This window comes from Thunnus thynnus, chromosome 4 (genome assembly GCF_963924715.1).
Source record: "Thunnus thynnus chromosome 4, fThuThy2.1, whole genome shotgun sequence".
In the NCBI taxonomy this organism is placed as follows: Eukaryota; Metazoa; Chordata; class Actinopteri; order Scombriformes; family Scombridae; genus Thunnus; species Thunnus thynnus.
This window is the reverse complement of record NC_089520.1, coordinates 28,968,005-29,111,461: the sequence shown is the minus strand read 5'-3', so window position 1 is coordinate 29,111,461 and position 143,457 is coordinate 28,968,005. Positions and strand designations below refer to the sequence as shown.

The window sequence follows — 143,457 nt, the reverse complement described above, 5'->3', positions numbered from 1 at the left end:
CACCAGGCTGCTCTGGGAGTATCCCCGGCACATGTCCCCACGCCGCCTGTAAATCAGCCCAGCCAGGCCTCAGGCAGCACCGCAGCCACAAAACCCCTCCGCCCGGACCCCCTAAATGGGCCAGCCAGCGACAGACGGACGCCGATGAGCCCGCTGTGCCGCGTTCCGCCTGTAATAGTCTCCCTCACTGCCTATGTGAGATAGAATGGTCTCCAAGTTTTAAGTGTTACCACGCTTTTCCGTATACACCTTTTCTGCCTCTTGTTTTTTTTTTTCTCTATGTGCATGTTTGCACGCATGTGTAGGTGTTCTTCCAAGTGCAGATGGTGCCCATCAGGGTGCAGCTGCCTATAGATCAGAGAGGAATGCTGCTTGGTGTCATAAACGCTGCCGTCTCTCCTCATTTAGCTCCACCACAGCTCGTCTGTCGCTCTTCTCCCTAGTCTCACTGGCACCAGGGCATTCCTTCAATAGCACACTGCTTCCCATACTTCACATCCACTCCAACATCCACAGAGCACATTCACACAATTACAGATTCCTGCTGGATGTGAGCGTGTGTGTGTGTGTGTGTGTGTGTAATCCTTTCCCATCAGCGCTCAACACATAATTAGATGTTGGACTAGGAGGCCCGGCCCATATATAGTAAGCAATGCAGACCACAAACATGCACTTAAAACCAGATTTCTTATTGTACTCCATCAGACCAGAGTAAGCTATTTTAAAAGTGGAGAAAAAAAAAACGTCTTTCAGTGGGTCACCGGGCAGCGTTTAACACATCCAAGTCCACACGAGCTGGAGGAGCAGAGGAGGAGGAGGAGGAGGAGGAGGAGGACTGTGTGTCTCCAAACCAATCCCGTGCTATTGTGCAAAGTGCTAAAGTCAACGCTTCACTCAGCTGTTCAAACAGGTAGCGTGGAAACATTGGAGCTGTGTTTAAGTTGATCAGGCTGCAGACATCCTCTGAACAAACAGGTGAGCGCAGGGAAAAAATGTGGAGGTCAGGGTGTTGTGCTGTGTGTGTGTGTGTGTGTGTGTGTACACTCAGCCGTGACTGTGGCCCTGTGAAAAGAGGCTGCTTTCCCTTCTGTCCACTGTGTGTGTGTGAACAGGTGAGCAAGCCACCATTTTTAGTCTAACCAGTAGACACAAACACAGCAAATGAAACACACAAAGACGCCTATTCACACTCACACATACTCTCACAAATCCCAGCTGATCCTCCTAAACATACTGTACCTGTTAGATTCCAGTTGCAGCAGCGATCACACAGCCTCCTCCTGTATCTATCTGTGAGTGTGTGTGTGTATGTGTGCACTTTGTGGTTGTTCAAACACGTTGATTGTGTTGTTCCTTGTCACAGAGAGACAGAGGGAGATATCCCAGCATGAAGGCCCAGACCTTCGATGGGACGCTGCAGGATAAAACAGCTGACAGCCTCTGGAATTCTCCTGGACATATGAGGTTAACTGGGCTTTAACCTCTGCACTGTGGGAGGGGAGCACTGCTAAAACACAGTGCAGACCTCCGACTGGACTGTCATCAGAAGCTTACATTAGACAATGAAGTGTACAAGACTCAACAATAGGATTAGTGTGAGATTTATAAATCCCTTGACATGATGAAACAGATAGCTAGAAATAAAGAGAAATAAATGTTTATGAGTTAGGAGTGCTGGAACGATTAGTAGATTAATTGATAGAAAATTAATCCTCAATTCAAAGAATGAAATAATTGTTCCAGTCATTTATCAAGCAACAATGCTAAGAGTCCACTGTCATGCTAACGGCTGTGAGGCTGCACTTTAGGCACAGCGGTGCTTTGAGCTAAATGCTAACATGCTCATGTTTAGCAGGTGTAATGTTTTTACAATGTTCACCATGTTAGTTCAGTGTGTTGCTATGCTAACGTTTGCTATTTAGCACTGAACACAGTACGGAGGATGATGAAAAGTCCTTTGTTTTGCAGGTATTTGGTCATAAATTGAGGTATTGGAGAAATGATCAAATGATCACCAAAGTCTTCATGATTTATCAGTGTCATTTATTGTCAAACAATGAATGTTTGTACACAACTGTATGCTAATCCATCTAATAGTTTAGATATTTCACTCTGGACCAAAGTGGTGGACAAATAGACAGACCAATGCTGCCATCTCTAGAGCCATGCCACTCGTAGAGCTTAAAAAAAAAGAAAAGAAAAAGAAAAAAGCCAAACATGCTGTCTCTAGTTTCTTAAAAGTGAGAATTGGCAGCTTTTATCTGGTTATGTAACTGTTACTGGGTTTCAGACTGTTAGTCAGACAAAAGAAGCTATTTGAAGTTGTCATCAAAACTTTGGTGAAAACAAGTCAAAATAATTATTTGATTAATCAAGAGAATTAATATTGAAAACAATTAATAGTGAAAATAATTATCAGTTGCAGCCCTTGTAAGCAGTGTCTACATGTAGCACTATCTATGTTTGAGTCTGAATGTGACCTTTTACTATTTACTTTTTAGGGTTTACAGAGAAAAGGAAAGATTCAAAAACCAAGAGGAACACATGAGATGGGAATCTCTAATAATACTCAACAGCCTCTGTTTTGTACCACAAGAGGGCCACCTACACCATCCAAGATCCTCCTGGGGTCCACAACAGACAGGAGTTTGTGTGTCTATGTGTGTGCTTGCGTGAGTGTCTGTTAGCATGCATGCATGAGCAATCCTGAGTGGGGGGGATTGCAAGAGACAAGGCAGTCAGTCAGAGGGCCCTGGGCTCTCCCAGTTAATTAGTAGCAGGGCTAGGCCACAACCAGGCCAGCAGCAGCCGCCTGGCCAGCAGTCATCATGTGAAACGGCTGGAGGGGAGAACGTCTCCCTGACGCTGCAGATAGAGCCGTTCAAAGAGCTTATCTGAGGCTGTCTGGCCTCGCCTTATCTGATCTGACCCCAGCTCATACGCCTCCTGTTACACTAAGTTTCATCTGGTGCAGCGTGTGGAAGTTGTTCCAGTGTGTGTGTGTGTGTGTGTGTGTGTGTGTGTGTGTGTGTGTGTGTGTGCATGCATTCAAGGGCCTGAATGTGTTTAAAAGTGTGTTAGAATCTGGTTATAATGTTAAATGCTTGAATTGGATGACAACCAGGCCAGTGTGAGGTCACCATCAGATGTTACACAGTAAAAAACAGGGGAGTGAGGGAAAGGGGAGGAGGGGGGGTTAAATATCAAATCAACCACAGGTAATGTCACTGTTACGAAGCAATCTGAAATCGTTTAGCTGTACATTTGTGCAATGATTTATGAAGTGATTTATGGGAGAGTTACTCAGGCGAGCTCTGTGGCCTGAGCTGGATACGTTCAGGAGTGTGTTTTTGTTTAAGTGTGTTAAGACCACAGCTCAACGTGTACAGCAGAAATCTTGAGTTAACAGAAAGTAGTCAGATATAATCTACATGTGGGAGGTAATCACTAATCTGTACTGAATTGCATTCTTCAAACAGCCCCTCTAAACTCTGCATGAGTGTGTACTCATCCTGCAGGTGATCATTTATTTTCTATTATATGCTAACAACCGGTGTTGCATCTTTCAAATGAGCCACTGCACAGTAATTACGTAGCCACTCTAAGCTTTTTCTCTCCTGGCAGCGGCTGGTTGTGGGCAGGGACGAACAATTCAGACACAATTTAGCTACAATGCTGCAGTAATTGTTGTTGCCCACTGTCTCCCCGGGGGTGACCCTCACTTCCCGAAAACACAAACACATGCAGATACAGATGCACATACTCACACACATTAACACACAATGTTGACACAGCTTCAGCAGGGACACCCCCCTCTACACCATGACACCCCCCCACACTCCACCCCCCTCCTCCTCCCCCTTTTTGCCTTCTTGATCCCTCATCCCATCGTCCCTCCCTACACACACACACACACACACACACACTCACACATACACACACACACACACACACAGTGCTGTTTGGTGGAGATCAGAAGCCCAGCTCGGAGGCCCCACACCTGGGCATGTTTGCGGAGGAAGCGGGCCCTGGGCGGGCTGCGCTCCATGCGCCTGTCGACTGGCTCCACCAAGTCTGGCCAGCTGTGCTCCTGGCCTGGCCTCGCGCTGTGGGGGCTGTGCAGCTGGGAAAGGCATGTTTCCCAAAAGAGGAGAAAAAAAGGACAGGGAGGGGAGGAGGGAGGGAGGACACAGAAAAGAGAAAAAGAGAGAAAAAAAAGGGCTTTAGGTTATTTCGAGCTCATTACACATTCATCCCTGAGCTCTCCTAAAGCATCTCCTTTTATATGAAAAAAACATACTCCAATAGATTCTGGGTTAAGCTGGTTAATACCTTGGAAGTGTCTGAATTCATGATTAGATTATTTTATGGAATTATCAAGCAAGTTTCTATTTTCTTTGGAAGGAAAAAAAATTAAAGCCTTGCATAGCAGATAATCAAATTGTATCTCTTTGTTGTGATAAATGTATCATATATTAGAGCACATTTGTTGACACATTCGTTTTCCCAGCTGAAAAGTTAGTGAAAAGTGAGTTATATGATGCATTCTTTGCTGTTTTTGTTTTTGAGATAATTAGGCCAGCTGGTAATAATTTATATTATTTCAAGAAACGCCACATTTTCTCGAGAAAGCAATTTATTTCCTCATGCTGTGTCAAAGAATTTCTCAACAAACAGAAATTCACAAGTGTTGTTGCGTAGTTTATTGAAATCAAATTTAAAAAGTTTATTTGTGTTGCATGTGGCTGCTGGATATTCTTATACGGGGCAGATGCTCCAGTGTGATGAGATGGGCCGTGGATACAATGCACACGCTCTTTCACCATGCAGTTTGAAGAGACGACAAACAAACTGTTGCAGCATTTGCTGTTTCAGATGTCAGCTCTTCCAGTGTGTGTGTACTTAGCCTGCTGCCATGCGGAGCTCCCGAGGGCTGCCGAGCCCAGCAGTAGCTCAGGAAGTGGAGGACGTGTGGAGAGGCCGCCGTGTTCTCCTGTCACTCAGCAGAACAGCTAGCCAGGCCGAGCCAGGCAGACCGGGGCCAGCGCACAGGCGGAGCAGGGGGATCCCGTCAGAACATGCCCGGAGCACAGGCCTTGTCCTGGGCAGTCAGCTCTCCCTCCCTCCTTCCCCCCATCCCTGAGGATGAGTCCCAAAAACTACATAGCCTTAATTATGATGGATTGAGAATGAGATTGTATCACCCCTGCTGTTGTTTTTGTTGAGCAAGAAAAGTGTAACTGCCAAAAGTTGCTACAAAACACTGCCATCTCTGCAAGGCACCTTCACTTGTTCAGTATCACTTGTCTGTTTTTAGCTCTGTTTGCATAGTTCAGATTCTAGACACCTTGATACTATCTGTGTAGAGGCAATATAAACCCTTGGCGGCACAGGACTTCAATAGGTATCCCTTGGGCTTGTTTGACTACAGATTGAGTGTTCAGGTGAAACAACACTAGTTATCCAGTCCAACTATTTATTGCCCCCGCCAGGTCGTTCCCCTCAGAGCACCTCAAACATATGAGAGCAGCCGTGCAAACAGAGGAGCAACACACTAAACCCATTTGTCAGTCACACAAAGCGTAGAGCCCGCTGACACACAACGTGTTCTGTCTGTGAGGAGCCCATGTGTGAGCCACATCCCACCGGTTCAAAGGAGACTCTCGCAGTTTTGTGCGGGGGGACGTTGAGGTGGCATTCTGGCTCTCATCGGCCCGTAGCCTCTCTTCAGGCTAGGTTGGCCAGCACACCGGGATCCTACCCTCCATCCCCAGGCTAGTCCGGCTCCCCGCTGCCCTCTCTCCTGTGGCCTGACCCTGGATCTGCCACCCTGCTGTCACCAGTGGACCAGGTGGCCAGATGGACATGCAGAGAGGAAGCAGCATAAGGTGACCATATGCTGGTGAAAAAGAAGTGGATGCCAGGAAGTTTATTTGTTCTACTTTAGCAAACAATGAGATAAAAATGTTTCAGTGATAAAATAACATTCATTGATGGTGAGTGATGTGTTGCAGGATGGGGTACACCAAGAGCTCAGACACAGAGGCGTCTAAAATCAAACTATATTTTCTCCTACATTTGACTCCTTGTGCTTCTTTTCTCTATTGCTCCCTGTTTCTCTGTGCAGGCCTGTGTTTGCTCACCCACTGAGGCCTCCTCCTTGCAGGCTGTCTGTGCTCTGTCCTGCCTGCCCCATCACAGGAGCCTGCTCTTGGGCTTGGCGTACCGACTAGAGCCAGTCTCTGCTCGCTACCAGGGTCCACACACCCACACCCACTACATTCCTCCACTTGCAGCCAGAGGGGAGGGTGAGGTGCTGGATGAGGTGAACATCAGTCCTAATGGATGGGACAGCCTGGTGCGATATTGCACAATATTCTCTCCAGATCAGCAGGTATGAACTGCGCTTTGTGTCTCAGTCTGATATCGTTAGGCTGTACGATATCTGTTAGGCTCATTTTCCTGTGATGCCGGCCTTCATAGGTCTGCTCTCTTAGAAGATGATCTATCTCTGGGGGATCAGATTCGCTTTGCATTGTATCAAAATAAACCTGCAGCTTAGCAGAGTAAATGGAAAAACATTACAGGGGGAAAAGAGAGACCTCTGGAGACACAGAAAGAGAGAAAGAAAAAAAAATCCTGACAAAAGCAGAAAGAGAGAATTATCTCCCCAGCTGTCTGTGCATCAGGAAGTCTCTCCCAGAGAGTCAGCTCTGACCGGCCTGATCACAGAGGCAGGACAGGAAGTCCCACAAAAAGAAAAGGAAGTAAGCACCAGCTCCAGGAAGTGACTTTTTGCAGCTTCGGCTCCACGAAGTCTGGACCCTGAAGGGAGGGAGGAGGAAGGGAGGCAGCCCAGCTGAACACCAGAGTGTGAGAGAGAAGGAAAAGAGACGGAAAGACATAGAGGGAGAGACAGATTAGGGCGTAGTGACGGCACTGACAACTGTCTCCATGCCGCCAGCTGTGTGTCATTTAGTGAGTGCTTATAAAAATGAGCCTGGCACCAGGGAGTGATGTGCCCGATGCCGCGGCGCCAGGCGCTCCGCTTCAAATGACATTGGGTGCCACCACCAACTTCCTCTCAACCTACACACACATATACAAATGAAAGAGCACAAAAAGCTCAATTCAGCACAAGTAAATGCAGGCTTGTGTTTGTAAGAGGCATATTTTCAGCCCTTAGCTGGTTCTATCCTTCTGCTACAACACAAAACTGAAATGTGTTTCCACAAAGCATCAACTTACACAATACAGCGATTCAACAGTATCAGAACAAACACAGAGTATGTCAGGACAAACAGATTAGTGGCTCAACATCACCCCACCACGTCCCATTCACACACACACACCTGTGTTCACACATTTACTGACTAAGCCCAGCGTTTTGCATGTAAATAGAGTGTGTTGCTGTGTTGAGGAGGTGCTAACTTCCTCTGTGTTGCACCTGGACTGAGTGCTCATCTGCATAAAGAGAGAGGGGGGAGTGAAGGAGAGCTCCAAGGACAGAGAGAAAGAGGGAAAACATCAGAGGTGTTAATGGGTTGAAACCTGGTAATTGGGGGGTACTTAGTCAACTATTGTCATCGTGAGGCCTGAGGGACAACAGATGAAGCCTCATTTGGATTTTTTAGAGTTCGCACGTCACTTTAAGTGCTGATGCCTTTTAACTTACAGTGTATCAGTTACTGTGCCGTCATTTGTCCTCTAAACATTTCTTTTATTTCCATTTCATCCCGACTCTTATGTTGAATTGCTATAAACTTTTCTAGTTACTATTAATGTTTTAGCTTGCGTATGTATTACTGTTACCGTTTCTCCTTCTACTGTATATGGTATTCTAGTTTGTCAGGTTTATTTCTATTATCTTTTATGTACTTCCATTTGCTACTGTGTCACTTTCCCTGCATGTAATCAATAGAATTGATCTTATCTTTTATCATATTTCCATAAGAGTATTCATTGTTTATAACTGCAAACTTCTCCTTTAAAACTGTAAATTCCCTGTGAAGTAACATATATTTTCAGCATACAATATTTTTATGATCGTCTATGTCATAAACATGTAGTCGTAAAATGCCAGCCAGCCTTGAAACCACATCTCAAAATGTGCCGTTTGAGAACTCTCCAAATTTCTAAGAACCACTTTCGCAAAAAGGCAGAAAATTGAATGATATGTAATATGTAATAAGAAGGAACAATTTGACTTCACACAAACATGGATAAGTTGAAGTCATCATGTCTGGGCGCAGCCAGTGTGACCTGTACAGTATCTCCATGTCCTTCTGCATGTCCTTTACCAATGATCCTGTTCATTCTTCCCTGATAAATGATAAAGCAGAAAACCATATGTTCTCTGTTTGCTATCAGAGGCTATCAGGGCCTTACTACAGTATCTGCTAGGGCCCCGTCAAGGTCAGACCGCAGTTCATCCAAAAACCCTTCAGGCTTGCAACTGCTTTTCAGATGGGACTCTGGCGTCTTGGAGTCAGCACGGGACACACAGTCATAACATTTGGGTTGGATTCATCCAACAGACATAATTCAGCACAGCTTTAAAAGCAAAAGCTGATAATATTCAAAATGACTGCTGTCATCATACTCAAGAGAGTGAGTACTCTGGCTTGGGGCCAGCTAACTCAGTACTCTATATTTGGTCATTTCTCCTGGCTTTCAATGACTTCACCATTGCAATTTTAGCCCGGGTCCATGTGTTGTTTCAGTCTCATTTTCAAGTAAACTCTGTGATCACCTTGCCTTTGCGTTCCACAGGCCTTTCAGTGGGAGCACAAAGAGAGAGAGGGGCATTAGTCCACAAGAAAAGCCCAGCTTTGGCTTCTTAAAGAAAGCAGAGGTTTAGCTCTTTCACTTCCACTGCATTGTTATGCTAAGGCCCAGCTTGGGAATAAGAGTGAACCATTAGCATCTGAAGAAGAGCCAACATCTGAGGGAAACATGTCTTTAAGGCCCCAAAGAAAAGAATCCATGCTGTCTCTCCCTCTCATTTTCTCATTCTCTAACTCACTCACTTGTTCCTCAACTCAACTCTCATTCCTTGCCATTCGAAGGCCCATTCTCTTTTCTTTCAGTTTCTCCTGCTGGCTCTTTTGGCGCGAAGAGGGATAAGAGATGTGTATGTGTGTGTGTGTGTGGGTGGGTGGAGAGGGGGATTAGGAATTGAAATGCCTGATGAAACAATGAATATAGCTCTTAACACAAGCTACACATCTATATCAAACAGGTTATATTCATTGAAGGCCAGTATTCATTGTTAAAGATAGCTGATGGAACCAAGAGGTGGCACTAGCATGAGGCTACAGCACTGCAGTAAAGATATTTGACATGTAAAACCTTGTCTGACCTGATCTGGTCCAATAGTTGCCCAGAAGAAGCTTCATCCACAGCTGGTATGAACATGTCATGTCTAAAGACGCAACTTTCTTTTGGCAGTTCCTACGGGTTGTCTCTGTGTTCCTTGTTTGTCAACGTGAGCAATAGTTTCTGTTATTTTTTCAGTTTTTCCAAAGCTGCCTGTCGTCTTCTGTCTTCACTTGTTCCTATTCAACAGTCCTGTCAGTGTGCTGAACAATATTTTTTTAGGAGAGAAAAAAAAATGCAGTTGTTATTGTTAGTGTGTGATACTGTTGAGTCACCAGAAGTGTTTGTAACAGGCGTATAATATATGAAACAGGTTTTCAAATACTCATCCACATCCATGTGCCATGTATTTACTACAAGCTCCATGATTATATGAGTATGAAAAGTTCCAGTAAGAATACCAGACAAATACAAATACAGTCAAAATAAGTACAGTAAAGTGTCTAAAATGTTATTTTAAATCAAGAACTATCTGATTAATGAAAATACAAACAAGATTACAATGACCAGATATTCAATGTTAGCTTCCAGCACTCAGACAGACAATTCAGTCTAAAGTACTGACATTGGATACCCAGTCCTAGTCATGACTTAACATGACTTAACATGTGTATTATGTTGGTTTGTAACCCCTAATGTAATACATGATACTCATTGCTGAGAGCGTTTGTAAATATTCCAGTATCTTAATGTCCAAAGTTTTGTCTCTTGTTTTTATCTGTTGTCTTTTTGTCTCTTCTATTTTTTGTAATAAAAATGGTCATAAATTATGTAAAAGGGCAACAAGGCAAGAATAACAATTCTAATCACAGGCTCCATTATCACCACTATTTTTTCATGCACTGTACTTTGTAGCCACTCACAGCTCAGTACTAATCACACATTTATCCTCCTTTTTTTCAGATGTGGAAAAGCCAGGGTCTTTAACCCACATTCATTTCTATTTGGTGGTCTATGACAATCAGCTATATGACAGGTCATGGTTTAGTGTTTAGCCCCATTCATACATACACACCACGACCTGTTGTTGTAGCAGTTTTCAGTGTTGGTGTCAGGTGGTCAAAGGAACCAGAGTTGATTTTCTGGTAAAAACACTAGTTAAATTTCTCAAATCAAAAGCAGCAATGTTCGTTTTTATGTGCTTTAATATGATGTTTGATGTTACCATGCAATGACAACAAACATCAAGCCTTGCAGATGCCAAGTCTCATGCAATCGCAGCCTAATCTATCTGGAACAGTCACGTTACCTGGATAATTAAATATGACACTACTGCGGCTTCCAAGTGTGAAAGCAGTTTTATTTTCTATTGCTGCTATGAGCTTGGGTTTGTTGTAAACAGAGTGGTCTGAACATTCAGCTGGCTATGTTGCTGCAGAGCTGCAGCCGGTCAGGGGGGCAGCTGTGGGATGAATCACAGCCCCAACACACATACATCATCCTGGGTGGGATCCCAGACGCTCCCCTGGGTCACAACTGGACATAGAGTGGATCGAATCCTAGAAAGAGAGTGATACTGTAAAGAAAAACAAACACAAACTACAGGGCAAAAAGCAGGGACCGAAACCTAGAAATGCTGAGTCACTCGAGTTTTTCAGGCTGAGAGATCTCTGTTCTCCTCCCAGCTGGCTGTTTGACATCAGTGATGAGCTGAGCGATAACAACAACACTTTCACCAGCAGTACTGTGAAGCCTACTGTATGATAAACATATGACTCTGACAGGGATTTCTGGTCAAGCCCTTTTAGTGAACTAAAACCTCAGTGAAGCACAGAGCCATTCGGGGAAGAGAGGAATGACTAAGTCTGAGTGCACCTGCCTCTCTGTCAGGATAACACCGCCAGCACACTGACAGGAGTTAAGGGGGTGAGAGGGCTGCATGAAAAAAAGGAATTTCCAAGGACAGGGAAGATGTTGTGAAATCATATTGCGCATGTGGCCCGCACAGCTGCAGAGGGAGTGAATCGCTCCATGTGTAACAGCATGAATCACCAGTAGAGTTCCTCAGAAGTCAGATCACACTTTCAGTTCTCTCAGTTTCTACCTCTCTCTCTCTCCCTCTCTCTCTCTCTCTCACACACACACACATACACACACTCCTCCCTCCCTCCCTCCCTCCCACCCTGTTTTGCTCTCTTCTGTTTTCCATACCTCGCCTTCTCTATCACAGGTGCAAGCGGTGAAGTAAGCTGACTAGATCATCCACATATGCTACATAAGTAACTCACACACGTGCACACACACACCCTTCCATATAAATACACGCACACGCACACACACACACACGCACGCACCTCAGTAATCACAATGAACAATGCTGGAGCCATCCAACTTCTCTTCATCAGCATGAGATCATGTGGCATATATAACACACATCGCTCACACACTTCCTCCTCCTCCTCCTCCTACCCCCGCCGCACTATAATGCAGGTGGCCGTCTAACTGCAGCAGCCGGAGCAGCATTCCTTCTCTGTTGTTAAGTGACATCTCCTCTGTAGAAGTGTCCTCATCCTCATCCAGGAAAATCAGATGACTCACAAGGTTATTTATCTCAGATGGCTCTCATTTGGATTTCTATCTCACTGCTAATATAACTGGAATGCTTACGGGGGGCTGCTTCGGGACCGTACATGTACAGCATCTGCTTGTGGATGCATCATAGATAGTAATGAAAAGACATTTTATTGTAAGCAGTTTGGCTGCTATGGTTCACTGATGGCCTGGTCACACACAGCATTTAAAATGCTGAAATTTAGCAGGGGAAATCAGTTAATATGATCAGTGGATTCACTCACACGGGCAAAGTAAATCCACACAAATCTTTCAGGCTGAGTTCAACTTTGGTTTATTTTGACAAACAAATTTGTGCTGTCACAAGTCATTTTGACAGTGCTGACCTTTGAGGGAACACAGCTGGAGAGTTAGAAATGGAGGAAGCTATCGTAGGTTATCAGCTGTGTTGCACATTTGCTTTTATTTAACTCTCATCTGTTGGATTATAAACCGCTCCACAAAAGAGAAATGGTTTGCTGACAATTATGAGACAGGAGTTGAACTATATTGTCCTGTGAGCAACCAGGCTAACAACTTGCTAACTCTCAAGCTTGCTAGTTAGAAGAGCTTTTATTACCCTTCAGTAACTCTTTATGGATTGAAGTGTCGGGGAAAATAACCAGCACAAACAAAATAGAAATAAGCAATTTTCTCTGAGAGAGCTATTGTGACTGACTAGCCCTAGCATGTTTAGCTCACAGTTAGCTCACCAGGTTTAGGTTGCATCTTAGGTTTATTGGCAACATTGCATTATATTTTAAAACACATATCAGACATTGTCAGCGATAGAATGATAAAGTCCAAGACTTATTTGTATGGCATTTCCATGCGCTAGGCAGCTACAATAGCTTACCAACTAGCCCTGCGAGTAGCCACTACATCACTTCTTCACAGCTTCTAAAACCGCATATTGTGCAAATACATGTGAATGAATTTTGCTGTGCCAGTCTCTGGTATGACCGGACCTTAATAGTGATCATCCAGAAAGAATTCATCCATGAAAATACTCAGCAAGAAATGAGACGAGGGGAGGAGGGCAGCTGATTAGGAGCACCCTCATGAAGTGGAGAGGCTGCCAACATCTTTATCTGTTGCAGCTTTAGCCTCTGATACTAAATTGACAGCTTTAGAATGTGTCTTTAATGCTAATTCAATGGATAAATCCACCCGGGGCCGAGCTAGCTGTAGTGCCCTGTAGGGCAGCGGTGTTATCCAGGGTCCCTAAGGACTGTCCAGTACTGCTCTGTGTGGTCCAGCCCCCCCAGGAGAGGGCCGAGGCTGGGGGAGGAGGGGGGGGGCTCTGGGCCTCTGCCTCCCTCTCCTCCTTGTCCTCCTTTGATATCAGGAGTGTTGGAATGGAGGAGTAGCACAGGAAGGGAGCGGGGGGGTTGCTGGGTCTCCCTAGTTGCCAAGCGAACGCCATATGGGCAGCTCACTGGTGTTACTGGGGGCCCGGGGCAGTTCCCAGAATTCACATGATAATGAAGCCCGGGGCCATTCAGAGTGCTGGCCTAAAGCTGGGCCTAAGAGCTTTTGATAGCCCCCAGCAGCCTGTAGGACTGCCCACCCCGGGCCCAGCCAGCTTTCCTGCCAGGCCCAAACCACCTGTTTGATTTTCCCAGGGCCCTGCCACAGCGGAGGGAGAGGAGAGAAAGAGGGAGCAGGGAGGAGGAGGGGAGGGGCAGCAAAGGAATGTCTCCCTCTTATTTTGTCACTGAGTGTGTACTTCCCATTCACTTCCTCTTTATAATCCTCCAGCCCTCCCCTCACGTGCACACACACATACACACTGTCGCATAAACACAGGCGCGCACGCAAACACGTGCACACGAGTATAACCTAGATGCACATACGCACACACCCCTTCTGACCCGCACACAGGCTCTTTCCCCTTTTGTTAAACCCCCTGAAACAATCCCAGGGAGAAGAATGAAGTTTAAAAGTAGGGCACCTTCTGCTGCATCGAAGTTTCACACAAGCAGATTCCTGGAAGTGGGCCCTGGGTGAAAAGCAGGGCGCTTGTCTTCGCTGTGTGTCTCTCAATTCTACGTGGGAACCAGGGGAGGAACTTTCCTGGGCAGCTGAAGGGACTGGGAGACTGGCAGTAGAAGCACCCAGGGGGTTTGGATGAGAGGTTGATGGGGACTGGGTGGATGAAGGGACACTCGGGCGTGAGACAAGGGATGGGAGTGACCGGGGAAATGGAGTGAAGCTTCTGGCACTTGTGGGGGGACGATAGATGTTTACAAGAAGGGCACATTCCTTTATCGTGAGAATGGCTGGTCGATGCACAGCAATAACACAGGGACAGACCGAGCAGATGGCCCCAGACCTCCCTTACTGTAGCCACAGCACATAAAAACAAATATTTAATTCTCACTTGTTGCTTTATCAGTCAAAGACCGGGTGGTGAGGAAAAAATAAATTTTAGGTCAGTTTTATTTAGCCTCAGATTTTGAACGGATATTTGCATACTGCTTTGCTGACTCAAGGTGTGTTTTCTTCTCTGACAAGATTCTGTGGTAGAATATTTCCTGTTGAGAAATCATGTGATGTGATCACAGTAGCAAAACACACACACACACACAGTGGGAGCACAGGTGTGCAGGTGTGACGCTGTGTACTCTGCGGCCACTTCCAGTTCCCGGTGTTAAGGCGGGGCAGCGTTCCTACAGTTTAACCTGAAATGCTGCCTTGCTGGGGGCTAAACACCTGCGCTGCACTCACCGGGTTACAGAGAAAAAGGGTAGGGACGGTGTGTGTGTGTGGCGGTGGGGGGTGGGGTACACCCGAGCTACTGCCTCTTTTAACACATTATTCAGGTCAGGTGTACAGGGGACATCTGCATAGAAAACATTACAATAACGCTGCTCTGTAGCCCTATTGACTGTGACAAGAATACACACACCTACACCTGTTGCACCTGCACTACCTTCTGTGGGGCACATGAATAGATAGGCAGATTCCCACACCCAAGTAAATTAACTTCCTCTTGCAGTTGCGCCCTCCATACAGCTTTGATAAATAGAAACAACAAACAAGAGAGGAAACTTGAGCAGGCTAAGATCACAGCTGAGCCAGCAGAGACTGTTAAGGTGGGACTTTAGTGTCAAGAGCATCAGGAGAGAGAAACAAAAACTCCCCAAGGCCCAAATAACTTGATTATACCCGCTCCACAATCAAAACAAAAGTGGCAGGCCCAATCTGTTCACTGTCAATGGCGGCTCTCATTTGTCAAGCCCATCCAAGAGGTTGGTTCTCAGGCGACTCGCACAATGCCCAGTGACAAACAGGAGGGCTCTCCTTTTAGCCCTGCCTGCCACCGGGAAGCCCATCTGAAGTATTAATCTTTGGGTGGAAGAGTGGAGGAGAGGGCTCAGCCTGGCCCAGCCATTGTCCCCAGGCCTGGGCCCTCTGAATGGGGCTTTGTCAGCTCCCCAGCTGCCACTGTCCATGCTCCATCTTTGGGCTTTGGCTCCCATGTCCCCTGGCCGTGCTGACTGGACGCCTCTGTGCAGCTGTGGGGATGTGCGAGTTTGTGTGTATGTGTGTGTGTGTGTGTGTGTGTGTGTGTGTGTGTGTGTGTGTGTGTGTGTGTGCGTGTGTGTGTGGGATGGAGGGAGAGGTCAGGTGACAGACCATTCGTCTCACACACACACAGACACAAATACGTGGCTTTACATAGAGTCTTGTCATTTCAAAGTGGTGCATTCAGTTGCCATGGAATCTCAACAACACCAGAATAAGTTCCTATCTAGAATACGTTTGTTCAGTTTCCTATTAGCACTCGATCAAGGGAATATATTCCTGTGTGGTAAACATATGTATTTTTAAATATAGAATACATTTTTAAACCCCATTTTTTACAGCTCTTAATTGTATTAATCTTCTTAGTGGTTTAACAAAATCACAGAAATATTATCAGGGTAATCTGTTGCTGACCTTTGACCTTTTAATAATTTTACTTGTTACTGTAGATAAGTCACCTAAATGCCTTAATTAAGTATACAGTATGCATATATATCCATAAATGTCAATAAAAAGGGACAGCCTTATCTGACTAGCTCCATTGTCGTTCTCAGTCTGCCTATCTACGATACTGGAGCTGATCTGATGGTTTCCCAGGAGCAGAAGCAGCAGTTATTTGTTTGTTCTCCATCTCCCTCCTACAGCAGGGGGCAGCTGGCCAGCAGCAATCAGGCCTGTCCCCCATAGGCATCTTCTGGCTACCAGCTGAGAACAGCTGGTCCCCCCTTCTGCTACCAGTGGACCTGGTCCCTGCTGGAAGTCCTGCAAAGGAGAGGGCCTTATAGGATCTGACAAACAGGCAGCATTCACACATAGACAGGTTCTGCTAATGAAGAGGCCTCATTAGGCTACATTTACAGTTTCTATAGAGGTGCGTCTATTGTTCAGGGGAGCTATAGCCATTGGGCTCTTCAGAACAATGGAGAACCTCATCAGGTTGTGTTGCCAGTTTCACCGTGGCCTCAGTGCGAAGTCAGTGTTAACTCACTCCACCGTCCACCGTGTGATGTCAGCGGCAAACTGTTGCTAAAGTGAAAGAGGTAGTGGGAGGGGGTGAGGTGGCGTTGTGAAAAAGTTGCTGGCGGTGGTGGGGGGTGATGACCAGCAAACGGAAAAGGGACTCTGGCGTTATTAGATTTGCAACAAGCCGTAACACTGTCTCCCATTGTGTATCCCTCCACCCCTGCCCTCCCCCAAGCCCCTGACCGTAGAGAACACTACCCAGCATCCCCTCCTCCTCCTCCTCCTTCTCACCCGGCCCCACCCCAGCACCCCCCACAACCCCAACTAAAGCTCTCTCTCCAGGCAATTGCCACTGGAGTGGAAAGTATTCCAGAGCACAATGCCTATGCTCTCAATGGGTGCTTTAGCATGCCACCAGTGCGCTGTCACCAGCAGATGGGGAGCTAATTAGAAGCCATTAAAGGGCTTTGATAGTGTGTGTGGGAACCAGGCGGAGGGAGATGGCCACAGGGGTGTAAAGGAGGGGTAAGCTTTGGGTCCGGTGAATGCACCCACACATACACATGTACACAAGTGAGAGAAAGAGATAGAGACCAAGCTGTCCCTGCTAGGGTGAGGGAAAGCAAGCAGCCGTCCTCCTGGGCCAAGGACGCAGAGCAGAGGACACCTGTTGGGCTTCAAGGATCTCTGAGGCTTTGCCACACACCAGCTATCAGATGGAGATAGCACTCCTGTAACCTGCCCCTGGCTCTCAGGGAAGGGCATCCATCCACCCACTCAGTCTACTGCCTGCACACAGGAAAAAAAACACCCAACAGGCGGCGAGGCTCCAGCCGGTCTGCACTGCTGATGACACATCTCTGAACCAGGACTCCCACAGGAAGTGACTCCCAACCACGGGTCCTCAGTCATTACAGAGGCTTGGCTGCCCAGGGAGGTGCCAGGCCACGCCAGGGCACACCAACAACTGCAGGAATCAAGGCGTAAACATACATAATACACGCCCACAGAAGCACTGACACACAGTATTACAAAATCTCACATTCAGCACAAACTTCCTCCGGTTGTACCTGACTGATGAGCCACCAGTCAATCATCTCTCAGCCGCGTAAAGATGTGACATTGTGGTGTGGTAAAAGTTTTTGTATCTGACACCACACACACACACACACCCCTCCCACTCCCATATGAGCCTCTCCACACACCTGCACACAGGTGTGATCATTATCAAGCAAACAGGAAGAGCCTGACTGGAAACTGGAAACTAATCCCACAGCTGCAAGGAGATGGCCTATGTGTGTGTGTGTGTGTGTGTGTGTGTGTGTGTGAGAGAGAGAGAGAGTAAAAATTGTTGAAAACTTCCATGTGGTGCTCTCTTCTCATAATCAAATTCCTCCCCATTTCTTTTCAACAGTATATCTCAATAATCATACTGAAGTAAAATCCTCTGTCTAAGAAACCATTTACTCTCATCCGCCACTGTTGTGGTTTTGGTCACTTTCATGTTTCAGGAAGTAGTACGAGCACTACATATTGTCCCCGTAGCAATAATAACAGCAGCACAAGTGTGAAAGCATTACTGGAATGTCCTATTTCCTCTGAATGAATTCCTGCACCAACTTTTCCTCTGGTGGCTTCCTGTAGTGTGCTTTTGTAGATCTATTTGCTGTAGTGATAAAGAGGGCGTATTAGCTAATACGTTTCCCGTCCACCAAATGGAACAATTTATCCTGAAAAACGCTACTGAGAAACAGTTTGTGTGCTGGCACAAATATAGCCAAGATACACAACGTTCTGAAAAAAAAAAAAAAAAAAAAAAAGATAAGTGTTGCCTTTCTGCTGTTTGATGGATGCAGGATGTTGCAACAGCACTGACACAAACAGTAGCCTGTCATAGAAATAAAATACCAAGTGATAATAAGGCTCACATATAAAGAGTCCTCTGGGAAATGAATTCTGTGAAGGGGGGAAGGGGAGCTGGGTGAGGCCATTGCCATTCTGTCAGTTAAAATCAGGAGCTAATATGTTTCACTTTTCTTTCCCCTCCTCTGCCTCTTCCCTCTGTCTTCTCTCTCCCCTTGCCTTGATGTGCTGTAAACAGGCTAAAAAGGGCCCAGCTGTGTGGAGTTATTGTTGGTGTCAGTAGGAAGTGCTGATAGCTTTTGCAGCTGAACAAAAGCTGGATGAGGGGAGTGGAGGGGCGCTCCAGACACTGTGGCTCCAGCCTAGATTCTCTCCCACAATCCCTGCACCGCACTCCCATTGTTCTGCCCACCCGGCCCTCCCTTCGCCCTGTCAGCTGCGACCTAGGACAGAGGGCAAAAAAAGAAAAGGGGAAAAAAAGAAAGTTTTTGAAAAAAAGTTTTTACAGGCTACTGCAACAGCTAGAAGAAACAGTCCCGGTGGTAGTTAACTTTGTTACAAGAAAGTAATACTGACGTTATCTTTGGTCTGGTTTAACATCTGTGCAGATATAAGCAGTGGCTCTTTAAATAGCTTTTTTTTTTTTTTTTTTTTTTTTTTTTACAAAAACCAGAGAAGAACAAGCTGTTTGTAAAGTTCCCTCAAGACTTTACAAACTCATTTAAAACTTCATTAAAGTATTGCGTCAATCTGTGCAAATAGCGATAGTAATAATAGTCTGAACTAAACCTTTTATTTGCAACAGAAATGCATATACAAACAATTATATATTGCAGATCTTAGTCCAACAAAGGAGTTTAATTTATAAGCATAACATGTGGTTATTATGCAGTAAGAACATTTACTCAAATAGCTCTTATTCTGAGATACTTGTACTTTAATTGATTATTTCTATCTTAAGCTACTTTATACCTCCACTTCACTGCATTTGATAAATATAGTACTTTTTATAACTACTACATTTACTTCACAGCTATGCTTACTAGTTATTTTACAGATTCTGATTTTACAAAATATCAAAATATAAACTACTGTATGATCATCTTATAAAATATGATGCATCGTATTTAAAACAGGAAAAATAGCTTCACATTGACCAACTGTAACATGCGTACATGTTAATGCATTCAGAATGATAATCCAATAACACTGACAGGAGCAATTATGCTGCATAATGAATACTTTTATATTTGAAGCTAGAGCATTTTGCTGATCAAAAGTATTTTATTGCTTCAGTAAGCCTTTGAATGCAGGACTTGTACTACTAATGGAACTTTTTAAAAAATATTGTAAAATAATTGCTGCTCTTATTTTTTCTTAAGAAAATGATCTGAATAGTTCTCCCACCACTGGTATTGTATTACATTGTTTTTGGCAATATTATAGTTGAAAATAGTAAAAGAAAAAAAATAAGGAAGATAGACTGCAGAGTGTTGGCTATCTCAAAATAATTTGCTGCTGTAGTATTATGGAAAATAAAATTATGAGTAAAACCAGTCCTGAAGTTATCTTTATATAGGCTGACCTATGATGTGGTCTACACTATTTGACATCATTAATTGTTATCATTCAAGAGGGTAAACTGATTCCCTGCAAATATATATATAATTTTTTAATTTATTTATTTTTTTAAGTTTTATATTAAGCACAGGGAGGTACAGTGGTGAAAGCTGTGTGAAGGAATGCAACCGCTCATTCTGTGTTAATGCGGTAACAACATAATACTGTCGCTTCGCTGTTAACCGGCTGAGAGGCGGCTCTGCAGGTGCGCTGGGCGGTAATCTCATCCCGCTGCTTGAGGTGATAAATGAACGACAAAGCTCCGGAGCCGGTTTGTTCTCAGGGCTCCGCGCGCCACGCAGGTGAATGGAGGAGTGCGGAGTGCGAGCTCTCTTGTTTGACGTCTCCATGGAGACCGCCCGAGCGGCGCCAGGCTGACAGGCGTCAAGGCTCGGATGAATGGGTGACGTCACCGCGCTGGCGCCTGCCAGTCTGCTCGGGCTTGTTTGGACAATCTGGGGGGAAGATTCAGAACAGAGCGATGCGATCTGAGTGTGCACACAAGGCTGAGCACACACTGCAGAAACATGTGAAGGAATCCGTGAAGCTGCTGCTCACACTGGGCCTTCTTCGGCGCAGACAGGCAAGAAAAGGAGACTCTGTGCTTCCAGAAAAGTGCAGTTTGGAGAGCATAAAGAAAGCTTTGAGTTTTAAAAAAGAGGAGACATGTTGTCCAGGGAGCAGTGGTGTGGGAATGACTGCTCAGCATATTTTCTGCAACATTCAACAATCTGCCCTTTAATAGCAATGTTACTGAACTAATAATCGGATAAATCTCTTTAGTCACCACATTTTACACAGTCTACAACTCAGAGAAGTTTATTCTAAAAAAACTCCATAATCTTAAACTAATTAAAGTCAATAAAAGTAAATCTTTTTTCCAGAATTGTTTGGCCTCTCTGTGTCATGTATTCTCTCACTTTACTGTACTATTGTCATCCACATCTGCAGTCCCATCAACAATAGTGAGAGGCAAATCTAGGGCACTGTGGTAGCCTAATTATCATTAGCCATTCATCCCATTCATTCTGTCCCATCCCACACACATTCTCACCGTACATACCCAGGCATTCACCACCCCTTGACTGTCCCCAGGCAATCTACACCTGCAGAGTCCCCAAGCTATGGACAGCTGGATTCCCACATATTACCCATAAAAGACACACATTTGTTTCCATTTGTAACGCCATCCCTCAAACAGATTGTAAATCTCGATAACCAGGCGAGCGCAGCCATTGGCTGAGAGTGCGGTTGTGAACCGACCCATCAATACAAACGCTGCCGCCTGATTGGCTCACCGCCTTCAAACAGGACAACTCGGGTACGCCCCCAGCTCCTGCTCTGCTATAAAGCCGAGGAGGTTTGCCCATGTGGATGTTGCAAACTGTCAACATTGCCTTGCTATCATCTCTAAGAGGAGGAAAAGCCTCATTGCCGAACTACTTTACATTTTTTTCCCCTCGTCAACTCTGGAAACTACACTAATCAACATGAAGGTTGTCGGATCTACCTGTGCCCTGAAGAGCAAGGTCGGCGGCGAGGATGTGGTCCGCTGCCTGTCCGACCAGAGCCTGACCATCTCCAAATGCAAGATCCCGCTGCTGGACGAGCAGATGAGCGTCTTCCTCCAGGACATGAACAGCTGCTACAGCAAGCTGAAGGAGCTTGTGCCCACCCTGCCCACCAACAAGAAGGCCAGCAAAGTGGAGATCCTGCAGCACGTCATCGACTACATCTGGGACCTGCAGGTCGAGCTGGACGAGCCGGAGAAGAGCCGCCAGCACTCCGCCAGCAGCGTACCCCGCACACCGCTGACCACCCTGAATGCAGAGCTCGCCAGCATCACAGTTGAGGTAAATATCTTGTCACATATACTGCTCAATGTCTTATGGCACAATTCAGTGTCCAGTTAAGTCGCTTGCACCATTGCAACACACGTTTTTGAATGCCAGAGTGCGTGCGTAAAGTTTGACAAGCCCGTGCGTAAAAAGTTCCTATTGCGCAGCGGTTTGCTCGTGACTGTCTTATATCCGTACAATGCAGATGTTCTAATCAACCTCCCTTCTCTCTCTCTCTGTCCCCGCAGAATGGATGCTCAGATGACAGGATTATGTGCCGTTAAGAGCTCGTGGAGCATCGCCCCATCACCCCACAGCGAGCACCGCAAAGAACGAACAAGGCTACCTGATGTGTCTTTCTCGACTACATCAGCGAAAAAACCTTGAACTGTGTAGGGACGTTTCAAACTCCCAATGCTAGAAAAATAACGTTGCGTGGACATCCTCCGGCGGCGAGGATCTCTGTCACTCAAGGCTCTCGATTCATCAGAGGGCCCTGAGAGAAGAAGAAGACCGGCGGTGTCCAGATATAGACTGGGTTAGCCGGGGGACCAAGACGAGTTCAGTGCAACCAGCATCGCTTGTTGCTTGTAGAGTTTCTAAAGAAAGCTAATGTTTCTGTTACGCTCTTGTATCTTGTGTAAACCATATAGAGAATTCAACATTTTGTAAAAGAAAAAAGTAAATTTCTCAGATTCCTGAGCGACAAACTGTATTGTATATTACAATGCCACATTATGTGAAGATATTGTTTTCTTACAATGTACCTTATTGGTGTTTTTATTAAAACAAGACAATTATTTTTGAACAAGAACATTTCGTCTTTGTTGTTGTTGTTGTTGTGTGTGTGTGTGTACGTGTGTGTGTGTGTGAGGGAGAGAGGCTAATATAAAGTGCAGACATCATACACCAGTATTGAATTCTTTACAAAGTCTATAACAGATGTGAAAAATAACACTTGGGCGATTATTATGGGCTGTTAAAGCCTTATTATTATGGTGATTAATCCCAGGTCGACTCATATTCATATAGCTGATCTTGTTGCTGATATTTGGGAAGTGTAAAGTGGTTTGCCAGTAAAAAAAAAAAAAAAAAAAAAAGTGTTACACGTAGAAGAAGCTGTTAAGTCATTCAGTGTTGCCTCTGGTAACATAAAACCAAAGCTGGTGGTCAACATAATGGCTCATAGCCAGTTAAATTGGTAATTTGCCTCTGTATGGGTCATTAACGTATCACTTTACAAGAGGAAGTCTCACTTTAAATCGTCAAGTCTAAAGGTCTTGACAAATAAGAGGTAAAATCTGAGAGACACATTTAAAACAAAATGAAATAAATGTATTTTTTTTTCAACATAATTAAACTTTTTCTACATGTATGTAACAATTCACCACCAAAGATAAAGTGATGTAAGATGCATTACTGAAGAAGAAAAAAATATAAATACATTTTAAAAAGTTAGTTTCACTTCATAAAACATCCATTTAAATATGGTGTTCCAATATGTTCTTGTGTAAATCAGCATTTTTAGTCTCTCTCGGCACCGCAGGGGTTAAATGGCTTTGGCTAGGCGATTCGTTATAAGATTTATTCTGTCTCCCATGTGCAATGTTTTTCCCATTTCCCTGCGGTGCGATGCGCACAGCTGCAGCCCCGGCGTGGCCAGTGTGTGATTGTGTTTGTGTGATAGCTTTGTGCCAAGGGCAGGGGAGGGCGGCGGGGCCCAGACTGAGCGGCGCCTCGGCACACCTGGGGAAGTTCAGGTTAAATAGCTCCACATTCCTCAACACACAGCTGATTGAAACATTAACAAACAGTAATCCACGGGCCAGGCCGCAGATGGGCCGGGAACCACGCCAACAACTCAGAGAGAGAGAGAGAGAGGCTCGCTGTCGGGTAGAGATTCCCACAGTACACTCGTATGTTATAAGTTTGCTATTAATATATACACGTCATTTTTTTTTTTTTTTTTTTTAGAAACATACACTGCTTGAGCTGCAAGTGACCACAAGTAGCTCGATAGATTTATTTAACATGTACAATTTTTTAATGTTTTCTTTGATATGCTCCTGCTAAATTATTCATAGTATTTTCTGTCTGAATTTCTGATCACATATAATTATCTATACGACAGATTCAAATCCCTCTTACGTAATGTGGGGGAGCTGTGGAGGAGTGAAGACCAGGCTATTGTTGTGTCCATAATAAGTCTGTACTCAGTATTTTATTACCAGTAAATCCAATTAGGTTTGTATCGTGGATTTTAGATTTGCTTCATTCTTAATTATTATTATTATTTTAATCCCTCAGCCTGTAAACATGAATCAAACCTCATGTCCCTGCTTTCAACTCTCTCTTGTAATCAGCGCCCTCTAGCGACCGTGTCGTGATTTGCAGCCTGTTTTACTGTGTGTATAGTAGTAATGCATATGTTGAGGATATTAGTAGACAGCGGCGCCCCCCTCTGGTAACATTGTTCTTTAAAAATACTTACTGTTACAGTGCTATTTTATACTTCTATACTACATTTCAGAGGGAATTACTGTGTTTTTTACTAGAATTAGGTGACAGCAGTAGTTATTTAGCAGATTTTACATACAAAACATATGATTTTCTTAAAAAAAAAAATTTAAAAAATGATGCATTGGTGTAAATTAAACCATCCAACAGCATGTAAAGTACACAAATAATACATGATAATAACACAACACTGGAAGGGTCCAATATGCACAACATTTTTCTCTCTTTTGATACTTTTGTACAAATTTCCTGATAATACTCATGTACATTTACTGAAATTAAATTTTGAATGCAGGACTTATACTTGTAACAGAGTAATTTTATACCATAGTGTTACTACTTTTATTTAAAGCCCCCCTCCACCCCGAAATGTGTTGCTTATTATTGTTCCTTGTTGTTTGATGTATGTGCAGAGTTTGACACTAGAAGGCTGTTTTCACATTTGTCAGCTTAAGAAGGAAAGTTTCTCTGTGCTCACCTTAAATCTTTAGCTTTAAGGCGTGAATGTACAAGCATCATTTGTGACATCACTGGTCCAGTGTTCATCACACGAGTGTGATGTGGAAACTTGAAGCCTTCAGTGCACAAACACTGAGAATGGAGCTTAAATTGGAGACGTCTTGTGTTCAGCAGTTAAACTTTTGAAATGAACAATTGTATATTTATGTATTCTGTATTTTTCAATGAAGGAGAGGGAGTAGATGTTGTTTTAAGGATTTTCATGAGGTTGTTTCATTTTTTTGTGGAAAATAACGAGACACGGAGCACCCTGGTAGCCACATAACTGCAACGTCCAGACTCCAGCTGGGGACCTTTGTTGTCATTCCCCTCTCTCTCCCCTTGTCTCTTGTCTGTTTCTCCACTATCAGCTGTCCATTAAAGACAAAAAGGCCTAAAAAACATACCTTTTAAGAAGAGAAAAGAACATTCACAGCAGAGTATTTTTGTATGTCTTTAAACACATCTGGAGGTCTTTAAAGAATAGGTTCACATTTTTTTCTTTTTTTAAATCTTAAAACAATTCTTACATAACCAAAAAGAGTTATTGGTTTGCTTTGTGTGTGTTCCTTCTGTCTATTCTGGCCACAGAAATCCCTTCCTAAAGCAATTTCATTGTAAATGATGGGGGACAAAATCCACATTCCTTGAATTATGCAAAAATGCATTCAAGTTGAGCTGAGCTAATGTGAGGCTTCAGCAGTTGGTATTTTCCAAAGTTACAGTCTTTTCAGTACATAATTCCCACATTGTGTTACTACTCTGCTGCTGCGGCTCAGCAAGAAAATAGTCTGAGGAAGCACAAAGAAATACTTTCATACTAAAAAGACTAACTTTGCTTTAACTTTAAAATGCATTTTACGCACATTTTGTTCTCCATCATAGGAACTGCTTCAGGAGGAGATCTACCTGCGGACATTATGGACAGAAGCAACAATTACAACAACCAAAACCCCTTTTAATAAACGTTTCAGCACGTCAGTATTGTTTTAATATAGACTTGAAAAAATGTGAAGCTATCCTTTAAAGTAAAGGATGTGTCTGTGTGTGCATGTGTATAGAGGAACAGAATGATTAGAGATTCTTCCTTCATTAGTTTCTTCCAATAATGCAACACTAGCAGCCCACATCTGTTTTGTTTAATCAAACTCATTCTGTCAATGCAATAAACTGGCTGATATTTACTGTTACCACAGTCAGAGATGAGTAAATTTCACGGATGCTTCCTTGCTGGTAATCACAGAGCCAGAGTCAAAAGTGTTTAAATAGAAATTTGTATTTACATCGATATCAACATCAACAGAAAAAATCTGTAATATACATCCTGTAAAATGACAGCTTATTTTACCTCCAAACAAAGAAAAACAAAAACAACCAAACGATCTCTTGCCTCTTTTTGCACTTCATTCAAACTCTACAAAGTTCCTTTTTCCTGAAGTAACAAAATCTTGACATAAAATGAAGTTGTTTCCTGAAAAATAGAAGAGATATTGATATGTCTTGAAGTGGATATCATTCCATTGGTATTCCTCTCACAGCAAACATGCTTCACTATCTTTTTTCCTGGATGTAAAAACGTTCTGCTGCGGGGTTGAGAGTTTTTCCAGTCCTCGTCGCACTGCGCTGGTAGCTTTCTCACTGTGGAACAACTTAAGCCCCATGGCCTTTACGTGTACAGTACATAACCATCATATGCTTTTACAGATCCATGATATGTACCCATTTACCATCAGAATAATATAACGCATATCATAAAAAATGTACACCAGAACCTCAGAAACTATACAAAGATGTGGAAAAATATCTTTGGATTGCGCATGTTGAAAAGGTAGATTCAGCGAGTTGAGAATAACAGTCAAAAGAAGATGGTGTGAATAAAAATACACTGGACAGACAGAGCTGGTGGGAGGAGGGAGGAGGGGAGAACACTGCAAGGACCAGGCCTGTTGGTGAACTGAGGAGTGTGTGTCTTCATTGTACTGCAGCGAGACACAAACACACACACAAACACACACACGCACACAGCCCACCTCACACGCAAACCAATAAAATAATTTTACGTCATCGACTGTCCTGACAGAATTCACTTCCGCCACCTTGCAATAAAACTTTGTGTGAAAGCTCAAACCTTCAACTCATCAGATCCTTGTCACAAGTAAAAGTGCCTCGCTAAAACATGAAATACATGACTTTTCGGAAAAAAAAAAGGAAAAAAAGAAAGAAAAAAAAATACAGCATTCAGAAAATGACAAGGGAAGGAAAAACCCAACCATGCCTGCAATATTTGCAAAGGCATTCAAAAAAAAAAGCAAATCAACCACAAATCAGTATTGACCTACTGGACACAAAAATACAACCAGGTCTCATACTTTGTGCAATAATGGGCCTTTAAAAAGCATGTTTGATATAATTTGTAGAATATTTACAATTCATATTCACAGAGGACATTTGAGACATCTAATACTGCAGTACCATTCGTTTGCTTATAACAGGGGTTATGATGCTCAGTTACAGTCTAAAGCATAGAGGCAAAGAGTTATTGCTCCGATCTGCATAACATAGTAAACTGTGTGCTTATAGCTTCCAATGACTTTAAGAATGAGGCGCATCCAAAGGATAAGAAAAAGAAAAGAAAAACCCATTGTTGTGAAGGCATTGAATTTCTAGTAAGGCTGTAATGATGAGGAAATATTGCATCAATCCTTTTTTTTCCATACAGAAGCCTCCAGGTAAAGTGCAGCCACAGCCAGTTGTACCATAGTCCCGTTCTGCAGCCTGGCTGTGACGCTGAATACTGCCCGACAGCTCCAGGTTATTCACGTGAACACACACAAACGAGCACAAGCACACTGACATTTTGTGTTTTTGCGCATCACCTAAACAGGTTTACAGTACGTGAGACTTCAGTTGGGAGAAGAAACCCGGCGCAAGTTTGTCCTTGTAGCCCACTTCCTCCTGGATGAGCAGTGTGTTGTGCTGATGTCACGTTTGATGCTGGAGACCTGTGTGTGTGTGTTTGTGTGTGTGTGTGTGTTTGTGTGGGTACAGCTCTTCTCGGGGCCCAGACCGCTCTGGCAAAGATAGAAGGCTCCAGATTCTGCTGTCAGCCACAGGTTATCAGCAATACTTCTGCAGAGAAAGAAAAAAAAACCGTGAGCTGTGCAGTGCAGCTGTGTTTTAAAGCATAAGCTGAAACACATGTAAGACTTCATAACTTCTGTGATTCAAAGTATTATGTTACCTGATCAGGTCCCATTGGCATCCTTCCCATTCCCATGGGGTTCATGCCCATTTGGCCCTGCATCTGGCCCTGCATCTGTCCTGGCATTTGGCCCATCTGGCCTGCACTGGCCCCGCTGACCGGCCCAGGTCTGCCCATGGAGTTGTTCATCATCATGGGTCCAAACTGGCCCTGGTTGGCCTGCTGGGGGAACTGTTGCTGGGGGTATGAGCTGGAGGACCCACAAAAACAGAGAAAAGTTTCTTTTGAATGTATGTTGGTAAAATGGTGATAATTACGCCACAATCCTACAGGTTGACTTGAATGGGCCCTAAATAATAATAAAATGTATATCTACATGTATATCTTAATTAGCTCTAGTAAGCTTAATTACTTGTTGCGTGGCATGCCACCCTGTGGCCAGCCCTTCATGTCTCCTGATGCGTACATGGGCCCTCCCTGTGGATTTCCTTGCATCCCTGGCATCATGTTGCTCTGAGGAGGACCTCCCATTCGCCCTGTCATCATGTTTCCTGATGGGCTGCTACCTGGAGCCATGAATGATGGGTCCCCCTGTTGGTTCATCCCTGCAAGTACAACAACAAGACAACAGTCATGAGTGAATATTTAACATCCACGAGGAAATGATACAGACAACCAGCTCTGTCTCAGTCAACTCACCATAGTTACCTCCATAGTTGAAGCCCTGCTGTCCAGGCTGGTTCATGGGGGGGCCTCCCATGGGGCTGTCCATGCCTCCTGGTGCTGTGACATTTGGGGGAGGGCTGAAGCCTCCTGCTGCACCCTGCGCCTGCTGCATCAGCATCATCATCCGCTGCCTCTTCATCTGCATGGTCATCATCTCCCTGCTCCGCTGAGCCATCATCTGGGCGTTCAGGAAACCAGGCTGCAGACAAACAGCAAGACTTTGACCTCCATTCTTCTACAATTGGTGACTTGACAAGTGGACGCACAATACAGTAGATGTGAGGAAGTGCTGATTACATACCTGACCACCCATGCCTGCAGGCTGCATGCCAGGCTGCATACCAGGTTGCATGCCTGGACGCATGGCAGGGTTTCCACCAGGGGCGTTTTCCATCTTCATGCCTTGTCGGGTCTGGTTCATAAACTGCCAGATGAGACAAGATAAAGACAGCTTGTTCATTTTGATGTTCATTATTAACATAGCATCCAAGAAGCCACCCACTCCTTCTCAGAAACAAGGTGACCTGCTATATGTTCAATGTAATAATATGGAAGGTCACCTTTAGGATGAATATTCTGTGTGCGTGTGTGAGTGAGATCACCTGCTGTCCTTGTAGTCTCTGCTGTAGCTGCAGTCGGAGAGGCTTGGTGGCAGTCATCATACGAGGTCTTATGTTTGCGCGGGGGTTGCCCATAGCACCCATGCCCGCCATGCCGGGGAAGCCCCCAGTCTGGCCCATTTGATTCATCATGGGGTTGAAGCCTGCAGGAGACTGGCCCTGCATTGTGTTTCCACCATAACCGGGCTGCATGCCCATGGAGGGGGGGCCTGGGGGCCCGGGGTAGCCTTGGCTATACATGGGTTTTTGGTCCATGCCTATGGAGGAGTCCGGCCCTGGGAAAGGCTCTGACGGCGGGCACTGACCCTGGCCTTGATCCTGACCCTGCTGGTGGCCCTCAGGTCCATGGGTCTGGAGTACAGAGAAGTTGCATGTCATGCTAGTTTGTCACAAAGTAAACTTAGCTGCAGTATCAACACAAGGATGGTTAGAAGTTTTTCATGAAGTTGCACTCAATGCAGAGAAATAAAATATACAGACACAAAACAACAGCATGAGAACCACAAGTATCACAACAGGTTTACAGACCACCTGGAGAACATGAAATTACAAAACACTGGAAGTGTGTTCAACATTTTCCACAAGCAAGCATTCAAGTTGATGATCTACAAAGACCCCACATTCAAATGCCATCAAATGTAATTGTCTTATTACAATATCAGAACTTCATTCAAACATTACATTATAATTTAGAATTATTTTTGGGCAGGCACTGAAGTTCATTTGGGCTCCCTAATGCCCCCTTTACAAAATACACTTTGTATTTGTTACCATTTTCAAATTGAACTTGACTTTGTGCAAAATTATGTTAACATATGACTATTAACAAAATGAGTACAAGCAATACATAATGTATACTGTAACTAGGACTGTGTCCTGTACCTGGCCTACAATTTCAGGGATGCCTAGGGCTCGGTCTATCTCTTGCAGAGCAATGACATCAGCTGTGTTGAGCAGAGAGTCCAGCTGGTCCAGAAGTGCCCGTTCATCACTTGGGCCCTCACTGTTGGCGAGGGGCCCTAGGAGCTCATCCAGGGGGTGCCCAAACTGCTCCCTAACACAACAAATGACACAGGAGATGTTAAGTCATTTCTATTACTTCTGTACAGTATTAATGCAAAGGAGTGAAGAAAAGCTTACTGCAATCACAGACACTTCAATGTCAGCTTGTGAGTTGGGACCAGTGCAAAGGGTTTACCTGTTTGTGTTAGTCCTTGGTCTGTCCATTCCCATGGCAGAGTCTGGCCAAGAGGGGGACTGAGGTGGGGGCCCGTGTCCACCAAACGGGCTCATACCCATACTGCTTTCATTGGCACCTACAGATGAGATAGTAGGTGATGTAAGATCAATACAGAGCTGAAACAATTAATCAAATAACTGAAAATGGTAGTAACTCTGATATTCACTGCACTTAATCACATTACTCTTATTAAGTAAAAGCACCAAACATTCACTTAGTACAGCTTCACAAATGTGTAGGGTATGATTTTCTCTATGTAATGTATAGGTGAATACTTATATCCTGTACATTATGTGCAAATAATGCAACAATTTTAACTTGCAGAACATTGTGTATACACTATCGTATTTATCATTTTGGCACAAGCACATGCAACTATGCGTCTCACACACTACAATTGAGACATGTGACATACCCATATCCATGAGTTGCTGTTGCAGCATAGATCTGGTGTTAGCGGGCACACTGTTGGAGCGGTTGATCATGGGTCCTCCCATTGGACCAGAGCGACTCATGCCTGGGTGGCCTGGTCCGGCCACAGGGCCGCTGGACCTTGGCATCCCCCAGTCCCCTGGCCCTGCCATGGGAGGGCGCTGGGGCATTCCCATTCCTCTGCCCATACCTCCTGATCAACACAAAGACCATAAACAGTGTTTAATCAGTGAGCTTAGCAACATAGCAAATACTGGATCATAAGCCTCTGTACATTCAAACATGGTGGGTTTAAGTGAAAACTTTAAATGCACAATATGTAATTTCTGTCGCTAGGGCTCTCTCAATCAAAACAGTAACAAAAGACAGAGTTTGATGACGTTGTGAAGTAGCTTGGGATCATGGGAGTTATTATCTTCATTGTTAAACAACTGGCTTCTGCGGGTTAAGATTACTTCAGTGTTTATCGTTAAGGATGTTTTTATTGGGACCTGAATTATCCTCAGAGGTCTCCTCCTCTCTAGAACAAACAGACTTGGTGATTAAAATGGGTAAGAACACTGAATAAAGCAGTTTAACGAAAAAAATCAGTGCTTCTCTGACACTGTTCAGCAGGCACAGGACGTCCAGGAAGGGCTGCTCACTGTGCTGCTGCTAATATTTGCTCAGCTTGTTTCTCTGATAACTTAAACTTAAGATCCAGATATCCAATGACTAAAATCCTTCATTCGGTTAAAAGATATAGTTAAAAACGACCAAGATCAAAAAGGTCTATTGAAAAAATATGGCTTAAAACTGAATAAAAGTCAATTCATGACACTTTCCAGCAGACAACTACAAGACTGATGTATTATCTTGCGTGTGTGCACTCTTCGGTAGAGGGGTTATGACGCCATTGACAGGTGACCAAATGAAACTGACCGTTACTTTGATTAAAATTACGTATTTCTCAGGGTTTGAAAATTGTTGGAAAAATTTGGGATAATGTAAGTCCACAACTCAACAAAATATATAACATAGGTCTAGTAGTTTTTAGACATTTTAATGTGGAATAATTACATATTATAGCTTTAAAGAAAGAAATATTGTGGGACCAAACATCCCCATAGAAAGTCATAGAAATCCTCATGGAAAATCAGGCTTGGGCATGATAATAAATAAGTAGTTAAGTTACTTGTTGGATTGCCTCGTGGTGGACATACACCCATGCCTCCGGTAAAGCCATTGGGTGCCCCTCCAGGTCGGATCGGAGCATCCATGTTCTCCTGTTTGACCAATGTGGGACAGGGGACATTTCTTCTCCCAGCCAGCCCGCCTCCAACTGCTCCCTCTCCACCCATGGGCTTGGCATCCATGGACAAAGCTCTTTGATAGGCGCCTCGCTGACTTGGAGGCATAGGGCCTCTCTCCCCATCTGAAACACATGAAACAAACAAAGTTAGGTCACATACCCCGACTCATTTAGGTTCCAACATTAAGACTGCACACTGAAAAAGAACAAGAGATGGTATTGCACTAAATAGACTGACTGGCTTACCATGTAAACTGTCAGGCATATTTCCCTGTTTGTTTCCCACTTCCTTCCCTGCTCTGGAGTCTGGTTCAGGGTAGAAGCCAGAGCTGTTCCTGGGAACACCCAGAATGGTCTCCAGGGTCTCCGTCTGAAACATAGAGGAACAAGAACGATTAAAAAACAATGTTCTGCTGTGTATTTTAAACTACATCTAACAACTTGTGTGCAAAATGAGATGTTTCGTTATTTTGGGCAAAACCCTTACCTCATCAGATGGCTCCAACTTCACCTTGCCATCCATTGGGTGGGGCTCAGAGCTGGTGACCCCTGCCCCCTGAGCTCCCCTCCCCTCCATCTCCTCCAGCTTTGGCTTGATATCACCACCCTCTTTAGAGTCGTCGTTATTGAGGAGGTAGTGAAGGAGTGCGTGGGGCTTCTCCTTCTTAGGGCTGTGCTGCTCCTGCTTTGTATCTGATCCCCTAACCCCTCCAGGAGCTGCAGCCCCAGCTTCCGGTCCCCCTGACTCCAAGCTGCTCTTCCCAGTGGCCTCAGCTGTGATGCGAGCCACTTCGTCGGGAGTGTTCCCATTCTGCAGAAGCTTGTGGAGGATCTTGTGCTTCTCCTGTAGTGACTGACTTGTGAAATGTCCTGCGGCACCGGAAGAGGACACTGCACCGTGACTCCCGCCTGTAGAGGAAGACACTCCTGTTGACGAGGAGGGGCTGGTGACGCCAGCTGTTCCGTCTTTAGCCTCAGGTGTGGAGCTGGGCCCAGAGCTTGGTGTGTGATTAGGTGGCACCAGCTCATCTGTAGGGGAGGTGAGGAGCTGCAGAAGCTTCTTGTGGCACTTGTTGTCAGGTACTCGTCGGTTGGATTCTCCCCCGGCCGGTCCCGCTTCTCTGCTTGCCTGGCTGTCTGGCTTGTCAGGAGGGCCCTCGCTGGTGGGGGTGTGTGGGTGCTGCTGAGGTTGCTGCTCTCCTCCAGGCCCCAGTGAGCTGCCTGGGCTCTTGGAGTCACAGTGGGCTGGGAGGCCCGGTTTACAGGGTCCTCCTGCTGCCGGGTTGGTGGAGTTGATGCTTGGCGAGCTGTCAGGCTTGTGTGCGGGAGGAGAGGTAAGGGGGGAGGGCATTGGATTGCCCACTCCCTCGCTGATGGCTTGGAGGGCATTCAAGGAGCTGCTGGAGAAGGTGGTGGTCCCTCCTCCTCCGCCTCCAGAGTTACCAGGGTGACTGGAGCTCATTGGAGAGTTCATACCTGCAAAGGACACATCCATGTGAGCAATTCATGAAGTTAGTAAAACAAGTATCAGAATATGTGTGATTTAAGATGTTGTGATTTTCTACATGGAATTAATAAGAATATTAATAGTTGAGAGTTCTAGAGAGGTTTGGTTCATACCTCCTGGAGAGAAGGGGCTGGCACCCATCTTGGGGCTTCCTCGGACTCGGGGTGAGCCCATGACATTGTGTGGGGGGCCGTTAATTCCTGGACTGGCCTGGGGGGGACTGGTCATTCCCATCCCATACCCTCCGCCTCCAGGTCCACCTCCAGCTCCATGGAACTGACCCATCTGCTGATGTTGGTGCTGCTGCTGATGCATGCCATGGTGGCCCATCTGATTCATCTGATTCATGGGCCCCATTTGGTTCATCGAGTTCATAGGGGAGTTCATCGGATGCATGGAATTCATTTGATTCATTTGACCCATGTTGTTCATCTGATGCATGGAATTCATTTGATTCATCTGGTGCATGGGGTTCATTTGATTCATCTGGTTCATGGGATTCATGCGGTTACCCCCAGCGTATGGAGGCACGCCTCTTTGTGCCATGTTTCCCTGTTCAGCCATGCCGTAGCCCCTGTTCATGCCCATGCCCCCTCCTGGGCCCATGTTCATCTGTTGGTTGGGGTTGTTCACACCCATGTTTTGAGGCCTCATGCCTCCACCTTGGTTTCCACGATAACCATTCTGCTCTCTAGAAAGAGAACGTGTAAAGTAAGAATAATTAAAAACAGAACAAAGTTTAAGCACATACAACACAGTGAGTCAATCATCATATTTGGAGAAATCATATTCATCTAGCATTTGCACCTTTGAAGCAAGTGTGTGGAGAGAAAAGAGTGCGGTTCATTGGTGCTGGGATTCCTGCAGAGCTCACTCCTGGTCTGGGCTGTAACCGGAGTGCCATCTGAGAGTGAGAAGCGGTAGAGCGGGGTCTCTGCATGGCCATTATGGAAAGCTGGAGCAGAAAACAGGAGAAAAAAGTGTAGCTAATTAAGAGACATTAAGGGGCAAAGCATGCACATCATCAGCATAAAAAATGTCAGAGTAGTGCAGGCAAGTAGGCCATTTAAGGATAGGTTTACATTTTTTGATGTCCATCTTGAAACAATGCTGACATGCCAATATTTACATTGAGAGGGTTACTAGACTTATTCATTGTGTCTTACAAATGTGGTAATGTCTCCTGTTGTGTTGGAGATCACTCATTTAAGGTTTGAGCCACTTGCTCATCTAGCAATCACTGTGTCCCACTTAGCAAACATTTTGATGAAACGTGTGTGTGATTTGTGACTTTCGTGATTGATGCCTTCTTGGCAAAACTCAAACCTGCCTCCCTGATGCCCATAATAATGAATCATGTCTTTGACAATGTCTGTGACAATGCTTCATTTCTAGGTAAGCCATTTACATGCAAAATGAGTGTGGAAATAATGTTGCAATTGCATACACCTGCCAATTTAGTACCAGATGTGCAAATGTCAATTGTTTGTAGTCACTAAATGATGGTCACAATGGATGTCAAAATGTAGGAGGCACAGAACTACATACCTTCTTGATAGTGGCGTTTGTAGGACCAGGGTTGTCCCTCGCTTCGATTGAGGAACATCTGCATGCAGCGCCTCACCAGGTCCTCCCAGCCAGGGCGCATAGTGGTGTGAAGAGAGCTCTGCTGTTCAATTTCAATAAGTTTACCTGCAACAAAAGATGCAAAGTTAGGATTATATAGACAAATGGCTAGTGGTGATAAAGGAACGTATACATGTCAAGCAGAAAAGAATGACAAGTGTATTAAGAATAACTTGTGTACATCATACATGTCAGTACAAGTAATGAGGGAATGAAGAATTTTAGTTTGTTTTTTTTTGTTTGTCATATTTATAAAGAGACAAATACACTGTATCTACCAAAGCCACATAACATAGCATTTGTAACCTTAGCTTGTTTGACTGAGGTCTTTGTAAGGTATTGGGTTTAAAATTATTTCTAAAGGTCACTTCACATGTATGCAAAATTAATACACCCTGGAAAAGTACTGGAATCTATTATATGGAAGAGGAAGCTTACCAGACAGTTCATGGCGAGTGCTAAATCTCTCTGTCCTCTCCACTGCAGTGATGCGTCGTGCCACACAGATCATACATGACTGCAAATCTGAGTAAAGAGACAACACGATGTTAAGTCTTTATTTGAAGACAGTGTTAAAGACTTTATGAGTCTTTATATATAAAGTGTTGAAGACTTATAAGACTTTATAAGTCTTAAACACTAACTTTATAATCTTTAACACTGGACGTTTTCGCAATCTGTTTTTTTTTGACCTGAAAAAGAACCATTTATAAGCGCTAACTAGGACTTGTACCTTCTCCCTCCTCCATCATGGCCCGGGGCTGAGTGAGGGCAAAACACTGCATGGTCTCATATCGCTGGCCACCAGGCCTCTCTTCTGACATCCCATGGCTTTGACCATGGACAAAGTTCACCAGCATACGACAGTTGAACGTGTGGCTCTTCTGCCGGGGTGCCTCTCCACCCCATGATGGCCCATTTGGTGCTATGAGGAAAAACAAAAAAGGCTACTGGTAAACAGGTGATCGTGGCTGTGTGTGTTTGTGTGTTCAAGAATGTTCAGATGTGGAGATGTTCAATCATTCTTTACACAGGTGTGTGTGAGTATGTGACCGTGTTTAAAAGTAGATTTAGGTGCATTTATGAACCAATGTCTCACCATTAGACTTGGGCAGATTCTTGTGAAACTCCTCCCTGTCCTCATCGTGGATGATGTTGTACACGCTGGTGTTGATCAGCTCCTCCTGCTTGTACTGCAGGTACTGTGTCACATTATCTGACACAAATACAATGCTGCCCTCTCGGTTCACCACAAACAGAAACCCATCCAGGGCCTAAAAAACAGCAGACAAATGGTCACTTGAGTAAAGAAAGACATATCGATGCAAATAACTAAATTATATATACCTTATTTGGTTACAATTTCACCCCTCTAAAAACCACCTGAGACTTTTCTATCAACTACATGTAAGCAATGACTGGTCCAGCATATGGACAGGCAGCTAATTGGTGTTGGTCTTTTGCCCCTGAGTGATTGTCCCCAAGCTGACCTGTAGGAGCAGCGGTCCCAGATGGTCCTTGTCAATGACCCCTTGACCAGTAGAGGACACATCTGCCTTCTGGACATCGTCAGCACTGCAAGAGCTTTTTCCTGAGGACAGATGAAGTACATCACACTACTGATGAAGAGTTAAGACAGTGAAAAGTGTCATTTTACAACAGCTATCAATGCATCTAGATTTTTTATTCAGTTCTTTACATACTGTGAATTATTTCCATTATGTGACTCAACTAGCTGTTATTCTCCAAAGGAAAAATGTCAGAATTTGCAGAGAGTGCACATGACCAGTGTGTTTTTGACCAAGGCATCATTCTGTGATTTCCATCTGGCTGTGGGAGCTGCTTCTTTAATACAATGACATAAAATACTTCTTCTCGTCACCAGGTGGCAGCAGGAGTCATGGATGCATGGTTAGCATGCCTTTCTATTTTTAAAATCAGCATGTGTCTGAGGCTTTGTTAGATACCACTCTATATAGCAGGGTTATCTGTGGTGTGAGACACTAAGCAAGACGACAAATAGTGTGACACTAGAATTAATGCCATTTTAAACCGAGCTAACGGTGAGGGCTAACAGATCAGAGGAAGCAGCAAACAGACAAAAACGGACAGACAACTGATAAAACTGATTGCATAAAAGGAAAGATGTGTAAACTGGGGAGGGAAAAGGTGTGTTAAAAGGACAACAGACAGAAAAGAGAAGAATAAAAGAGAGGCCCTCCATCATTCCCATCCTGTAACTATGGCAACCTGGCTGCACAACGCCGGGGCCAGCAGTAGCCAGCTGTGACCCTCTGGGTAGATTCCAATATGATTGCTGTCTCTCTTCCTTACCCACTTAACCTTGCAGATCTAATCTCAACCGAGCTAAAACAGGTGGAAGGAAATATCCTACTTTGCCTATCCAATCATATCAAATCTGCAAAATGATTGGAAAATGGCCTACGGATAGGAGCGACTCTCTATAAGGTCTGATTTCTGAGTCACCGGCGTCATTAGTCTCCCAGAGCGAAGCAGGGTTTGGCACTAACAGATACACACTGTCACTGACAGCCTTGAGCCATGACCACCAAGGATTGGTCTCAATTACTGGTGTTCATTTACCCCTAGCGATACAAACAGCCAAACTGCCTGTCGGTCTGCGGCAGCCTGGCCATGAACCAAACACACCACTTCATCACTGGCATCATCTGTCCTGCAGCAGGGTACTTGACAAGACCTGGCCTAACTTTATTCACTGTTTACTCCCCAGATACAAATGAGGGAAAGATAAATCATATCTTCTTGTATGTGGAATGTATGTGTGTAATTTGCACAGAGGTGGTACCTTGCTCTTTGATTTGTCTGATCTGCCTGACGGTCTCCTTGAGGATGGCACATTTGTCAGGCTTGACGTTGAAGCTGTCGATGTTGGAGAGGTTGGCAGAGATGAGCTCAGCCAGCTCCTCGATGTACTTGCTCTCCTGTTCCCTCCGACGCTTGTCACACCTGCCGGGGCGCCAAGGGGATTAGACACGTTGCCATGACAACCTCACCTCCGCATGCCCCCTCCGTATGCAGGCCATACGGCCGGGGCTCAGATGCTTCAGATGGTTGCAGCAGACACGCGTTTGAACCGGAGGGGGGTTAAGGGTGTTGACGTGAAGTGAGGCCAAGAGGATGGAGGTGACCTCATGCACTTTTTTACATTTACACCAAAAACAGCAGTAGACAAGAGTGAACTGATATATGAATCACATTTAACAGAAGTTACAGCACTCACCCTAAGCCTGGTGTGTCACAGGTGGACAGTTTACGTTTGCGGTCGGAGCACAGCGGCTCCATCGAGTTGTCTCCTACGCCACTCATCTTCAGCGCATATCAGCACCTGTAACCACACATATATACATGTCATCATATATATATGTACACACACACACACACACACACACATATATACAAACAGTGCAACATGATCAGTGAGAATGAACTGAGAGTGTGGTTTTATACACTCATATGTGTGTGGTACAATCTAATCAAAGGATAAGTGTGGATTGGAAAGTGCCCTCAGCCGTTTGCCAAAAATTACACCAAATTGAGGCAAACCTCAAAAGCTTAGTGTCAAGTTATGGAAAAAAAATCAACTAAATCCCCAAGCAGTTGAGGTTATAAATGAAGTGACTTCCAGGGGAAGAGTAGATTGTAGATTCCTACAGATTTATGAGGGAAAACTATCCAGTTAGTAAAGCAGCCTTGGTTCCTGCTTAGTGTTTGATGGGAGTGAAATCTCATCTGTTCCACTGTGAGGAGCGACTGATGATGATGTAGTGATTTGGAGCCTCAAGGGAGATGGGTCATCCTGCGTTCAGCCAGCCTGCCCGCTAGAATGATACCACTCTGCTAGCAGCGACGACACACGTACACACTGCGTATACAAACCGTTTCCAGTACACTTACATGCTCAGGCATGTCGCGGCACAGTCTGTAAGAGAGATGAGTGCTAGCAGCTACTGTCCCAGCAAGGCACATATTCACTAGCCTGCGTCTTTGTCTAACTGCCCGGGACTGTATGAGCAAAAAACACATGGTGCTCAAGCTTGTGGAGCCTAGAAACAATCCAGGCGAGGCTCCACACTGTATTCCAGGGACTAGTAAGAATTATCCCTCTTCCGCATTCCCTTTACTCTGCATTCTCCATACTGGGTTATATCCGTTCTTTCTTCCAACAGGTTTTAAATGCTGTTTCCCCCCCATACCATCCTCAAACAACCCCTCCCATTCTCTCCCTCCCTCTCTGGGTGTAGCTGCACTGGGCTGGGGACCCTGCCCTTGTTTTCTTGCTCTGGCATTGCCCTGTGTCTGACCCCCTCAGAGTTCACGTTAGAGGAAACCTCTGTAGCCAGCCTCTAAGGTCATTGCTCTTTCCTATTCCCACCCAGAAACACACACAAAGCTGTAGCGAGCTGCTGTGCAACCAGATTGTTCGACTACAAGACTGTCCTCTGCTTTGTGTCTGCATGTGTGTATATGTGAGTGTGAACAAACGCAGACACACAAGCTCGGTCCTAAACACAGAAGAGTGAGCTCATTCCAGAGTGGAAAAGTGTAGAACGGATGGGAGCCATTATGCAACTCCAGCTCCGCAACTGCAGGCTAGGACATGCAGCTCAGTCAGCCACCACCACTACTACAACTACTAGAAGAGCACCCAGTCTTAGACACGCACTCCGCGCTATAAATCTGCATAGCATGCTTCTTGTCTGTCTACCTTTCACCACCCCTCTCTAAATCTGCCTGCCCTGCTCCTGCTGTGACTCTGTGCCTCTCGTTGCCCTCCCTTCTCTCTTTCTTCCTTCCTTCCTGGTTTCTGTCCTAAGGCTCACCTCTGCAGCAGTGGAGAAAGATGACATCAGCCCTCAGTCAGCCTCACATCCTGAAACGGACAAACAGCAGAGCTGGGGGCTGCTGGGAGCCTTTCTGAGAACAGGGAATGCATAGCAGGGTAGTACGGTTTCTATTCTGGTTATGGGGAGGCAAAGCTGAAAAACCTCAGTAAATGTAAACAGGTTTTGACACGGAAATGCAATTGTCTTCAAAAAATATATTTCTGGATCTCTCTCTTTTTTTTTTTTTTAGAGACAACTTTAGCAAAAGGGATTCAGACAACTGCAAAGCACGATTTCCTATGCTTTTTGGTTTCACACTAGTAGGTTCTATCAGTTCACTCTGAAAATCTGTCAATCTGAAAACAGACAACCGAAGTAGACAACACCTCTAGTGCAGAGCACGAGATTATGAGCGGCAGCCCACCAAACCACAGATGAGTTTTAACAGGCCTGGCAGTAAGCCACTGATCTGAATCAGCTTCATTTGACTATGTGAAACTTGCTCAGGGACAGGACATGATAAGTTGCACAGCAGCTGCCAGTGTGAGAAATACAACATCTCATAGTTAAACAGTTAAAAATAAAATGGTCTGAACCTTTTATGGGTTGTCCACCTGTGGTGTGTGCATGAGTGTGACCATGTGTGTTTTTCTACACATACCACATGCTCACCTTGGCCAGAACAAGCCCCAGTCAAGCTCCATTCAGGGTCTACTGTCGCTTCAATGTCTCAACATCCCCTGAAAACAGAACGAGAGAACAAAAAGGTCATGAACTGTGGTGCTCTCTGAACGTCTAGATGTCTCAGAATGACTCGATGTAATGCCACTCCGTTGTTTTACTACAAAAGTAGCATGGCTTCTTTGTATGTTTTACTTTCACAAAAATTCATGGGAAAAAACTGATTTCTAAAATTGCACAGGAAGCCACAGTAGATTGCATCCTGTTTGCGTCCTCCCTCAGCCTGTTCCACTGCGTCATCACTTCCCTTTCCTGGAAATGTGGCCACTCATCCACCCTATTTACATATTCTGTTTATCAGGCTGCTTCCCTGTCGTTCTGGTTCCTACTCACACCTTGTATGATTGCTGCTGGGCATCACAAGCTTAGCTAACTCAGCACAAAGCCAACAAGACAGTCAGAAAATTCCTGCATACGTTACTCAAACGGTGACTTACACTGAGCTCAAACTCTGATTGGTCAAAGAGGCTATTACGAATGTGATCTGTTTTTCCTACCATTTTTTTTTCTTTTTTTTAATACAGTGTTTTTACTACCTTCAGAAAAGTTTTGAGATACTTCACATGTGCTGGTAACTATTCTTTCAAAGCTTTCCTAACCTTCAGTACTTTAGAGTTGTATTCATAATGACAGTAAAGACGGGCCTCTGGGATTTTGTGTTCTCTCCTCATAGCAATTGGATAAGCTTTCATCAAAGCAACAGAAATGAATCTCTTGAACCGGTCACTGATGTCTGTGTACAGTTGTGGGATTTCAAAACAGCAGTTTACACTCATTTAATAACTTTTTACTTTGCTTTGGATTTTTTTTCTAGCCACATTTTCATATCAAGGGACCCGTCATAGGCTCCTGACCCAAATACTGGGAGGGCTTGGTCTTCAGTGTTTGGGTACAAACTGCTCCCAAAACCACTGACCTTTAGCACCATCATCCTACTGCCACAGATAAGCCTACCGGATGTTCTTTCCTTTATGAAATCTAATACTTATACTGCTCTAAACACAAATTCCTCACAATACAGCTACAAAAATGTGTGGCTTTAGTAGTAATTGAAAAAAAATAACATTTGCACTGCTGGTGGCCTCTGAGGACACGCTGAATAAAAATAACTGATTTCATGAAAAACTTGGATTTAATAAATGTTTCAACTACTGAAAAAGAAAAAATATATATTGTGATATATATGTGATATATATATATATATATATATATATGTGATATATATATATATATATATATATATATATATATATATGTAGGTTATGACTCACAATCATCATCACAATGAGCCACACACAGGCAGTCTGCCACCTACTCATACCTACAGCCCAGTGTTTGTGTGTGTGTGTGTGTGTGTGAGATCCTCTAGCACAGATCACTGATCACATCAGTCCTAAACGTGGGGCTTCTACTGAGCTAATGCTGCAGCTGAATAATTTAACACAGAGAAAGAGAGAAAAGCGTTCTCCTTCTGTCATCTGTCCAAACACTGTTTAATAATTCTGAGTCAACTTTGACCAACACCAAAACAACAACATCAACAATTTCACAGACAACACAGTGAGAAACAAACACATGAAGTTTTTTTTTTGAGCGTCTTTTTCTTACGTTCAAGTTGTTTGGACCCTTGACCCTCAATTTTTATTCAAGTTTATTTTGTTAAAGTGTGTTTATACCTTTGCTTTCTGCCCTTGTTTACTGTGACAGGTAGAAAAACACACACCAGGCACGCACAAGAAACATCAAGAAGTGAAATGTAATTTAGAGCAGGAAAAGTAAGCAACTGCATGAACGTGGACTGCAGGAGGAGGAGGAGGAGGAGGAGGAGGAGGAGTCAAGGCAGACTGAGTAGAATAAAGAGGGGGAGGAAGAGTGGGGATATGAAGGGGGAGGGGAAGAGAGAGGAAACTGAGCTAAGAAGTGCTGAGAGTTATTTAACAAAAAAAAAAAGGATAGACTTTGATGCCCTTTACTAAATTATACTTGTTTGATGCCTTTCTTATTTTTTAAACAGAAAATCTGCTGAGCTAAAAACACCATGTGGCATTTTTAAAAACACAAACATAAAAAAACACTTTTAACCAAAATTATAAGTTCTCAGTTTCAACACAGTGTCACTGATGAAAACAAATGGTTAGATTTCAAATTAAAACTGCAGTGAATTGTGCAAATAGTTTGAAACAGAAGTGTGTAATGCTAACTGCTGTACCTAGCTGGAGCACAGTGCCACCGGGAACAGTCTTTGGTAGTCAAATATTTTGTGGAGGGGCGCCCACACCTTTAGCTGCAAGGCTAGCCGCTATCTGTGTGTCGACTGTGGTGTAGTGTTCGGCATATTAGGCTTTCCAGCCAATCCTGCTGCAGACAGGTCTCCAGTAGATTAAGTCAGTGTTGCAACAGATCAGTTCTATTTTATATAAACACATAAATGACCTCAAAAAAAAAGAACTTTTTGCAACATTAATAATGCTTCTGATTTGCAGCTCAAGTCAGCTTCTATGCAGTTAAGTGGTTAATATTATCATGCTGCTCAAAGAAAGTTCTGAGGTTGGCACTGTGCACTGAAAACCTGATTTATGAAGTTAAGATATAGATGAATGGACTTGTGTTTTTTGTGTGATCAAATGTTGCTATGCTGCATTTTTGTTTCTCTGGTAAATATTAAAGCATAGAGGGACTTTCAAGTGTTCTTTTAACTGGGCGGTGAATGAGCCTCGGCAGTGAGTTTGCTTGTGTGGCTGCTCAGAAGTGGTCGAGGGCAGTGGAGGGACCATCTCTTGTACTACAAACTCGATGACTGTGAGGGGTTTCACTTCTTCATATCTTAATCAAAACTACCCGACAGCATTGCAACCACTCCCGTACCAATCCTGTGTTACAAAACAAGCATTTAAACATTAATGGTGGCGTGATTATCTCACAAGCGTTGGACACCTCAAAGCCACCAGCTGACTCCATTTGTACTTGGCTAATTAAGTGATTAAGGGAGTAATACAAACATGCAAGACACCTGTTGTTAGTTAATGGAACTAACTGACTAGCTAGCTATGATGATTCGGTGGTCTTTTTGTAATGAGAGTAAAACAACTCTCTGCTCTCAACACGATAGCAACTCATGCTGTTTTTTTCCTGTGTGCCTACCAGGTAAAAGCTAGAGATCCGATCACCCTTGTAGACTTGCAGCCAGTATTATAAAAACACATATTTCGATACACAGCCGCTTGGCTAAAGGCCAGAACAGCAGCAGTGTCAGTCAGTCAGTCGGGACCAGAATAGTGAGGAGGACATTCCTGCTCAGCCTGAAATAAAGCCTGCAATCTGAGCTTCCTGAGACAATAGCCGTTTTCTCATATGAACTCTGGACAATGTCTGGAGAATCAGGTCCAGACGCTGTCTTGAGTTGCCCTTTCACACATAAGGAGATTGTCCGTGTCAGACGAGTTCTCACCTACTGGAAATACTCAGTTTGGTTTAGACGAGGGATGGCGTCTGGGTAGAGTGTGCAGGAGGCAGGACATGATGTAAAAACTATTCTGCAGAAATCACAGTGGGTTTTTTTTTTTTTTTTTTTTTTACAGCAACAAACAACTGAGTCTCATCATCTCTCCAGTTAGACTTTTTTTTTTGGCGTCTTTGTGTAAAATACCCTTCTTCTTCATGCTTGGATGTTTGTATTCTTCTGGTTATGCACCAGTTGCATGATAGAAATGTCTTCAACACACCAAATCGCTTGCTGTGAATTCTCCGGACAATGACCTGCTGTATTCACACACGGGCTCAATCGGACACCATACAGACTTTGTACTAAGGAGCTGGCAGGGTAAAGTCCGTTTAATGTCCGGTCTGACTGATTCAGACATTTGCGTTCTCACATACAGCTCTTCCAGGTAATGTGTAGATAAGTTCAGAGTTGCAGCGCATGTGTGAAAGGGACTAATGACTGGTATGACTGGTCCACCCAAAACAAAGATCGGACAAACTGGGGCACACATACACACAATTACAATCCCCCCACACACAAAAAAAAACAACACACATGTGCCCAAAGAGAGAGTTAAACAGCTCCAAGTCTGAGAAAAAAAAAAAAAAAGACGACAATAAAGACTATTATTATTTTGTGTCCTTTTTAAATCATGGCAGATATAGGCTACTATAAGCATTTAGTGTCATTAAACACATACACACACAAACACACAGAGACACACCACAGAGGCGAGGTAATAAAGCAACAAAAGGTGTCCTCTAGAGTTTAGGACATCAAGTGCAAAAAAGGAAACAAAAGGACAGAATGACTTCCTGTTTTTCTTCAAAGGACTTTCCCACCTCCTGCCAAGCAGTCAACCAGCTATACACTGGGTTTGGTGCAACTGGAGCTCACACCAACTCCAGTCTCAACATAGTCTTTTTAAAAACCATGTTCTGCATCCCTGCTGCCTGCAGTCACAAATAACAATTAAATAACAAAAATGAAAAAAAAAGAATACAAATTGAAATATTTTATAATATCCAGATGTTTAAAGTATACTTTTTGGATCACATGTGTAATTTTTACTTCCTTCAACAACAAACAACTTGAGTTTTCAGGTGTATTTTAGTATTTCAGCCTTAATTTCAGCAGCTTTGCACAGGTTCTGTTGGGTAAAATTGGAGAACTGAAATGTTTTTGGCTAACTTGGCACTCATAAGAGCCCATAATGTAACATGAGCTACAGGTGAGCTCTCTGTAGGTTTGGCTGCATTTATAACTGGTTTGATGTGTAACAGACTGGAATGTCTCGTCTATTATGACCCAACTGTTATAATTTTGCGATAAATAAAATATTGTCCACAATGATAAGTTGCACCTTGTGGAACTCGTTAGCTACTCGTTAACTAATCCGACTCAATCAAACTTAATGTGACTTAATTGGCAGTAATGTACAGCTGAGACATACATCTAAAAATTCGGCTTTCAGCCTCGTCATACTGCTCTTCACCAAAGTCTGTAGAGGAAATTCTCTCCACTCACGTGCCACTTGATGCAATTTTCTAAATGCATGCTGGACCTTTTTGGATATTTGGCCTTGGAAGTGCAGTAGGTTAGTAGGGTAAACAGTAAGGTAGTTAGCCAGGCATGCTAACAATGACCTCATGAAACGGTGGCATTCGTTATGGTGAGAACGAGTGATTTACGACGAAGTCTGTGCAGTTGAGAGGGTTTGGTGAATATGACTTGAAAACTCATAAGAAAGCTTCACAGAAAAAAAAAAAGTTAAGCAAATTAAGTTTAGGGTAAGAATACAAAAATATTCTTGCATGAGGGCCGTTGTTGTCCCTCGATGTCCTCAGTTCAGTGAGCCATCTACTGATGAGATATGTGACAAACCAAAAGGACGACCTTCTGTTCCTCGGCGAGGGATCAAGGACAAGGAATCAAATTAAGTTGAAATGGAAAGGCCGTCATATGAAAAGCAAAGTTGCCATAACAAACTTGACTTTGTTTGAATGAATGAAAGCATGGAGCGCTGCTACAGTGACCCTCGCTACATGGCAGGAAAAACAAGGAAACAAGAGACGACATTACTGCCTCTTGCTTCATAAAATTTAGAACTGAATGTCACTTTGTTTAGCAACGATCTGTCATCCCGACATTTCGGGGATTCCCCACTGTAACTTTGAGAGAAGATAACTTCCAGAGGCGAACGTTCACAAAAGTCGAATGTACCCCTGACGTCGGTGGATATTGCTTATTAGCCGTTTTTTCGAGCCAACATTACACATGATTTTAATGAAACATAGTGGGACTAAACTAGAGCCAGAGGGTTTGATGGCAAGATGGAGAGTGCCGCCACACAATGAGATTCACGGACGGGGATGAGGAGGACATATGTCAAGCATGTGTGTACAAGTGCGGATTTTGAAAAAGTGAAGCTGTAAATTGTTCAGAGAAAGCCTCCATTTAAGTGCAGAGGCAGCTGTGAAATTCCAGCAAGGCTCAAAAAACCAGACTGGAAGCAAAGTCCTTTTCTTTGTCTGTAGTGTGGCTGGTGGTGGAGCAAGATGTCCCCGTCTCTCTTTATTCCTCTGCGTACTTTTGATGTGAAGGTCCATTCAAAGCGATGCTCATGATCTGGGTTTGTGAGCGGACACTGCCAAAAATAAAACAAATACAAAGCTAAATCTGTTTCCTTTCTGTTTATCAAAGTCACTCACTCAGATAAGCCACAACAAGCGTGACAAAATGCGCCAATTTAGAGTTAATATTAAAGTCGTACAAAGACCTGTTCACACTGGAATAAAGCACACCTTTCAAAAACCACGGCGGTGACGCAAATGTGAGAGAGAGGTGGAAAACTGACAGAAACGCACCCTTACAGGAGCTTATTGGAGTTTGAGATGCATTCCTGAAAAGCATCGGTAAGAAAATGAAGCCTCAGACTTTAAAGGAATCCAACTTGAAGGTTGAATTTGATTTTCCAAACCAAGCCTTAAAGGTGGGAAAAAAAAATACAAATGTCTAAAAAGGTCAGCTATGCTTTATATATTTGCACAGTTCCCAAATCGGATAATCTACGTCAAGCATAAATTTTGCACTTGAAAATAAATGTGGGCTGAATTATCAATAAATTAAACCCTTCTTAACCCATCTGCAACTCATTTACGGTGACTGCGAGAAAACACACTGTTGACGTACATTATATTAGAAATTTCCTCATAAAAAGAAATTCATAAGGGCACATGAATAACATTCAATGTCTAAAAAAAACACAAAACTGCTATTTGTCCTGGTAGCTTTCCCCTCACACTCGTAGTGTACATGATGTCCACAGATGAAGGTGGTGAGGGAGAGAAGGTATTTCAAAGCAGAGGAAAACTGCCTTCATAGGAGTGTTTTTCCCCTAGAAAAAACATCCCCCACCCTCGCCCGGCTCGCACAACACACACAGAGCTCAGGCGGGCTGTGTGTGCATCTCCCCATTTTTCTCACACAAACTGCAACGTGTAGAAAAACCAGGGAAAATAAATGAAGGTGGAAACAAAGAGATGGCAGTTTCCACTGTGTGTGTGTGTGTGTGTGTGTGTGTGTGTGTATCACACATGCATCTCCTACAACTATCCATCATTAATACGGACAAAGAGCAAAAAAGGAACAGGAAAGGACCCGCGTGAGCGCAGATTCAACCGGCTAGCTCATCGCATAGCACCACTGTAGCGCTCTAACAATCCCTTCATTTTCTACAAGCTTGACATGTTGGTGTATATAGCAAGGTGATAAGAACGAGGACACGGCATTGTTCAGTGGAAACCACAGTGACCAAACAAAATGCGGGCGGCTGTGATCACACAAGGCTAATATTATGGAAATTAGTTCATTAATCAATGGCTAAACAGCCTTTTATCTGGGGAGCCAGAGCGCCGGGGCCTGATCAGCCTCCATTCTGCCCGGTCCGATAACACACACACACACACACACACACATATATACATCTTCACTGGTAACTGATGTAGATGCAGCGAGAGGACAAATCTCATGTATCCATAGATAATTCAGTGTGAAGACATGTCAGCCATTATAATTACTTCTGGCAGTATTTTTAAATGACCTCATGTCGATACAAAAAGACTGTGCTTGGTTTCAACTTTGCTTTACAGAAGCTGTGTGTGTGTGTGTGTGTGTGTGTGTGTGTGTGTGTGTGTTTGTGTACACGTTTCAACTGTGCCACTCAGGAAAAAAGCAGATATTCATTTTCAGACCGCAGCGCAGCACTGACGATTCTCTCTTCGCTTCCTCCCTCCCTCTCGCTCGCTCGCTCTTGTGTCTTTCTCTCCTCCCTCTCCGCGCTCCCTCCCCCTCCCTCCCTCCCTGCCTCCCGCCCTCCTCCTCCTCCTCCTCCTCTCCCCACCGTCCCTGTTGGATTGGTGGAGTAAACACAGGAAGAGAGCGGGCTCTGTTCCACCACGCCAGAGCTGGGGCTGGGCGTTCCTGCAGAGCTCCTGCGCCGGGGTCAAAAGTTTACTGTGGTTTTCATTTCACCTTTCCTCAGCCAATCACAGCGCCACACTGCAGCGCCTGAACTCTGACCCCTGCAAAGAATTCCTCTCAAAAGATGGTCTGACGCCAGTTTCACAACTGCTCCCCCCTCCCATCTCCCTTTCCTTTCTTTCAACTGGCCAGTTTCATGTGTTGACAGAGCCTAGGTGAAAAAGATTCCAGAAATGAGGTACGAGGGGTAACGGAGAGCAGAGAAGAAGAACTGGGGGTTTTAAATCCTCACAGGGATGCGTTATTAAAAGACTATCAATATTTACTTTCTTTTATCTCCCTGGGTGATGAACTTCTAACATTGGCAGAGTTAAAAACAACAACAACAAAATAACACAAATTACCTAAAAACTGGAGAATCACATGAGGATCCTCTTACAATCTGACATATAAGCGCTGCGCAACATCCCACAGAATGATGGATTATACAAACCGTACACTTGACAAGGTCTACCGCTCTCGTCTTTGGTTTTCTGTCTTCATGTCCCTTGTGCTACTACTGCACACCACATGCTTCCTAGATCCAGGATAACTCTATTAAAAGCAGTGTTTCCTCTATATTCATTCAGGAGTGGTGGACCAGTAAGAACATTACTGTTGGGAAACGGAACATTATAATCTAGATAACAAAACAAAACAAACACAAAAAGCATAAGGCCTGGTGGTTAGAAGTAGCCCTTTAATCATGATCAAGTAACCAAATATTAAAAATATCAGTGCTGCAACTGCTCAAAGCGCTAGAACCGAAAACTAAGACCAACAGGGATGGACGTGGAGCAAAGAACAAAAATGACTCCCTGCCACCGCGGCTACAAAACAATCGCAGCTTCTTAAACACTGAAAAGTGTGTTTAAGAAGCTGGATACCGGGGTAAGAAGGACCAAGAGTTGAAATACAGCAAATGTGAAAAAAATGGGAAAAAAGAAATTTGTATCACAACACTCATGAATCTGTTTAAGATTTTAATTCAGTTCAAAGTTACTCAGTCTGACAGGACATGAACACACATGTACACACACACACACACACACACACACACACACACACACACACACACGCTGAGCCATAATCCAACTGTGGGTTTGTTTTTGTCTTGGTGACACTGCACTCTGTTCCCATCTGCTGAGTGATTAAGCCTGCACTGCTAATCAAGTCCCTGACACTGTAAGGGAGCAGGCGAAGGACGACACACACGCTGATCTAGCTGACACGTGATGGTCTCTGCTTCAAACTGCCTTCATATAGTTGTTTTTTTTTTTTTTTTTTTTTTTTAAACACACCAAAGAAATTTCAGGGTCAACGTTCCAGCATTCAGGCAGACACACACACAGCTATAAATGAAATCAAACTTGATGTGTTCAGAAAGGCTTTCAAACCGTCAGACACAACGGAGCTAGTGCTGAATGATTTTGAAAAAAGATCTAATTGGCCGTTATTTCCACTGATGTTACAAATGCGATATGATTTGTGATATTAGAGGGAAAGATTATTTTTATACAATTGTTCTAATTTTCATTGAAAAACGTATTAAAATGATTATGGTGTGTTTTTTTGCGAGGACCTGATGTTTTGTCTGTAAGAATATGGTGTGTAGGTCAGAACATCTCTGCAGCACAAAAATATTTAATTTAAAATAGTACTTTGACACACATTTTGCCTTTAATAAACATTGTGCCTCCTGCGATTTAAAAAATTGCAATAGGCCATATTGCGATTTTGATAAAATTTCAGTTAATAGTTCAGCCCTAAACACAACGAACAAAAGCCAGAATACTCTTGATACATTCATAAAGTTATGTCTCTGTGAAGGAGCTTGTGAGTTGCCATGGGTTGAAACTTGTCAAATCTGAAATTCTCCACAGACCAACGATTTGGTTGAGGTTAAGCTATGTCACAGTTAGTCGAACTTGGTGTTTGGACCTCACATAGTCACAAAACACATCTAAATGGCTGCCATCTGGAGGCCTGTCAATGTTTTGTATCTACTGTTGTTAGAATCCTAGTGACTATAGCTCCTCTATAGTCTTATTAAGATTTCATTTATTTGCAGTGAGGCAACAACAAACCCTTCCAGACATGTATTGTACTGTTTCTGCCAAAAGCAAAAACAACTGTTATCTGCTTTCAGAACATAATCTTTTATTAAATAAAAAACATGGAGAAGTAGCAGTAAGAACACCAATAAATATCAATATGGATAAGCAGCACTGGTAATGATGCCCATCCCGACCAGCAACCGAATGGAAAACTCCTGCTGAGCTGTTCTTGGGCTTTGAAGGACATCAGTTTCTTCTGGATTTTGTGCAGAACTGATATAATGATATATTACCATTATTGCTTAAATTTGGGGTGAAAATCTATTATATTGAACCTGAACATGAACTAACCACAAAGCATCATGCTGCATGTAGTCAAACTTAAGCTGTTTTCTCATATGAACTCCAGACACTGTCCGGAGAATCAGGTTCCGGATATTGTCCAGAGCTGCTCTTTCACACGTGTAGCACACAACGAGAGATTGTCCATGTCAGACGCGTCCTCACCTACTGGAAATACTCTGTTTAGTTTAGGCGAGGGGTGGCACCTGGGTAACGCGTGTAGGAGGTGGGACATAACACAACAAGTACGCTGTGGTTGTAATACGGTGTTTTTGAGCTTTTCAACAGAAATGAAACGGCTTTTGTTTTACGAGAAATCACAGGAAGTCCTTTCTCGCATTAGTGCTAGCTCCAAAGCGAAGTGTTCAGGCCCAGTCAAAACAATTCTGCTGAGAATTCACTGCTGTATTCACACATGGGCTAAACTGGACATTTACACAGACTTTGTACTAAGGAGCCGGAGGGGTAAAGTCTGTTTAATGTCCGGTCCGACTGATTCGGACATTTGCGTTCTCACATACAGCTCCTCCGGGTAATGTCAGGATAACTTCAGGGTTGCAGTGTATGTGTGAAAGGGGCTCTAGTTGTGGATCGTGTTAATCTAATTACTACACCATTAACTGTACAGCAGTTGTAGAACTTTTGACTGCAGCTCTCTTATCTCCCAGTCAGGAGAACTCAGAACTGGTCCCTGTTAGACGCGTCCATTGCCAAGTATAAAAGCTTAAGAGCAGCATGTTGGCACATGTTTCTAGCTCTGCTTTGGAACAATGAACACATTTTCCATCGAGTATCTGTAGTAAAATTACATCACATCATTTGATTCGTTTAAACTGAATCCATGAGATCAAGATCTTTTACACAACCACATCTGCAGGACAAGGAAAATACAGGAGATACAGCATGTCACAAGATTTCACAGCTCCATATTTACACAAAACCTGCATCTACCAAGGCAAAATGATTACAATGGTCTCCTCAGAGTCTATCTTATCTACATGCAAACTAATGTGTGAAATTTACCATGATGATAGACTTCTTGCTGATGATTGTGTAGATGAAAAACAACTTTTACATGGGAGCTATATCCTGCTTATCTTTGAAGCAAATACACATATCTTCACTGACCAGCTAGTACTCACGACTGGACATCCAAAACTTGTGACTATGAAACACGCACTAGAACAAGCACTGATCCTATTTTTACAAAAAAAAACAAACAAGACAAAAGAGTAAGTCTGTTTTTATTCAAACATTGTTAAAAAAAAAAACAGTCAAGCATCAAACTGAACCCTGTACACACTGTATCGTTACACTACTTGTGATTACTATCCTTGCTTGTCTGTCAAAGGAAATTTATTGTGGCTTACTGAACTTTACGACTTGACTTCATCCACGTTGTGCCAATACACACATACATACTGCCCTGCCCCCCCCACCCACACCTTCCTCCCACCCCTCCCCCTCCCCCTCCGACTGAGTCTCTGGCCCACAACAGTCAAAACTCTGCCACCTCTACTTTAAACCACACTCATAAATTACTTTCAATGATGTTTTGCATTCATACAACGTCAAGGGTTGCCACATGGAACAGGACGATATCAGACTGTTAGATTACTGCTAATTGAACGGGGATCTTTACTGCTATTATAGTGAAGCCGTGGTCATGTAGAATCATGTGTTCAAGTATAGCTGCAATCAGATAAGCATATATGAGCACCACGAGAAACCGTATGGAAACACGGTGATGAGTTGCCAAAAGTAGAGCCACCTCCGTACAACATACTACATCGGACAAATGGGCAACTCTCAATATTTCATGTGTGTTGTTTGATATATAAACTTGTGCAAAGTTCGGAGTGATGTGGCAATGTCAGGAGGCAAGTGTTGGCTCGGCTATTCTGGGGACAACGGTAAGCTCCGGAGCAGCAACCTTTTGATTGGAGTGTTGCCTTAACGACAAGCCACATAAACAGGGGTGACGTCACCAGGCAGAGTGAAGAGCAGTAATGGTGAAAGGAACATTTTCCACTTTATACAGAAAGGAGAGGGGGAAAGAAAAAAAAAAAAAAAATCAGCCCAATTAAGAAATACGAGGGTTGTAGAAAAAAGGATAATAATAAATCATCTGACACATGCCTTGCCAGTGTTGACATGCTGTAGTAAGTCTGGAGCCGTTAACGATGGCGTGGAATTCTGTCATTCATGGCTTGACTCCCCTTTGAACTGAAGGCAGCAATAAAGGAGAAATCGCACTTGTGGAAAATCAAAATGCTGTCTCGCACAGTGCTGTGAGCAAATGTCTCCACGCTGACTGCAACTTGTGGTAATTTGCTTAAATGAAAGGAGCTTTTTAATTGCAGGTGAACTAAGAGATGGGAGACACTCAGTGCCCTTACAGTCCCTGCTTGCGTGGTCACTTACGTGCGCGGATCTTCTTACAACTTGCGACTGGAGGATTGTGCCAGTCCCAGCTGCCTCGCAATCCAGACAGGCCCAGAAACCACACCACTATGCCACATAATTCCAGTATCAAACTGTTTCATCTTGGACATGTACAGAGAGAAAGAGGTACACAATGTTAACAAAAAGGAAATAAGTGCAACCAACCACCACTGTTGAATTTAAAAGGGGGATGGAGTACTGGGGGCTGCCTGTGCGAGGCAGAGTACACATGAGCACTAGTGTTGTCACGATTACCAAAATTATGACTTTGATTGATACCTGCCTAAATATCTTGATAGCGATGCTGAAATAATACCACAGCAAAAACCTAAAACATCAAGAAAAGTAATGGAATAAAACTGATTTGTAGCAGCTTGCGAGTTATGGTAAAGTAAACATTACCAGTGCAAGTGTTCACATATAAAAATAGGCCTATTTGCCACATTGGTAAGTCAGCTAAAAAGCTAACGCCGAATTAAACAGTCGAACTCCGACGGTGGAAAAAAGTTTGCTTGTCACAAAATAAATCACAATCGTTTGACTTACATTTGAGGGCATGTAATTATGTTATCTATCAGATTTGCTAACCTGTCGCTCTTTGAATTCCTTGAACAGGTTGGCATGTCTGTCGGCGAGATGTACGTGTTGGCTCCCTTTGTCTACGTGGGTTTCTGTCACTGTCAGTTATGTAAGCAAAACAATGCCTTATTTCGCTCTGTGCGTCTGCTTTGTCAACAAGCCGTGGACGGTAGGCAAGAGCACTTGTACTTGTAGCCATGCCTCTTGTTCTGTCACCATGAAAGCTGCAGCGTGCATATGAGAGAAAAAAAAAAAAAAAAAAACAGAAAAAAAAAACGGCTGGCACGCCCACTATGCCTGCAGGGAGTGGAAGCAGAGTACTGCACACACACACACACTGCCTCGCTGTCGCACATTGACACAACTCATAGGAAACACAGCTCTTATTAAAAGACTGTCATTTTGAAAGTAAAGTTACTAATAAAATGGGGGTAAAGTACCGTTTTTAAATGGCACGGTATTGCAGTGTCTTTCTAGTATCGGTATACCGTATGACACTAATGAGGACAGGAAAATTTCAGGCAGGGAGAAGATGGAGTGTGTCCATGTAGCAGTTGAGAAGTTCATCCAGAAATGACAGTGTCTCTTTTTCTCTTCTTCTCTTCACTAGCTTCTTTCTCCCTCTCTTTACGCTGCCTAACAGACAGAAAGAGAGCATCTGGTAGCAGTTATCTCACAAACCAAACTTTTTTTCACCCTTGCTGTCTCTCCCCCATAGCATTTTTTATAAAAGGGGGCCCTAAACAAAACACAAACAAGGTCTTGCTAACATTTTACAATGGTAACAAAACTAGGCCAGGGAGCTACCCTCCCACTGGCTTGTTCAGGTGAACCCGTTTTACGAGCATTCTTCAGCTGGGGGAGAGAAAGTTAAAGGGGGAGTTGAAGTTAAAGAGGAAGGGCAAGGAGAGGAGGGGGGACAAAGCTCTTGGCACCCCCTTCCCTAATAAACTCTTGCCTTCGTCCAATCAACGAGGACTACAGAGGGTGAACTGTTCCAAATCCTTGCTGGTTATAAACTGGAATTGGGTGCAATGATTGCTTCAGGCTGCCCGTTAGGCTTTTAGAAGTGTGCATGGCTCACATATGGCTCAGCTAGCGTAACACTTGGATATTACCTCAGAGTTGAAGAAGAGGGGACCGAGGGGATGAATGAGATGTGACTTCAAATAGAGTCAGAGTGCAAACTGCACCGCTTGACTTGGGACTTGCTGTCTGGCTTTTTCTGAATAGTGAATAACAATCCGGTTTCAGCAGCTCTCATCTCATACTCTCACTCTCACTTGTTTGGGTGAAGTAGCTGTAAATATTTCAGCAGTGGAAACACGCCTGTCTTGTTGAGCAGAGTTTTTTGCTATATTTAGCTCTACAGAGGTAGGCAGAAAAAGCAAACCTACCTGTTGAGTACTACTGAACACACACCAGTGTGTGTAATGCACACTTTAACAATCACAAAAACAGATCACCGTCATTGCATGAGACCTTGAGATGTGGGGACTATACAGGATGTTTTACACAGCTTGAAGTGACTACAGGAAATGTTTGTATTCTTAAACCTTTGTCGTAACAGCCTCCAATTACAAGTCAGAGTCTACCTGGTACGGAGTTAAGTTTCAGGGAATCCTAAACAACTTCTAAATAATCTAACCCGAGGTAAATCCCATTAATATCAATGACAAAACGACTACAGAAATTTTAAAGATGTACCTTTTCCCTGAATGACAGGTACTTGGTGCAAAGTATCAGTCAGAGACAGCAACTCTGTTGTTTTCCTTGACTAACTCAGCACTCCCTGTACTGCCGCCTAACAAAAAGCTACTAGGACCAAGGAGTCATATTTCAATTAGGGGAAACAATCAGGCTTTGCTTTCAGCTCTGTGTGTCATCAAGAGTCCTCTCAGAGCCTCTGCTCATCTATACAGCTATTAATCTTAAATTGAACACATACCACATGACCGATTGGCAGTTACTCGAAACGAAACTTATTATCTCTGCCTCTCTAAAGGCACACAGACTGACGAAAGTCCAAAAGAATGCCATCTATTCAGACATCAGTGATGCAAAAATGCAGCTTGACAAAGACAGATTAGAGACCGTTATCAAAAAGTGCCTCTGCCATACAAAAGTGGCAAGCTCTCCACTCATTTTTTCTGCCTCTCTCTGATACCAGACAGTATTTAGAAGCTAATGCAGCCATACAGTAGAAATATTTACCCAAAACCACCAAGAGGAGATCATTTAGCAAAATAAAAATCAATATAAAATGTTCATCCTAAAGTTTTTTTTTTAAGTGTTTAAAACATTGAATGTTGAACACATATATCATTTTATACCAACTTCATAAAGAAACATTCATTTTAATTCAGCATACTGACTCCAGAAAGTGCAATATGAATCTGCTGTGTTTCCATCTATACTGCACATATGTATGTTTTACAATACAGCAGACCAGAGTAAGCCATCAGTGGCAGAATAGGAATCAATTCCCAAAATCATAATCAACAAAGTCCCGACATTACCCAACTCTATAGCTACAGATGCCTCTGAATGAATTAGAACAAGCAAATCTAGTGTATTTTCACGCAGATTTATTATCTGCCCAATTATTTATTTGTTCACAAAGTCTGATTAGTAACTATCTCCCTAAAATTGTTCACATTTTTATTGTACTGTTGACAGGACTCTTAAATATCCAACATCAAAAAGGACCGTATATCCCTATTAGCTAAATATCAGTTACTAAATTTGAGCATCAATCTGGTGACCTCATGTAACCACAGAATCTGCCACCACAGAGGGACTTCTCCCAGTCCCATGAGAAAAAGTGATAAGTTAATGAATTATTGAGAGTGCAGGGGCCGACAGACAAAGAGCGAAAGCCACGCATCCCAGTCCCTTCTTCACCCCATCTGCAGTCAAAGAATCCCCCCAAAGATTGATTCATTGTTAACGCAGCCTGACACCCAGTGTGAGGGAGAAAGAAAGTGGTAGATAAAGGGACGGAGAATGGGGGACAGGGGGCTCCATTTGCCAAGAATATGAGCAGAAGCAGTTCATTGGACAGGTTCCCACAGTGGTCATTCTACCACTTACAAAAATACCACATACGTGGGCTTGAGTAATGGCATTCCATCAGACTCAAAATAAAGACATGTTGGCTCATCTGACGGTGGAGAACTGCCAGCGGCACCATTCTCACTTGTTCATTCCCAGCTACACACCATTCAAATGGCCGCATTATTGAGATATTGGAGCCTTTTTTAATGACCGGCCTGCATGAGTTTATATAGAGGAGAAGCATTCATCAGTAGGTGACAACCTAGCAATATCATGGAATTACAGGCGGGAGACAAATTAAATGAGTGGAGAAACACAATCAATGCAGATGCTTCCACACAGGTGCACTGCATGGTACAATTAAGCAATTAACATTCAATCCTGCTCTGTGGCATGTATAAAAATGCTGAGCAGGCCCAACTGATTCTGATTTTGTATCAAGATGTGCGAAAGGAAAAGATTTAAGTGACTTTGGAAGAGGGTTGATTGTTGGAGCACCAATGGCAGGAGCTTCAGTCATAAAGACTGTTTAACTGGTTGGTGTTTCAATACAAACAGTGACCGAACTCTAAATAGGGTCAGAAACTGTGATCATCAGCTCACATTTGATGACCATGATGCTTGTGCATTAGTGTGATATGTAAAGAAAAACAAGAGCAACTCTTCCTCAGGTGACTGGGAATGTCAATGCAGGACGTGACTGTCGGCAAGAACAGTCAATTACATAGAGAAGGATATTATAGTAGGGTGGCAGCGCATAAACCCCTCATTACAAAGATGAATGCACATTTGAAAGTTCAGTGGTGCAAAAACGAAAGGTCCTGGTCTACAGAGATGTGAAAAAAGTGATATGGTCAGATGAGTCATCTTTCACCATATTCTTGACAAATGGGTGAGTGCATGTGTGGCGTACACCAAGAGAACGGTACAAGTCTGAATACTTGACCCCTACAGTGAGGGAATCCCCTGGCTCTGTTATGATGTGGGGGGCATTTTGCTGGCATGGTTTGGGTCCACTTGTCCCCTTAGAGGGAAGGATCACTGCAAATCAACACAAAGTTGTTCTGAGTCATCACCTTTTTACTATGATGAAACATTTCTATCCTGATGGAACTGGTTTCTTCCAAGATGACAATGTCCCAATTCACAAGGCATGAGGAATCATTGAATGGTTTGATGAGTGTGAAAATAATGTGAATCATATGCTATGGCCTTCACAGTCACCAGATCTCAACCCAACTGAACACCTTTGGGAGATTTAGGACCGACGTGTTGGACAGCACTCTCCACCACCATCATCAAAACACCAAATGAGCGGGACCACAATAGCCAATGAGAGAGAGCTGACGGTGTTGCCAAGTAACGGTAAACATTCTAGTCCTTGTGGCTAACATTAGCTAGCATACTACTGTTGACAGATATTAAAACTGACAGTTAAAATCTCACCTCCAGTTCTCGCTGAAGAACAGACAACCCGTGTTAACCGCGTGTCCCCAACCATTTTTTTCATCCAGACTTGTTTAGTCTTCTGATTTTGCTTTTTCTCACTGCAAAGCATTTGTTTACATCAGCTTCCCCATGAGATCACGTGAGATCACATGAGGTGGCGCATTACTCCCTCTGGCGCAACAACCTTAATAATATCCTGTAGTGTGTGATGCGTCATTATTGTCAAATCTCGTAGTGTGTACAAGTTTGAGATTGAAGATAAGGAAATCTGTATAGTTTCTCTTTTTATGTGTGATGCAACCCAATTTCAAAATTGGTTAGAATTTTACAACTCCTGTAGTCTGAGCCCAGCTTAAGACACTTTATGTTGGTTTTTCCTTTAATTTGTCACCCATCTGTAGATAATACCTACCTGTTTCAGAGACTCTCACGTGCAAATAAGCACTGAAGTGTAAATGCCTGCAAGTATTGGCAGGGATGGCCCCGGGCGAAGACAGCGACAGCACACCTAGACCTCAACGGTTTCAGTGGAATGACTAACCTGCCTCCTCACAGTCTGCCTACACATGAGCACGCTCTCCAAGAATGTCCTCTTACCAGCTCAAAGACTTGAGTGCTCAGCATACACCTCTTCCTGCACAGAGAGAGCACACCTGGACTCTACCTGAACCCTGTGAGCATTAATCCTCCTCCTCCACCGAAACACATCCATCTCCCTCTGCCAGTCTGTCTGTCTCTTGCTCACATACACATGCAGCTAAATATGATTTATTAGCAGTGAAAACCAACATTTATCACAGTGTGATGGGCCATTATACCCACCATTACAATCAGGGATATGTAATCTCACTATAGCCATGCAAATAAATAACAGATGCTGTGGATTCTCAAGAACAGCCACACTGAGCTAGTCAGTTCAAGTTTGGTTGTCAGCAGTGAGGGTCAGTGATGTGCTAGTTAATACAAGGGTGGTTAATTGTGATCTGTAGCTGGGTGACATAACTCAAACAACCACAAACATTTTTTTTCTTCTTTTAAAAAAACTACCATTTGTGTTTTTGTGCGTTTTAAGAATTTTACAATTACACTTTTTTAGTAAGTACTGCTGTATTTAGTTTGCCATGTTAAACAATCAGAAAACTATTCCACAAACAAAACGAAAGTACACTGAGTTGAAGTGAGTTAACCCTCCTCTACCTTCATGGTGTAGGCTATGCAAGCGTAACAAACGAGCAATAAACCATTTTATTTTAATTTTGTGTATCAAATACTGTGATGTAACTGGCTGTGAACACAGATTGTTCCTGCAGTCCTGCTTGAACCGACACTAAGAGGCAAGTCTGACTGTCTGGTCAAAAATATAGTGCCTAAAGCTATTCAGCTGTGTTGTGGACAATGAACACAGCCTAGTGGCGCTACGAAGTTAACATTTATTTACTGAAACACAAAAGAGTTCACACATAAGCAGTGCTGAGGGTTAACAGCGAGGCTATCGCACAGCAGCGAATCAGAAAGCCTGTATCTCGTAAAGTTTGTAGCTAGCGGATAATGAAAACACCAACAAACACCGCGATCGATAGAAATGGCACAGTATCGAGCCGTGTGTATCAAAAATCACTCTCTTATTCACAGTTAAAGCGCTAAATAATATCATAACAAACATTCCATAACAAATAGACAGTGGTAAGGTGGCTCGTTGTATCACGGCAGCTTAAAAACCACAGCCTGCTCGGAAGCGGAGCAGCACCAACTGCCTCTGTGACAAATTTGCGCGTTCAAACACACGCTAGCATCGTTGTTCAAAACTTGCTTATTACAGAATCATAAACCCATTGCAGAAAACTCACCGGCTTCGACGCTTTCATTGAGTAGAGCAGTTTCTTTTACGCCTCTACAAACTCTCCGCCATCTTCGGCAGGACCGTGTTTGTTTAAATGGGAAACACTCCCAGAGCGGAGGGAGCCAGCTTGTAGCCGAGCGACAGGCCTTCTGGGTAATGTAGTTGCTTTCCCTCGCAAGCCGCATTCAAAGTGAGCGACACGTTCTGCCAATGAACTACACGTACACAATACCCATAGGTGATACGAAAAGGAGTCACTGATATTATTAGGGAAGAGATTTAAAAATTTATTTATAGGCCGGCAGAAAAGCAGCTTTATGCAAATGACTTATCATACCCGTAGAGTATCACATTATTATGTTATCCTGTATGTAAAATTACAATAAATATTTATCACAATAACTAAAGAATTGAGGGAGATAGTTTTTGTTTTGTTTTGTTTTGTTTTTTTAAATATTCAACAAAACACATGAGGGCATTGAAATATAAGGTGTTTTTGCTTCAACTTCTAATGCAGTAGAAGGTATAACATTGTTTCTCTGTGACATTACAAATGATCAGACAATCTGACTGGATCCAGTCTGATATGTAACCTGATTTGAATTAAGTAGATTTAAATATAGCTGCCAAATATTAATTCCAAATCATGTTTTACGTCCTCTATATTCTCTATTAGTACACCCCACCCACTGCACAACACTTTGCCTCTGTGAACCTTATCACTTTATAAGTGACATATAAAATACCAACATGTTCTGCCCCATGAGTATCAACACAGGATGAAAAGTAGTCTGTCAATGGTGATCTCTCAGGCACACTAGTCTTGAATTTTTTACTGCTGAGGAGTTAGAAGGCCAAAGATGGAAGGACAACAGCAGGATGGGGGTGAAGGGAGAGAAGAAGAGGCAGTGGTAAGTACTGGGTAATTAGCCCTGTACTTACTCTTTCCTGTCTTCACATTATTCTCTCTGAAATCAGCATAGAAACCTTCAGGTGGAAAAAGCTTGAATGCATGTGTTAAAAATCTTTTGAAAAGGTTGTTTCAAAGCAATGCTGCTGATTTTGATTTGGCAGTGAAGTTCATTACTACTATCCATTCGCAAAATGTACTGAGACTTAGTTGTTATATGTCTTGTTGGCTAGACATATATGATTGACTTGTTACTAGTAAATATGAATAAAATTGTTAACACAATTATTCACAATAACATCTTGTGGGTGACTTAAAGCACACATACATTGCATGCAGATTAATCCAGATGTATGCAGATTTGTTAGCCAGTTTATAAAGATTGATCACACAATCAAATCACCAAAAGTTGAAAATCATAATGAGTAAAAAGCCTTGTGCTTTTTTGTTGTGTGTGCTTTTTGGTCTGTTTGTATATCTGCCTGGGTGAGGGAGCCTCAATTACATTCCACGGAGACCCAAAGAGGGGCCCCGTGGCCCTCTGTTTGTGCCCCATCCCCCACAAAACATGGAAAACTGACCTCCCCCCTCAGTGAGTGTGAGATACTTTATTCCATCCCCCCTCCCCATTCGGCCTCTCTACTTTGAAAGGACAGGAGATAACAGTTTGAAAGGACAGGAGATAGCCCCATAATCATTAATGTATTCAGATTGGTTTACCTGCAAACAGCTAACAGCATGCCTTTCTTTGCTCCAGACCCAATCCCTTCCCCCAACTTCTCAACACTATGCAGATCCAATGAAACCTCAAAAGATCTCACACATCTACTACCAGCTACAACACTATTACAACTAAACCTGCTGAACAGTAAAGAGACAAAAAGGAACATTTTTTTTTAGATCTCATTTCCAGGCATAAAATCACACACACATTTCATAACATGCAGGTATACGAATTGAATGATTACATAATATTATGTGTCTAAAAATGTGAGTAGGTTTACTAAAGTGTAGAGTTCAGTAAGGTAAATCCATTGTCTCATCAGTTACAAGTGTAACTGTTATTTTCACAAAAGTGCAGGAAAGCAGTATAATAAATGGTAGAATAATTTGCGGTAATAAGCAAGTAATGAAACACAACACAAACACAGCCAGGTATACCTAGAGCTGTACATATAATGTTCTTTTTTTTAACATTTTGTCTTTTCAGTGAGCGGTCTTCTGATCAGTAGAGTTATCCATTGTTTGAGTGTAACCTAGAAAGTGACAAATAAACTGTTGTGAAAAGTTAGGTGACATTTTTCTTTAAAAATGCCCAAATTGCTACATGAAGATAATGTGTCTGATATAGTTTTTAACATTGTGGCCCCATAAACCACAAGTCAGTGATGTGTCTCAATAAACTAATTATTCACAAGAGTAAGTCTCTTGTGATTGATCAAGAAGAGTAAAGAAGAGGCTAAAGCAACACTTTGCGTTACATTACTTTACCTGGCTGGTAACAGGTTTGTGCAAGTTAAAATAAACACTTTATAAGACCCTTTCAGTGCCAGTTCAGATGCTTTTCATGGCAACTTTTTGTGAAAAAATGATAAAGTAGCCTAAATTTTAATTAGAATACAGCAAAGCAAGCACAACCAAGGATGCTTATTTACTCTGCAATGTATGGACTGAGGAAAAATATGAAAGAAGTCTTTTAAAACCACACTTAAGACATTCAAGGCCTTGAATTTATGGAGGACTTGAGTGCTTTTGAAGGAGTTGGCCTCTGCAATGAAAGGTTAGCTATACGGCGCCATCTTGGGGACTGCAGGGCTCGTTACCGGTCGGCCACCTGCAGTCCGGACACCACACGGTAAGCGATATTTTTTGTTCCTAGGATGGCGAAGTCATGACCCGCCCTACTCTACCTCTGATTGGCTAGAACTCCTTACATTCGTTGGTTGGGTTGGTTAGGTTTAGGCACGAGGACTGAGATTAGTTAGAATTAGGGTAAGAATATCAGGGTCAGCCAATCAGAGGTAGCGTAGGGCGGGTCATGAATTCGCCATCCTAGGAAGTAACATTGGCACACAGTAACGGTACAGTGACCAACAAATGTGACAGAAAATGTATACAGCTACATATTGCTAGTTACCGTTTTATGAAAGTGTCACCTGAATAATTTAATGTCGTTATCACACCTGGTAAGTGGACAGGCAAGGTGTTTTGTATGTCGTCTCTGTTGGGTGAGTGTGTCTTTGGCACAAGCTCATGGCTAATTAGTCAATTAACGCTAGCTGACTTAATGGTAACATGAATTTAACTAATTCGGTGGCTAGTTAACGTTAAATACAAGTCAATAATGAAAATATTAACCGGCGAGGGATGTGTCGGAAACAATTCCAATATCATAAAACCTTAGTTAAAATGAGTCCATGTAACAATTAACAGTTCACTTTATTTTGTCTCATGTTAACACGTCTTTAGCAGTTAATTGTGTGACTTTGCTACTTAGCTTGCGTGGAGAAAGAGTACATTAAAATGATACATTATTAGCTAATTGCTTAATTGTTGTTATAGTTGTACTAACGTCAAGTATAGTGGAAAAAAACAAGTTGTAAAATTCATTATCCTTACCTTGCTGACCCACAATCCTCTTTCGAAGGCGTTTTCCTACTAATTAGAAAAACGAGTTGCTAGATTTACAGTTCTGTAAATGCGAAAGCAACATCTGGAATTAGGTGTTATGTTGGTGCCAGCGTCTCCTCCTGGCATGCACTTAAACTCTGCAAGAATTTAGATTTGGCGGTAAACCAAGCTCAATGATGACCAGCATTAAGGCTGGATCACAGGGGAACTGTCCCTGTAGGTCCCAGGTTCACTGTGTGCCACATGTGTTTTTTGGCTATTTGATAAAGTCCTATTTGTTTGGCAATATGCACCACTAAAGCATGTCATGCATTATTACCTAATTTTAAAGCCCAGTTTTGACAGCTCCAGTGTCAAAATCTAGTTTTAAGACATTTATCGTGTCAGTTTAGATTCATCGAAATATGTTTGTGTTTGATCAAATTGCCACACAGCAAATGTGAGGGCAGGTAGTATTCCAGCATTTGGTTAAATATAATAAGCTACACTTTGTAGCCTGTTGTGTGTGCACTGCTAAGTGATACGCACTTCAAGGTGAAAGGGTACATATCTGCATGATAGGTTAATCTGAGTTAAGAGTTGTTTATTTTATACCTAGAAATCAGAATATTTGCTGACTATTGATGTAGGCCTCACCCCGTTATCATCCCACCTACATTATATACTCATGTGTGATTCTATATTTTATCATGGCAACAAAAATATTTCTCTGTTGGGCTATTTAGAAAAACATTTTCAAATAGGCTTCTTAGTTTACTACTCATTTATTTGCTGGTCTCAATACATCAATAAGTTTATGAATATCTGAGTCAGTTTGTGGTGTGTTGCAAAACAGTTTTCCCACAAGAGGTCACTGCTGTTCTTCCAGTTTCAAGATAGGCCACAATAAATTGAACAGTGTAGACAGGTGCTTCCCTGCAGCCGAACATTAATCATTACAAAAATAGTGCATGTGTGGTATTATGGCCAGCAACCACATACTGAAACAAAAAAAAAAAGAATTTCAGTATGTTGTGTTTTACCTACAGAGAGGCAATGATCTGTTTCCTTCTAAAACCCTTTGACCTCATATATTTTAGTTTAATCCTGCTTATTATAATGTGTGCTGTGAATTTACAACAAAATGATTTATATCAGCTTAAAGTGGTGGATAACCTAGACTGTAATTGAATGATGGATAGACAAGCTTTTCCATCCACTAAATCACCAGTTCCATCTTAGTATTGACAAGGGGCACTGAGCCTATCAGTGTTTACACCTTCACTTTGCTAAATCGAGATCAGGATTAATTCTATAGATTTTTAGAAACAAATCAGTGGCTGATTTGCTAACAGATTTACACTTTCATAAAGTGTCAACTTTGACGACTTTGTTAACCACTTTGGATTTACAGTTAAACTATTCTTGCTAGTTATAAACTTTATGTTAAAACATTTAAATTTGTCATTGTATGATATATAAAGTTATGATGATAAAGTTTTAATAATGCAGTTGAGATTGGTACACTCCCTCAGACATTGAGAATACATTTCTGTCTTTTTAGCAAGACACTAAATTCCCCCCTGCTGCAGTGCTGCTAGCTGTCACTTTGCTCGTAGCTCTCAGGTGCACACAGTGTGTGAGAGCCACATGAACATTACATATGTGCATTATGCAAAGTGTGTAAAGCCACGTATTCTTTATGAAGAATGAGAAATATGTAAGAAATAAAATAATAAATAAAAAGAATTTCTGTCTGTCAAAATGAGACAGGGCTTTTCTTTAGTAACTCATATTTTTACTAAAATGCTGCAAGTGAAAATGAAATCCTGATAAGCTGTGAAAAAAAGAAAATATTATAAAAGCTTAGTTTTTATTTCACAGTAAATGTACAACGTTACAGACATGGCACTTCCTCCTTGAGTGATGAGCAATAGATTTTCTAAAGAAAAGTTTGAAGTTGTCTTAACATGTTTTGAATAAGCTCAGACAAGCTCATACTGCATGTCTCAAGATATGCATTAGACAAAATAAAGAAAACAAGAAACTCATGAAATGGAAAACTTGTGATGAATGCAGGAGAACTATGCTTATATATTGTGAGTAGGGCTATTACTTTCATCATAGATTAATCTGACGATTATTTTCTTAATCATCAGTCTATAAAGTATCAGTGAAAATATCCCCTTTTAATTTCCCACAGCCCAAAGTGATGCTTGGACCAACAGTCCAATGAAAGATATTTCACACTCATATAAGACAAAAAAAAAGCATTTGAGAAGCTGGAATTAGCAAAGGAATGAATGAAATGAATGATTAAAGTAAAATGTCAAAATAGTTACCAATTATTTTCTTTTGATCAACTAATTTATTAATCGACTAGTTGTTGCAGCAGCAATTGTGAGGTACCACACATTTTCTTGTAAATCACTGTAAATCTTGTGAAAACATTGTGAACTCATGCTCCATTATGGAACCACATAACAGAAACTGAAAGTCATTGTTTCTTACTGTATAATCTTGGACTATCTGGACCCACATTGTTAACATGCAATCACACCCTGTACGAAGGCCAGCATCAGGCAGATCACATGACTGTAATTTAGTCTGCATTTTTAGCATTGTTGTTAAACCTTTATAGGAGTGGAATACATCTCAATCATTGCCTATTTACCCTTTGCTTTTATTTATATAGCAGTTTTTAATCCTTCCCACAGTGACTTGTTTAACTTAAGGGAGGGAACTAAGTGAGACAAATTCCTCTTGAAGAATACAGCCTCAGGCCTGTCCTTTATGCGCACATCTGCTGACTGCCCTCGACAACTGTACCAAAGACCCACTGTGTAGCAAGTTTATGAAACCACAACAGCTGTATGCAGCCTTCTTGGTGGCTGATATGTGTGCAGTGGCAGATCATTTTGATCTGGGCCTAGCTCCTCTTGCACTGAGTACTGCGTTTCAGCCTGCCTGTGCTAAACAAAAGACAAGCAGCCAGGAAATGCATTAGCCAATCAGCAGCTGCCTTACATTTTGTCAGCAAGCGTGGCCAGTCTCAGTGTGCCTTATATCAGAGCAGTGAGTCGGACAGCTTGGAGAGCCGTGGCTGTGCTCTGAGCAGGGTGAGGGCTGACAGGGCTGTCCTCCATGTTTTAATAAGCATTGACATATCACACAGAGTTTTTTAGCCATGCATCCACAGAGGTAAGCCTTATTTTCATTCTTTCACATATACTACTGTTGGTAAGGCATCAGCCACTGTGTATGATCCATGCCTGGGTAATAATACAGGTTTGTCTGACAGGCTGGGGGAGGGGGAAAGAGTATTTTGTCACCCCACAGCATAAGAGTGGAGCTTGGAAGAAGAGCATAGCATGGTACAGTACAGCAGACAGCCTATCCTAACAGGACACGAACGGTTGGGGGCCATAGGTCAAGTGTAAGGTCATTGTATATTCACAGTATACTGACTGAGTAAACCTGCTTTCTTTTGTCAAGATCAGAAGAGGACTGAGTTTTTGTGGCTGCTCCTGGCCTGCTGGCAAGATGGCAGGCCTGGCGAGGGAACCAGGCAGGATGGGAGAGACAGGGAGCAGTGCAAAGGGGAGTCCCCAGAGGAATTAACAGATGGTAAACTGACAGCACAGCAAGTTTAATTTAGGCCTCAAACTGGCATGAGAGCAAAGGAGAAGGGGACTGTTGTTAATTGTATGCCAGACAAAAAAAAAAAAAAAAAAGAACAGACTGTAAATTGTCTAGTTAACTAATTTATCTACACTTCACCCAAAACCCAGTTCACCTCACCATGATGCCCTTTTTTTTTCATTGGTGAATAAAACATGCTTTTAACACGCCTAATACTGTAAGCTGCTCACCACCTTTTCTGAAATACCAATTATCTACGGACTAAATATGCCGTAGCAGCTTATTTATCACAGGGTTGGAGGACTTGCCTGAGCCTAATGGTGTGCACTGCCTCCCAGTGTTGTTCTCTGCTTCCGAGTGTCAGCCATTTTAGAGAGCTTCCCCTTTCTGTCCCTCTGCTCCAAGCACACTGGGTATTTGTATGTAAGAGAGAAGGAAAGAAGAAGGGAAGGACTTCCTCTGAAAAGGCATTGCATAGAAATCTCATCTCATCCAAAGAGGCTTGAAAACCTGTTTGAAGTCGACCAGGTTTGATTGAATTCTGTTTATATGTAATGGTGTTGGTGTTGGTTTTCTGTATGCATGAGTCAGGTGAAAATGATTCAGTTTAGTTAATGATTGTATCTATTTCTACCAGTTTATCAATATTGTTATTTTATTCATGAATATCTGATATATTCCAGGTGGTATATGTGATGTTTTTTTTGTTTTTTTTTTCATTATTAGAGGATGACTGACAAAGAATCTGTTTTAGATATAGCCATGGCCTGGATATAATGGCACACATAGTGTTGCTTGACCAGGGTTCAGGGGCAGTCTGCATTGACTGAAACAGCAAATCCCCCCCTCAGTGTTTTGTGAATGTTGCTTGGTAATGCGTCTAATCCCTTCATTCCACTCTGGTGTGAGGATTGGTGTAGGCACACTTTAAATCTGCATTACACCATCACTGCCTATTTAGTTTGATCTCTGCCTCTAACAATCTACCAGTTGACCTTCTTGGATCCGTCTCGATGATGTAATTGGTCCTGACGTTGGTCCTGGACGTGTTTTTATTTAGTAGGATAATGATACTTGTGTCGTGCTGTATCTGTGCCAGTATGTTTTAATTATGTGTATTATTTGTATCCAGACTTTTATGTTCTATATTAATTTAATGAAATGCATATACAGAAATGGAACACAGCAAGATGGAAAAATGCATAGTTTTATTCATGTGTTTTTTCATCTTACTGTTGCTCGTGCTCAAAACTCCAGGCAGATATTGATTATGAGACAGTGTGAGCTGAAGAAGCATTGGGGAGAGAGGGGAGGGGGGATGATATGGGGGGGGGGTGTATGTCTTCCATGCTGTCTGGGAGGCCTGTGACATTTTCAGTTCTCTCTTTGTGCTCACTATTAGGGCCCACGCTGCATATCAACACGCTGGGGCACATAATAAGCTGCATGTGGTCCCTTACAGCAGAATCCGACTGGTGCTGCGTGTGCTTGCTGTATGTGCGGTACGCGCAGCGGTCAGAGAACGAGAGGGAGAGAGAGAGAGAGAGAAAGAGAGAGAGCTTCTTCAAAATGGATGCCATACACATACACTGGCTGAGAGCACAGCGAGGGAGGGAATCTGATCCGTTCACTGTCAAGCCTGTAGAGCTGCATCTTTCATGTCTGATAAAAGGCCCACGGCCAGTTTATGTCTGTATGGCGTTTTAGGGGAGTGAGGGACTTGGTTTTCAGAAGGTTTTAGCAACAGTGAGGAGCAGTCCTCTCTGCATTGCAGCACTGTGGCTGAAGAGAGCGGGGAGAAGAGAGCCTGTGTGGCACACGGAGCTTAGCACCCAATCAGGCACCTCCGTGTGGTGCTCGAGCCAATCAGCGGCTCGCAGCCGAGGTTAAAGATTGACAATTGCAGGAGAGAGCAGCAGGGAGAGAAGGCCTTCTGGGAAACCTGGACCCATCTTTTCCCTCTTCCCCCAACGCCCTCAATAATTGAAAAAGAATTAAAGAATAGGCTGAAGAATCTGTATGTGAGTAAGGAAAAAGGTATGCTGTTGATTTCCTACATTGAAGCATGGATGTTATGTCAGTGGTGGGTGTGGAAAGGCTTGTATCAGTAGGTTACAATAGGCTGTATTGTGTGCTCTATGAGCTTTCATTTAGGGATGTTTTTTTTGTCAGGATAGGTGGTTTTGATTTTCTTCCTTGTCCCTGTTACTATTGTTGTCTTTGTCTCTTGTTGCTGTGTTCCTGACCTGGACAGGACAGGATGTTGCTGGGGTAGACTGTCTGAGGTTGTCCAGACAGGTTAGATGAGGAGGCCAGTAAAGCCATTTCACTGCACTCCTGTCTGTCTCTGCAGATGTGCTGTGTTCCTGCCCGTCATTTCATCTATCTTTAGTGATGGAGGAGGAGGAGGAGGAGGGGTGTGGGGGTTGGTGAACAAGATTATTGAAACTGAAGCAGTATTTTATAACGACTGTCTGTATTTTACATATAAAAATCAAATAGGGCTTTCTTCAGGAATAAGTGACATAAGAATTGGCCAAATTGAAGCCATCTGGATGGTGAGGCCGGTGCATCAGTTGTAGCGTCAGAGAGAATGGAAACAATAATAGGATCGACAACAGGGCGCCTGCAAACCAAGGTGAATCATGTTAGACTAATACTGAGAAAAACCTGTTGGGCAGATTTTGATTTTGATGAGGTGAATCACAGCAGATTGTGCCTTGCATTTCAAAGAAATGTTTCTTAACAGAACCGAGGCTATGATTGTGCAATCATTATGATGTTGTGTCTGTTGATAGTTCACTTGATCATTGAATATAACTAATAACAGTCTGTGTACATGGTTTTTACTTGTTGGATGTCAGAAGTTTTTGACACTGCAGATGATGCTGTTCTGTGTTTTCATGTTTACTATTTAAAGATCTGTGGTCAGTGGAGAAAGTTGACTGCTATTTATATTTGGAGAATACACAATTAGCTGCCATTGCACCATTAATTATTAATCTTTGCTTTAACTGAGTTTTAGACATTTTTATCATTTAGAGGATGACTTACTGAGTCACCAAACGGTGATCTAATAGCACATAAGAGCTCAACATTCTTTTTTTGCATGTGTCTTTAAGCTGTTGATATATGTTTTGTGTGATATAATTGCTACAGTGCCAGTATTTTCACTCTTGATGGGTCTTGAAAGTTTCATAACAACCACACAATATGTATCTTGCAAACAATTTTAAGTCGTGCATTTGTTTATTTCATAATAATTGTTTTTATGGGTTGATTGAAATCAGGTAAGTGTTGGTGGAATCGGAATTTATCATTCATCATTTTTCAGTATTATACCACCCCAAACAAATGAAATCTGTGGTTAATGAAAAACCTAATCTTTTACAGACACAATTTATCAACCTGTGACTGGTGTTCACTTCATTTCTGACTTAATTATTCATATGATTCTAAACTTTTGAAACGTATGTTTCTAGCACAGCACTTTGCCACAAGTAATAGTTTGAATATTAATTTTAATCTGAAATTTTCAACAAATGAACAGGGTAAGATTTATAATGCTTCTGTTCTCAAATCAATGGCTCAATTCTAACCAGAATTATATTCTAAAGAGAGCCTGTTGGCAAAATTGACCTTTCTTATCTAGAATATCTCCATTGTGGTAGGATGAGGGGAATGTATTAACAGGTGGGTAAGGTTGTTTATAACAAACTTAAAGTTGTACAACTGAAAATGTGACCATTTACATATCAACTAATGTAGCTGACAAATGGAAGTCACTAATAATCTAGATTATTTTCTTGTTGACACTGTGCCTCTGAGCCAAGCAGTTGTGTTTGGTGATATAAAGTTCTGATTCAACTGGATAAAATCAAGGATCAAATCTTGCATCTTTCGATTGGCCTGCAAGGGCAGTTTAGATCTCTAGGCTACTAAACTTGAGTGTTGTTGTTTGTTGTCTTTTTTATTCTTCACACACCATAGTGTGTCTGTTTTTGGAAATTGTCTGCCTTTATTATATGAGGGGTCAGTGTCTGAAACCCTTCAGCCACCAGGTTGCCCCTATATAACGCACTGTACCTGTTAAAGAACACATTGTTCTGAGGAACAATTTTAACTTTATAATCATAGCATATGATAAATCCTCAGCTGTGTGCTATGTTTGACAATGTCTTTGACAATGCCTCTTTTCTGCATCAGTGTGGCAGAGGAAGAGGGGAAGACTGATACTGCAACAGAGGGAATGGAGATTTCAACACGATCCAAAGGTAAGAACGTACTTTATTATTTATATTGTTTGTAGAAAGGTCAGCAAAGCTGTATTTCTATACCTGTGTCTATACCTATGAAATAACCTAGTATTACACATTACTGTACATAATGTAATGTACCCAGTTGTTTTTGGTTGTTTTGTTTTAAATGGTATAATATCTCACCATCTTTACTGGCTTCACCCAACTGTAGGTACAGATGTCATATTCAATATTTTCTCCTGCTTTAAGGAAGCTATCAGTGCGCTCTCTCTGGTTTTTATGATCTCTGACCTTTGCCTGCAGTTTCAGACACAGAGCGGATGGCCCAAAAACGAAAGATGCCAAGCCCCTCTCACTCATCCAATGGTCACTCCTCTGCTGAAACCTCCCCCTGTCCAATGAAAAAGAAGAAGAAACCGGGTGCTGTTAGCAGCAGCAAAGACCAGGTAACAAGCAAGGCACAACCCATCATCCAAATATCAACGACCCCACCACCAAGAAACAGGATTTAAACCTCCAATCATTCCCAAACTGGTTGATTGTCTTTTGATTTTCAGACTTCAACTAGACAACAACTAAATCCAAGATATTATACACTGGAAGTGTTTTCTGAGCTGTGTTTTCCAGATAAGGCATTTTTGATGGGGAATATAGAATTCAGCTGAAAATTAGTTTAAACTACTGATACAATCTATAACGTTGTTTACTGAAAGTGCTCATTTATATTTCAGATACTGTGACCAACACTTTTAGTGGTAGACATGTTATAAACATCTTTTGTGTTAGGAAGGAAGGTCTTTTGTGGTGAACAATAATTCATATTCTGTCAATATTTTATAAGCCTTTATTTATTGAGGGTAGGTTCACTGAGCATGAATGCTCTTTTGCAGGAACGCCCTGCTTCACATGCACACACATTCACATCTGGAAGTTGCCCAGTTCAAACACTGTTTGATCTGTTGGTCACTGACCAGCTCCACTAGAGCAGGTGGGGTTGAGGTTATTTCAGGTAAAAATAAATGTATTTTTTTTTAAAAGTGAGATGTTGTTTATGTGTTTATATACACAAATACTTGTATACTCTTGAATTACACCCTTTCCCCCATAACTTTCACCAGTACTCTACAGTATGCTAGTATACTGCTAAGTATATCGTGATATTATGTGCTGCTTTACAATATTGCTACACTGGATCAGTATTGTGATATGTTTTCTTGTGATACTGAGGCAGATGTATTTGCTTTTTGCAGACATTTAACCTCTTCTGCTTTCTGCCTGCTAAGACTTTTGCCAAATTTTGGCTGTGTGACATTTGGATAATGGCTCATATTTTCATGTTCCAGAAACTTTCTGAATGTTGATACACACTATTTACTCTCAGCTGTCTGCAAAGTGTAAAACTGAAAGCTCTTCATAAGGGAGCCAGTGATGGTTGTATAGGTTTCACTTGTGATTCATTTAGAGGCAAAATATTATGATAGAACTAGAGTTTATAACTAGAGTTATATTAGTTACCATGTGATTTCCATTTCCATCACTAGTCTGGTCCATTGAGATCAAATTATTTAAGTACAGTATGTTGTGCACCATAACGTATCAGTGTGCTATGTTACTGTTATTTTACAGTGCTATGTTTAGGATTGTATGCTGTATTAATTAACATTGTTGATATACACGTCAATCTCATTGGACACGACGCTACATAACAGCAATTAAATAAGTATTCAGATCCTCAGTTAGCATTTGGCCTTTTATCACTTTATACTCTGCTTGAGACCAGAATACTGAGTTCTGAGAAATAGTATTTGTGTATCTTTTCAACAAATGCTTTTTTTAGTTGAACTATTTTAGTAAAAGTCGCAGCAGTCTGGGGAAATCATGTGATTATGAGCAAGCTTTGCTTGCTTTGTGCTTAAAGCAGGTCATAAATGCACAATAGGTAAATGATTGTTAGTATCTTACACTTGGTACATTATGTTGACCTTTGTAAATGATTAGTTGCTACTGTAACTATTTAATCTTTTGTCAGTTTAATCAAGGTTGTTCACACTGTTTACCCTTCTGCACACTGGTGATGGTGTTGTTCTGAAACACAGATGAAAATCAGAGACCTGAGAAAGTCACATGTTGACAGTTGGTTTTTGGGGTAATTTCCATCACAAGCAATTTGGAAAAATATGATGTTGAGTCTTAAATCTCAATGATTGTGGCATATCAGTGCTCATAACAGTCTGTGTTTTAGGCAGTGACTTCAGTGTGTCTTTATGTTGATGCTGTGCATGTCTGCTTGGCTTTTTAAATCTCTGATCGCCTGATTTTGACCTTCCCCAACTTTGTGTTTCTTTTGCCTGCATTCCAGTCAGAACTAAGACATGGTCCCTTTTACTATGTGAAGCAGCCAGCACTCACCACAGACCCTGTTGATGTTGTACCGCAGGACGGCAGGAATGACTTCTACTGCTGGCTGTGCCACCGCGAGGGCCAGGTGCTCTGCTGTGAGCTCTGCCCCAGGGTGTACCACGCCAAGTGCCTCAAACTACCAGCCGAGCCCGACGGCGACTGGTTCTGTCCGGAGTGTGAGGTACTCACCCAGGAATGTGTATAGTGCACGGGTGTTGGAAACCATAATTCAAAACCTATAGTAAAAACTTCTTGTTAATATTTGTTCACTTATGGATGACCTCTCAGTAAGTTTGGACATAAGTGACAAAAACATGAGCCTTCATAAATTATGTGCATAATGGGGTATTAAAAACTGTTCAACTCTTCTTTCTTGGTGTCTTTTAGAAAATAACAGTTGCCGAGTGTATAGAGACTCAGAGCAAAGCCATGATGATGCTAAATATAGAACAGCTGTCTTACCTACTAAAGTTTGCCCTTCAGAAGATGAAACAACCAGGTGTAAGTATTCTGGTCCCTATGTCCTTCTAGGTAATTCATGCTACCAAACTGATTATGTAGTATTGGGGCAGGCAGCTTAATTATAGATGTGTACTCTGTTTATTCTTATTTTAATTTCTGCCTTTTCTGGTTGTACATTCAGATTTCTCCCTTGGATATTGGCATGTGTTCTTTTCTGGCCAGTCTTGATTGTTAGAGTGCCTATGCAACCAAAAGACACGCTTTTTTTTCTGGTCATCGTATTCTCATCAGTCGTGACAGTCGTTAACTGCACCCAGAAGTGCTACCTGTCCACATATCAGTCCAGCATGATATAATACTGATTTGCATGTGCAAATGATCTCTTATAACAGAACTAACAATCACAGTCATTGTACTATAATGGGCCTATCATGGCTGGAAACCATGAAGGTAAACATGCTAGCTGGTGGTGAGGATACAGCTGCCCCTCTCACTCTCTTTCAGGATCATCCCCGCTTGTCATCTCGCTCCCCCCATGCAGCTTCCACGCAGAGAAAGACTTTTAATTGGGTAATCAATTACATCACTAACAAGACCCCGTCATGATTTCTTTTTCCACTGGTTTTTCCTCCTTTTGTTTGAAGCGGCTTTTAGAGTTTTTAGTAGTAGCATGGTGGTAGCATGTTCATGTGCGGTAGAGGGGAAGGTTGTACGGTACGTTTTGGTATCTTCACTCTCTTTTCTGTCTACTCAATTTTATAGACTGAGCCCTTCCAGAAACCTGTGTCTCTTGAACAACATCCAGATTATGCAGAGTACATTTTTCATCCAATGGATCTTTGCACACTTGAGAAGGTAAAACATAAACTGCCACCCATTTATTAGATGTTTTCAATTTAGAGGTGTTGAACAGTCAATCATACCCCATCTTTTCTTTTTGCAGAATATCAAAAAGAAAATGTATGGCTGCACAGAGGCCTTCTTGGCTGATGCAAAATGGATTTTGCACAACTGTATCATATACAATGGAGGTATGTTGCATCATGTGGTAATCATACTGAAGAATAATCTGGTGGTGATATGGATGTTCAGTGTTGTGAACTCAATCATAATTGTGAGTTTTTAATTACAGCTATGCATTTAATTACAATGCTCTGCATAATTATTAGGTAAAACACGATGTGATCATCCTAATACAATTCCACTGAAAGATGATTATATGAAATTATCACCTTGTGTAGTTTGTATATAAATGGTTTAACACAGATTTATGTCCTTTTTTCAGGCAATCACAAACTCACAGCTACAGCTAAAGTTATAGTAAAAATCTGTGAACATGAGGTCAGTATGTGGTCCGGGTCAGAAAGGATATTAATATTTGAGCTGAATTTTGATTTATTGATCTAAGAAATTTGATTTTTGAATCTCTTTTTGCAGATGAACGAGATTGAAGTTTGTCCTGAGTGTTATCTGTCTGCTTGCCAAAAGAGAGACAACTGGTTCTGTGAGCCATGTGTAAGCTGAGTAACTTCAGGTTTCTGTTGATGATTCTTCCAGATTGTGTACCCATTCAAACATACACCACTGGAATACAAGCACTTAGTTCCAGTGTTTTACTGTATGTCTGCAGAGTAACCCGCACCCTCTGGTGTGGGCCAAACTGAAAGGATTTCCCTTCTGGCCTGCTAAAGCTCTGCGGGACAAAGATGGACAGGTGGATGCTCGCTTCTTTGGTCAACATGACAGGTATCTGCCCTTTGTGCTTCAGTTACTTGAGCTTGGAGTCACATTTCAAGCTTTGTTGTAACACAGGGCACATTATGATGTGAATCTTTATCCTTCAGGGCTTGGGTCCCTTTAAACAATTGCTACCTCATGTCCAAAGAGATTCCATTCTCTGTGAAGAAGACCAAAAGCATCTTCAACAGTGCCATGCAAGAGATGGAGGTCTATGTGGAGAACATGAGGAAGAAGTTTGGAGTGTTTAACTATGCCCCCTTCAGGACACCCTACACTCCTGACAACAACTTCCAGATGCTGCAGGATCCCTCCAACCCCTTATCCACTCCTGTCAAATCCGAGAAACAGGAAAAGATCAAGCTGAGCTTTGATATGACGGCATCACCCAAGATCCCTCTGGCCAGGACCATGTTGTCTGGGGCTGGGGTGGGAGGGACCACAGCAGGGCGGCGGCTCCCCCTCAGTGATATGCCTCGCTCCCCCATGAGCACCAACTCCTCTGCCCATACAGGTTCAGATGGGGAACAGGAGACAGCAGAAAAGTCCCAGACAAAAGCTCCAAACAGCCAGTACAGTATGGGAGAAGAATCCATGGACTGTGCAGGTATTCCACCAGATGCATTTTAGAATATCGATTTTTAACAGGAGACGTTTCCTCTTCTCGGGTCTCATTTAACAGTAAAAATCTCTGTACAGCATCACCTGCCCATCCTCGACCTGGTCCCGCTGGCAGTTCCTTGGATAGCCCTAAACCATTCCACTCCCAAGCTGCTGGCGTCCCAAAGCAGGAGAAGACACCTCCGACAGGAAGCATTCTGAACCTCAATCTAGGTGAATCTCTCATGCTGATTATGTAAAATGCATGGAATTTAATGTAATGAGTAAATACAGGTCACTTATGGACTTCATTGTGTTGGAAATATTTTTCTATTTCTGATATTGCTGTTAGGAATTCCTATATGTTGTTTTCTTCCAGATCGGAGTAAAGCAGAAATGGACCTCAAGGAGCTTAGTGAAACAGTGCAGCAGAAGCAGGGAGCCGCACCAGTTCTTACCTCTCCAAAAAGACAGATCAAGAGCCGTTTCCAGCTAAACCTGGACAAAACCATTGAGAGTTGCAAGGCACAGCTGGGTCAGTGCGGTTTGTGTTGAAAAACAATTAGCAATTTCTGAAGTATTTCTGCTCTAAGTTATTGATAATCAGCAATATCATTGCTCTAATAAAAAGTTGCTTAATGAAACACATTTTTGGGATGTGCCCTTGAATATGATGTGGTGTTTTTTATTAAATCATTTCAATCCATTTACTTCCTTAGCTCCTCCCTATATCATGCCGGCACTGTGTGTGATATCCATCTTCTTCCTTTGCTTTTCAGGTATTGACGAGATCTCTGTTGATGTGTATAAAGGTGTAGAACACAGTGACTCAGAAGACTCTGATAAATCTGACTCCAGTGACAGTGAGTATGCCAGTGATGAGGAGCAAAAGACCAAGGATGGCCAGGACACAGCACCCAATGAGGAAGCCCACAAGGAGCCTTCCAAAAGTCGAGTCAAAGACCAAACATCTCCAAGCCAAGATAAGGAGGGCAAACCTGATGCACCTGTGGCATCAGAGACCGCAGCAGGCGATGCCAGTGCATCAGTATCAGATGCTCCAGCTAAAGAGAAAGTAAGCACAGATTTAGAAAAAGAAAGTCCAGAGAAGACCAAAGCAACTCCAGCATCACCTGTTCCTAGAGAGAGGGCTCAAGTGAAAGATGAGTCAAAGCAGCCTGTGCCAGTGGAGGACTCTGACTCAGAGAGGGAGCTGGTTATTGACCTTGGAGAGGATCAAGGAGGCAAGGACAGAAAGAGAAGCAGAAAAGATAATGCCACAGTCAAAGAGTCATCTGCTGGTAAACCTGAAAGTGAGAGTAATGTCCACTTTTAGCATTTGAATCTTATGAACTTTTTATATGTGGGAACATCAGCAACTTTGCTCAGGTGGGACTGGTAAATAACACATACTTTTTCTTGTAGGTAAAGCCCTGACACCTTCGACACTACCATCTCAAAACAGCACAGCCCCCTCCACACCCTCCAGTGTTTCCTCGCAGTCCCCTATGGCCATTCCTGTCACCATGGTCTCCTTCACTACACCCTCTCCTGCAACCATCAGCCTCGCAACTGTGTCCAGTGCCACCGCAACACCACCCTCTTCCTCCTCCTCTTCAGCCTCCACCACACCAGCTTTGAAGAAACAGCGCCCTCTGCTGCCCCGAGAGACGGTGCCAGTGGTGCAGAGAGCCGTGGTGTGGAATCCCACTGCCAAGTTTCAGACCTCCTCTCAGAAGTGGCACATGCAGAAAGTGCAGCGTCAGCAACAGAACCAGCAACCTGTGGCAACCACGCAAATGCAGGCTTCATCGCCTAGGCAAGGCCAGGCACAGGTGCCGACCCAGACACAGGCAACCGGAAATGGCTCAACATCAGTGTCCTCGTCTTCAGCACAGCAGTCTTCACAAAGCACACGCTATCAGACCAGACAGGCTGTTAAAGGTAGATAACGTGGTTTTGGTCACAAGTTTGACAGTATTCAAGTATAACTTTACATATCAAAATTTCTTCAAGTACTAATGATAAGAAAATGTGGGAGTGTGTATAGTTAACAAAATGAATCATCAAGGGGAATATTATCAATTGACACTCCACAACGGCGAATGTGCATGCTGAGTATTTCACCATCAATGTGTCCATGTTGATGTTGCTGACTAAAAGTGTTTTTTTTATCATAGCTGTTCAACAAAAAGACACTCCACTCAGCACATCCACATCAGCTGTCACCTTGGTGTCCAGTAGTCCAGCTTCTGTTGCCATGGTAGCAGCATCAAGTTTAGGCACAGCTGCTTCATCTTCACCGGTGGCAACAGACCTGTATATCCCCACTGCCTCAGCAGATGTTGCTGCAGACATTGCCAAGTACACCAACAAAGTTAGTATGATTTTTAATTTACTAGTGTTTTGTAAAATGCTATCTCCACCGGTCACTTAATGGGGGATATTGCCCTTTGGCACTGATCATTCTGTGGATAAATAACATGATGAAAGATGAAAACAAGCACTGAGAGTAATTCAGAAAGGTTTATAAGTTTGGGGTATTTGTATGAACATATGAAGGTGATACTGATTCTGAAAATACTGTACCATGGAAAAGATACAAAGCTATATTCATCCCTTTTTATTTATGTTAAGTTAGAAATCAGATGTTGATCTAATTTAAACCACACAGTATTTTTTGCCTGCCATGTTGCATGGGACCTGCAGGATATGAGAAAAAAATGTGTTGCTAGTTTAAATATTTATCTGGTCCACACATTAAATATTTTTTTCTTGAATGAGACATCAGAATATTATGGTCTTCTCTTCTTTAGATAATGGATGCAATCAAAGGAACAATGACCGAAATCTACAATGACCTTTCTAAGAGTACTTCAGGCAATACAATAGCAGAGGTAGGTGTTTGCTCTCAGCCCTTCAGAGACTATAACGAGTACTATTCAGATCATAACAGTTGTTTGCATTTGACCCTTTAGTCACCCTAAGGTGTATTTTTCATTCAGATAAGACGACTGAGAATCGAAATAGAAAAATTACAGTGGTTGCATCAACAAGAATTGTCAGAAATGAAGCACAATCTTGGTGAGAACTTAATGAATCAGCATATAGACATCTTCTCCCTAAACAGTTTAATGAGTTCTATTTGTGTTTGATCACTCTGTGTACTTCAATTTAGAGCTGACAATGGCAGAAATGAGGCAAAGTCTGGAGCAGGAGAGAGAGAGGTTGGTGACTGAGGTGAAGAAACAGATGGAGCTGGAGAAGCAGCAAGCAGTGGATGAAACTAAGAAGAAACAGTGGTGTGCCAACTGCAGAAAAGAGGCCATCTTCTACTGCTGCTGGAACACCAGCTACTGTGATTATCCCTGTCAGCAAGCCCACTGGCCAGAGCACATGAAGTCCTGCACTCAGTCAGGTAACAGCGAGTACCAGCATCGACACGTTATTGATGCCATTCACACAAACAAGCACTATTGTTATCTGTCACGGAAATTCTTAACCCTGTCTATAAGTCTTCAATCCTTTGCTTGCCTACAAAATCACCAGCCACGCTACCACTAACATTTTATCACTTTTGTTCTATTTGTAGCCACAGCCCCACAGCAGGAACCTGAGGCTGAGTCGGCAACAGACCCCCCAAACAAAAGTTTAGGGCAGTCTAGCAGTGGCCCAAACACTCTCAGAGACACACCAGTCTCTGCACCATTAGACAAAGACTGTGACATGGAGAAGAGCACTGACAACGTTGCTGTCACTCTGTCATAACTGTGCTTACCAGACTTGAAAATGTAAATGTATAGATTGTTTTTTCACTACATGGATATGTCTATATCAGTTGTTCTGTTCAAGTGGCTGTTCAGGGAGCAATCCAAAATATTTTTATTTATATATTTTTGTTTGCCTTTCAGAGCTCACTAATGCCCCCAGTGCACAGTGGGTTTTGAAACATTTTAAATGTGGAAGCAAGACTGACAGTAGATAGTTAGTAACCACTAGAGGGGGCAGTTTAACAATGTATACTGCATATTCATGCACTCCTTTGCAGTCTATAGAGAGCTGTCAGTATAAAGTTCATAAGAGCATGCCTGACTGTCAAAAACGTACACATAGTGTAAAGGACAACAGTTAAACAGTTAAAGACTGTAAAAATGTAACCTCTTTTAATGGACCACCCCACTTTTAGATTAGAGGACTGTTGACAGAAATGTCTGTAAATTACTTATTTTGTATTCTATGTTAATTTATTTGTTATTCTAATGTTGCCTGCTGTATACTGCAAAGAAAATAACAAATACAAACATTTTAAAGAAGCTGTTTCTATGGTTACAAGTGTGCTCTAATTAGTCACAAAGCAGTCTGCAATCAATTAGCATAGTTTCAACTATAGGTTGACTCTAAGTAGAGTTTAAAGAACTTTTCTGAAACTCAAGTTTACTCTTTAGTTTGAAGGTTTACTCACAAACACTGCCATCTTAAGTTGTATCTTATAGGTGAGAGGAACTTGTTCATGTGTTGGATTGGTTTTGGTATATGTAAATTTAAAACTATATTACTACTATACTATATTACTATATACTTTTTTAACTGTAACAGGTGCCACATTTAAGTAGAGGGTTATAAGAGCCATAAATACAGACTTATAAGTCTGCAATTTTGCATCAACTGTCAGAAAAACACAGATAAAAGTTAAGAAATCTTACTCATAAGAATGATAAGTTATCTGACATTCATTTTTAAGCATTATACCCTTGATATAATACTATGTTTGGAATACAAAGAGGTGAGCCAATTGCAATATTTAGTATTGTCTGCTAAAGGTGCCTAATTAAAATTTTAAATTTTAAAAATTTAGGAAAAGTTACATGTAGCTCGAGGTTTTCAGCCGTCAGTTTTTGTAGTGTAGTGTACACACAGATTTGGATTTAACCCAAAAATCTAGCATGCGGTTTATTAATGGTAAGGTCCCGTCTTCGTGCAATGACAAGTTCAGCAAGGCACACTCTGAAGTTTTGCGTTGAGGTTTGTAAACCATCTTCACAACTCATTGCTTGGTCCTCCGGAATTAAACAAGTTTCCTTTGCACCTCACCTGAAATGACAAAAAAAGGGAAACAGGGAAACAGCAGATGAAGACTTGGATGAACTGTGCTCAGTGTTATATTTTCATCACCATCCTTTTAGATGGTTAGGGTGAAGTGTTCAGTTCAGGAAAACAACTTGGGACATAGGTAACAATGTAACTAGTCCACATTGACATTGTCATAGTAATTGTTACTATATAAAAAAAATACCAACAAAATATGTATGTGTTTTCTACATTTGCTGTTAGTGGCAGGCTTCCTCTTCATAATTATTATTATTTCAAACTATAACAGATGGATAACACTATAATTTTATCCATCATGTTTCTATAAACAGAACTTCAAAATACATTTTGAGGTACTCCTCCCTTATCATCTTTCTTATGGATGGAGAGTGGTCTGTAGTAAACACCTCCACCTCAAGCCCCAAATCCAGGATCTCTCAAGTCCATGCTTAAAGCCTTCAAGTTAAACCCCCAATACCTTAAACTTTTAACCCCCCATACATACCTCCCATCCCCAGACAGATGAGCCAACTTTAGGACTAGTGGTTCCTCTTCCTTGTTTTCAATTGGTTCTGGATTTTGTTCGAGAAAGACCTTCGCCAGTATCTTATCTCTCTGCAATGTGTAAAAGTCCTCTATGGCAGGATAGAGGTATTGTCTTATGTACGTCGTAGAAAGTTGTTGGACTCATAATTTTTAGGTTCATGACCTTTGAAAACTCATCCAACTCTGTGATTGTGCTCCTTGTAAATAGAACAGAAGACGCAGCAAGCAGGTCAGCTGGCATTCCTCGAACATCAGGGGATGATTTCTAAGTGCCAGAATGTCCTTTGAGACAGTGCCATGTGACCTTCATCTGTGCGCCAAAAAATGAAACGGTGGTGTTGTTCATAGACGATCCACATTTCTGGCACATCTTGAAGGGTTCCATCATTGTCTTTGATTCTTGCCAGCCTGTCTTCCCAGCCTCGTCATCAGATAATGACGTGGTAGTAGAGTCTGATTCTGGACAGTTCTCATCATGAGGATCCAGGCATTCAATGCTGCTGAAACTGGTGTCTAGATCAACTGATGGTTGTTTTACTGTCCCAGAGCCCACCTGCAATGAAGTGACGATGTGAGAAAGGTTTTTATTCAAATAATTTTGTAATTTAGTCAGAGATATAATTTCAGATCAGCCTGGAAAAAGATACATTTGGCCATTAGATGCTAACCCACATTGCTTGACTTACAGTCAAACGTCTTCTGAGTCTCTGTGGAGCACCTTGTTCTGTTTGTTTAGCCGGTGTTGAGGTTCTCATACCCGCTGAAGACTGCCCTGCCTCTGGCTTCAATAACGATGGACTAACAATGACAACTTACAATAAAAAGCATGTCATACTTTAAGATAGTATATCAATCAATATATGGCAGGGGATACCCATCCCCAATCCCCCAAATTTTCACAAATGAGCGTACTGTAATAATGTCCACCCAACCAGCAGCAAATAATAGGCAGGTGAACAAATGCTGCATGGAAATTGCATGGACAACCCCACATCTATTCATTTGTAGATGAGGCAGGAACCTGCTTGCAAATAACCTGTTGTTCTCGAATCAACATTCCAACTATCAGTGGCACATTGAAATGCTGGTAACCACAGTGGTGGAGGGGCTTCCAAGCTTGCCAAACATAATGTAAAAATAGACATACATTTATGCCAGTACTGATTTTGGTGTGTTCTCGTCATATTTGGGGGTTTTTATTGCTCAGAGCCATTCTTTGCACCATTCAACATAATCAGTGGTAGCTTACGCTTACTCCCTCCTCTCTCTTTTTTTCTGCAGTTGTCGCATCTAGGCACCATACAACGAGAGGACATGTTTGTTGTCGACAAAACGAGTCCAATTCAATTTACATTGTTCTTTTTGGCTTTATGGTCAAAGAGTGAAGTATTTGAGAGACCTTTCTAACTTTGTGTACACAGAGCCACGTTTGAAACGCCCACCTCCACGTGCTGGGCAGGTTTTGAAAGGATTTGGGGACTGGGTGTCAGAAGCTCGCACGCAATGCATCCTGGTAAATGTAGGCACTGTCAGCTCGGCTCAGCGAGCAGGAAAACTCAGCTGTCTTGGTCAATATAGCACGCACTGAAGAATTCATTGCTTCAATTGACTACATTTAACATCAACACTGATTGTACATCAACATAAAAAGTGGCGAAATTTCCCTTTAAACTAGCATACATACTGTAAACCTCAAGCTAAACAAACATTGTTGCTTGTGCCTGCTGCGTTTCTCCTCCTGACCTGTGGCGGCGCTGCAGACACACAGAGCGCACTCCGTAAACCGTCAGCCATCTGCCGCAGTCAGTTAGCTCCAGCGGGAATGGAAAATGGAGGATTGACCGAAGAAAGAGCGAGAGCGTATCATCGGTATTTCTAGCGTGTAGGTGGGTGGAATACAACCATTTGAACATTTACTAGTGTATTGTTGAATTTTCGTGGGGTTCCTCCTCCTGCAGGAGCTGAACAGTTGACTCCAGGTATCCGAGGCAAGGTTGAACATGACGTTAGCTGTGACGTTAACTTACAGTTAGCTAACAGTTACAGTTAAACTAACGTTACGCTATTTAATGTCACTCCGGTCCCTCATACTTGTTACGTACGAGTCTTGCTGCAGAAGGAATGTCTCACTTGGTCATTGTGTGTGTTTTTTGAAGGGTTACTCAAATGGCTAATATCTAAGCTACAGTTCAGTTTTCAGTTAGCATGCCCATGCTCGTGGTAGCTAATGGCGTGTGTACGTGCACGTTTCGCAACGCACAGTTCCATGTTATAAGACGATGAAGTGAAGCGTAACATGGATGGACTTAACATTATACCGGGAGTTGCCAAGAATACCCCCTACCATTATCTTAACAATTTGGAGAGCTCTGCTCATGGTTCGTGTTAGCTTTAACATTAGCTAGTAGTTGGACGGAGTGCTTGCTCTGCGGCCGTCATTGACTGGGACGGGTGTGCAGGAGGTGCAGTCTCATGTCGTAGCTTAGTTTGTTGTCCAGTCCCTCCAACAAAGCCCAGCAAAACTTGCACATAATTCAGGTCACACTTGACAATCTGCATGCGATAATATTATGTATGGTTGTGACTGGGAATTCAGAGCTGCTCGATCGTGCGCGTCGAGGCCGTGTGCTCCTTCCCTCTCTGTGTCGAGCAGCAGTTACTACATCTCGGTATTGCTGTTACATGCACAACATCTAGCATCATTGATAACATGTGTCAGAATCTGTTAATCTTAAAAAAAGTCGATTGAATCGTTTTGTCTCGAAAGTGTTTAATCTGATCTTCATCCCGGACCCCTCCCACCTTTTCTTGGCAACAGCTTCCCCCTCATTCACGTGGCACGGTGTCGTGACCACCAGCACACTATTGGAGCATTCTTGTTTAATCACCATTAGTCTTTTGGTTGGATGTTTTTAAAAGCAGATTAAATGATTATGGATTCACAATATAATTGTATGCATTGTATCAAATTATTAAAATAATTCAAGTTTTTTTTTTTAATCTATTATTGTGAAAATTGCAAATAATTCCCCTCATGCACAGCAAACAATTGTCCGCCTCATGTTTGGGCAGTTACACCTTTTGTGCATTTTCAGTTACTGTGAAAAATATAAGTCCAGTTTAAATTTACTTGTGTTTGGTGTATTGTTTGTTTTGTCACAAAGTTAAATCTTTGAGTCATTTTTTTAATTGAGAAAGACTCCAATTACTAAACCTCATGTTTTGTGCATAATTTTTAAAATCTAAACTGAGTTATTGAGTCCACGCTGTTGTTGCAGCTTAGCTTTTCTGTGAAGGGCAGAGTGCCTTGATCTTAACTTATTTTTTTTCCCTCTGGCAGATTCTTTAACCCTGCACCAAGACTGATGGTTACTGCTGTGAATCCTTTGTTTTGTTTGAAGAAGCACTCTGTCACCCATCGCTGCTGAACTGCAGGTACAGATATTAACAATTTTCATAATGTGTCGTTCAATTGAGTAGGATTTTTTTTTTTTTACCTGGAGAATCTTAAGCTCTGTACATCTTCATGATTCATGATCAACATTACCTATTTCTGAATTGTATGAGGCCACAATTCAGTTTTAGACTTGATCCATGGAATTACTGAACATGGTATTCTGCTCCCAATCCTGATATTCTCCCTGAAAATGATTTGAACAGCAAACATTGTCTGTATTCTTAAGTTTAAAAATGCTGTATATAGTTAATTTTTTGTCAAGGTGGTTACTTCACCATTACATACAAACCTAATTTGCAGCATTGGACTATAGAGGGTATGCACGTGATGTGATTATACACAGAAGTTGCCACAGTCACTCCCCCTGAGTGGCAAACATGCTACAGTTAGCATCTGTCATAATGCTTTCACATGCAAAACACTGTCATAATTTTTAAGAGCTATTATACAATCAATTATGCAGATTAAAAAAAAATCTTGCACAAGTTTTTACAGACTGCAGAATGCTAAAGAGAAGGGAAGAGATGTGAAGTGATACTTTCTAAGGGGCTGTGTAACATCAGAAGAGAAAGTGCACAGTTTTTTGAATGAAGTGTAATAAAATCTAAATGTTTCCACAAACACGTTTGAATCAGAATATCACTTAAAGTCTTTGATTATGATTCAGCTGACTAATGTGAAGTTGGGCATTTATTTGTTGCAGACCTACAAAATACTCCTCTGCTTCTCGATCCACACATGTAGAGGTGTCAGGATACTCAGATCGGACCACATTTCAATGCCCACAGACCGTTGAGGAAATTGTACAGGTCATTGTTGATACCGATGACCTTCATGTTTGTTACGTTTTGATATTTGTTTGTTTTCCTTCTTTATCACCATACATAGCAGCCATACTGACACTGTTTTGCTATTCAGTGATGGGGTGGTATGGTGAGAAAGTGATGTCAGTGCATACCTTCTATAGAGCTGTTATTAAAAATTATAGATGACTTAACGCACATAATGAGTTAAACTAGCATTGTATTTTATTTGGAGTGAGAATGTAATAGAAACAAGCCTATCTAAAAAGTTAAGACAGAGCAGTCCAGTCACTGCCTACTGAAAGAACACCTGGCGGCCCTCAGTGTTTGTCACAATACTTTATAGAGTGAAAAGAGTGACTCATAGCTGGTCTTTTGTGCTCTTCTCTTAACTGTAGACATTCAGTTTGAAAGTAGTGATTGACTCCATCATCTATGGAGGAGAATGTGAGCCCTGAGCTCTCTCTAGCTCCTGAGCCAGAGCAGAGCCAGGACCGTATGGATAGCTGCTCTGAAGGTACCTTGGATGAGCTTCTTTTCCCTTATCAATGATGATGATGTTGTAGTTGCACTGGGCACAGCTTTAGTGTCAGGTTCTCTAATCTGTGAATGATTTAAATATGGGTGAGAAATCAGTGTAAGTAAGGGTCATATCCAAGTCAGCATTCCTTCTGAAATCATCAATCATTTTTATTTATATGCATAGTTGATCACAAACAATCAGTAGTTTCTTAGCAATGTTTGTATGTTGAACTTTGGTGATTGTGTGCCATGATTTTTTGCCCACAGCCTTCTGTGATTTTTCTGTCCACAGGTGAAGGGGATAACGTGCAGTGTCAAACTGAAAGCGAGAATGCGGTCAAAGAGACGCTAGAGGAGCCAGATAAATCTACCAAGGCCAGCAGTGAAGTAAAGAAAACTTGGGGTTTCCGTAGATCCACTGTTGCAAAAAGAGAGATGCCAGTGGAGGCAGCAACCGACAGCCCTGAAAACCGCTGTCCCGTCCGCCGTAGTGGCAGGCAGTCCAAGCGTACTGACAAACTAGAGGAATTCCTCTCCACTGCCAAAAGAGGGTCAAGAAAGAGCGCCCCTCCCAGTCTGGAAAGTGGAGATCCTCCTTCCCAAACTCCAACAGATGCAGAAACTGCTTCAGAGGCCAGCTTTGATGGTAACACTGATGCAAAGGCTGTAGAGGACAAGGCAGAGTCTCCAGACAGGAGGACGAGAAGTGGAGCAAGGAGGCAGACCCAAAGGAGAACTCGAGGTGGCAGACAGACCCGAGGTGGCGGCAGAGCGACGGTCAAAGATGATGGAAGCTCTGAGAACGAGGACAGCAGAGATGCTGCCAAGAAACCCCAGTTACTGGATGAAGACAAGGAGAAAAAAGATGAAAAAGGTGATCTAGGTCCCGAAGATGGAGGGAGCTATAATGCAGCACAGCCTCAGCCCGAGCTGGACTCTGAGGAGAAAGAGGTTGCTGATGAGAAGAAAGAGCACGGAGATAAAAACGACAAAGGGGAAATAGAGGAGACTGAAAAAGAGAGTGATGAGGAGAGCACTGAAAAGCCTGCAGTGTTGGTAAAGCGTGGACCAATAAGAACATATATTAATAAAAAGAAGGCGGCCAATAAGAACATTACCCCTAAAGCCTCTGCTCCTGCCAACAAGAACGCCACTCCTGTCATGAGGGAAAACAAGAATAAAGCTACCCAAGGTCCTGGCAAGACACGCAAGTCCCAGATGGACGAGGACGATGATGACAATGACTCCTCTTCCACATCTTCATCTTCATCATCCATTGAGTCTGATGATGGAGGATATGACCCCAATGCACTTTACTGCATCTGTCGCCAGAAACACAACAAAAGGTATGTTTTCATGTATTGCTTCATTAGGTGGGTATTCAGTGATCAGCATAACATTTTTTCTCCACTGGCCCACTTGGCCAGTATATCAGAGTTTTCACTGGCCCAGCAGCCAAAAAAAATGAACATAACCCATAACCCCCCCCCCCCTAATTTTGGTGATTTGTTCATTGTATACATAATACATTCAACAGTGAAATTCCCTTTTAGTTATGGTTATGTAATGTTGCTATATTACACAAATATGCAAAATATGAAAGTAAGCACATATTGGATCAGTAAATGAATGGTGTATAAATTTCTCCATATTATGTGTAAAGCCAGAGAGTATGGAGTACACACGGAGAAGAGAACTTATAACATTTCAGCGAGTGTGGATGACCTTGATAATAAACTGTATCAAGAACTGAGACAATGTTGAGAGATCTGCAGAAATGTACTCGTTAAGAAAGAAGATAATGGCGTTTGTTTGTGTGCACGTGTTCACTCCAAGCTCCTTCTGTCTGTCTCCGCGAGCCACCTGTCAACTACAGACATGAAGCTGAACTGTAATGAATGAAAGAAAAAGAGAAATGCAGAGGAAGAAAATGAAACGAAGAGCATCTGTCTACACAGCAAATCATCTGTAGAGTGTTTGACGGTTATTTACTTGTCTTAGAACGTAACCACTCTGAAACAATCAGAAAATCATGTTTTATTTCTCTCATTCATCAGCTTTGTTCTCGCTACCGCTGCTCGCTCTCCTCGATCAACCACAGCCGCTTTCTCTCGCTCGCTTTTGCTCTCTCTCTCACTTTTTCTCTTGGGAAGCCGACAGCAAAGCCCAACTTAACTTTTAACATCATTGAATGAAAAGAAATGTCCTCCCCTCGTCCTAAGCTGTATACCCATCAACTTGCCCTGCATAAACTTTTACCGGCCCTGCTCCATCGGGACAGCAATTATGTCAGACCCTGTTATTATACCCACATTGTCTTAATGTCTGTTTACATCAATAAACATTACATTTTAACAATGTGTTGCAAGCAAAACATTACAATTAGCTCTTCATTGTACCTTAAACATGGCATATTTAAGTTTCATGTCATCTCACCTCCTTTTTGTCAAGCTAGTAGCTACATCTACTGTCTTATTTTACAGTGTCGTGTCATATTGATATGCCACCTGAAAGATTAAGGAAAGCCAGAGTTTTTGTTGAGTATTACTTGTATGAAAAGTGCCACTACAAAATGTCCCTTGCTCACTAGGTTCATGATCTGCTGTGACCGCTGCGAGGAGTGGTTCCATGGAGACTGTGTGGGCATCACTGAGGCCCGCGGGCGTCTGATGGAGAGAAACGGGGAAGACTACATCTGCCCCAATTGCACCGCCAAGAAAAACCAGGTGGTCAGGCCTGCCACATCTGTCCTGTCTACAAGCACAGAAATTGGGGGACCCAAAGCTGATGTTGCTCCTCAGACTTCTGTTCCCACTGTTCCTGCTGCCGCCTCCTCTTTAACTGCTGAGAAAACCAACGCCAGAGGAGCAGAGTCCAGTCCCTTAGCTAGTCAAGCTGCAACAGCACCTCCTACCTCCTTATCTGCTGGTACTGAAGAGAAGGGAGCAGAAGACCTAGGCATCAAAGGCAGGATAGAGAAAGCTATTAATCCAACTGGGAAAAAGAAGATAAAGATCTTTCAGCCGGTAGGTCCTTGCAAATGATCTTAAATGCTTTGAATAATCGTGTTTTTAGGAGTCCAGCCAATAAATTCTTGTCTGAGGTACAGTGCCTATTGTTCTGGAGTACAATACTACAATACTTAGATGCCACAGTAAACTGTTAAATTCTGTATTTAATTATATTAACAGGCGTTGCTTTAAGCTAGTTAAATTTCATTTGACTGCAGTCACTGTCAAAGGGTTTAAATGTGTGGGTGAAATGTTACATTTTAATTATTAATCTTAATATTAATCTGTGATTAGTGTGCAGGACCCCGTTACTCCCAACTGTTGTTGTGTTTTCAGGTTGCATGCTTTTAGAAAAGGCAGACTCAAAAAGAAGCAGTTTGGTTTATTTGGTTCAATTGATAGTATGAAAAATAAATTATGGGGACAAACATGCTTAAAGATGTGGCGATGGCATCAAGCAGCCCACCACACCTTGAAATTGAATGCATTGTTTTTTTTAAAGCTGTTTTTAAAAAACATCTCTGCAGACAATACTGTATAAGTTCACTGGTAAAACTCTTTAGATAGTAACTTATTTACTATGCAAAATGACCTTGTGGATTATTAGCTGTTGATTGTATTGTGTACTGACTTGGAGCAGTCCATACAGCAGCCAGCCCAACCAAAAGCAGACCAGAAGGTGGCACCAACCGTGGAAAAGAAGGTGGAACCCACAGCAGAGCAGAAAACACTACCAGACCCAGATCAGAAAGTGGCATCAAACATAGAAGTGAACACGACACCAACAGTGGAGGAGAAGAAGGCTGATGAGGAGTCTTCACTTCCCAAATGTATCGGGCCTGGCTGTGAGAACAACGCCCAGCCGGACTCGGTGTACTGTGGAAACGACTGTATCCTGAGACACGCTGCTGCAGCCATGAAGTCCATCACCGATGTCAAAGAGCCCAAGCAGAAGGACAAGCCCAAGGCTCAGAAAACCAAGCCTACACCAAAGGTAATTTGGGGCACCTGAGTTGATGCCCTTTGCCAGACATAAGATTTTTGGAAGTTATAACATAATAGCAGTGGAAAGCAACTTCTTAGAAGTTGTGTATGACTGCCATACGATCTGTCATAGTAATGTAGATATCAGGCTTTTATCCCCTGTCTTGATCACATTTGAGAAATTATTTCCCAAAGTGTGTGTGTTTTTTTTTTGTTTGTTTGTTTTTTAAATTTGCTGAATGTTTTGCTTCATTGTTAGCATTGTTGGGAACCTGTCCTTGAGTCTGGTGTGACTATTGAAGAAGTACTTGGCTGTCTTGTCTCCAAATGAGTTTAATCATAACATGTTCATTTACATGCTCTTATTTATACATACATAAATAGCTGCATTGGTGTGACTTGGAAGAATATTTAGTTTGACTGTTGATTAGCATTAGAGAAAACACATTCATGTATATGCAACAATCATGACCTAATATTAACTCACCCAGGTGTTATTACAGTCATGTTTGGGATTTAAAAAATATATAAAAATCTCATTTTGAGATTTTTGGCTGTCTCAAGTTTCCTTGCTGTGACTACACCCTCTGCATTTTAATGATGTCAAAAGAAGTTAAATCTTGGCCTGATTAAAATAGTTCAGGCAGAATTTTAATCTTAAAGTACTTGGAAGTGCAATTACTTAACAAATGGTTACTGGCAGCTACTACTGTTTAATGTCTACGGTCTAGATCTTTTAAGTGTCTGTCTCAAAAAGCAAATGTGGAGGCTTGGCAACCATAATTTGGTCTTAGCATAGGTTGTTCAGTAATATAAAACTGGCTCACATTGACGAGGGTCAGATCACGATGGCATCCTGTATTGTCCCAGAGCAGGTTAAGTTCAGTGGATCAGATCAAAATGAGTGAGTGTCCTGACAAATCAGCTCACATGAACAATGGAGTCATCATTCCCACAGGATCATGACATGGACACTGCATGCAGATTAAAGTGAAGTTATTTAAAGAATTTCAAAGTGTGGAGCCATGTGTTTGGACATCCAGAATAACGTTGCCTTGTGTTTGAATTTATTATGTCAGTGATTGAATATGTTGTGGCTTAGTAATATTTCACAGCCCTGGTGAGCATGCAGTGACTTTTATGAATATAAAGTAATTTTTAATAGATCCGAATAACATGGGCTGTATAAGTGAATTAATGTGTTCACTGATTATACTCAACAGTATTGTTAGGGTCTATATAGTAGGTACACAATGTTCTCACCTATACTGTCTATAATCTTGAGCTATTTGGTATATTTTAGATTGAGTTTACTTTGTGTTTCTTTTATTAACTTAAACTCTGCCTCAGTAGCAATGAAAATTCCCTAACAGCAGCCAGCAGTCTTATGTCAGATTAGATACTCCTCTTGATCTGTGCAAGTTACTGGCTATTTGTTACACACTCTGCCTCTATGTGCATTCATAGCTGGATTTAAAAAATCCTGTGGTTTTCATTGCTCTGAAAACTCAAGTAGATTGATGTCAGATTGACCCTTCAAGGGCTGTGGAAGGGAGTCAACAGTGATGTACAGTGGTCCAGAGAGACAATGTGGTCCATCATTTCAAATAGGGAAACAACCTTTTGAGGGGTTTAAACTTGAAGAACTACTGCCTGACTCTACCCCTGAGGGCAGTGTCTCAAATGAACCTTTTGGTTCATTTACCTCACCACACCAGTAAAATGTACCTGCCAAGAATAATTTAGCACACTGTACATTTGTCAGAGAAATATACCCCACATTTGCCAAAGTTTAGATGCTATGTTAGAATAATATTAAAGACTGAGTCTGGAGCCTGGAGGATATAAAAAAACCAATGTATTTACTTGGATTGTGCAATATGTCTGTATGGAGGTCAGAAAGGAAAAAGACAGAGCAAGCAGACTTTAATGGTCTGATTTTTAAAAAAAATTTTTATTAAGGGCAGATTTTCCTGGCATTTGGCAGGATGTTATGAAGTGAATCTGTATTATAAGGCAACATGGCTCAAGTCAAACATATCTTTATGTTTATTATGTAATGTTTCAGCCCACTTGCTCTGTTCTGTTACTAAACTGCCTGAATGTGTGCGTCTCTTCCCGTTCATCCAGAGGAGCGCTGCTGGTGCGAAGAAGACACAGAAGAAGAGCAAGGAGGATTCGGAGAGCGATGAAGATTACAGTCCTGATCCAGATGAGGATGACGAAGATGAGCATGCTGAGGAGCACCCACCCCCGCCAGCCACTGCATCCTGGTCCAGCGACCATAATTACATTGCAGTAACACCAGAAAAGACTACACCCATATCACCAACAGTGTTAAACAAAAAGTGTATGTATCTCTTTGAAGGTTTTGGGCTGTTGTTGAAACCACGTTGTGGTTTTTCGTTTATAAATGAGGTTCTTGTCATGCTAGCATAATTTAGAAATGATCCATATATTGGGAGGAACATGAGTGCTCTGAAGATGAACTCATCTGTACACTAGACTTTAAAATGATTTGCAAAGTGTTGTGATTTTGATAATGTAAAGGTTTTGTTACTCAATGAAATATTGGCAGCTGTTGGAAAGGTAAGTGATAAATGTGGCTTTTGGGTAAGTATTAAATAATCTTGAACATATTGATTTTGAAAAGGGCACTCCAGAGATTTTACACATCGAAATCAGTTTACCCAGGAGTACTGTTCAGCCTGTTAAAAACCGTAAATTATCTTCTGTGGCTTTGAAGGAACATTTCAGAGTCTCCATTTAGGACTAAATTCTTAACAGGAGGCTTGTTTTAGAAACCAGAGGCAGGAGAATGAAAGATGTCAGCATTTACCAGGCAGGGAATAGAATAATGCTACCAGGTTGCATTATGGGAATAGTGCAATACTGAATCACTGGAGTACCCTTTTTTGAATACCTCATATTTAAAATGCAGGACTGTAGATGAAAACTCAAAAAAAGAACGTGGTAGAGATAAAAGGAGGGCAATAATCTTAAACTCATTTTATGCTGCTTTACCATGAGATATATAGATGTGATGAGTGGAATTGTGCGTGTGTATTTGTGTGCACTGGGTGGTTTCAATTACCCACTAAATTTGGCTGTACAAGTCTATCCACTACCTGGTTACATCACCTCAGCTGTTGATTTCACAAAGGTCCTTCCCTCCCTTTCTCCAGCAGGTAGGTGTCTTAAACCCCCCATGTTTATGTGGACCTATGAAGCTAACATAGCTCATATTGAGCTGATAATATCAGGCATGAACCTGTTGAGCACAACCATGTGTTTTGTTTTGTTTTTTTACCCTTATTCTTTGGGGTGACAGGCTGACCTTTTTCAAAGTTTTAATTCATATTGAATACAATGCATCAGTACTCGTGGGAAAGTGGCTTGAAAATAAAAGGTGATGTGACAGTTTTTTGGATGCCTCGATTGATTATGTGAGCAGTGTTGGCTTGCTGTAGGATATCCAGTTCAGCTCAAACAAGCATACAGCTCATAATTCTACACACACTATGGAGACATGAAGCTCAAGATCCACCAGATGGTGAGCAGTCGGAAAAGAAGGAAGCTTTCCGCCCAGGGTACAGTGAGACCAGACCACGTGGAGATACAGCAGTGAAGTTCAGAAAGGCCACAACAGAAGATGGAACATGAAGACCAGGGCTGAGTGCTGCCTGTCACACATTTTGCACCTAACGAGATCTGATATATGTTGAGTGGAACTTGTTGCAATGCAATGTGGACATTTTGAGTTTCTTTCACTTTTATAAGATGTTGAGAGTACTGCAAGGCGCTCTATTGCTTATATGCTGAGTGTTGATATTGAGTAAATGCAGCAGGTTGGAACAGTATACCCAATGATAGTCTGATATAACATGAGGCATTATAGCCAATATTTTGAAGGATGTGACAACCTCTGATCATTATAGACTGGTTGCCTTCGGTCTTAATCCTGTTGCTCTGCTTAAATTTGTTGTGGTTTTAATTTTAAGTGGATTTATTAAGTATCTTTAATCCTTGGCATAATGGATGAAGCAGTAGCATCTGCAGATGAGTTTGAAGAGAAATGTGTGAAGTGTATTGCTAAATCAGTGTAGCCACACATTGGTTTATATATATTTTTTTCACACTACAAAAGGATGTTTGTGGTTTTAAAGAAATGTATTCATGTCTACTTGCAGAATTCATGCAAGTGACTTAATGAGACGTCTAGTTCTTGTGTGGTCAGAGTGCATGCATTTATGGGCACCTGATAGTGATCAGGGTTGGTAGCTGAGCTCAAGATAGGAATGAATTTGAAGATTTACAGTTTTAGTGGTGAGTAAATTATCAGCTCTATGATTATCAAATGTTATTTTATTCTCTGTTTATACAGTGTTATGGACTATTTATGCTTTAGTAGGCAGTGATACAGGTTGAGTAAACCTCTGAGCCCATGAGTAACTGCTAGATGCTGCTTGTGTCTCATGTTCAAGTGACAGAACCCGATAGTTGTAGTCCTTTCTCTTCAGAAACTGCTGATGGCAACTTTACAGTAAGAATTTACACAAGACTCAAGTGGATCATCTCCTTTTCTTCTGCATGGATCTGTAGTACTTTTCTTGAAGATCATCACCTCCAAATGATTGGGAAGAAAATACTTTTTTACTGCATAAACGGCACAATGTATCTGCTGTTACTGCTACAAATAAAGAGGGACTATATTTATCTGCCCAGTGGTCAACTTTGTGTTTATTTCTTAACCTTTATTTCAATGTGTTCTTACATAATTATGTGACTGTCATTTATTTATGGATCAGTTGAGCGAGGGCTTAATTGTTTAAGTTTTACTATGTTTCATATTGTTAAAGTTTTACTGTGTTTCACATTTTAATGATTTGAGTTTTATCAGCTGTGAAACCGATGATTATAATCTCAAGCAGCTTTTGTAGTCTGTGAATTACACACCCAAAATCATGGTTATCTGCAGTGTTAGTAAAATAGTGTCACACTACATATTGCGTGATGACATATTTTAAAATGTTTGATCTTGTTCTTGATTTCCAGCCCCTCTCAAGGAAGAGAAGCAGAATGAGAAAGAACACAAAGAGAAGGAAGCAGCCCTGGCTCCTGAGAAATCTTCCTCTGCATCCACAACGCCAGTGAAAGGAAACAAGAAGTCCCTGAACACTAAAGGTAGCAAGGTTTCCCCAAAGGGCAAGAAGCCTTCTCTTCAATCCACCAACTCAAAGGCTTCCAAGAAACCTACGACACCTCCGAGTAAAACTGCAGCAAAGTCCAAGAAACCAGCAAAGAGCGCCCACGCCCCGTCCTCCTTCCCTCCAGGTCCTATCCACGTCACAGGAGCACTGAGAGTCACCAAGTCCAACTTCACCATTCCCAAGAAGCAGCCCCAACAAAAGGACACTCCATCCCACAGTCAGTCCTCCTCATCCTCCAGAGTCCCATCAACTCCAGTTTCTTCAACTCCCTCCAGCCACTCTTCATCCTCCAGACCTCCACATCCAGCTGCGTCAGCACCCCCTGTAACCCCCATGCCGCCACCACCCAACAACCAGATGAGACAGAACATCCGCCGCTCGCTTACAGACATCCTCTATAAGAGGTGAGTGAGTCCCACAAAACATAGTTCAGGATATTTAGATATTTTGAGTAAATTGTTGGCTAAGACACCTTTTAAATAAAAAACATTTGTATTTACATTTTCTTACCACCAGAGTGAGCGACAGTGATGATCTGAAAATGACTGAGAGTGAGGTGGGAAGGCTGGCAGTTGCCATTGAGAAGGAGATGTTTAACCTCTGCCTTAGCACTGACAGCAAGTACAAGAACAAGTACAGGTCCCTCATGTTCAACCTCAAGGACCCTAAAAACAAAGTGAGTCCACGCAAACATGAAATAATGTGTGTATGCATGCAAAGCTATTAATTTAAAGTAATGTAGTTCTTAAGTCGAAAGAGTTTAGTGTATTTGCCTGCAGCTTGAAAAGCCATGGTTTCACTCGATTCCCCTCAAGTGTAGAAGTTAAATATCTGTGCGGTGTGTTTGTCTCAGGGCTTGTTCTACAGGGTGGTGGGTGGTGAAGTCAGTCCCTTCAGACTGGTCAGACTGAGTGCTGAAGAGTTGCTTTCCAAGGAGATATCAGAGTGGAGGAAACCTGACCCTCCTGAGGTAAATGTTACTCCCCTCCAACTACAGACTAAGCACAGGGCAACGACATGTAGATTAAACTATGTGTTCTACAGATTCCATAAAGTTTCAACAGTTTATATGGTTGTCTCCCACAGGCCCATTCTCCCAGTGCAAGATCCCACTCAGGGCAGTCCAAACTTGGCAGTAGGCATGACTCTGGCTCACATAGCTTGGATATGGAGGATGCTCCACCAACATCTGATGCAGATGTATGTATCTCTGCCACCACTTCATCTGCTCGCATGGCTTCTGCTGCAGTAAGTGGTGGCATGCTGTCTTTCTATGGCTTTCATACTTTCCTTTCACTTTTGCATGGGGTTCTTATTGCACAAACTAAAATCTAGCTAAGTATAGATAGTATCCAAGATAATAAGGGTAGTTAACTGGCTAAACTGTCCTGTTCTTCTTCTTCCTTTCTAATGCTTTATCTTTCAGTAGGCACTAATCCTACTTGTTCCAACCTTGTGCTAAATACAGCAGTGCACATCATCATCATCCAGAATTCTGGGTGTTATGTGAATGATTATCTGTTCCAGTTCATCTAAGATTCGATGGAGATCTTTTCTATGTCCACAGGACCAAGATGAGTCTGGCTTCACTCCCTCAGTATCCGCTCAGCCCTCTGCTGTTGAGGGGAGCAGCGGCATGCTGGATATTTTCAGTACCATGCTCAAAGACACTACTTCAGAGCACAGGACCCATCTATTTGACCTCAACTGTAAAATATGCACAGGTAAATGAGAGGCTGACATGGAGTGTCAGGGTAATATCCATCCAGTGAATCATTGTTATACAGCAGATAACTTTCTTAATGTTGTTTTCTTTTATCCTGCCATTTAGGCCAGAAAACGGAGGATGAGCCAGCAGCAAAGAAAGCCAAACTGACCAAGAAGCCTGAGACTAAGCCACCCAGACAAGAACTGCATTCATCCAGGTCGGGGGATGTCTCTCCTGTCGGCCAACAGCAGGTCCCCACAGCCTACCAGCACCAAGACACTATGGGCTACCAACAGCCGGCCCTTCCATCCTACCAGTCCAACATGGAGCCAACTGTCCCAGAATCCCAGCCGCAGCTTTACCAGGAAGACCTCAAGATCCTGGCACCTCCAGCCCAGGCCCCGGCACCCATCACTCCCACCATCTCCTCTGTCAGCATCAGCCGCAGAGACCCGCGCATGGCCAGGCACGGCTCCAGTGTTGCTGTCACCTACACTGCTCCAGAAAAACCCATCAACAACGCAGCAGAGACACTCCCAGCTCCTGTTACTGCTCCAGTGGAGGTTGGAGCCAAGGCACCCCTGCCAATGCCCCCAGCTCCGCCGCCTGCAGTGGCTGTGTCCAAATCAGCTAAAACAAGGTGCTCAATCTCATCAAGGTTCTTTTAATTAACTCATACCAGGGGTTTTCCAAAAATTCTTGGTGTGAACATTAGTGTATTACCAATATGCCTTGTATGTTTTCTACTAAAATTGCATGAGAATATGTCTTTAGGACCCTATTTTGTAACAGTAATGGTGGAGAGTATGATATTACAAGATGTGACAAGGCTGTTCTTCTCTTTAAGAAGAAAACTTCATATGATGCACTGTGTACTGGTTTTTAAACTTTGCTTTTGATTTAGAAGCAACCTGCTTGATATTTTTAGCATGTCATCTTAGGAAACACCTGGATGCTTTTTTTTTGCAAACCTCTCTGAACGGATGATATTTTTGGTTTTACAGTACATCTGAGCCTCCTCCTGAGGGTGAAACAGCAATCTTCCTCCATGGTCAAGAGAAGATATGGAAAGGATTTATCAACATGCAGTCGGTGGCTAAGTTTGTGACCAAGGCTTACCTGGTGTCAGGATCTTTTGAGCACCTCAAAGAGGTTAGTATTTTTTCCTCTCAACATACACTTTCTGGTCCAACAATTTATTGCTGTTTCTCATATGTCATAGAAAACATTGATAAATTAATGCAGAAGTCTTGCCTATATTTATAATCAAAAGCATCATTCATTGTTTTGTCTCTGTTGTGCAGGATTTGCCAGACACCATTCATGTTGGAGGACGGATATCCCCAAACACAGTGTGGGACTATGTAGGGAAGCTGAAAACCTCTCTGTCCAAGGTTTGTTTGAGCATAGAATAAAAGAAAAAAGTGCTTTACATTTTTATTTAAAGGTCTTACATCACTTACACAGTAGTTTTTACTCTCTTTTTACGCTGTTTGTAGGAGCTGTGTCTGATCCGTTTCCACCCAGCCACAGAGGAAGAGGAGGTGGCATATGTCTCTCTTTTCTCTTACTTTAGCAGCAGGAAACGATTCGGTGTGGTGGCTAACAACAACCGCAGGATCAAAGACCTCTATCTCATCCCACTGAGCTCAAAGGACCCATTACCCTCCAAACTCTTACCGTTTGATGGGCCAGGTAAGCATTTACAGGGATACACAAATATACTTCTGTGGTGACTTGAATGTAATTGTATATATGTTCATGTTCTCCTGTTCAGTTGTGTTGTTTTTTTTTTTGTCTTCGTACATGTGGTGAGTATATTTAGCGTAGTCTTTGTTTTTGGACTCAGGTTGAAATGAGAGCTTTTTTGATTCATGGGTTTGTACTGTAGGGGGCACTCACACTCCTTGTTGAGTCTGCCCTGGAAAACACCTCTGTGCATGTAACAGCTGCTGTGTTCTCTGCTGTGTATCTGACTTTGTATCAAACATTTCTAATAAAGGAAGTTTGCATCGCAGGTTGGTGCCAATTGAGTCCAGTCTCAGCCTGTTGTTTTTTAAGACTTGGCTCATACATAAACATAATTGAACATCTGTGTAACCAATAAATTGCTGTGAACTTGAGTCATTTTATACCATGCTGGTGTTCATATGGTAACATGCTGCACCACTGGAATGACCAAAAATCTTCTTAAACATGTCCTCCTGACTGAAGGATCAGCACTTGATTTCAATTTTGCAACCAGTGACTGTACAACACTGTTAACAGTACCACATAGCATTTGCAGTTTTGGTAAGTAAAAGGGCGTCCATCTTGTAGGGTCTCACACACTAATGGATCAACTCCCACATAGAGACTGATGTTTTTTCCTTTATTAATTGAGTAGATTTAGAAAAATCAAATTACACATCTTGAATTTGTCAGATGTTTCTGTGAACGGACTGGTAAAGATCACGAGTCAGAATTTCAATACAACTTAATTTATGTGCCTGACTGGATTAATCAGAACAATATTATAGTTAACCATCTGTTGTAGTATTTCTTGCCATCTTGTTATGTCAATTTACAGGTGCAGACAGTCAATGATTTAGAGTGGTTTTATTTCATAGTTTGTATTTTGGTTACATCTGGCAGCACATCTACAAATCTTTTCAATTGCCAACACAAACCTACAGTCAACAAGTGTTTCTCTAGCCAGCAGTTATTTACTAATGACAGCATGTTTTTTACTTTAATTCATTTAAATCACCAATGGGTTTAACAACTACTCATATTCCTACATTGTCATTAGTCATATCAAATGATTCGCTTTTGAGTTGAGAGAACTTTGGTTTAATATCTGATAAAGCTGTATATGTGCTACTGGTTCCTTCAGTATGAATCATGGAAAATGTTTGGAAGCTCTCATTTCACCTGGTTTGTGTGTGTCTTTATTGCAATATGTTGTAAGCCAGAAATGCTCATACCTCAATCAGTTTTGTTTTAGCAGTTTTATAGACAGAGTGGCAGCCTTATTTTGAGAAATGTATCTGTTAGTTCACATGTAAGTGTTGGTTAAGATTCTTGTTTTGTCCATCGTACAGGGCTTGAACCGGCACGTCCCAACCTCCTCCTGGGGCTGTTGATCTGCCAGAAAGACAGAAAGCGTGCTGGTGCTCCGTTGGAAACTGAGGAGAAACGGTCCAAGACTCAAACCAAAGATGTCGATGACACTGGCCTTCCAAAGCCATCTCCCTCAGTCAAAGCCGAAAGAAACACACGGCAGAGTCTGGAAATTCCCTTCAGCACAACTCCTCCAGGATCACCTCCACCTAGCTCCTCTGAGACCTCAAGCAGCACTGCCACCGCCTCCTCTGTCCTTTCTTTCTTGTCCTCTGTCAAAACGCCTGCCACATCCACTACCACTGGCAAAGACTCCCCATCTTCATCCAGCTCTGTAGCTTCCTCTGCAGCTAACGCCACTCCTCTTCAGACCATCCTTAACACTCTTTTTGGGAAGAAAAAGCACGACTCAGAAGCTTCCAACTCTCCATCTGATCAGGGTGGGGAACTCTCCGTCCCGCCCGCTACAATGCTAGACCCCATTGTGCAGCAGTTTGCACAGATTTCTAAAGAGAAACCGGTAGAGGAGGATGAAGATGACCGACCATATGACCCAGAAGAAGAGTATGACCCCAGTAGGGGCTACAATGTGCCTAAAAAGCCTGTTGAGGTAATAAGCAAACCTGAGATCTCTAAGCAGCCTGAAGTAGTAGCGAATGAAGGTGATGATGTGGCATATGACCCAGAGGATGACTCTATTTTTGATGATGTAAAAACTGTATTACCAGGTCAAACTAAGGCTACAAATGAATGTATAACTAATCCACAAAAGATCCTGGAGAGCCTTAAACAGATCGGGGATCAGACATTCCAGAAACCAGGAGAACAGCAAACGTCATCCACAGACGCACCTGGTGCCTCACTGACTCTTCCAGACACACTCTTAACTCAACCCACCAAATCCCTTTTGGCCAATAGCCAGCTACTGCAGCTTGGCAAAAAGGTTGAAGAGCTGGTGAAGTCTTCGTCGGTTGCTCCCTTGATCAACCAGAGGAGAGATCCCCGACAGAGCAGGGATCCTCGCCAGGCTGCAGCCAGCAGAAAACTGACTGATGAACCCGAGGAGAGAGAGGAGACATCTGCTCTGTTGGCAGATTCTACTCCGCCTTCACAGCCGGTGGTTCAAGAGCCACAATTGCCTAATGTAGCTGAACTCCCAGACTCCTCACAAGGCCCAGAGACATCATTGCCTCACGAGGAAGTGAAAAGTGAGATGCTACCCTTCATGGAGTCAGACAAGGCAGAGGTGTCAATTCCTTTGTTAGGAGAGGAGGTGGAACCTGATATGGAGGTCAACTACATGGGTGAGATGGAAGTGAAAACTGAGGAAGCTGAGCCAATCAAGACTGAAATAGAGATGGACAAGTACAGTATTTGGCCAAATGCTGCCAGTATTTTAAAAGCTGGTGAAGATTCAGAGTATGAGGAGAGTAGCCAAGATGCGGCAACTTCAAACTATTATAATGAGCCTGCAAACACCTCTACAATAACTTCCACAATCCCGGTCCTCACTCAGAGCACAACGATGGGTGACACTCAGTCCCATCACATGTCACATCACATGTCAGCATCAGGCTTGAACAGTGAGTACAGACCTCCAGCTGACATTCCCCCATCCTCCAACTTCCCTCCGCCCCATCCGATGCAGGGGCAGAACCTGATGATGAGGCCTCTGCCAATGTCTATGCCACCACCCATGCAAGGTCTTCCTCCAATGTCAGGCCCCCCTCCTATGCAGGGACCCCCTCCGCCCATCCATGTTCCTCCCCCTGTACGCGGTCCTCCTCCCATGCAAGCTGACAGCACCCAGCAATATGTCCCACCTCCGGCAGCATACCCTCCATATCAGAACCAGTGGCCAGGCAGCAAGCCCCCGCCACAGCAGCAGCAGCCGCCTCCTGGACTACCTCCTCAGAATATTATGCCACCCAGAGGACCACCACCACCCTTCGCTCCAATGGGCCAGAGAGGCCCTCCTCCTCAAATGTTTGATCCTTCCATCCCCCCTCAGCACATTGGACAACAAGGCCCTCTTCCAGGCCTTCCTCCACCTCCTAGTTTTGACGGACAGAACAATTTGCCTCCACCAAGGTTCACTGGTCCGCCACCGCCGTTTAACTTCCCTGGAAGCAGAGGGCCTCCTCCACCCTTCACAGGGCCACCTCCTGGACATTTTGATAACAGGCTTCCTCCTCCGTCCCACTTCACAGGATCCAGGGGTCCTCCACCATCTCAGTACGGTGACCACGGAGCCCAACCTCCAATGGTGACCCAACCCCCGATGGTGGAACAACCTCGAGGCCCTGCAGAACAGTATAACAAAGACACAAACTCTTTCAAGCTAAATGTGGACCAACATCAGAATCCAAACCCTCTCCATGTTTATAAAGACAATCAGGGCCCGCCTCCAGGTCCAGCTTACCGGGGACCTCCACCTAACCAGTATGAGGACAGAAGAGCTCCCAGTGGGGAGATAAGCGGACAACACTTCAATCCACATAGCCAGTATGGAGACTCCAGACCACACTCCTCACCATCACATCGTGGACCTTTTGATGAGCACCGAGGTCCTCCCCCTCAGGAGAATCGAGCGCACCCATCTCACCCTTTTGGTGGATCAGAGCGGTATCGCTTTGATAGGCACTCAGATGAGGCTAGACCTGTTCGCCACAGCGGGCCCCTGCTGCCAACTCCCACAGAGGCTCCCATAGGTCCTCCAAGTCGTATGGGAGGCCACAGTCCAGACCTGCACAGGGATGACCACTGGCGCCGACACTCTCCTGAAATCAGGAGGAGGAGCAGCACTACCCGAGAGGACTCAGAGCCTCGCAGCGGAGATCGTTTCAGTCGTTTTGAAGGCGGGCACCGAGAACCTGCTCCTGGTTCCTCACAACCGTCTGAAGAGAGACAGAGAGAGCTGTCTGAGGATCGCAGGAGGGAAAGAGAGCGGGAAGTCCCCCACCCTGGCAGGCCGTCATGGGACAGGGGCCAGGGCAAGCGATGGAGCAGGGAACGAGAGTGGGACAGAGGCAGAGAGAGGGACCGGGATCAAGAACGAAACCGAGAACGAGACCGCAGCAGAGGGAGGGAGGGTGAGAGGCACAGGGAGACGGAGGGAGAGCGACACCGGGATCAAGACACAGACAGGAGGAGAGACCGGGACAGAGACAGGGACAGGGAAAGGGAAAGGGACAGAGCCAGGGACAGAGATTCTGACAGGAGGGACCACGATCGCGACAGAGGCAGAAACCGTGAGCGAGAACGTGAACGAGAGCGAGACAGACGGCGGGACAGGTCCCGAAGCAGAGAGCGAGACCGCGACAAGGACCGCGGGAAAGATCGGGGCAGGGACAGAGACAAAGATAGGGAGAGGGACAGAGACAGAGACAAAGACAGGGAGAGGGACAGGGATAGGGACAAAGACAGAGATCGTCGGGAAAGGAGCAGGAGCCGAGAAAAGCGAGAGGAGAAAAAAGACACTAAACATGACACATCCAAGGAGAGTGATAAAACTGCAGAAAAAGACAAAAACACGTCCTAGTATCTGTTTCATGGACACTCCACACAGTTGAGACACTTTGATCTTTCACCACTTAAAATCATCACTGTAAATGTAGATGAGAAGTATTTCGCTAAATTTCCACAGTTGTGTTCTTTCTGGAAAAAAAAAAGTTTGACAATGTTTGTATTCTCTTTGTCACTAAAAGGTTTCTAAATTTGTTTTATCACATTTGAAAAACAAAACTGAAGGCCATCTAAGTTGCTTGTGTACAAGATGTTTTAAGTAGGCTACTGAGTCCTATTACATGTACCTTTCTCCTGTCAAAGCATTTTTTTTTTTAAGAAAACAATAATGTAACTGATTAACACCATTTGCAATATGTAAATATGAATGTATTTGTGTATATACTGATGTTTTTAATACTTTTCTAAGTACAGAAAATAAAAGCCATATACGTATCTGAGATGGATAATGTGAAAGTTAAGGCAACACTGCTTAGAACTGTGGTCATTGCACAGTGTAAGGTGTTAAATTGTTCAGCAGCTTTGAACTAAAAGTCTCCATTTATTTACAGTATAGTACACCCCATCGATGGTTGTTCATGAAATGTCCTGATTCTGTTTCAGCTCAACCAATTAAACCTGTTTGATGACATCTGTGTTTGTCTCTGTTACTGTGGATACACATAGCTGACATGTATTATGAAGATTTTTGACATCAAAGGGCATCCATAAATTACAGTTCATTTCCACATTTATGTAAGTGCAGAATATGTTTTGTAACCTTAGAAGATGTATGTAGCCTTATATCTGTGAGATGCTACAGAAAATCCAGAAACCTGGTGAGGTAAAGGCATGATAATTATAAAAGTCAAGGGAACCAAATCACACTTCTGTTTTTTATTTGTAAGAAACATAATAACAAACTGACCTGTATTGTAAACAAACTGTGTCAGACAGATTTTTTTTCTTAAATCAACAGGATTCATACATGATTACAGTATTTCCTTACTCCTTTTCCAGTAGCATACTTCATTACAGTTAGGCAGTTAAACTCTGAAACATCAATCTACTTTCCTTCTCAACAATGACCAGGCCTTAGTTTCAACCTTGCCACTGCAAAAATATTACTATTACTCTGATTACAGTTAGGAATTAATGGAAGATTAAAAAATTTGTGCACATAAGACATATAAGACAAGTAGGTATAACAAACAGGCTGTGAACACAGAATAAGATAATCAAAACAAAAACTAGACTCTAGAAACTGATTTACCACAAACAAACTGATGAACAGTTCTTAAAACTATTTTTATGTGCCACTTACCCACATCATGACAAAAGCACTTGTATTAAAATTGCACTCTTTGTGTAAAACATTCATTTGGTTCAGAAGACTGCAAATTAATGTTATACGAAAGCCCGAGAACAAGAATGAGACGACCAAGAAAAAAAAATCCAGAAATCAAAACTGTTAAGACTAAAGTAAAAGAACATTTGCATAAATAACAGTATATTCAGTTTGGTGTGTAAGGTACAGAAACCAACTGTGTAGTTAAAGTAAATTTCAAAGATGCTCTGATCACCCTCAGAATCTGGAGTTTCTCTGCCTCTGACTGGTTAACTCATCATCACTGCCTCTGTCTTTGCTGCTTTGACCCTTTTGATTCTCTTCAAGCTGTATATTTGAATTGCAGTCATGTTGTGGACTTGCATAAGAACTTTAAGGCTTTGGGGTCACCTCCTCCACCAGTTAGAGTTAGTCTCCAGTTAGAGACACTGTTACCAGATATTACACCATGTCAAGCACATGAGCCTGTTTGTTGCTATGCATTTCCTTCTGTGACTTGGACATTGACCATTTTATCTGTATTTTCTTTGGACACCACACAAACTCATCTCTACGGTCATATTCCAAATAGGCGAACTTGATGAGTTCCCTGCGTTGTCTTTTATCCAAGACTGCGAACAGAAAGTAGCTGAGGACACTGTCCTTGACCTTTGGGAGTTCTCCATTGACGAGAGTCTCCTCCAAGAAGAAGCGGACCAGGGGGGCTTGGTAGTGAGGGTACCCCAGGGTCCCCAGGCACTTCAGGATGCGGGTGATGCGCAGGTTGTTGTGAGTGTGACTGGTTGATGGCAAACAGTAAAAAAGGCAAAGAAATTATTACTTGGATGGTTTTGTTACTTTGAATGATCAATGTATGCTTTAATATTCTGAGATAGTTCACCTGTTCAGGTTGTTGAATCTGTCTCTCCAGTTCCATGCTCTCTTGACGTCTCCTGTTTCCTCATCACACAATTCGATACCATAAAAGTCCAACATGAGCTTGTACGATGTCAACAGATTTGCCTTTGCAGTTGCATTATTAAGAAATTCCTGAAGAAAAGGTAGATTTTTTTTTATAAGAACATGTGAAGCACTTTCTACTGAAATTATAACTTTTATCAGGTTTTAGTAGTTTACCTCAATTTCTGCCTTTGTCAGCGTCCTGGCATCACAGTTCATTCCTGGTTCTTGCAGTGGGAACAACCTTTGAAAGAAAAAAATAATTATAAGTTGCATAAACAGGAACTGAACATGTTACATCACACCTGATGACAAATGAACTTACCACTGAATATAGGTGTGTACATACTCCAGTGTGTCATATTCTCCATACCATTGAGTGTGGAAATCATTTATGTAGACACCTGATAATAAACAGAAATGCAGTCCAAATGTAAATGTGAATAGATGTAAAGAAAGTAGCACAGATAAAGATGAAGCCTAACTCTTGACTAAATAGTCTCCTGATGCAGATTTACACTGAAAAACAAATCACCAACTACAACTTGGTATAAGCCATGTACATCTACATGGACTTTGTACTGTGTGTTAGTACCGTCAGGTGATGAGGACCTCAGTCCAAGGTAGAAGTTCAAGTTAGGCTTGTCATCCTGCTCAAGAGGTGGGGGCCTGTTCCAGCGTTGTGGTCTGATGTCGAGCTGAAGGGGAAATATAGAAGAGAATATGGGATGTTTGTGTGTCAATGTGTGTGTGTGTGTGTGTGTGTGTGTGTGTGTGTGTGTGAATAACTTACAGGGTAGCCATGCCTGTAGTTCTGCATGTCTCTTGCTGCATCTCTAAATCTGTTAAACTTGTACTGTTACAAAGACAATAAATGGAAATGATGATTATATTATATTCAAGACATTCAGTGACATATGCAGGACAAGCAATCAACATGCAAAAAAGAAAAGAAGAACAGAAACGATTACATTACGAGGTCACTTTAAACTCACCGGAGGTCACGCCCTAATATAATATGATTACAATGCAGGCCTCAGTACGGTTCCATCTCTCACAGATCTGTGCAGTAGGCCTGAACCATACATGTTGATCTATGTTTTACTTACATTTCTGGACTGTGGGCGGCTGGTCCTCTTGAATGGACCCTTCTGACTCTCCTCAGTCTCCCAGGTTGAATCATAGTCACAGTAAAACTCGTCCGTGGTCTCAACTCGAAACTCATCATCGCTTAACTCATTATCCTCATCTTCTTCAAACTCTGACCGCTGGTCGACGACCCTGTTCCCTGTCACATGTGGACCCTCACAGCAAACCCCCTCTACCTCCTTTGGGGAGCTTGTCCCTGGAGGTTTGTTTTCGTCACTTGTTTCAGGCTCACTCTGGCTTCCGTGATCACTTCTCTTGGAGCCTATCGCTGAAAGTGTACGTCCGACTACTGGAGCAGAAACTCTGATCAAACACCGCCATATGAAACACAGTCTGCGCCATAACCAGTCCACTAAAGGATAAAGTCGGTTTACAAACCAAACCATGATCAGTACAACGTGCCACGAGGTAACACAGCAACGATACATTCCTCATCTGCCGTTTATGTCTTTCACTTTCACTTTCCTCTGAATTCACTACAGTTTTTACACAAAACCGAAACTTTGTCGACAATCAACACACACACAAGCAGGTCAACGGCTTCATGTTGCTTGTTTATGATTTGAGTGGAAATAACTGTATGAGGGTTATGGATTATAGACAGACATAAACTCCTCTTATTCCCCTCCGAGATTAATTATGATTTCTTAACACAACGTTTATGTTGGCCAGTGGTTCTCAATCTGGGGTCCAGGGACCCCAAGGGATCCTTTAGGGGATTCCAGGGGGTCCCCAGCAAAAGGGGGAATAATTTATTTTCAATATAATTTCCAATTCTGTAGGCTAATAAAAGATCTAAAAGCAAAATTTCATCAAAAGGGGGTCCGTGTTCTAATTTGTGTCAGTTTAGGAGTCCTTTAAGTGAAAAAGTTTGACAACCACTGGGCTACCTTAAAGAAGTGCATCGCTAACTGTGTGCCGGTTGTGATTTTTCCCGGGAATGTCACCACCGACACCCAGTTTGTAAAGGTAAATGCTAGTTTGGGTCAGGTTAGGGTTACGCACACAATGAAAAACCACAACACTTACAAATCTCATGAGAGTTTCACAAATTGTCCCTCCGGCTGATCCAATCTAGTACCAACCACCCTTCATAATACTCATAACACTACAAATGCAAAGGCTTTTATTAGTGGGCCATAGGCTTAATCACCATTGTGTTACCCCATTCAGTGATCGATAGTGACTTAACAGACAATTATTTAAATGAAAATCTTAGAGATTCTTAGAGATTGACAAAGTTTTATCTCAAAATTAAGTCATGGTTGACCAAGGGAGTGAGAAAAATGAGCAGCCACGACCTCAGCCTCTGTCCTCATGAAACTTACCTTAAAATGTCATTCATTTACACATTAATAATCATTTAATTAAATATATTAATGGGATTATAAGAGGATAATTAATGGATACATTAATGTACTATAATTAAGTATTTTCAATGGATTTTCGGCTGGTTTAGGAGCTTGACCAAATAGCATAAAAGCTATCCCTTAATTTATTTAAACTGTGTGAGGGCCTTTTTCAATTAAGTTAAAAATTCAGGAATGAGGTTTTAACCCCTTAAACCATGCAGACAATCCACTGACATATATATAATACCTTACTATATTATAATCCATTAATTTAGCCATTAATTAACCACACAATTTTCAGTGAGGACTTGGATTTGTAAGCTCATTTTAAGGTACAAATTAATTATTACTATATTACAGTCTATCTGTTTATTTATCATATGTTCCTAATCTGGGGTAGATCTATTTTATACCTGAACACAGAAGAATACCTTAAAATATAATTAATTTGCACCTTAAAGTATTTAAGCTCCCTAACACAAACCAAAATCCCAATCCCTGACTTGATAATTAATGGATTTGTCAAATATTTCAAATTAAGGTGAAAATTAAGGGGACTTTAATATCGACTTAATTTGTTAATTAGACGCTTATGAAATTACTCTTTAAATTTTTTGCAAATTAAAGGAGTACTCCAGCACTTTAGTACTGCAACCCCATTCATTTGAGGTCTCAAAAGTCACCGATTAAACAAAACAAAGATTAAAATTGATGCAGCAGTGGCCCAGACATCCTGACTTTTAATCTGTAGTATGGTCAAGCTTCAATCAATTAAGGACATGTTAAGGGCATTTTAAGGGCTTGTTGTGTTATAGTGTGTCATGTATTGTCAAGTAGTGAACCTCTGTCAGAGAAATCACAACTGAATCTTATGAATATTATTCAAATCAAGACCTTTTATTGTTCAAATAATTTTTTGCACACATGTAAACCTACTGCTTTCATTAATGAAAAGTTCATTAAAGAAAATATGACTTCAGTAAACCTAATTGTGTTTAGTGATGAGTGCCATCCAAGTCTGTATACTCTTGGAGCAACAATTATGAGTTTTCTGTCCTTTTTGTGGGTTAGTGCTTATATTTTTGAAAGGAATCTGTAGATTATGTTAATTTCGATAATAAGATTTTTATTTGGGCAACAGTGTTAAACTTTACTGTCACATCATCCATTCAAATTCCCAAGTTAGATAGAGACTAAACATTCCAAGACTACTGATATCAAAATAATTCATCTGCAGTATTTTTTATTAAAGAAATTGTATATAAATTATTTTCTGATTTACTTCTTTGCTGCCTTTTTGTCAGTTTTATTTTTTATCCTAAAATGTGGGTTCAACAAAACCTGAGGGAGGAAATTACACTGGTGCCAAAAAATAGGCAGATATTTATTTTAAATTTGTGATCTTTACACAGAAAATGACACAATGACTATAATTTCAAAACACAAAGACTGCTGTCAGCTACAATTTACTGTCATTTGAGAAAACAGCGATCCTTTTTAATGAAAAATGCCGTACTTTTTTCTGTAGTCACATTCGTCCTCAGACCAGGTGCCTCAAACAGAAAGAGGCACCGTTCCCTGAAGGTGATGTTGCAGAGGAATTAAAGACCACATCCCTGCCCTTTTGGCTAATAAGGCTCAAAGGACTGTTCACATTAGCTGCAAAGTTCAAGCCTGTTTCCCTCTGATGACTTGTCACCAAAGAGACATTTACCTGCAAGTTCATGTAAAGCATTTGATTTTTATTAACAGGCTTTAAAAAGAGGCAGCATTTTACTTTTATGACAAAAATACACCATGTCTCTGTACTATATAATCATTATAACGACTGTCTTCATATCCATTGCCGTCACCTGCTGTTATCAGTGTAAAGATCATGTTCGCAGTATATTTCCCTGCCTTATTTTCTTTGAAGATGGCACTTGGACAGATGAGTGTCTCGACTCCAGTCAGTGGACATCCTGCTCTTAATGTCTTCCTGTGGAAGATAAAGAGATGCATGAACCATCCTGTAGAACAAAGAGATATGAGATCAGTACATTTGATAATACACCATCATTACTTCATGGATATAGAGTCGTTAAACCGCAGGGAGCTTATTAAATTACTTGTGTGTCTGAGGTATTGCACAGCATACTGTTGAACTGATGTGTCTATTTGTGACTTGTGGTTTAGGTTATTGTTTTCTACACGCAAGGTGGAATTTACATAGCGAATTGATCCTGAATAAAACTGACGTGAGCACTGTGTGCTCTCATTGAGTGGACTCTGGCAAGGCTATTATCTCTCAGGGACTCCTTTCAAAAGGAGATAATTGCTCTTACTGCCAGTGGAGAAAATCAAGACGTGTCTGCATGCTACACTGTTAACATCTGCTCGCCAATAGAATTCATTTATGCTTACTAAAGCAGGATACGGTCCTGTGCTGTCTCTGGAAGATAAAAAGCAGCGTTGAGATAGCCATATGTTCTATATGGAATGGAGGCAATAAATGCGGATTTTAATGACAGATCTCAGGCTCTTTATGGCTCGGTTTAGTGCATGAATAGGCCCCACAAATTGGAATGCCCTCCTGAAATAGATGGGAACTTCAAGCAGGATATGAAACTGAAATAACTTGCAGCACGGAGCTACAGCAGTCTGCCTATTTTCTGGTTACTCTGGTGTGAACCCAATTAGCACGACACTGAGTAAAAACCCAACATATGCCACTGAAAAGCTCAGCGAGGCTCCACAAGCGAGGCCTCCATGAGGCTGCACTGATACATACACACAAATCATCTCTACTGTCTCTCTCACTCAGTCTGTGTTGGACTTAGTTAATGATGAAGGCTCGGTGGATCACTCAGCGACTAAGTGTGCTTGATAAAGGTCAGTGCTGCCACCAGCTAATGCTTCATCGCTCAGAGTAATACTGTAGCCGAGCGTATTGTGAATACTCTGCACATGAACGCTTCACAGGGCAAAATAATCAAAAGAGTAGAGTCTGGAAAGGCCAGCTGTTTCTAATGTGCGTCTGTGTGGTGGCTGCAGACGTCAACACACACAGACACTGACAATTGTGCATCCCAAACCTCTCCAGACACATGATCAGTGATCAGAGAGTCAATCTAAGAAGGTTTGCAGCATAAATACTACAAATAAATACACAAATACTCACAAATTTACAAAATTCCAGAATTGAAATTTAATTTTTATTTGATTCACAACTGTGAAGTGGTACAGTAGTAAAATCTTAGCTCCTATATCCAGTCAGTGAACTTGGGAACTATTTGTTCAGAGTTTTTACGGGTAACTAAGGGTGTTTCACAAGGTTCAATTCTGGGTCCAGTTCTTTTTAAAATTTATATTAATAATATTTTTTCATCTTTAACATGCACATTTATACGCACATGATCTTAAACTTGTATTTCATGCACATAAAACTAAGTTCTCAGATAGCAAAGTTGCTGTGGCCCAGATCCGACCCACACCTGACACTTTCGGCACTTTCATCTGGCCCACATACCGCGTGGAAGGATAGCACTAGGGTGGTCTGCTCCTGTTTCACAGATCTGGGCCACAAGCAAGCCATAATAATGCTGTATGTCAACAAAGAACAAACCAGATAAACCAGAACTGGCTCACATCCAGAATTCACATACCCAAGAGCACAACATCGTTAACCAAAAAAGGCCCACATTTGATTTGGGATATTTGGGCCATATTTGCTATTTTACATACTAGGTGAGCTGTCCTAGCCCCCTTTTTTAAATCTATTTTACATATGGGCCATTTCAGGCTCACATCCATTTTGTCCGGGCCAGAAGAAGGCCAGCGGAGCCGCATCATTACCTGAAGTGGCCCACTTCCTTATGCTATCTGGGTTTATGTTATTCTCCAGAGCGAGAGGTAACAATAGCAAAAACTTTAATATTTTCACCAACAAGGATCTATTATTGAGAGTTACAGAATATAAACACCTTGGTACTTGGATAGATGACAAATTCACATTCAAATTTCATATTGACAATCTTGTCAATAAATTACAACAAAAAATGTTTTTTTTTAAAAATATAGAAACAAACTTTCCCATGCTTTGTAGGAAAAGGATCGTTGAAGCAGTTTTTCTCTCTGTTATGGATTATGGTGATGTGATTTATTGGCATGCCTCTGCCTCTACTCTTAAGCTATTGGATGCTGTTTATCATTCTGCCCTTAGGTTTAGTACTCATGTTTATAGCACTCATCATTGCATCCTGTATGAAAAAGTTGGGTGGTCTTCTCTGGCTGAGAGACGTGATATGCATATGTATTTGTTTATGTACAAGGCCTTTATTGGGAAGCTGCCATCTTACATCACATCTATGCTAGACTGGTCCTCTGGACCACATCACACTCGGTCTAATGACTGCACGTCCCTTGAGTTTGTACAGAGCTTGGAAGATCTGCTTTTTGCTTTTAAGCTCCGACCATCTGGAACGCTTTACAAAGCACCTAAAAATGAATACTTTAGTAACGCTGGGTCAATTTAAATCTATGATCACAAATCACTCAACTTAACTCAACTGTTTGTGCCCGTTTTAACTGATTTGTTTTAGTATCTTGTATCTGTTATTTTTTATTTTTTTTAGTAATTTAAAACTGTTACTCAGCATTATTGTAAATGAGGGCCTGATTTCTTTGAGTTTACATAAAGGCTATGTTATATATTTCTTTTTATCTATCTATCTATCTATCTATCTATCTATCTATCTATCTATCTATCTATCTATCTATCTATCTATCTATCTATCTATCTACATACAGTCTGCAGTGATCATTGCCTTCATCAAATAATTATATTACAATATTTTAGGAGTTCAACAAATGTTTGCTGTTTACATGTTTCACTAGCAATGCTGTTCATCCAGCATTGATGGCAATAAAGTTTAAAATAATCTCCTTAAGCTTCTCTTTCTATCACTGGAAAATGCAGAATATATGAAAATGCAAATATGGTTCATTTTTAAAGTTTAACAGCTGGACGGGATACTTCACTCATAAGTCCTTTCTCAGTGTATTTACACTGGAGGTGCAGTTTCTACATCACACCTGTTGCACATTGAATCATGATTAGCTTCTGAACTAGTTGTGACGTCACAAAATCATGCAACTCTTATTTAAAGAGAAAGATAAATTTCATCAGATTCTAGTATCAAACTCTGCACATACATCATCCTGCACAGTGAAGCTCCAACATCCAGGTGATGCGTAGTAATCAGCTAAATACATTTTGAGTGGAGGGCGGCTTTAATGATTAAAGTGAGTGCACGTGTGACCAAGTGCACCTGACACTTAAATACACTTTTAAAGTACAGTAAATGAGGCCATGCGAGCACCTTTAATGAGGCTAGACTAATATCCTGTGGAAAGCCAAGGTGCTGGCAGCTGCTGAGATCAGGTAACTTGCAGACACGCGGGGTTGGTGATATTTCACCTGTTGACACGCAGCATACAGCAGGCTACAGTTTCAACCTATTTAAGTTTATGTTGTAATCCTAGCAGACCAAAGGGGCCTCAACATGTCAACCCACTGAGGATGAATGGAGGATGCTCCCGTGTCCTCTGTGCGTCTGTCCCTCTGAACAGCAGCACCCTCCCTCCCTCCCTGCGCCCCGCGCGCACTCCGGAGTTGAGGATGAAGACGCAGAACATCAGGACCCTCTCACTCATCCTCTCCATGGTTTTCTACCTGCTCATAGGAGCCGCCGTCTTCGGCGCACTAGAGTCGGACAGTGAGAGTTCAAGGAAAAGGGCGCTGGAGCAGAAGCTGAACGAGCTGAAGATAAAGTACGGCTTCGCTGAGGATGACTACCGGGAGATTGAGAGAGTGGTCCTTCAGTCGGAGCCGCACCGCGCAGGCAGACAGTGGAAGTTCGCCGGCTCGTTTTATTTTGCCATCACTGTTATCACCACGATTGGCAAGTAGATAATTTGCACAAAGGTGCTTGTTACCTAAAAACACAGGGAAAGCTGCTGTGTGTGTTCAGTTTAAAAGGGGAGTCACAGGGCTCCAAGCTAAGGAGAGGAACAGGTAAAACTGTAAAGCCACACAAAGCTGAGGCGCAGTGTGACGCATTGTGAAGCAGGATGGGGACTGAAGTTGGTGATTGTCATTTAATGATATAGGCTACCACTGAATAGCAACAATAAACAGCTGATGACTGGCACTGTTACTTAAAGAGATACTCCACTACAAATCTATGTTTTCATTGTGAAACATCAACATCTGCAAGGTTGTAATGCAAAAAGTTAGTAATTTGTTTCATAACGAAGGCTGATTCATAGAAGTTACACAGAATTCCCACAGTGACCGGTGTTCACTCTGGGTAAATGTGATCTAATCCAGAAACATCTAACTTCTCATGTAGTGCAATCCACTTATCTGCTCTCCATTCATACCTATATATGTGATACTTGTTTCAATCACTTTTCACTGCTCACATTTTAATCCTCATACACAACCCTCTCACACTTGTGAGCAGGCGCATATGACAGTATCGTTGCAATAGAAGTTTCCAGTGAGAACATGTCAGTGTCATGCATCAGTCATGCATCAACTGATAGACTTTGAGTGGAGTATCTCATGAAATGTTTATATTTAGATTTTCTACTATACACATAACTTTGTTATGTGTTGTTAATGTATGTGAGTCAGACTCAGCATGGCCTACCACAACATTACCGACCACAAGCAAGAAGAGTGTGAAAGAATCAGGAGGAGCACTTAATGATTGCAATATCAACAGAATTTCATGTTTTCAAGCCAATTTTAATCAGAACCTTCATTGTTCTTTTTAACTGTTGGATAATACAATATAGCCTGCAATATTACCTGTAGGTTACGACCCACTGACCTAACCATTTTCTTTAACTCTCTATCAACCAATTTATGGCCATTAGAGAGCAGAAAAACATGAAAACCATCTTAACTGCAAACAACCACCACAATATCTTCAACTCATAAACTTTTATTGCTAATGGGTTAGCCCAAAGTCATCTGCTTTCACATCCAGCAGACACAGAGCAACATCAGCACTAATGTGGAGTCCAGTATTCACTCTCCTTTTAACTGTGGTTTGGTCTTTGGTCAACTGTTGAGAGAAGTATCTGGGTCTTTAGCTGCTAGTTGCTAACAAGCTGCAGAGGCATGTCGGCTGCATGGTGCTGGGCAGGTAGCATACAGCAGGCTTAACAAAGCTTTTTCTGGCAACAGCTATCTTTGGGGGTTGATGACAACAGCTCTGAGTCAACCATACAGAAAATGTGCAGCTGTAAAACCAAAAAAAATGGCTAAAAGAGGATAAAAAGCTGCAGAGTTTCATGTTTGGTGATTTTTCCATTGACGTATGATTCAGTGCTGATATCAAAAATATTGATTAATGCAAGTTTAACTACATAAACAGCAAAATTAGACAGAAAATGATCTGGTTGCATTGTTTATGTTATGGTTTTAGAAGTAATTTAAACTCAGAGCAATAAACTCAACAGTTGATGAGTGAGTAGTGTAGCCTTGCAGTGTGTACAGCAGTGATATATCTTGATGACCGAGAATCTGCAAAGACATAAAATAATATTACTTTACATTATGTGACCTGATTCTGTAGGTTATGGCCACGCTGCTCCACGCACTGATGCTGGCAAGGCCTTCTGTATGTTTTACGCTGTCATGGGCATTCCTCTGACACTGGTCATGTTCCAGAGCCTGGGCGAGAGGATCAACACTTTTGTCCATTACCTCCTGCGCAGAGCCAAGCAGGGCCTGGGTTTACAGAAGACAGAGGTGTCCATGGGGAACATGGTCCTGGTGGGTCTACTGTCCTGCATGAGCACGCTGTGTATCGGAGCTGCAGCCTTCTCCCACTTTGAGGGCTGGACCTTCTTCAACGCCTACTACTTCTGCTTCATCACGCTCACCACCATTGGCTTTGGGGATTTTGTGGCCCTGCAGAAGAAAGATGCTCTCCAGAAGCGAACCCCATATGTGGCCTTCACCTTCATGTACATCCTGGTCGGGCTGACAGTCATTGGAGCTTTTCTTAACCTGGTGGTCCTAAGGTTCCTCACTGTCAGCACCGAGGAGCCTGATGGAAGGCCTGAAGTGCAGGGAGAGGAGCAGGATACGCAGCCTAAGGACACGCAGGGGGTCAGGGAGGCAGAAACTTCTGATGTGGAATATAAAGACGGAGAAGACGGACACAGCAGCCGGTGCAACCTAAGCCTACCCATGGAAGGGGGCACCAGCCGTATAAACCTCCTCCCCTCTCCTGTAGAGGAGCGCAGACTTGTTATATCTGAACAGGAAGAGCACTCTAAGCTCCCTGAAGCCAGCAGGTTCAGAGCCTTGCTCTTCTGCATGTGCTGTGACCCGGACGTTTACGACAGCCCCTCTCTGTCTCACTGTGAGCCTGAAGGCGGCCATAGCAACCCAGTCTTTTACAACTCCATCTCCTACAGGATAGACCAGGCCTCATGCAGCTCCTGCACCATGTCGTCACAGACTTCCCCCAGCAGCGCAGCTCTCTGCCTGGGCAAGAATAATCTTCACACCAGGAGGATGTCATTCTAACTCTCTGAACTTTTGACCTATAAGTCTAGGTGGGCTTTGTTTTGGACTTTTTGTACACACCACAGAAGAGATAAAGCCCTCTAAATTTCTGCGTGGTGGAACAAATTGCCCTGTGCTTTCCCAGTCATGAATGTAGCATTGCTTGTGATCAGATAAAATGTAGCATATCATAAAAAATCATATATAGTTTATAATGTTATTTTTCTACATTACAAGTGAATACTAAAATGAAGATATGTAAAAAAAAATTAAAGTATGTGAAATCCCACCTTTATTGTCCCAATGCATATTGTATAAAAGCTAAAGGAAACATGTGATCAACAAACTGTCACTGCAAGACATGTGACTGAGAGATGTGATTTTTTTAAAATGATTTTTATCTGCGTGAATATTTAAGGTGTCAGACTTTCTGCAGCATTGTCACCTGTGACCCTCAGTTATTTCCAGTCAGTAGTCATCGGTGTCTTCTAATAGGAACGTACACTTCGTCGCTCTGGCTGGTTCCCTAGGTAACGCTTCCATCCCCGGCGCTTAGTGCAGTGGAAAACTGCAGAGGAACACATACAGTACAGTGAGCAGTGATTGTCTGAAGTCAGCATCCAGTCAAAACTCATTTCCAGACCGTGTCCTCTGTGATGAACGAGTGCGTCAGTAAAGAATTAAATATGAGCAGAGGCGCTTAAATAGTGGCGATTAGAAATTTCTCAAAATCAGTGTTTAATTGCCTGCCTTCTTATGTGTGTGTGTTAGTTTTTTATATTAAACACAAAAGAAGGAAGTGCCTTCATTCCTGCTTGCTGAATATTTAAATGTTTGTTTGTTTAATGTAGAAAATAAGGTATTTACTAAAAATCTTTTCTTTTTTTCTCAGATTCCACTGTGTAATTTTGTTTAATCTACAGGCCAAATGAGTGCATAAAAAGGAGAAGCATAATGAATCTTTGAAATGGCTGCCAAGCAATCTTTATAGGCTTATATGTATATATATTTTTCTACTTTTTCTACTTTTGCACAGCAGGAAGAGACAACGTGAGAGCAGCTGTTCTCAAATTCTTGACCTGAGTTACAGCAATCCTGCTGGCTTAATCATGTCAGAGACAATTTACACCTGAGATGTGACGTTAGCTGTACTCATAACTGACCGCAGGATAGGAGCCATATTCATGCATGGTAAACACCTGCCCTGCTGGACACCACAGAGAAATGCCACTGAAGCTCCAGGAGTGCTGCTCTGAAGCCAACTTTGATGCAGAAGAAGTCACCTTCCCGAGATGACTTAATTTAAATTTGCAATTTTTATCTCCTGTTAATATTTCAGTAATCTGTAACTGACTTGTACTTTGACCTCTCTTTGAAGGGTCAACTTGAGTTTTGCATTACTTTATATTATTAACGGAGCCTCTAATGGGAACTTGCAGTGACTTGCATTTAATTTCTTCTTGTTCCCATTTCTAACACTGGGGAGCAGCATTGATCCATGTTAAGACTAAAACTGACTTCTGTGCAGTCTGCAACTCAGGGAACCATGTCTGCTGACATCTTTGCATGGTAAAGTTTTATTTTTATTCTTATTTTTTTGCCTCTCTTAAGAATGACACTAGCGTAATACAACTATTCTCTGTATATGTTAGACTTTTTACAGCGCAGGAGACAACACTGTTTTCGCTTTTTCAATATTTAACTCGTTTGCCATCAGAGTTTTATATGATATTAAAGCATGACAGTAGAAATTTGTTTTACTCTGACACCCTGAATGATGACACAGATTACTTCTGTGGGAATAGAGGGATTTGATAAGTGAGCACAAGCTTTTCAGTCAAGCGCACAGACATGTATCAGATTTAGAAAGATATTATTGAAGCAGCAGAAGGAGGAGAGGTCTGAACAATGAGCCTCATGTCTGTTTGGCATAACAACATCACAATTTTGTGAGTGATGAAGGCTGGTGTCTAATTTGCATAATTACCCCATTAATATTGCAGACAGTGCTTCACTTCATTCTGTTATGATGCCTCATAGGCCTCCTCAATACCATCTACACAGACCACTGATCGAATACCACAACACAGGAAAGGCAAATGATGGTATAAAATGAATTGGACATGCAGAATGAGTAGCTTTAGTCCTACACAAAGACCTTTGTATGATGATTTCCTGCCTTCCTATGTTGCCTCATGCATGACTGTGCTGAAGAGCGGCACCCAGCTTGAATTCTTGCTCAGTAAGCGACAATACATTTGGCTGTTTTCTATGAGGATGATAAGAAAGGCAATGTAATGTTTTCTGTGCATATTATGGATGTTATTACAGGTACTGAGCTGCAGGTTGTGCTAGTGATCTTCCTAAAATACCACTTTTACAGACTGTAGAATACCTCAGGTGAATCCAGTGTCCATGCATGCGTATTTGCGCATTTTTACATCTTTTCACATCCATGAAAACAGAGTTCTGCGGGAAGTCTATTTATTTTGGCTTTATGTGTAGTTCTTTAATAATGAGCCTTTATATAAGTTCCCTGAAAAGCCAAAGTTGAGGTTACTGAGCATTATACTCAGCTCTGTTGGAGAGAAACTGACTGACTGACTGCTAACTTATAAATTTGTACTTCAAAATGTTAATATCAATGCCACAATGCTTTAGCTCATTTAAAAAACAACAATAACCTTTTATTTACCTCAGCGTTCATTGATTACAGCGTTGACTTCCAGCATCAAAACAAAGCACACATGCTTACTCTCTGATGTACCACAGAGGGGGTGAATAATTGATTACATTTAGATATTTCTCTTTGTGAACGCACTCTGTTAAGTCATTACTGTCCTGCGTTGAGGGGTCTTTCATGTGCAGACGCAGGGTAGGCTATAAAAGATTAAATCAGAAACAAGCCGTCAGTTCAAGCAGAGTGCAACTAGACTCTTCCTAAAGGGTAAATAGCTTTAATGTGGCAGAAATATGGGTTGGAGGTTTGTAATAGAGGCTGCATGCAAATAAAGCATTATAAATAAACTGAACCAATAGTGGTTGCCATGTTTTGATTTTGGATAAATATGTTTGTCTGTGTACACTGTATTCACAGTCTTTCAGGGGGAGCTGGGAGATTAGGAGTTATTTTCTTGGATGCACATCAGAATGCAAAAGCGCATTTCTCTGTGGCTCACAGTGAACACAATGAGAGATTAAGGCACTAAAAACAAGTGTCATATTTATTCAGATTGATTAAATAAGTAGAAATTAGGATTCAGTCGGAGAACATTGAGAAAACAGACATTTAGAAGTTCATTGGCGGGGTAATTGCTCATTAGTTTTAATTTCCAGCCAATTTGCTGCTTGTGTCGAACAGTGTGAAAAGGCTGTTTTTACTCTGTGGTTGTCTCTTCCAATCAGACGCTGTGTTTGACACACTGTCTCTTTGACATTTTTTGTCAGAAAGATCACCCTACTTGATTAATTTCAGTTTAAATTAAGTCTTAAAGGAGAGTTTGAAGTACCCTTTAATCAACAGGCCCACATCTCTGCAATAAAGACACCCACATTTGATGACAGAAATCACAAACTGGCACTCAAGTAAAGTGACCAGCAAGAATAAATACCAAAGCTAGTAGACCTGAGCCTTCCACTAGCCTCATTTAGTGTGCTAGTGAGTATTTGAATTTGTTAGCAGTGTCAAACATCCCTCCTCTTTACATTTTAATGCAAAATAACCAATTGAATTCATGTCCTGCTGCAATACAAAGTGTTTTCACAGGCAACAGTTTTGAGTTAAATGCACAATTTAAGGTGCCAGTGTTGGTCTGTCAGTCAGTCAGTCAACTGTGGTCCAGACTGAAATATCTCAACAACTACTGGATATTTTGCTACAGATACGGCTAGAGAATAAATTCTAATAAGTTTGGTTACCACTTAATTTCTCATCTAGCACCATCATCAGTTAAAAATCTACAGTACCAGTCAAAAGTTGGACACACACTTCCCATTTTCTTGAATGAAAAAGTGTGTCCAACATTTTGACTGGTACTGTATTTATCCAATACTTTCATTTATGACCAGAAACCTGCAAAATTAACGACATTCCCGTCAACCTCAGCTGCACTTTATGTTTAGTGCTAATTAGCAAATGTTAGCATGCTAACACGCTAAATTCAGACGGTGACCATGGTAAACATTATACTAGTCAAACATCAGCATGTTAGCATTGTCACAGTGAGCATTTTGGCATGCTGAGGTTAGCATTTAGCTCGAAGCACAATTGTAAATACAGCTCCTACTGCTATGGCTTTGGACTCTTAAGTCTTGTTTCTCACATAATGAGGAATTTGAGGTAAATGATAAAGCTGTAGAAGGCATGACAGTGCCAACTAATAAAGCAGCATAAAAGGAGAGTAGCCTTTGAGGCAAATCATTGTCAGTGATTCAGTTTCTTGTCTGAGGCAGAGGATGTAAAATTATCAAGGTTGGCTGTTATCCATTTCCTCCTCAGTTGTACCATTTAACAAGACAACAGCTTCTCTGAGCACACGGCTTCCTGTCCAAACAGTGGCTCGGAGATGGAGCCAGAGGTGGGAGAAAGAGTGAGAGAGAAAGAGAGAGGGGGGGAAAGGGGAGGGGGTAATGAAGTTCTTATTCTCATTGGACAATATACTGTATCTGTGGCCATGAAGCAAGGCTGTGGCTGGTTGCAAAATAATGTCTGTGTGAAAGTGTCTTCATTGGGTCTTTGTGCTCCTCTGGTAGACAGGTTGTAAAGAGTGTCTATATAAGAAGTGAGGTGGGACTAAGTCAAAAGCTTATCATGAATGTAATGGAGTCTCAGCAATGTAGAACAACATTTAATACACAGTGAAGAGATAGATCACTGTGAGATGAGGATATTTGTCTATTCTACAAAATCGATGGCTGGTAGCCTCTTGGTGTCTTGCAGGTCACACTTATCTCCTGTCCAGCAGCGCCATATTTTTCTCATTATCTGCAGCTCCACATAGAACTTGCACAAATGTGTTTCCTACTGTAAGAAAGACTGATTCGGAGGTTGCTGTCGGGGCAGAATTTGAATGAGTGAGATAAGGCCAGAGAGACAAATGCAACACAATGGCCCCCAGAGCTGTAGGATAACAAATGCATCCTTTTGTTATTTTTAGACGTCCTGTCTAGAGAAGAGAGGAAAAGAGGACCCTCATAAAGAATAGTTCCCATTGGAGATATGAAGCTCCATTTATTCATAATTCTTCAGCTCGGAACTGTAAAAGATTGACAACAGAGTGATTTGCCACATCTGTTAATCTTCCTAAATGAGCAGAGCTTTGCTACAGCCCCTGCACTAAATAATTCAGCATACTGCACTTCAGTTTTATTCCATTTATATCTTTTTTCTCACTGTCAACTGTCAGGATACCAAATCATTGCCACTATATCATTTGGCACTGCTGTATTTTTACTCATACTGTACAGCCTGCTCATTAGGAACAGCCTTTTGGGAATAGGTGATAGATACAAAGAGAAACAAGGAGAAAAGCCATTTTAACTTTCATCATTTAAGCTGCTATCATCTACATGATCACATAAAAGTGATGCAGTTTACTGTGATATATATATATATATATATACACACAGTGTGAAATAGATGATAACAGTTACCAGTTATCATCTATTTCTGTTGCACCTGCAGTCAAAGCAGCGAAGCTTCATTGTCCACTATGAATAGAGACATTTTAACTGCACTGGGAATATCAGCACTGACCATAGTAACATTTGAGAAATTCCAGTCAGCTGAAATGGTTCCTTTTGAACAATCACTGCTGTTTATCGCACTACCATTTTCTGCCTCGAACACTCTATTTCTTTTTTCATTCTCAGATATAATGATTTTAATATTCCATTGACTGTGTCTTTGCTGGTCTGCTGAGCAGGAAGCAGACGTTTCCATCAGCAGAGCTGCGCTTGGCATTCATCATCAAATGTCTGCCCAGGAAACAGACAGCTTTACACTCATCTGCATCTGCTTGGTATGCCAACTGGGTGAACATCCACATCATCCTACCCACACTGTTATTTCTGATTAGCATATAATGCATCAATTATTTCACTTTCACCAAACAGAAAAGCTACCGCAAGTTTGGTTTCCAAAGCAACTATGAAGTGCTGGTGCCAGGAGTAAATTAATTTGGCAGTGGACGTTGAATTGCGATGGCAAGAGCCAAATGTGGGGCAACAATTCTTGTCCGTCACATCAGATCCTAACATATGGAATGTGTACTGAGGATGGAGAGGTTTAACTAAACAAAAGAGTTGGATACACACACACACATATACATTTGCAAACATTGTGGTATTTCTCTACTTATGAGGACAATTCACTGAATATATTCTAACCACACCTTTAACCATCAGCTATGCAACATATCTTCACTGTAGGTGTAAAACACACCCAGGAAGCAGCACACACAATCACACAGATGATACCATCTTGACATTTACTCATTTAAAAATTTCAGCGTTTTCAGCACTCACAGCATTTACTGCATACTGTACCATACAACACATTCTTCCCACTTTGATGGTGTAACAAGATATGTGGCCTGTAGGTTGTTTTCAGTCTTTCCTCGGGGTAGCTGTCTTCACATAGGAACATACTGTATATAATTACTTCATGTAATTGCTTCCTATACAATATATTGCGTCTGTTACAGGCACAACTTATCTAATTAACATATTATTTCTGATATGTAGAAAACAAATATAAATGTCACATTTTGACACAACTTCACAAACTCTCCCTCTTTCAGGCTGCACGTCTGAACTGCCACATATTGCACATCACAAAATCGTTTTATTGGGTCCATCATGTTTGGCTTGTACATAGAAATTAATAATCCTGTGAACAAATATTACCGGTTAATATCACAGTAGTTATTCAATCTCTTGCTTTAGCCTTTGATTGGATAACAGCAGCAACAATGTGTTACATAGAATAAAAGAGGATAGGTGCTAGTGTAGACATGGAGGTTGTATAAAGAGAGCACAGAAAAAGGAACTCAAATTGGATCAAAATAAAGAAAAGTTCCCTAACAATACTTGGCACTGTGATTAACATGTGATGTCTGGAAAGAAAGCATTGTAAAAACACCCCTGCAGTTATAAAAGGTAGATTGCTCCTTTTTTCATTCTACAAAATTTCTAAATTGAATTGGTTGCTTTGAAAAACTTTAAAAGGCACGTAGGAGACTGCCAATATGTGAATATATGTGATTTCCTGATGTGATGCCGGCAGATTGGCGGGCAAATGATAAAAATCATCCTTTTATTCTGGTTTGTGTTTCTTATGTGGTTCCTTTGCCTTTGATTCTTTGAGGTGTGCTGTCTCTGGGGGAACTGCACTGTACGTACAGTTAATTCAAGCTGTAGTCTTACTTCATTCATACCAATCCTCACATGTTTCTCATTCCTCAAAAAGGATGCTATTCGACTGTTTAGTTGGGAGGGACGCCTGATGATGGTCTGCAAGTGTCCATGTATTGCTGGTGTCACTCAGGGCCCAGCGGTTGTCTGGAACAATTTTTTAAAATTTTGTTCACATTAATTAGTAATTTACACTCTTGAATTACCTCTGAGTTACTGTTAAAGCAGGAGGTAAAGTTATAGGTTGTTGTCACTCGTTTCATACAGTTGTGATTCCACACTGGGTACAGGTTTGGACCACTTTGGCTGCTAAGATGCACATAACATACAGTATACCATTATTTATGTACCATAATGTTAATGTAGTGAAGAATAAACGGCAGAAAATTGTCAGGTCACGGATAACCTAATCTAAATGAGTTGTTTTTTTGTTTTGGATAGAGATATGTAAATATACTTTGGATTCTGCCCTTTAAACACTGTTGTGTTATCTTTGACATGTCAAAACCATACAAAGTTAGCGGTTAGCTGGTGAACACAGTGGAGCATTTAGCAGCTCAAAGAGTCAGACGTTTCCCTCAGGAGTAGGTGAAGACCTAAACAGAGATAAAAGGAGAGTTAATATTAGACTTATATTTGTCAAGTGGCCAGAAACACAACTCTAAATAAAGCAAAAATATACTGTTTGCAAAGTTCAAAGCACACAAATGATTAACTTTAGAGCATGAATTTAGTAATTCAAGAGCACAAATTACTAATTTGAGAGCATGAGCATTAATTCAAGAACATCAATTAGTATTTTTTTCTCTCCCTGTGACACCAGTGAGGCTGTGATTGTCAGTATATTCATAATTATGTCCAACATTTACATATTCTGTGGTGTAATTGACATCGCAGCCTCTAGTGGCTGATAGTGGAGCTTAAAGCCTTTAGTCTTGTCTAATTAAATTTGAATATGCACCACTAAAGAACAGCATAACTGAAATCATAAAGGGCTTTAGGCGGGTCCTGTACCATTACCTCATCTGGAGGCCCTGATTTGTAAAGAGGTTCTTAAAACTATAATCTTAAGACTAGGACTCGAGACTGTTGTCCTGGGGACAGTAGAAAATGTGTTTGGGATGAACAGAGATCTTACCTGGGATGACAGGGATATTATATATATAATATTTTATTTATTTATTTATTTTAAACTGTCACTTAGCAAATGACAAATTGAACTGAGCACTGACTACAACGGAGCGCGTCTTCTAATGCTGTTACAAATAGTTACTATAACTGGCAGCACAAGACCTGAAATGTTTCGGTGGAAATGGTCCATCTGTTCCCTCAGCTACAAACGACTTGCTGGCAGGACCTTGCAAATATGTCGCGCTGGTTAAACAAAACACAGTGCTACCCTGGCTGTGTGTGAATATATTTGCTAAAGCATACATTTAGACAATTTCAATATGTTATTGTGGTCTTTTTTGTGATAATCTAAGGCTGAACACTTATTAAACATAGCTTGTACGTGGACACGTGGACACTAGTGATGCACGGATTGCAGTTGTATCCGCTGATCAGGGGGTCGGTTCATAAAAATTAACTTTTTTGATTAATAGCCGATTGGTCATGGGTGGTGAAATAATACATCATTAATGAGGAAAATATTGATTACATTCTCTAAAATGTGAACATAGCAGAGAGCAGAGCAGAGAGCTGCTCCACTGCCGCTCAGCTTCATTTTTTGTAAGGCAGGAATTACCGACTCACAACTAACAACACAAAGTAACAACAGGGAATACTAAGAAATATACAGACACTAATAAAAATAATTTCTACAATAATACGAGAGAGCTCGTCTGAGAAATTGGTGCACTCAGCATGCTACAATCTTTCCAGACTGCATGGGTTATCAGGAGCAGAAGCAGATCGCAGCAGGCAGCAGACATAGTAGGCTAAATATATATGAAACTGTATTGCAAAGGCACAGTTCACCATGGAAATATTTACAATTACTGAAAAGGGCATCTCTAATCTTTGAAGTAAATCATTCAAGAGAACACTCATACATTAACAGGGGCAGATTTAGTGATTTGGGGGCTTTCTTGCTTTACAAAGTAAAGAATCAACATTTTGATTTTGGGATGGTTTACATTCACTTCGGGACAGTTAAAATTGTGTTTTGACACAGTGGTAAGAAAATTAATCTGGAGCCCTGCTTAAGACATTTGTTATTTTGGTTTATTATTTGCTTATGTGGTACATATTCCTAAATCATTTTGTCTTTAATCTAATGACCACAAAGTAACTGATACACAGCAAACTTGTAGTATTCCAGCAGGAGCACTTGTTGATTTCTTGGGCTCTGAATTAAGCTGCCATGTGTTTGAGTTTAGTTGGAAGGTGACACGAAGCACAGTGAGTGGGAGGAAAGGGGGTCGACAGGGGCCCAACGCTAATTTTGGCCCCATGGCCCTCTAGTGGGTTTATCCAGCCATGTTTATTCTATGTCAAAAGTGTCGTTCAAAAAATGTAATTCTAAAAAATTCATGTCAGCTGCATTTTCTGTTAATATTTCATAAATAATTTAGTACATCAAAACACATCCAAAGGCAACATCTGATGTAATTTATGAATAAAACAACACAACTAGACAGCCCAGTTAGAATAGATATGGCATGACATACAAACTGCAAATCTACCGCATGTTTTGTTGCATGATGCCTCAGCTGTGTGACTCACACTGGTTGTGCACGCCTCCCACTTGAGCATCAATCTTGTATCTTAAGTCTCTTGTTTTGTCTCCACCAGAGAAGCGGGAGACATCTGAATTAAAGATGGGCCTAAGACACACCATCGCTCATCATCCCCAAACAGCCTCACCACCTGCAGAGATACTCTACTCTCACTCTCCCACTCTCTAACAAGACTGTTGAGGAAAACACAAGAAAGTCGAGTTTGTGTTACTTAGCTGGATGATGCTGACTTAGTGTATTTAAATGTGTGGGAAAGTGAAAGATTTTTAAAGATGTTGTGTAATAGGACAGTAACACATCAGTCTGGCTGCAAAGATCAGTGTTTGAATAAGAATTAGGTCTTGTTCAGCACAAGGGTCAGTGATCTTGTTATTATAACAACACAAATGTGTATGAGTGTTTGTGTGAATGTGTCAGGGGAAAACAATAAAGACACCTTGACTGTAATAGGAAAATTCCCATTGTATAATAACCCCATTGATACTCCATATAACTGCAAAAACATCTGTTGTACAAGTGGAAAGTCATTAAGCGAAAAACATTTTACATTTTCAAACAACAAAGAACCGATAAAGAAATACAAGCAGACCTTGGTTTTGGTTTTGTTCTGTTGTTGAGAAGCTCTCTGTGTTGAGTTTGATTAGTTGTGCTGTACGGAGAAGTGCTAAACACCATTTGAATCTATGTCACTGCTGATTTGTCTCAGAATTATAGTGATTAAACCAAAATGTGGAAAAATAATAAATGTAAGTGATTATTGATGGCCAGACACAACTGTGCATTGATATTGCACTGTCTCACTTCTTTTAGTTAAGATATGATCAGGCATGTGATTGACAAAGAGCAAAAAAGCGGGAAAATATACAGAGCATGGTGCAGCAACCTTGGACATTCAGCTCCGTCAGAGAAAACTCTGCTGAGTTCAGACTGTTTACTTACAGCACAGCTACACTCACAGATAAGCGAGCCTCCTACCTGCCTGTCAAACAGCAAACAAACCATAAACCTTCTCTAGACAGTCCGGATCTGAGTGGAGTGCTGCAGGGATCAACAGATGTGAAGTCCGGCGGCTGCTCACGCTGCCTATATGCTGCTGCTGCAGTTCAGCGACTAAGTGGAGCTAACTGCTAATAGCCACCACTGCAACCAACAAACTCCACAAATCCATTCAGCAGCTCCACCATCCACAGTCAAACACACATGGCTGCTTATTTAGTGCCGAATTACAGCTAAAAACTCATACTAACGGCTAACACAGCTCAGTGTGAATGTTTGGCAGGCTAGCATAACATCCTTGCATAGACTATTTACTGGCATTTACCTACCCGTTGGCACTCTGAGTTCATACCTACCCCCCCCAAAAAATGTTTTTCTATGGATTGATTGTTCTTAGTTGCCATCAAGCCCCCAGGAATAACGCCGGGCTTTGAAGCCCATTTGACACAGTGGCCAAACTGTGGAATTACAACTTCCAGGTCTGACAAGGTCCAATAAAGCATATTTTTCCTGCACACAATCATGGGAAAAGGAGCTGCTGTAAAACAGCAGATAAACTTTTTTTAGTGTCACAACCTCCACGAAATGACTCATTTCACTATTAGAATTTGATCCATGCGGTCATCACATTTTGAAAGTCTAAAAAAGCCATACGACTGAATTGTATTATCCCCATTCAAGTTAGCTGGAGGGCTAAACCGGAAGTTAGCTGTCTCAGCTGGCGGAAGTCTCTAGTTAGCATGCTCTATGAGCTCCATGCCCCCATAGTGCAGTATGTTTTCATCTGGGTAATTTCTTTACAGCGGGAAGTGGCTTTTTTGGCTTCATGCACTACTGAGCAACTTTCATGGAATGAACGGGGCCTCGCCTCCAACGCTGTATCCTATATACATCCATGGTTGCAATCTGCAACCTCACCACTAGATGCCACTAAATCCTACACACTAATCCTTTAAAAAAAGACAGTTACAGTCTAAAAGTCAGTTCTCAGCAGCCACTTATGTGCCTTACAGTGTATCTTGCTTACTGCTGCAACATCTTAAACGCTAAAGTGTGCAATCAACGTCTGTGATTCAAATCAGACATAATAGGAATATAGAGTGCATCACGAGCATAACAGCTATTTCATTTATGACTTTTATCAACATCCAGCAGTGCCATAAGCAATGTAACATCAGCGGTTGTCTGGCGCATCTTAGAGTACCTTGAAGTGGACAGAGAAATGACACATTTTCACAACAAAACAAGCAGCAAAGAGCAGAGATCCAAACTAAATGCCTGGTAGAGAGGAATTATAGCATGATACAAAAATATGGAATGAATGTACTTTGTTACTGCTTGAGACCAAAATGTTTTGTAGCACCACATTCAGCAGGTGGAGAGGTTTTATTTCTAAAACTGAACCCATTTTCAGCAAATCGGGTAGAGTTTTACCTGTCAGGGGTGGTTTGGAAAGCCAGAAATTGTATCACCAGGTGAGACAATTGTTAATTAGTGTTGTGGCTGTATTAGGTTCATTTTATGGTATAAGTAAAACACTTCAACCACCCTATGTGGAATAACATGTGCACACAGAACATCTAGAACAGGTACTCACAGGCTGTACATGTGTTGGAAAATGTGCAAATCAAAAGGTTTTGTTACTGAATGTGCATTATATGTGTGTGTGTGTGTGTGTGTGTGTGTGTGTGTGTGTGTGTGTGTGTGTGTGTGAGCAAATGTGTCATGCCTGCAGCTAACCTGGCTCAGTGGAGCTGTGTTTCCCTTGGAGAGGTGATTAAACAAAGAGTTGAGAGCCAGAGGTCCCTCTCTGTTGGAGTCCAGCAGAATACGTATGTTACCGCACTGCTTAATATCAACCTCACGTCCTACATACTGCATCACTGTCTATACTACAACATCATGTTTATTATTGGCAGGGATCTTCAATATGGACCACAGCAAAATGATAATACGTTTGAGGAATATTACTATGTTCATTATTTCTCTAATTGACATAAAGATGATAATTTGTGCTTATGAATAATATAGTCAGCAACACTTTATAATACCGGCTGTGTTTTACAGAGTAACTGCCCATCATTTACCATGTAATTTCCCAGAACCTACGGTGTAACTTCCTCATATGAATCAGTATATATGTATATGGATGAAGTGCAATAAAAACAAATGCTAGTCGCACTAAAGCTTTTGCCCTTTGCTCATGGCAGTTGTGACAATCATTTTTTATGCATGTGAGTTTGGCAGGCGAGCTTCACCCACACACCAGGGATTTATTATGCTTATGTCTTCTACTTCATTGTATGAATTTGAATAAGAACTCGAGAAATGGGTCTATTGTTTTGAAAATTAGCCCCTAGCAGGCATGTTGGTCCAGCACTGCAGCAGCTCATAACGGATAGGCTGGAATAGAAAGCAAACTTACCACTCTCAAGTGCACAGCTATGGAAGGCTTGTATTGTCATCTGAGGATGAGAAACTGACAAGACAGTAAAGTAATAATATACATCAGTGTTTTCCCTATATTCACTCTGCAGCAGTGCACCGTCACTGCAGAATTATGAGAGCTGCTGCTAAAATTACACACAATCATTGATATCAATGGGCTACTAATGATTTTCACTTGCACACTGTGTGAGCACGATAACAACCTTGAGTCATCCTCCCTCTCCTCATTCTTCAAAGTTACTTCAAGATATAAGAGTAGTGTAGCTCCGTTAAGGAATAGGACAGTTTGTAATATGTGTGTGTGTAGTGAGTGTGTAGTTGAGCGAGTGGCAGAAAAGTTGTTACTCTGTACTTATAGAGTAAGTAGTCTGTGTTTGTAGAGTAAGAATGGGAGAGGGGCACATACGTTGTGGTATCTGTGTAATTAAAGAATAAAAACATTTTTATAACTCCCTGCATACCTTATTATTGTGTGATTAAAGAGTTACTATGTGTATTGTTACATTACTGTATTGTCAGTTTTTTGTCCTCAGATGACAATACAAACCCTTCCATAGTTGTGCACTTGAGAGAAGTAAGTTTGCTTTCTACTGCAGCCTGCCCGTTATGAGTTGCTGCAGTGCTGGACCAACATGCCTGCTAGGAGCTAATTTTCAAAAGTATAGACCCATTTCTCGTCTTTCATACAATGAAGTAGAAGACGCAAGCATAATAAATCCCTGGAGTGTGGGTGAAGCTTGCCTGCCAAACTCACATGCATTAAAAATTATTGCCACAACTGCCATGAGCAAAGGGCAAAACATTTGATTTTATTTAATCTACACCATAAATGTCAGTAAGTTACACTCTAAATCCCCAATTGTTACTCCCTTGTTCCTTTGTCCTTTGCTACCTACATTTAAGCATCAGTAGGAACCGGTAAGTATTTTATATGTACAAATTCATACAAGGAAGTTATATCGTAAACTCTGAGAAATTACATGGTAAATGACGAGAAGTTACACACTTTATAATACAGCTCATGTAAAACATGGGCTGTATTATTAAGTGTTACTGAAAACTCTGCCTGGACTATTGCAGCTCTGTTTACTTGATCCTACATATTGATGCTTTTACACTGGCGCCTCATCAAATTCAGAAATCAATTCAGCATCCTCGTTATCCCTTTAAGATCTATGTCAGACATGATTTGTCTCCTTCTCCCTTCACTGAGCTACTACAGCTCTGTATTCTGCCAGCAGGTCACTGAGATAATCTGACCAGGGTTTGTTTGGTGTATCCGCTCCAGACCTAAAGACGATCAAAGGCGATCATTCCTCTGAGGTTGTGGCTTCCAGTCTTTGGAGCTCTCTGACACTGGACTAAAAACCTGTGGACACCTTTAAAAAACAGCTCATGACCTACCTGCTAAGACTCGCTTTGGTTCAAGTTTGACGCTTGTGCGAGTAATTCGCTGTTGTTTTATGTCTCTTTGTGGTACTGGTGTTTTTTATGAACTTATTACTTGAGAAGCACTTGGTGAGGGCTGCTCCTTGAAGATGCTATACCAATAATCTTTGGGACTGATGTTGCAAAGAGGTGATTGCAACTGATTAAAGTCAAGAGTTTTTGCCCACAAGTCTGTTTTCCCTACAATCACACTACAAGTTTTCCCATTTTTTTCTGCGCAATTTAAGGGGATATAGAGTGCATGTGTTTGTTTATAGAACAGCTGTCAGATGCAGGCACTCATATGTAATTGAACGTCAGATTGGATGTAATCAAATTTGAAGCAGCAGTAAAGTGAAATGAAATATGAAATAAAACAGTTTTAAATTAAAAAAATATAAAAGTTATAAAAGTGCGATCTGTGGCTCTGCAGTATAGTTTTTCAATTACAGTGAATGTTAAAAAATATGAACCCTAAGTACTTGTGTTTTTTTGGTGTGTATTTTTAAGGGGCATTTTCCCAGAGTAAATGAGAAAAGAAAATTTATTTCAATTACATTATGTTCACACAAAATAGCCGACAAATGATACTGAACGGCTGCAAATAAGCTTTGAGACCTGGGGTTAAGACTGCATCAGCTTACAAGAATCAGTGTTCAACAACTAGTTTTGTGTTGTCTTAGTTAGAATTCACATCACATCCACAGCAAGTAAACTTTGGAGCACATTCATTAAAAATCACAGTATTCTATATTTTAACCAAAATTAATCACATTCTGCACAGTAGACGGTTCACATAAATTTAGCTGTAAAACAGTTTTTACACGCAGACTGATGGCTTTGCTCCATTCTGGCTGGTTTTTCATCTGAGATATATAGTTTTTACTGCGCATCTGATAAAAAGAGACATTTTCCTTATGAGTTTAATGGAAAGAGTTGCTGAAGACCACTTACGTCCCCTGATCAAATGTTTCCTGCTCACCAATGCCAGCTGAATGAGAGGTGTGTGCTAACAATATTAAGTGGCTGTGTGCCACATGCAGCCATTTAGACAAGATATTGTTGGCTTTTATCTTACAAATTTACACATGGTCCTGAATATATCCATTTAATTAAAATGCATTTTTTTCTGGATATTCTCACAAACTTTGAAACTAAAACAGTGGCTCAACACCCTTTTGACCATTATGTTTCATGAACTATCAGCTGCAAGGATAAATGCAGCTGCTCCTTCCACTGTTGGTCTGTGAAAAACTTCCCACTAAGCAATGACTAATCCACTTTTTAGTTTCCCTCTTGACCAATCATTATATTTTGCATAGATTTATTATTTTAAACCCTCCTTCTTTATCTTTTATGTCCAAGCAGGTAGCTCCGGGTCTGAAAAGTGAAACCAATGCAGAAGTGCCATAAACCTGGTTACCTTCTAATGGCCAGCAGGTGACTCCACTGGTTGCAAAAAGAAGTCCGATTGTATAGAAGTCTGTGAGAAAATGACCCTACTTTCGGGGAGAAAACTCCTGCGTCATGTACATACCATGGATGTATCATAAGAGCTAGATACGGTGCCGCTGCTCAGCCTTGCAGCCAATATTTTCCAGTGGTCACTTGCAGTATTGCAGAAAAATACTCCTGTGGCCCAAAAAGTGTTCTCCCCATAGACAACCATTGTAAAAGAGACGTCGGTAAAACTGTTGACAGGACACCTTGAACTGCAAATAAGGTCAATTATGACTTTTTCTATTATGAATTTTTGGTCCACAGAGGTTTTATTTTTGTAAAAATTTCTTCGAGCCGACAAAAGTGATTTAAAAATCTGTGACATCACCACAATGTAAAGTCTATGGGCCGAGCGGGAAAAACACTACTGCGCATCTTCAGTGGGCCGCATACCCCTGGAAGTAAACCCTGAAGCTAGAAACTTTTTTGTTTGCGCCAGGTCATTCTTATTAGACTGAATAGGCGCCATTTTCGGTCAGGTATCCAGCTCTTATAATGCATCCATGGTACATACAATTTCATGGCAAAGAGCAAAAATAAATGTCAGTTTAAGCAAGTAAAGAAGTAAACACAGAAGTGTATGTAAATAAGTATAAGTGAGTAAGTAAATGTATGTAGTAAGTAGTAAAAGTAATTAAAAGTAAGCATAAGTAAGTATAAATGAGTAAAGCATTGGTAAGGCGGCTTTCCACTATGACAAAGGCAACCACCAGTTAGTCCTACTGGTGGTGAGATGTCGCTGTTGGGTAGATTTGGTCTATCAAAGACGCTAGCAGAGCAACAGTACATAAAATAAACACAACAGAAACGTCACAACAGAAAATGACAAAAGAAATAAACAAGTCTGCCGATTTCACATATCCCTACCTGGAAGTGACTGTTGTCATGGTGCAACGTCATGGTGATTCGGTCTATTGGAGTATAAGTGTAGCTGTCGCTGTCATTGTGTTTTCAGTTTATGAAAGTTACATTTTTGTCACCTAAAAAAGTCTTGTTCAGTGTTCAGTTGTGACCCTCTACGGAGTCAGCCGTTCAGTTTATCCGGTAAGTATGTTTTGTTTTAAGCCTGTTTTTCACTAGCCAAAATTAGCATTAGCATTAGTATTATCACAGTTAACCATAGACTGTAAATTCATCGCGCTAACCAAGCTAGCAGCTAGCAGCTAGCAGCTAGCGTTAGGGTCAGCTCCACCCTCTCGTCCAAATATGGTCACATCTGGCTCCAAAAAACCAAGATGGCAACGGTCAAAATGCCAAACTCGAGGCTTCAAAATGGGAGTCCACAGGCCAATGGGTGACGTCACGGTGGCTACGTCCATTATTTTTTACAGTTTATGTGTATTTCCCATGAAGGGGAAGGGAAGAAGGGTGGCAGTGCGTTAGGTGTTATAGGCAGTGTGCACCTCGGTACAAAGAATGAAAATCAACTTGCATGGTGTTGCTTGAGATGTATTGACAATCCACTCCCTAACAATCCTGTTTTTTGAAAATTTCCTAAAAAATTATATTGTTTTACAATATTGTGTGTGTTGTTACAGACAAACTATGGTATGCTTTAACAAAGCGTTGGCAGTAAAGCATATAAGAAATGGGCTAAAGTAAGCAAACACTGTATCTTAGTTCTTCAGTTTTAAGTTGTTCTACTTGCCATTCCAAGCTATCATACTTTTTTTTTTTTCACTTGAAGTTTGGAAACAGCAAACAAACAAGAGTCTTGGCTCCCAGATTATACTGAGCCCCACAAGTCTGACTCACACAAATGCAGAAAAAAAACATACTCAAGATGGTCTTATAAACCAGTGACTGAGTAAATAGAAACTCATCCAACACACAGCAGGGAAGAGCCAGAAATGTCTTACAATTAGTGAAAAACCTTAAAGCATCATGATTAACTGTGACTAATGACTAAAGACACTGAGCTATAAACATCATAATCAGGGAATGATACGACTGTGCCAGCAACTAGTATTATTCCTTGCAACAAACAAAATGCATTATGTTACAGGATAAAAGTTAAAAATGCAAACAGAAACAAACCAATAGTGGTTTAGAAGAGAAACAATGAAAAATGAAATACCCAGATAGTTCAAACTGGAAACTACCTTGATCCAGGTTGTTTGTCAAACTTGAAAATATCAGTTTAGTATTCTTAACAATTTAAATGACATTGCTTAAATGTAAGTGCATGTTTATGGAAAAAAAACAAATCACTTTTTGAATACAATTCCTAATTAATGGTTTAAAAACAGCAAAATTCATCCACATCTTGCTGATGTACTAAAGCTGGCAAGCTCACCGCTGACAGTGACATGCTAGCCAGCCAGGAACATGCTACCATTACCAACTGTCAGCTGGCAAGCTGTTAACTTGGTAGCTCGGACAGCAAGTTCACACTGTTTATACATGACATGTGTTTTTACCATTTTTACCTTGTATCATAACTGTCTGAAAACCATTTCTGTTGCTTTTCCTGTTTTGGACCCTCAGGTTCTCTGTTCCCACAAAGGTCAGCGCTGTGAAGATGGTTTACTGGTTATTGGTAGAAATTCACTAAAGTTGAACTTGACACAACTTAATGTCTGTGAGTAAATCCACTGATCACAGTAATTCAATTGAAATAATTTTGCCATTTTAACTGCTGGTGTGACAAGGCCTTAGGTATACTGCACCGTGGTTTCTTTTGTTGGTTACTACCAGTTTTACTGAGGTTTTTGCCAGCCTCTCATGGCAAACGATGGTTCACTATCTTGCTTTAAACCTGACCTGACGTATACAACAGGTTGAAACTTTGGTGAGTACAGCAGCTGCACTTTGGAAGCACTACAAGATGAGTCTATCACTGTAAATTCAAAGACAATATGGTTGTAGTGAGAAGTAATTCGAAATGTTTTCTGAAATCAGAGTTCAGATGTGCCTGAGAAATGCTGAGGTCAGCTTTACATTTCACACTGTAGGTAAGGCTGCATTTACACTGAATCTGGCGATGTGGCACCTTCCTGCACGGTTGTGCAGATGTGTGGGTGTGTTTATTTGTGCTTTAGAACGTGACTGCCGTCATTTTTTGCGGCACCACATGCGGTCACCACTCCTGCAGCCTTAAACGCATTACCCTCATTCAATGAATGGGAGGGCTGCTGTTTTTCCCACATTGCTGGATTTGGTGTGAAAGCAGCCTAATGATTCTTAAAAGCAGCAGATCCAAAGTCAGCCTTAAATTATCTCCTAACAATATGTTTACTCCCTATGCAAACAATTTCTTCTGCCACACACACACACACACAAACAGAGAGTGAAGAGTTGACTGGTGTGGATTTCAGATGCGCTGCAGAAAAAGAGAGCTGCAAAGTAAGCACAGCCTGAAACTGGAGCATTAACAAATTTACAAACAGTATGGCTAAACAGCAGGTGTAAATGAGGAAAAAAAACATTATGCAAAAGCTTGAAATTTGATTATATAGACGTGGGCATAATTCAATATGGACTCAGAAATCTATAAAATAACAGGTAGGTATACCAAATAACTGCAAGATATTCAAGTCCCAGTTTTTGCTTCAGATGATACATTTCTGTTGCACTGTTCTCCAGCCTCCAGAGAAATCCTGTGTGTGTTAATATAGGATAGATGCAGGGTGGCAGTACTTCTAAAATAGCTTCTAAAATAACTACCACTGTGGTTCAGTTGTTTCAGTTGTATGTGAAATGTGAAGGTACAGTAGTGCTTTCTCAGTGGCCCAGTGCAAAGAGCAGCATTGTGAGGTTGCAGACTGCGATTCTCCCTGTAACCCCATTGTGACTGGCAAACATGGTGACGCTGCTGCTCCCCGCTGGCAGTGCTGCAGATGATGAATGATGCCATGCTGAACTAGTTTAAGAGGAGCATCATCACACAGTCGCTCATTTCAAAAAAGCACTACTCACACAGCGGCCTGGGGAACGGCATGGAAAGTAATATCCATCAACAGCCAGCCAAGCAGTAGCGCTATCAGCAAACACAATTTAGAGCTTGGAAACATTATTGTTTTTCTCCCCCTCCTCTGTTCATGTCAGTACAACGATGAACTGGCTGAGTGATGCTCATTTGATGAATATGATACTGCTGTCATGATAATATGAACTTGGTCATTATTGGGAGGAATTGAGTTTGGATGAGAAGACGTTCTGTAAAAGCAGAAAAAAGTCAAGGTTTTTCATCTGTCTCATAGTGATGTAAGTGAAGGATATTTCCTCTGCCTTGGATTCTGGAGGAAAGTTGTTGACACAATATTACAGCCTGGAAGTGCCTTGCGGTTCATGAAACAAATTAAAAACTGTGAATGAAATTACCAAATCCGAAAATAAATCTGCATTTGGAAGTAATTACATGGCAAACTACAAAACAAACCACCCAATCACATAAAAAAGACTAATATTAATACATTTTAAAGCAAAAAAAAAAAAAATATAAACACAAATATTTCATAAACTTGAAATAATAGGTAACAGCTTTCTCTTTGCTATCTGGATAATGCTTCTCTGGGTTAAGTTGTGTAGGAGAGGAGGCCTATACAGGTGTTCAGAAGTGTTTTGCATACATGCTCAAATGGCTGGTGAGTTTATTCTGTATCTGAACAGTAATATGCATTCATCATTATCTTGTACTAGAATGCCTTATCTTTCCACTTTCCTTTTGAGGCATTATGGCTTTATTAAAAAGTTGACAGCAAAGAGATGACAGGAAATGAGGGAAGAGAGATACAACAAAAGGTCCCTGGAAAGACTTGAACCAGGGACGTTATAGTTCATGGTCAGTGACTTAACCCCCTGGCCAGCATAAAGTTGAAAAGGTTTATTCTCTGCCTGTGGTTGATTTCATTGTGTTAAAAAAACCCAAATGGTAGAAAATGCATGCTGTTGTATAACAGACCTTACTGGCAATGTCAGCCAAAAAGGTAGAGAACTGCTGCCCTGAGAAAAGAGACTCAGTAGCAGTGCATAGGCAGCAAGTTTAGTCTCAGAAATGTGTAAATGTCTAACAATACTTCACCATGAAAATGACACTTCTACTTCTTTTTTTTGCTATAAAATGAGCTATGGGTCTCAGTTTTTGTGAATGTGGTGATCAGTATAGAGAACTATCATGGCTGCAATAATGTAACTCACCATGTTGCATGTAGAGTGGGATTTAACTTGGAGTCAATGATAATGATATTGAATACATCACTGGGATAATAAGACTCTTAACTGTTCTGTTTCACACTGAGTTTCCACTCTAATGGGGCTCCACTCATCTCCACATTGAAACTTTGCATCTCAATAATCAGTTAATCAGGTTGAGCCTATTTCTTCCTTAATTTTTATTCAGCAATAATGACTCCCCCCCCCCCCCCCACACACACACACACACACACACACACAGTTTAGAAGACATAAATCTGTTTTCAATTTGCTTGTTTTGTCTTTGTCTGTCTTTTGACTAACAGTCCAAAACTTTGCCAATTCATTTTCTGTCAATCAATTAATCAATTAATTGTTGCAGCTCTACTTGGGAGGTGTAGCTTTCTAAACCAAGACCAACAAAAGCACATGACCAGACCTGTTCCAATATCCCAATCCCTCACCCATTGAATAGCTTAGTAACACTTCACCTAGCAATCATAATGTGATTGGGAACTGGGGGAGACAGGCGTATTTTCAGTCAAAACTCTGGGCTCCTCCCGGTTTCTTCAGGCTGATTCTCCTCCCAGGACATCAGATCAGTCATTCAAAAGCATTCCTATTTGTAAAAAGAGCAAAACGTCCTCTAAAATCAACTCTGTGATCGGTTCTTAAGGGCCAACAGTATGAAATTAAGCAGCTTTCCTCCAAAGAATGATAGGAGCAGTAAACTGCCTAAACAAAGTTAGCAGTCTTCTTCCTCACACAGTTGGATTTCACACAAGTTTCACCCTCTAATGGCACTTACACGGTGAAACTAAATGACTCCACCTCCCCCGCTGTGACAAACCATGTCAACAGGTTGCTACAAACAGATCTGGGCTTCATTTTCTGATAACAGGCGCTCTGAGAGGTAAAGTGCTTTTAGGGGTTTATTCATTATCTGTCTGCATTACTCATGGCAGCAGTTAAATGCGAGGCTATGCCCAATATAATTAAGTGTATCTTAATTAATGCTGTGCTCTCATCCTCTGAAAGGTGCTGAAATGTTATTCACTTGGTTTCATAATGGCTGATTTATCTAATTATATGTAAATTTTGTTATTATGTAAATACATGGCATGGTAAAAAAAAAAAACCAACAACAAAAAAAACAAACAGCTAACAAAAACAATTATGTCCTGAATCAGAGGCTGCATTATGTAAAGTGTCAAAACAGAGTTTAAAGCCAACTGTTATCTTGCAGTACAAGACACGTACAGTGTGTTGATGGATTCTGTGTTAATAACATGCTTGCCCTCAAGCACAAAATTATAATAACAAAAGATGTAGGTGTATGATTATTATTATTTGCTCTCTGATGTGTAGAGCTGTTAATTTCAGCTACACATTAATCAGGTGTTGCTGTCCTACTGTGAGGACACCACTACATGACTAAGAGGAGGATGAGGAGAGGACAAAGAGACTAAAGATATACATTAAACTCATATCTGGTTTCACTGCTTCTCATTGGGTTATTGAATTATTTTTTTGGAAAATAGAAATCTTTCCCCTTCTGTCCTCTCTCACCACATCATTAATCACAAAATCCACCCACTCCCAGTACCCTCAAGAGTTTGTTTCAAATATAACAGCGTGTTTGTATATTCACCCAGAGCACAGTCCACAGGCAGGTGTTTTTGTCACTGATTAATTTGCATTTTTTTTTTATGATTATGTTTTCAATAAATGTAAGTAGTTTAAAGATAGCAATATCTCTCCCTACCTGGTTGTCTAATTAAATTGTTGTTTCAAGTCATTCTCCATCCTGCCAGGGCTGCAGTGGCCCTGAGAGTTAATGCATTGCATCTAAAAACACACATAAAACACGAGCAAATGAAGCAAACATCCTCACCAATTTGACAGTGCAGCATAACACAACGTGCGGCAAATACAGAAAACACAAGCAGGTACAGAAATGCTATGATCTGCACAGAACAAACTGAGTTACAAAACAAATGACGTGTCCAAGTTGTCGTGATGGTTTGTGGCTCATTGAGTTACTTACTCCATGACATGATACAGGCTATTGGTACTTTCTATACATCAACTATATTCCAAATATATAAGTGTATAGCAAATATCTGTAATAATATCAGAATTATCCAATCAAAATGATAAAATTGAAATAATCACAAATTGTTAGGTCATTTTCCAGTAAACTGCAGTATGTTTCTGTGTTCAGTTGTGTTTTCTGTGTTTGCAGGGTTTTTTTTGCTTCACATGTGTTGTCAGCTGGATGAATGTGTTCCTTAACTCGCCCTTGTGTTTTATTTCTTTGCAGCATTTTTGTCTAAAAGCTGTGCATGTGTTAGGTGAAGATGTTTTCCTCATTAGCTTGTGTTTTTTTGTCAATTTGCATATTTTCTAAAACTGCAGTGTTTTGAGGTCTCAGGGCCACCGTACAGAAATTTAATTCTGGCACAGAAATATTGAATTGTTTCATTTTTGGCTTAATATATAATGAAACATCTACAATTACTGATTCTGCAAATATTGTAATAATGATTCTAAAAAACTATTAGTCAGTTCTGAGTAAAATAAATTCAGCTGGGTTAACCTTTCATTGCATCTGTCAGGCAGATGGAGAACAGTGGCACCTTTTGATATCCTCTTTGAGCTTGTTTGAGTGAAAAAGGAGCAATCAAATGCTTAAAATAGCCAACAGCGACATGCTTACCAATTTTCAAAAGAAAGTGGTGGCACAAGGTAATAAATAACAGCATGCAAATGGAAAAATTAAAAGTACCAGCGCACCTTAGTGAGTGCCACAGGATTAAACAGTAAGTGCACATGCTTTCATTATTTGTTCATTGTGTTTGGTTCCACTGTATGATTTGTAATTTCATCTTTGTATATATCTCTTTATGTTTCCTGTAGCCATTGTACACATCTCAAATCATGTGTGAATATTCATATTCATGCTTAACATACCTCAAGCTCAACACACCAATGCATGGACATGCAAAACCACACAGGAGTTTTACATAAATTGTAGCAACTTATTCCAGTTTATCTGTCTCATTTAGATGGTACAGATGTCTGAAAACATAATTTCACAGCTCATG

The 143,457-nt window shown here is 41.7% G+C and overlaps 6 protein-coding genes and 2 long non-coding RNA genes across 40 annotated transcripts; 4 read left to right on the top strand and 4 right to left on the bottom strand.

Annotated features, from left to right (window-relative positions):
* Positions 1–21,273: 21,273 nt before the first annotated feature.
* On the top strand, positions 21,274–22,557 carry id1 (inhibitor of DNA binding 1, HLH protein). The gene is made up of 2 exons (XM_067588176.1): positions 21,274–21,758; positions 21,992–22,557. Exons 1-2 carry the CDS (start codon positions 21,396–21,398, stop codon positions 22,025–22,027), a joined length of 399 nt encoding a protein of 132 aa, XP_067444277.1. The 5' UTR covers positions 21,274–21,395; the 3' UTR covers positions 22,028–22,557.
* Positions 22,558–26,016: 3,459 nt separating this feature from the next.
* On the bottom strand, positions 26,017–64,389 carry ncoa3 (nuclear receptor coactivator 3). 7 transcript variants are annotated; one of them, XM_067588149.1, is made up of 24 exons: positions 60,787–60,916; positions 40,940–41,007; positions 40,265–40,358; positions 38,665–38,769; positions 38,230–38,390; positions 36,893–36,993; positions 36,502–36,676; positions 36,136–36,327; positions 35,841–35,927; positions 35,325–35,468; positions 34,584–34,731; positions 33,890–34,467; positions 32,757–33,745; positions 32,516–32,639; positions 32,153–32,392; positions 30,962–31,171; positions 30,505–30,622; positions 30,189–30,360; positions 29,289–29,657; positions 28,988–29,110; positions 28,660–28,885; positions 28,373–28,565; positions 28,000–28,210; positions 26,017–27,887 (listed from the first exon to the last, which is right to left on the bottom strand). In XM_067588149.1, exons 4-24 carry the CDS (start codon positions 38,748–38,750, stop codon positions 27,876–27,878), a joined length of 4,659 nt encoding a protein of 1,552 aa, XP_067444250.1. In that variant the 5' UTR covers positions 38,751–38,769; positions 40,265–40,358; positions 40,940–41,007; positions 60,787–60,916; the 3' UTR covers positions 26,017–27,875. The 7 variants fall into 7 exon arrangements, with proteins under 7 accessions (XP_067444250.1, XP_067444248.1, XP_067444249.1 ...); XM_067588147.1 differs by lacking the exons at positions 40,265–40,358; positions 60,787–60,916 and adding an exon at positions 64,309–64,389; XM_067588148.1 differs by lacking the exon at positions 40,265–40,358 and having other exon boundaries at positions 40,929–41,007.
* Positions 61,580–81,712, top strand: zmynd8 (zinc finger, MYND-type containing 8). 20 transcript variants are annotated; one of them, XM_067588157.1, is made up of 22 exons: positions 63,742–63,875; positions 67,795–67,926; positions 72,148–72,215; positions 72,504–72,646; positions 74,560–74,781; positions 74,988–75,101; positions 75,567–75,632; positions 75,825–75,917; positions 76,006–76,093; positions 76,348–76,403; positions 76,500–76,577; positions 76,693–76,808; positions 76,907–77,406; positions 77,499–77,633; positions 77,779–77,934; positions 78,179–78,712; positions 78,825–79,343; positions 79,580–79,776; positions 80,216–80,296; positions 80,405–80,483; positions 80,578–80,817; positions 80,992–81,712. In XM_067588157.1, exons 3-22 carry the CDS (start codon positions 72,191–72,193, stop codon positions 81,165–81,167), a joined length of 3,618 nt encoding a protein of 1,205 aa, XP_067444258.1. In that variant the 5' UTR covers positions 63,742–63,875; positions 67,795–67,926; positions 72,148–72,190; the 3' UTR covers positions 81,168–81,712. The 20 variants fall into 20 exon arrangements, with proteins under 20 accessions (XP_067444272.1, XP_067444255.1, XP_067444257.1 ...); XM_067588165.1 differs by having other exon boundaries at positions 63,752–63,770; positions 67,800–67,926; XM_067588163.1 differs by having other exon boundaries at positions 63,754–63,770.
* Positions 81,713–82,369: 657 nt separating this feature from the next.
* Positions 82,370–84,868, bottom strand: LOC137181982 (uncharacterized). Of its 2 annotated transcripts, none has more exons than XR_010928218.1 (4): positions 84,777–84,868; positions 83,720–83,831; positions 82,993–83,586; positions 82,370–82,490 (listed from the first exon to the last, which is right to left on the bottom strand). It is a non-coding gene; the product is annotated as an uncharacterized lncRNA (long non-coding RNA). The 2 variants fall into 2 exon arrangements; XR_010928217.1 differs by lacking the exon at positions 84,777–84,868 and adding an exon at positions 84,283–84,693.
* Positions 84,795–105,984, top strand: LOC137181976 (death-inducer obliterator 1-like). Of its 6 annotated transcripts, none has more exons than XM_067588141.1 (17): positions 84,795–84,919; positions 86,374–86,468; positions 87,692–87,810; positions 88,108–89,161; positions 90,406–90,841; positions 91,476–91,820; positions 93,941–94,160; positions 96,866–97,424; positions 97,537–97,696; positions 97,874–97,990; positions 98,107–98,268; positions 98,588–98,744; positions 98,852–99,368; positions 99,733–99,880; positions 100,033–100,122; positions 100,228–100,423; positions 101,812–105,984. In XM_067588141.1, exons 3-17 carry the CDS (start codon positions 87,729–87,731, stop codon positions 105,369–105,371), a joined length of 7,803 nt encoding a protein of 2,600 aa, XP_067444242.1. In that variant the 5' UTR covers positions 84,795–84,919; positions 86,374–86,468; positions 87,692–87,728; the 3' UTR covers positions 105,372–105,984. The 6 variants fall into 6 exon arrangements, with proteins under 6 accessions (XP_067444242.1, XP_067444244.1, XP_067444240.1 ...); XM_067588143.1 differs by having other exon boundaries at positions 91,467–91,820; positions 98,107–98,220; XM_067588139.1 differs by having other exon boundaries at positions 91,467–91,820.
* A 232-nt stretch (positions 105,985–106,216) lies between these two features.
* Positions 106,217–109,288, bottom strand: LOC137181980 (opioid growth factor receptor-like). The gene is made up of 7 exons (XM_067588175.1): positions 108,731–109,288; positions 108,415–108,477; positions 108,217–108,319; positions 107,947–108,025; positions 107,799–107,865; positions 107,563–107,711; positions 106,217–107,460 (listed from the first exon to the last, which is right to left on the bottom strand). Exons 1-7 carry the CDS (start codon positions 109,196–109,198, stop codon positions 107,124–107,126), a joined length of 1,266 nt encoding a protein of 421 aa, XP_067444276.1. The 5' UTR covers positions 109,199–109,288; the 3' UTR covers positions 106,217–107,123.
* Positions 109,289–111,476: 2,188 nt separating this feature from the next.
* Positions 111,477–115,762, bottom strand: LOC137181975 (uncharacterized). The gene is made up of 2 exons (XR_010928216.1): positions 115,678–115,762; positions 111,477–112,100 (listed from the first exon to the last, which is right to left on the bottom strand). It is a non-coding gene; the product is annotated as an uncharacterized lncRNA (long non-coding RNA).
* Positions 115,356–119,397, top strand: LOC137182291 (potassium channel subfamily K member 15-like). 2 transcript variants are annotated; one of them, XM_067588613.1, is made up of 3 exons: positions 115,356–115,544; positions 115,646–116,064; positions 117,751–119,397. In XM_067588613.1, exons 2-3 carry the CDS (start codon positions 115,683–115,685, stop codon positions 118,710–118,712), a joined length of 1,344 nt encoding a protein of 447 aa, XP_067444714.1. In that variant the 5' UTR covers positions 115,356–115,544; positions 115,646–115,682; the 3' UTR covers positions 118,713–119,397. The 2 variants fall into 2 exon arrangements, with proteins under 2 accessions (XP_067444714.1, XP_067444713.1); XM_067588612.1 differs by having other exon boundaries at positions 115,356–116,064.
* Positions 119,398–143,457: the final 24,060 nt, after the last annotated feature.

Coding starts and splice junctions, on each gene's coding strand:
- id1 (XM_067588176.1), top strand. CDS start 21,396: ATGAAGGTTGTCGGATCTACCTGTGCCCTGAAGAGCAAGGTCGGCGGC. Junction 21,759..21,991: donor TCGCCAGCATCACAGTTGAG/GTAAATATCTTG, acceptor CTGTCCCCGCAG/AATGGATGCTCAGATGACAG.
- ncoa3 (XM_067588147.1), bottom strand. CDS start 38,750: ATGAGTGGCGTAGGAGACAACTCGATGGAGCCGCTGTGCTCCGACCGC. Junction 34,732..35,324: donor CAAACGCCACTATCAAGAAG/GTATGTAGTTCT, acceptor TTTCTGCTCCAG/CTTTCCATAATGGCCATGCA. Junction 29,658..30,188: donor TCCCTGAAATTGTAGGCCAG/GTACAGGACACA, acceptor TCTGTACTCCAG/ACCCATGGACCTGAGGGCCA.
- zmynd8 (XM_067588154.1), top strand. CDS start 61,659: ATGGGGGTGAAGGGAGAGAAGAAGAGGCAGTG. Junction 72,647..74,559: donor TTAGCAGCAGCAAAGACCAG/GTAACAAGCAAG, acceptor CCTGCATTCCAG/TCAGAACTAAGACATGGTCC. Junction 79,344..79,579: donor GACCAGACAGGCTGTTAAAG/GTAGATAACGTG, acceptor TTTTTATCATAG/CTGTTCAACAAAAAGACACT.
- LOC137181976 (XM_067588139.1), top strand. CDS start 87,729: ATGGAGGAGAATGTGAGCCCTGAGCTCTCTCTAGCTCCTGAGCCAGAG. Junction 89,162..90,405: donor CGCCAGAAACACAACAAAAG/GTATGTTTTCAT, acceptor CTTGCTCACTAG/GTTCATGATCTGCTGTGACC. Junction 100,123..100,227: donor TGAAAACCTCTCTGTCCAAG/GTTTGTTTGAGC, acceptor CGCTGTTTGTAG/GAGCTGTGTCTGATCCGTTT.
- LOC137181980 (XM_067588175.1), bottom strand. CDS start 109,198: ATGTATCGTTGCTGTGTTACCTCGTGGCACGTTGTACTGATCATGGTT. Junction 108,478..108,730: donor GCCGCCCACAGTCCAGAAAT/GTAAGTAAAACA, acceptor TCTTTGTAACAG/TACAAGTTTAACAGATTTAG. Junction 107,461..107,562: donor AGATTCAACAACCTGAACAG/GTGAACTATCTC, acceptor GCCATCAACCAG/TCACACTCACAACAACCTGC.
- LOC137182291 (XM_067588613.1), top strand. CDS start 115,683: ATGAATGGAGGATGCTCCCGTGTCCTCTGTGCGTCTGTCCCTCTGAAC. Junction 116,065..117,750: donor CACTGTTATCACCACGATTG/GCAAGTAGATAA, acceptor CTGATTCTGTAG/GTTATGGCCACGCTGCTCCA.